The sequence below is a fragment of the Haliotis rubra genome, unplaced genomic scaffold (assembly GCF_003918875.1).
Source record: "Haliotis rubra isolate DU_JTF1 unplaced genomic scaffold, ASM391887v1 Scf510, whole genome shotgun sequence".
Taxonomy (NCBI): domain Eukaryota; kingdom Metazoa; phylum Mollusca; class Gastropoda; order Lepetellida; family Haliotidae; genus Haliotis; species Haliotis rubra.
Window position 1 is genome coordinate 645,911 of NW_025767203.1, and position 105,206 is coordinate 751,116.

Sequence of the window (105,206 nt, forward strand, 5' to 3'; positions counted from 1 at the left end):
TTTCAGGAAGGTTACATGAAAGTTCAGACAGGCAGACAACGCGTGCACTACATCACGATAGGACTCTCCACAAATTCTAAAGTTTGATATATATCTTAAAGTCATTCAAAGTCACGAGTGTATTTGATATGTGGGGACTGTCAAAGTGATATATCGTCCGTTGCACGTGAACTTATCACCTGAAAAAAAATCGGGAACGTAATGGTAGAGGTCAAAATAGGGAACTGCATCGGACAATGTGAGGGATGTCAGTGATGCATCATAGTTTGAACTTTTCTCCACATGTCTACCCTAAAACTTTTTGAAAGGTTTACTTAGGCCTTGAATGGTGTCACCTTGATGGAAAAAACGTCTGAACATGAGTCGTATGACGTTCTTCGCAACCTTGTATATAGAACATGCTCGATTTTACCTAAACATTTGTGAAATGTAAACACCAAAGGCTGGAGCACTTGCTTGACATGAAAGGAAAGTTGATTATTGGAAGGATGAAATCATCCCTTTTGTCATACATTAAAGTAAACATCTGAAGGTGCTCGACTTCCCTGAAGACGATTCATGTTCAGAAGGGCAGGTAATAAGGAAACACTCCTTTGGTAATATAGAGCTCTCATCTGTTAACAATATTGATTATGACCAAGACATGTGCGGTGGAGCATGAATAGGTAATTTAAAGACAGTAGATTTCACTAGACAACCGTAAGATCACCTCACATTAACAATTCACACATGAAGACTGACAACCAATCAGTAAAGCTGCGTGTAATAATTATCTTGTATATATAATGAAACCAACCTAACCCTTCACACGGTTACCTCTTTAATCCCTGATGTGTTCCCTAAGCCATCTCCTGGAAATAGTCCTTAGTATGGTGATCAGCCTTCAGTTTCTGGTATTGTTGTCTATAGTGATATCTTTTTATGAGAGCGTGCTAGTTTTAAATTAAGAGCTGTGATCCTCTAGTAATTTTACTGTCCTTCGATGACATATTTTTATGTTCTAAATTTATTTATTTTAATGTTGATATAAATTAAATTGTTCTCGTCACGGTATGCTTGAAATATGCCGATGTGACGTTAAATACTAACTCACTCACTCACTCCTGGAAATAGGACAACAACTTCGTGTTCTGCTATAGCTATTAACCGTGACATCAATATCCCACCCTTAGACTTTTTGATAACCAGAAAAGGGGAATGTAAGAACCTGGAACGTGAACCAAAAGCATTGACTTATGTCAAATAGGATGAATAATAGGAATAAATGAGCATTTCCAATGTAAAATCCAAATATATTTACCATGATATGCAAGGACTGTATTTGGGATACAGAGGCTGTGTGAGTATGGTGGCTGACAGGATGGACAGATCGATACATACGTTCTTTACTTTCCTTGTACCGTGTCACCGATACCTGATCGACAGTGTAAGTCAATATCTCCAGGAGATGTCATGTACATGGAGTACATCGGCAAAACGTGTTGGCTTTCCTCAACTATTGCTTCGGTCAGTTGTGCTCATACTGTTGTTCACTAGATTGTCTGGTCCAGACTCGATTATTTAGAGACCGCCGCCATTTGTTGTTTTAACACCACACTCAGCAATATTCCGGTTATATGGAGTCGGTATGTACAAAAAGCGAGTCTTGACCAGAACATCCAGTGATCAACATCATGAGCATCGATCTGGGACACATGACATGTGTCAACCAAGTCAGCGAGCCTGACTCCCCGCTCCCATGTAGAATGATTGGCAGTTAAGGTGGCTGCCATATTTCCGACTGATGATGTGTCAAAACACAATGTTCCACTTGAAAGTCTCCAGATTGAAAAAGAACTTTCAGTTACACTTCAAATGTGATTGTGCGGCACTTTTGACGATGTGTATATAAGCATTGAAAATATTTCTCCTTACCGTCTTGTCTTCACCTCTCGGCAACTAGTACATTCATATTTCAGGAGTCCACCTAACATTGAAAAATGAAGAGAATAGAAAATAGCTGACTAATTTATCGACAGAAATAATTTTTAACAACTCTCAACATACGGCGTTAAACAACTAACTAACAAACAAATACTTTTACATCCTTCATGCGACAATAACTTATTTCAACATATCCTAATATTACAATATACTTCTACAATGAGCAAATGATGGTCGTTTCTATCAGGTAATCAGTTGACAAAAAACCCGGACAATCCAGTTCACCTTATCGCCCCTTAGAAGCATTAGTTGTTAAAGACCAATTCCAAGCCGGACCTTCACGGGGTTTTTGCAGAGGGAAACGTTAATTGTTTGACACAATGCAGTTAAGTTAACAAAGACTAAAGATAGTTTTTTTCAAAATTGGTCGAGTCTCTCATTATCTAATAAATGCTTTTACTACAAAATGATAAAAGATTCCATATATACACAACATTATCTTTCATTTTTGACCATAAGGAATTATACATCTTCACTGGCGAGATTCCGCTTCTCTGCGCATGATTTATATGTTGACACTGGGAGAAAATAGAATCTGTCAAATGTGAAACTTAAATCATGTCGATGATGGATTTCATTTTTATGGGTTTGCTCAGAATACCTATCGTTAAGAAATAGATACATGAAGATATATTATCATGTACATCCTGAAACCCATACGTTTATATCACTAATGAATAAATCCAGAAAAAAACACATTTAGAAAGTCTGTCAATATGTATTCACAAAGCTTTTATTCACAGAAGGAATGTGCTACTACCCACATATGAATAATTGCATTGTACTACTGGCCGGTGGCCTTTCAGTATGAAATATTGATTGATTGATTGACAAAATGTATATAAATTACCGGTGGGCATTGTGTGTTTATATTTTTCAGTCTGTCTCAGTAATATTTTTCTATTCTTACCAGCAGCTCCACTGTGCAATACTGAACTGGGTTACAAATTCAACCTCGAGGCTTACATGTGCTACAAGGTCCATGCCACCAAGAAGACCTGGATACAAGCGCGACATGCATGTATTGATGAGAACGCGGAGATGATCATGCTGAACACGCACTACAAGCGACAAATCATCGAACGCATAGTTGAAACTGGTAAATTTTTCTTAGATTGTATTCATCTAAATAGAGTAATTTTGGTGTGAGGGTTGTACGAAACAACCGATTTTAAGATATACAATGGCATTTAAGTTTGCCCTTTTGATAAGTGCGGCAAAACATACATACAACAAGCAAAACATACAAACAAAACCTGTATGTTACATGCTTGGGGGAAGGGGTAGTCTTCATTAACAATTCTCAACTTACTAATTCAAAGTAACTATCATGGTATATGTTGTCCTCAGTTTCAATACTCGGCTCGGACTGGTGTTAGGTGAGTGAGTTAAGTTTTACACCGCTTTAAGCAATATTCCAGCAATACCACGGCGGGGACACCAGAAATGAGCTTCACACATTATACCCATGTGGGGAACCGAACCCGGGTCTTCGGGTTGCTCTCAAGTCATATTATAGACTATTAAAGTCCGGTGGAGGAATTCCATTTTGGAATGGTATTATTTGAGGGCCAAGTTATATGATTGCATTCCCAACACCGTATGAAGTGCAAACACGCCAATTTCGTACAAGCTTTTATCATGATGCGCACGTGGACATGGTCTGCGTAAAAAGTCTTAACTCAGCGTGAAACGTGTCAGTGTGTTGCTGTACATTTCGGTGATCAAAACCTGACAGTTGTTCTGATATTGCCATGTTTGACACCCGGTGTCTGTCACGTCAGGAACGGTTACGTGGAATTAGCATAACGTTTCAGTCAGTAATTGATAGATCATAACCGCGACATCCACAGACAAATGACGTTAATACGGATATGGATCTGGTCGACCATGGCTTGCGTTGGAGCTTCTGAATTGGCGCCAGGTGTTCCGTAGACTGAACGAGCGTTATTATTCAATTTACTTTAGTTAGAACTATCGTTGAGAGGATGTGTCAGCAATGGTGTGTGATCACTGTGACTGGCAGAATAATTTAACATGTTCTTCACAGACGTGTCACTGGACAGCACCACCGTGATAACATCATGGAGGAACACGTGGTGATATTTGCGCGCTGACATGGCCGTCGTGTGGGTCAAAATGGCAACTCAAGAGCGCACAGGGCTCGTGTTGCTACTGAGTAACCCCAACAGGAGAATATTACCACCTTACCCTGGCCAGCACAGTTAGACTTGTCGCCCATCGAATATATCTGTGAAATCGTCGGACGGCGAGTACGTCACCGTCAACAACCACCGACTACAGTCAAGGAACTTGGCACTGCCCTTCAGGAAGAATGGAAAGAGAACATTGAACGATCGATTAGGAGTATGCCCTGTCGCATCTGGTGAGGTGAAATTGGGTTTAACGTTGTGCTTGAGGATATTTCGCTCATATGACGACGTGCATGCGTGTGTATGTGTATGTGCAGCTGCTTGTACTAGCCCAGACTGAAGCTGGTTTTATAGTGCTAGCCCACTGAGATACCATGCCGCAGTGAAGCATGAATACCCCACTCAGACACATTATACTGACTCCGAGCCGGCCAGTCCTTGTTGTACCCATTAATGCCGAGCGCCAGACAGGGACCAACAAGTACCATATTTTAACGTCTTTTGGTATGACGCGGTCGGGGATCGAACCCGCGACCTTCCGCTCTCCGGGCGGACGCTCTAACCACTACACCACGGAGGCGGTTGCTGTCGCATCTGGAATTATCTTGACAGTAGAGACAGATTTACGCGTGTGTAGTACTTAGTTTTGTGTGGTTGTTACTGAACGCCGCACTCAGCAATATTCCAGCTATATGGCGTCGGTCTGTAAATAATCTAGTCTGGACCAGACAATCGAGTGATCAACATCATGAGCATCGATCTACGCAATTGGGATACGATGACATGTGTCAACCAAGTTAGCTTGCCTGACCAACCGATCCTGTTAGTCGCCCTTTACGACAAGCATGGGTTGCTGAAGATCAATTTTAACCCGGACCTTGACGGGTCTGTAGTACTTAGTACACTAATGTTGAATTTTGTACGTGTAGTTGTTGATAACCTGACAACACCTAAAACTAACACATAACAGTTGATACAAGTACCACATGAAGGCAATGGCTTACGCAATGTTTTCTAAAGATAAAGATAGATGCAGTTATTGTTCAACCGGTTAGACATTCTGTATATAATGTCTTTATAGATGGCCTCAATGAGTACTTCCTTGGAGCCATGAATACAGATGGCGAGTGGAGATGGGTGGCAGACAATTCCATCATTCCGTGGGTCCCAGCGAGTCGTCCTCTCGGAATGTGCATGGAACTGGAACCTAGCCTGCGCTATGATGACACGGAATGTATTGACCAGCTGCAGAAGTTTGTCTGTGAAATAATGATTTAATTCCAGGGTTGATTCATACGTTCCAGGCCTCACGTTGACTGACTTGACCTTAAGACAGAAACATGATAATTATAGATTTCAGCATAATCATGACAAATCCTCTTTTGCCACGAATGTTGAAGAAGGAGCTCAACCGTTCCTTTGTGTAACATGTGCTTAAGTAGAGATGGACTGCACACCATGTCGCCATCGCACTTGATGAAACACTGGTCAAAACGTATTTGCTATTAGTGATCGTGATATTGTCTACATACGTCGTTGAGGAAATGCACGAGTCTTTGCCTTTGTAAACCAGTGAGTGAGTGAGAATTAAAGTGTATATTATTGTATATTTTCTCAACGGGTCGTTTCAACGGTTTCGTAGAAACATGAGAGAGAAATATTCTGTCAAGTCAAATTCCTTTCCCCCCTTAATATTATTTTCATGTTTAAGAACTCAACAATGAAATCGCATTTGCGTGATGTTCGATAAATATTACTTACACACTGACGTATCGACACCTAACGTGAAAAGGAAACCTGGTTTTGGAATTATAAACCTCGCACTACCGTGGGGTTTCTGGCCCACTGAAATAAATCACTAGAGTTAGTGAGGATACTGTCCTTATTCACCCTCAGTGGCTGCATTTGATGAACACATATTTGCACGTGTGTGCCTTAAACAATTATTCCTTTAGCACGTACTGACACGTAGTGCATGTACTATCAGATAGAACAACCGTTATCAAAGTTCGTAGACTTTCTGTTCGGTACTCCTACATCTATTTGACCCGTGAAGATCTGGGTAAGAATTGATCTTCAGCAACCCATGCTTGTCGTAGGAGGCGACTAACGTGATCGGTGGTCAGGCTCGCTGATTTGGTTGACACATGTCATCGTATCCCAATTGCGTTGAATCGATGCGCATAATGTAGATCACTCGATTGTCTGGTCCAGACTCGATTATTTACAGACCACTGCCATATAGCTGGAATATTGCTCAGTGCGGCGTAAAACAAAAACATAAATCCATTTGCACACTCGTAAAATATTTCATGAACAGTCATCAATATTGCACTTTTGTATTGCACTACTGTTACACAGTCATCTCAGTACAGTTATTGGAGTTACCTGCCCCTGTGATACACCTGAAACTCGCGGGCTTGACAAGTATGCAAGTGTTTGGGTGAGCCAGTTTCTATCTGTCCAATGAGGTGAGGTGAAAGTGGGTTTTACGTCGTGCCTGAGAATATTTCGCTCATATGACGACGTGCATGCGTGTATGTGTATGTGCGCCTGCTTGTACTAGCCCAGACTTAAGCTGGTTTTATAGTGCTAGCCCACTCAGATACCATGCCGCAGTGAAGCATGAATACCCCACTCAGACACATTATACTGACTCCGAGCCGGCCAGTCCTTGTTGTACCCATTACTGCCGAGCGCCAGACAGGGACCAACAAGTACCATATTTTAACGTCTTTTGGTATGACGTGGTCGGGGATCGAACCCGCGACCTTCCGCTCTCCGGGCGGACGCTCTAACCACTACACCACGGAGGCGGTCATCTGTCCAATGAAGCTATATGGAGGGATACAGGGGATACAAATTGAGATCTGGATACGAAGTTGGAATCCAGTTCCAAACACGACTCTTTCAAGAAATTCAAAAGTGACAATTTGCGTCAATATTTATTGAACATTCGTGAGTGGGCCAACTGTAAGTCCATGCTTGCAACTTCAACATGCTTGTGTTCTATTGTCTTTTTGTGTTCCATTTACTGTGATTGTAAGCAATAAATGTGTCATAAAATGCCATTCACTGATCGTGTGTGATCCTTTACTACTTCCACCATTTAATTCCGTGCACATGTCTATAAACTATTTCTTGATTAATCTATTTCAAATTGGAAATTACCTAACCAATTGGTTAATGACTCGTATGCCGACGATGGGTCATTCTTCGCTCCTTTCAATCAGGAAGGGAATCAATGTAGGATTGATATCTGACACAGCGTTTATACCTGCATGGAAACTAATTCAAAATACTTAGTGTGTTCCTTTTATTTTAGGTATGTAAGTCCCGAAACATTCAACGGAAATTTATATTTACCAGCTGTTTTAAATGTAGTATTTTTGTCATTTTAATTTAGGCTAAATTTGACTTCAATCGACAGCCGCTGAAGGGATGATATAAATCCAGCTAGGGTCCATGCAGGTAGCAAAAGTACTGTAAGTCCCCATGGTCCCTAGTTTGATGATCTACCTTCACTGGTTGGCGATCTATAGCCAGTTTTTATATTGTATTGTCCAAATAGTGATATTAGTTTTAATTTTCCACACTAGTTTTAGTTGTAATTGTGATATTCTAGTTGTTTTACTGTCCTTTGCAGACAGGCTTTTATAATATACACATATTACATTTCAATGTCAAATATGTTCTCGTCACGATATGGCTGAAATATTGCCGATGTGACGTTAAATATTAACTCACTCACTCCTTTTAGTTTACTTTAAAACAAAATACCCAGAATATAGATCTTTGTCGTAGAAGGTTAAAGATTGGGAGCGAAACTTTTAGCTGATTTGCATGGAAGAGAATCACCAGTATTTCTCCTATATAGTGATAAAAGGACGTTATAATATTATAATATAAAATGTAATATCATACTTTTATATTACTTAACTATACTCTATAAGGACTGGTTGAAAAAGGACAGCAAAGCAGTGCAGGTGAGGTAAGCATTGAAGTCACATTGGCAATATTTCAGCCATATCGTGGCTAAAACTAGTTTGTACATTCTTTATACCTGAAGTTAAATGATAAAATCCTGTTAACGAAAGACAGTAAAAGCAACTAAAATATCACAGATATAGATGTAAATGTTGTATGTAAATCTAAAACTTTTAAACTATTGAAGACAATAGAATATACAAACATGCTATAGATCACAACTGAAGGTATAGATCACCATACTTAAGACCATGGGGGCTTTTGCTTCCTGCATGGACACTAGCTGGATTTACACTGTCCCTTCAGATGTTAGCAATAATTGTAGACAAATCTAGCCAACGATATCTATTTACAAAACATTACTTAATTTAAAAATTCAATTATTAGGTGGTTGAGTGAGTGAGTTTTGCTTTACGCCGCTTTTAGCAATATTCCAGTAATATCATGCGGTTGAAACCAACGCCCCATTATTAGGATACAGATATGATGTAGCGTCGTCCCCCATGTTGGGAATGTATTATTACAAAACGGGTGTATGGCTCTCAGTACCACAGTTCAAAGTGAGAACTCCGTTGAGTATAACTCGTGTAGATCCGGTTTAGACATGGTCTTAAGCAACTCGTGTTTGTTGTCAGAGGTCGGGTTTGCTTGCTTGGTTGACATATGGCATTCTATCCTATTTGTAAGGATCGATGGTCATGCTGTAAATCACTGGATTGTCTGGACCAGACTCGACTTTTGCAAGGACCGTCGTCAATAACTGGAACATTGCGTTAAACAAGCAAACAGACATAGTACCCATACATGTGTGGTTTTATAGCTGGAACATCTGACCAAAAGAGGAAAGCGGTCAAGAAGACCAGTCTTTGCTATTTGATAAAGACCAACAATATTTGGAATATGGCCTTAAATAAAAGTAACAAGACAACCTGTGACACCATATTTATTGCAGAAATATACGGACAGAAAACAATAACATAAGGGGCTTCATAACAAGTCCAACAAAGATGTATGTATTCAGAAATTAAATAACCATGCACATCTATGAGTGAGTTTAATGTCGCATCGGCCGAATGAAAATGCACATCTATGAAAAAGCCTCTTCGATGCTGAAGATATTTACATGCTGTATGTTAATGTATGACATACAGATTAGATGTTTGCTGCTGCTGACTTGATACACTAATCATTTTCATTTTTTTTGACTGTGAAAAGCTCACGATGACTATTTAGCATTGGGTACTCATAAAACAATCATTTCCAAGACATTATAACAATTTAAGAAGTGCATGTACCTCTTTTCCACTAGCACTGAACACATTTTGAAACGACTTAGCTCCGGTTGTTACCCAGGACAAACACTTTCGCTAAACAGCGGCTAGTGAAAACAGCCACACCCATACACGCTTGTACTATTTGGCCAATTCGACCAGTTCAGACTTTTTGAGCAAAGAAACCTGTTCGTTAGGAGATTGGCTAACAAACCCTTAAACACCATAGTGATTGGTTGTTCCACAAAGAAAGCCAAAATTTGTGATATATTTAATTTCGATCCCGGACAAGCCCCCAATTCCTGTCACGTGTTGATTCCTCAAGTTGAAACTGAAACGCTCAAGAACTAAGAACTACTCTGGAAAAAGGCTAGATAATTCTCTACTGAGAATTCTCAGCGTCGATTGAGATGCCTTTAAGGTTGGACCCTAAGTATAAACATAGCACAGGACCACCACCCTTTAATGTATAACAGGCGAAACATTGTTGCACCAAGTATAACAATGCTCAACAACAACAAACAACATAAAATCTGAAAACCGTAATAAAACAATACAACTTAAGCAAAGTTCACAAATGGAACATGAGCGGGAACAGTAACTAGTCTGCTACAAGGTGTAATGTTAGAAACAGGTTAATTCAAAATTGTGTAAGTGGTTGATGCTATTAGTGGTGCACGACATTCTATATCTATATTTGCAGCAGGTTAAGTGGTGCTTTCGAAAAGACATGATTTATTTAGGAAATCGTCCGAGCATGATAACAATAGAAACTGTGATCACGTTACGGTGGTGGTTGTGGTGCTGATAGCACCAGAACATAATTAACATTAAAGAGAATATAAACTAACATTATAGAGAATATAAATGGACACTAAGTAGTGCAAAGATAACTTGTACCGCAAATATACAAGGCACATAAAGAAACTGTGCATTGTCAAAATATTATCCCAGTTGATAAGTACGATAACAATGTCAAAGGTACATATAAACTTTATTGGAGGGATCATGAGATCATAACAAGTCGGGAGAATTTCAATTGAAAAGTCAATCACAATGACGTCACGAGTCCACAAGCAGGACAGGGGTCAAACGACCATGTCACAAGCTCAATAACGGGTATGTCCACCATCGGCATTGAGAACAGCAGTGCATCGACGACGCATAGAGCCTATCCAAACGTACAAGGAAGGCTTGTGGGATGTCACGCCAGATTCTCTCAAGTTCTGTTGCAAGGTCAAGGACGTTATCTGGCGGATGAGGAAGACGGCTTAGACGTCGATCCAACTCGTCCCAAACATGCTCTATCGGGGAGAGATCCGGTGAATTTGCAGGCCAAGGCAGTAAGTCAACATTGTGGTGTTGCAAGAAATCCATAGCAACCCTTGCCGTATGAGGGCGGGCATTGTCCTGTTGGAATGTTAACCCAGGGCCATGACGTTGCAGAAAAGGAATTGCCACAGGTCGAAAAATCTGATCCCTGTAGCCAACACCAGTTAAGTTGCCCTGAACAATCACCACATTCGGCGAGCTTGTCGATGACGTTGTTTCAGGATAGGCCGTATGGCGGGACGTCGTGGTCTGATCCCGTGATCCCAGTGCAGAAATCGTGTTCCGGTGGCAGTGGAAATGTGCAGCCACTTATCGTTGAGACATTCCCCCACGGACCATCCCAATTGCCTCATGACGTTGTGCAGACGTGAGCCTTGGCATGCTATGCGTTTCAATAGCCGTTTAATTTTTTGAACGATCGCAAGGGCAGGGGTTGAGCTTTCCAAAGTGACTGTATTGTGTGGCATTCATTTGCTCTGTTTCTCTTTCCCGGAATGCACGTGCAACAACGTATTGCACGTCTCAAGGCCGAACCCACTGACGTCATGGAACGTGGCACGTGCATGCATGTTGAATACATGTCACTAATCTCTGAGTTTAAATCCTTATGTGTCTACACAGGTTTGAAAAAATTAGATTTTAAATTTCTTTATGTGCCTAGTATAGATTATATTTGAACCGGGACCGACTTGAACGTGGTTTGAGCCTACGTTACAATAAATCACATCCCTCGCTTCACGTCATCCTCCAAAATAAACCTTACACGGCGTAGAACGAATCCCCTGTTCCCTGTTTATTTATGTTGACAATGAAGACCAATCCTTATCCGGATTTTCACAGGTCAAGTCCTCTGTAAATCCGTTAAAACGTTTTATATCGTACCGTTCCATTTTGACTCAAACGTAACAAAAGCAATATACAAATAGATATAATTCCCTATTTTGACTTCCACCACATATTCGGCTGCCTTTGCATGTGTTTGTGACGAAGCCCATCTGTATCTCTTTGATAGTAAATCCTATACACTTGTTCAAAATATAGAATCGAACAATCATCACAGTTACAGAGGCTGATGCTGATAGATGTTAGTTCTCATGAAGAATATATCGAGCACGTGGTACAATATTAACTATCGACCTGAATAATCAATACATTTTAGCTGTAACTCACCCTATCATATGGTGACAACATTCTTAGAGTACAATGTCACAGACGTATTTTTGTTCTTCAAAATTGCAACTAGTATCATCAAATTGCATGTCTGGTTCCATTTCAAGACATTTGGAATATCCACTCTTTGTGTACTCGGGAAAGACTGTGTCGTCGACAACCCACCTCCATACTCCGTCTTCTGCCATGTCAGTCGCGCCGAGAAAATATTCATTGGCTCCATCTGAATGATAAAAAAACCCAAACATTAAGGGACCATTCATTATTTATGGCAAGGTTTTTTTTATGGAGAGGCATGTACGATATGAATGCCCCTCCCCCAATTCTTTATATAAGGTAAGTACCCCAACCTCCGCCTACATGTCATGTATAAAAGCAATGACTCTCCTCCCTTCCCATAATTTTTAACCACATAGTTTAAATATTACTATGCCAAAAAATGATGACATCCCCTAGTACATGTTTACAAAATTAATGACTTAATGACCCCCTTCCTCCCCAGAACAAATTTTGTGAACAACCCCACCCCGCCACCCACCCCTAAAAATATATGGCGGCGGCCTGTAAATAACCCAGTTTGGACCAGACAGTCCAGTGAGCAACATCATGAGTATCGATCTACACAATTGGGTTGCGATGACATGTGTCAACCAAGTCAGCGAGCCTGACCATCGGTTAGTCGCCTCTTGCATGGGTTACTGAAGACCAATGTTGACCAGGATATTCACGGGTAAGGGTGACTATATTTCAAATGAAGTAGCTCGAGGTGCTGTTCTTGCTTGTTTGCAAATATATTTTTGAAGCGGTTTCTTCAAACCATACTGAGGTCTTGGTATTTTCTAAAACGTGGACGTGGATGTACCTGCTTGAACGATCTCCTGCACCAACTGTCGCTTTTCGGGAGTATCAAGCTTAGCCAATTCGCCTCCCTCGCTTTGACATATTTCACGGGCTCTCGTCCACGTAGCCTTGTCTGTGGAGTGCACTTTGTAGAAGAAGTGTGCGGATGAGTTGTAGATGTAGCCAAACGCAGCAGCTTCTATACCAACTACAACACAAACATATATCTAAGCATTTTATACAACCTTTTAGCAATTATCTTATTTCATCCGAGACAACAAAAACTATTTTGTTGGTTAGTGTATACATTTGAATTACCGTCGGCAAATAGCCGTTAAATGGAATTACTCGCTTTCGGATGAAATTGTTTGTGACAGTTCAACATTATGTGGTGATGCCTCTTCCGAAATGAGTGAGTGAGAGAGGGTTTTTACGCGCTTTTAGCAATATTCCAGCAATATCACGGGACAACAGACATAGGCTTCACATTGTACCCATGTGGGGAATCGAACCCTGGTTTTCGGCGTGACGAGCGAAAGCTTTAACAACGACGCTACCCCATCGCCCCCTTTCCGAAATGAAGTGTATTGGGCCATACTGTTGAGCATTCAATTACAGCAGAGAGATATCATGGCATGGAGGTAAGGTGAGGTGAAATTGGGTTTTACGTCGTGCTTGAGAATATTTCGCTCATATGACGACGTGCATGCGTGTGTATGTGTATGTGCAGCTGCTTGTACTAGCCCAGACTTAAGCTGGTTTCATAGTGCTAGCCCAATGAGATACCATGCCGCAGTGAAGCATGAATACCCCACTCAGACACATTATACTGACTCCGAGCCGACCAGTCCTTGTTGTACGCATTAATGCCGAGCGCAAGGCAGGGACCAAGTACCATATTTTAACGTCTTTTGGTATGATGTGGTCGGGGATCGAACCCGCGACCTTCCGTTCTCCGGGCGGACGCTCTAACCACTACACCACGGAGGCGGTCATCATGGCATGGATAGTCGTAGAAAGAGTAAGTAATGTTTTACGTAATATTCCAGCAATACCACGGCGTAACACCAGAAATGTACTTCATTGTACCCACGTGGGTAATTAAACCTGGGCCTTCGGCACTTGTGTTAACTTAGCCTCGTCGCTATGTGGCTGAATCAATGCCGTGGTGACATTTTAACTCACTTACTTCAGCGTTACGACCGAATACTTTAACCACTAAGCTACCCCACTGAGTTTTTTCACCGCTTTAAGCAATATTCCAGCAATATCACGGCGGTGGACACCAGATTTGGGTTTCACACATTGTACCCATAGGGGGAATCGAACCCGGGTCTTCGGCTTGACGAGTGGACGTTGTATCCATTAAGCTACCCCACCTCCCATGGGACCGCCTCCGTGTTGAAGTGGTAAGAGCGTCCGCCCGGAGAGCGGAAGGTCGCGGGTTCGATCCCTGACCGCGTCATACCAAAATACGTTAAAATATGGTACTTGTTGGTCCCTGACTTGCGCTCGACATGAACGGGTACAACAAAGACTGGTCGGCTCTGAGTCAGTATAATGTGTCTGAGTGGGGTATTCATGCTTCACTGCGGCATGGTATCTCAGTGGGCTAGCACTATAAAACCATGTTAAGTCTGGGCTAGTACAAGCAGCCGCTCATACACATATACACGCCGTCATATGAGCGAAATATTCTCAAGCACGACGTTAAACCCACTTTCACCTCACCTCACCTCCCCAGATAATACAGTAATCACGTATGGCTATAGAACAAAATGCAAGTACTCACCACGGTTGGCGTACATCGAAGCGTTTGCCTGTGTCACCAGAGAAAGCATCTCCGGAAATACTGAATGACAGACGCAAGTCCCCGTAGTCACATCATAGTTTTCAGAAACTGCTTTCTCCCCATCACAAAAGACTATACACTCTTCAACACAACTCAGAGGCGCACTGGAGAGGATGTGGTCGATGCCCTTCTTTCCTCTACCAGCAAGGTAATATGTTTTCGTACTTATGACCTGGACTATGAACGAAATAAAATAATAGAGGGAAACCCAAAGCATGTTTAACAGTTTTCAAGCTCAAGCCCGCAAAGAACACTGCCTGTGTTTTATGGAGCAGACCCCGACTGTTTCATTTAAATTGAAGTCAGGACGGTTGGTCTCCCATTGATTATGTGTTGTTGACATTTGCACAACAAACGAATACTAATTCTTCGGCATTAAAAGTGTACTAGACACATGTAAACATGCTCAATCAAGCATGCTGTCTGGACGTCTTGTGCGAAACAATTTCACCACAGAATAAACACTTGTCATTAATACTACTCTTTACATCATCACCAGTAACGAATTCAATTAAACACGCTTGACAATCATAGGAGACATGGTCTTTCATGTCGATGTATGTAGGTCTAAAATACAGAACGTCATCGTGTGAGAAAAAAAACAGTCTTGATTATCGTCAAAACATATTCAACGGAGCATAAAAGGCAAGACGCGGGGACAGTTATATATAAATGGATTGCAGACAATATATTGTTACTTATTATCAGTTGATTTGTATTGTTTTATAAGCAAGTCTCTCACTCTCTTTATTTCCGGTACTGAAAGGCCACAGTACTATACATTTACATAACAGTATTTACACGCACATGTAATATACATAAAGAAGAGAACATAATCAAGGGTAGCTTACTTTGTGTTCTGAGATATATTCTGCTCTAAACAACATGGCATGGAAAGCAAACATGGAACAATTTTGAAGTAGTGTATGTTTTTTGTTATTTAACAATAAACTTTCACAGGGAATTATAAGCAGGGCAAATAAAGAGAAAATGATATTCATGTTCTATTTGGTTAAGATCACAAACTTTAAACTTTTCAAGTTCTTTTTCTTTCTTGACATTTTTAAATCTTCCACTTTTGATAAATAAATCATGTGAAGAACATCTCAGTCTACTTAAAGCCATCCTAAATATTTTTCCCTTTACGCGTGAAAGATATATTTCTGCGTCAAAAGTACATTTACACATCTTATAATACAAACATTTACTTGAAAGTGATATCTATCCAAATCATTCTTGCAAATAATCTTCTTGTTAGTTCTAAAATAAACTTACCGTCAGTGTCAACACACTGATCGTTCCATACAAAACCAAAACCCTTTGAGAATAGAAAATTTATTACAAAAGAAACCCAATTTGTGTGTCCATTTTTATCGAACAACATCATCTTATTGTAACATTTCTTTGGTAGGCTTTTAAAAGGCACCGTCAATAAATTTAACCAATATTTTATAGCTCTGATATTTGTAAATAAGTGCATCGGATATCTACCACATTCTCCATACACCATAGTATTCATCCTTTTGGATTTAACATCAAGAAATCTTTACATGCTTTCAATTGAACTCTTTTGATATCATTGTAATAATTCAAACCCCACATTTCAGCTCCATAGAATAAAATTGGCTTAATTTTGGCATCAAATATTTCACAGTATGAACTTATATTTATGTCTTCAAGTACATTTAATTGTTTAAAGATACCAATCATTACTTTTTGTGCTTGCAAGCAAGCGTAATTAACATGTGTTGTCCAAGATAAACAATTACTGAAGAACATTCCCAAATATTTGTACGAAATGGTGCATTCTAATTCTTTACCTTTATACAACCATTTCTCGGTTTTTTGATAAACGTCCCCCATTTTTTAAAAACTACTACTTTAGTTTTGTTTCTCTTTCCAGTTAATTTGTATTTGTCAAATAACTCTCAAGTTCTTGTATAAGTCTTTGTAAACCTGCAACAGTGCATGGGAAGAGCACCATATCGTCTGCAAAAAGCAGAAGACAAATATGTACTAGGTCAGGGTGTAACCATACTCACAACTGCTTTCAATTTGGGTTGCTAATTCGTTTTTGAAAAATGAGAATAAAGTATAGCTGGTTTGTATTACATGCCTTTTTCGTTACACAACTGTAATTCTTTATTCGTCGAAAAATAAAATTGTCTTCCCTTTATCCAGTAAATAAACATCAATATTTCACTTTGCCCTGGCCACATTTGGAACTGAGGGTCCATTGGACTTTCGAGCAATGGCATGACGGTGGCAAACCAAGAAAAAGAGCAGTGCGAAACTGCGATTCACGCTCACGACCATAGAAATCTTGCACGCCCAAAGGATGCTACTCTTGGCGATTTTAAAAACCACTTCACATGTGTTAAAAATGTACTTGATACAACTGTTGGTTAAAACGAATGCCAGTGAATATTGATAAATCATCCGAAGCTCCGGGTTCACAATACGATCGTATGGGAGTCATGATGGCTTTAGCGCTACGGTCGCCTTGTGGAACGGATCCAGGTTATAAATGGTTTTCTGAAAACACTGCTTCTGGTCATCAGTCGGCAATTTGAAAAGAAACATTGTATTTTTATAGGATTACATGAATGTGCTTAAAGTATTATACGATGGCTTCCGACAGTACCAACCACATACCATTTTCTGTAGTTCTTGACATCAAGCTCTCTTGTGGTGTTCATTCTCTAGACTGTTATAATTTCCCTGGGATCTTCTTTACATATATTAGGTTCTTAAGTATCCCTGTATTTGTACAATATCCGGGGATTGTAAAAATACCAATAAAAAATATCAATACCCAGCGGGCACATAACGTTGAGTCAATGTTTAATCAACGTTGACTTTCATAAACGTTGGCTCAACGTTTATCATGGGACCAAAGAAAATTAGTCGAGATTCGTTTAGTTGTCAACGTTATTTCAACGTAAGGTTCCAACAAAATGTCAACTAATTGTTTCCTTGGCAAAGTTTATACAGAATTTATATTGGTAAAAGGCATCCAACTTAGCAACTAACATTTCTGAACATTAATTGTTGTATAGGGGTTGGAATAGTCCCAAATGACGTCATCGAACACCTGGCTGACCTCATTTCACATGGGGCAATGACCGCGCGCCCCGTGGGAAACGGATCCGGCATGACATCATAGCATCACACCATGACATCACGCCATTAGTTTTGACCAATAAGCATAGAGCAACTATCGAACTCACTCCGGAGTGACTCAGGCTGACTGGGGTCAATGACCGCGTAGCCCGTTGGAAACGGATGACACATCATAGCATCATACCATGACATCACGCCATTAATTTGGACCAATCAGTGTAGAGAAACTATCGAACTTACTCCGGTGTGACTCAGGCTGACTGGGGTTAACAACCGCGCACCCCCGTGGGAAAAAAGAATGTTATTAATGTTTACGGAACTTTCCCAGTAAAAGAAAAGATTTCAATAAGAGATATGCTATTTATCAATTTACGCTGGAACCCAAACGCATAGAAGGGGGGATGTTTGAATACCTTAAAACAAGGCAACCTTCATTTGGAGTTACATTTTAAGTCAGCGCTTCTGGAAGGTATCATCTGTCTCATTTACAGCGAGGATCAGTTGATTTTTAAGTGGACGAAGCACGTAACATGAGCAACACTATGAATACACGACAACTATAATGCCTCTTGAACAAAGACAGTGTTACCAAGGGATGAAAATCAAAGTGCTTGCTGCCGATCAGTTACCACGAACCATATCCACATATTCCAAAGGATACATTTTGAATAATCAAGCCTCTCATCAACCTGGACAACACTGGATAGCTATTTGGATGCAAGATTCAAAACACAAAGAATTTTTTGACAGTTTGGGAAGAAAGCCTGAGTATTATCAAAGGACATTCCACACATTCCGACAAAGGAAATGTGCTTCCTTCCAGCACAATACATGGATTCTTCCAAGTAAAAACAGTAAAAATTGTGGACTGTATACTTTGTTTTATGTGATGATGAAAGCCAGAGGACATTCACTGAATGATATTCTTAATCGTTTTACTTTCAACCCAAGGTTAAACGATATGCTAGTGTATAGATATGTGTCTTCATTATGTGTCACTTATAGTTAACGTGGTCATCCTCCTTAAGAGATGTCTATGTACCCATCAAACTGAAAAAATGTACAGACTGTGGATATCTATATAAAAGACAGAAACGGTGATTTAACTTCTTTTAGCAGTGGACCCGTGATAGTGACACTTCATCTGAAACCTCTGTGTGAGAGTCAGTATTCATTCTGAACAAGAAAATGAACAGGAGATACTGGAGACCCTATCTGGACGACCCTAAGAAATGGACCAAAAATTACTATTTGCAGGCTAAAGGATATCCCAATCCCTTTACTAACGTTGATGATTATGTGATCTATTATGAGAAGCAAGGTGTCAAGATCGACCTACACCTTTCTGAAGAGACTTTTGCACTCACGTCTCTTACTCAACAAGTCGTTCAACAGGATAAAGCCAAGTTGAAGTGAGAAAGAAAAAGTGCCGTCAATAGGGAAAGCACAATGGAAGCAGTGTCAACAAAGCGAATGAAAAAGATTTTTAAATAGAGAAGAAAAAGCAAAAGCAGCAGCAGCAAAAGCAAAAGCAACAACAACAACCAGTACAACCACTTTCATCAGAAAGTACTACTCAGTCTTTGGAAGAATTTAGACTAATACACCCATTCACCATGATTGTCTCAGGGAAAACCTACTTTAGTGAAGCAGCTTCTAGTTCTGGGAGTGCTCCTATCCCGTAGTTCTACTCATTTGAAACGGAGCTAATAAAAAGAATGAAATCAGTTGGTTTTGGGTTTTTGTCTGTCTGTCATGTATACCTCGTTAGGATGGGAAAACCACATTAACGTGGTGTGCCTAATGGCAGCAAATGATCCCCGGGGAGTCGAGAATGGTAATATGGCTGAGATTGACATTCAAGTCAAAATTTACCAGCGCTTTGAGCATGCATGCGGGATGGACTATAGCGTTATATAAATACCCATATAATAATAATATACACTAGTGCGTTGTCATTCATACATTTATGATTAATCTTTCATGCTAAGGCTATACAATTACACCCCATTCCTGATAGAATTTTAGATGAATTCCATGAAAGTTGCATTCCTAAATATGTTGGAAGCGCACGTACAATCTCCATGATGAGAACGCACATTTCTACAGTCAAAGCTGACGCGCCCTAGCTAGTGTGTTGATTTTAAGGAGCATGTAGCATTTTGTTTATCGATGTTTTGGTTTTAAATACATCAAGTATTGTCTTATCATGATGCATTCATTCAATACAAAATCATACTACTTAGTTTGAGAGTAGGGAGTAATTCATGGGCTGCTAATTCCACCATATTAACATAGGTTGTTTACACTCGCGAGAAATCTCCAGGCTAACTGTCTACAGGCTAACTGTCTCAAAATCATCCTTGAATTTCATTTAGAGCCTAAGCACTGCAGGGAGGGCTAGGCTGTAGGGAAATAATATGGTTCAGGGACCGTGAGACAGGCTAGTGTTAGACCAACGATTTTGTATACAACTTGAGGAGGTATCATATTGCACCTTGGCTGAGTCAGATGAGGGAAGTGTGGAGGCAGCGAGTTTAATTCACCATGCCTCAACGGCGCACGCTTTGAGATTTGAGATAAAACAGATTTTGTCCACAGGCGACAGAAAAGGTTATTGAGTATGGAAAATATAAACATTTTGTAAAAAGACATGATATGTAGTTAGTGATAACCTCAACTAACTGTCAGAGGGGGTTTATATAGGTAGAATTAAAGCCGGATGATCTATAGTTGCTCTACGCTGATTGGTCCAAATTAATGGCGTGATGTCATGGTGTGATGCTATGATGTGTCATCCGTTTCCAACGGGTACGCGGTCATATACCCCAGTCAGCCTGAGTCACCCTAGAGTGAGTTCGATAGTTGCTCTATGCTTATTGGTCAAAACTAATGGCTTGATGTCATGGTGTGATGCTATGATGTCACGCCGGATCCGTGTGATGCTATGATGTCACGCGGCCATTGCCCCATGTGAAATGAGGTCAGCCAGGTGTTCGATGACGTCATTTGGGACTATTCCAACCCCCTATACAACAATTAATTTCATAAAAGATCCAGATCGACCTAGTGACAGATATAATCTAATGAATTGTTTGCTTGTGCATCGATCAACGGACAGAAATATTACATAAATCGCAATTGAAAATGAAAAAATCAATGATTTTAGGTATAAAGTCATCAGTTACCCGAATTGCATTAAATTTGATATTTTCCCACAAAACTGTCAAAATTGTAGAACTCCCGACAATTTGCTTTCAAACACATGACAGATGTTGACCTTTCGATCGGCTAGTGTTTAGTGATTAGTGTTTAGTGATGATGCTGATTTTAAGGGGGGGGCACCCATTTTGTTCAGGGGAGCTAGGGGGTCAGCAATTTTGTACACACGTACTTTGTACTATGTTTAAAATGATGCTTAGAAATTATGGGAAGGGGAGGGGGGCGTCATTGATTTTGTACACATGGCATACAGGGGTGGGGATCACTTATTTTGTACATACATTTAGGGAGCGGGGGTGGGTGTGTTGTAATTCACATTGTACATGCTTCTCCATAAAAGCCATCATCACCCCCTAGCATAAATTATGAACGGTCCCTAAGGGCTGCTATTCAAAATCGAATAGAACTTATCAATGTTTTATATTACATCACATTATTATGAACATTTGTTCGTTTGAATGGATCTGTCACTAAATTGTGCACTGAGCACGCTCTGAACCCTGTCAGCATATGTATATTATTTGGGGGGAGGGGGGAAGGAGAATGACGAAAGCGAATCTTTCTCAGATCATGCAACGAAAATTCACATCAAAATGTCTTGTGCTAGTCTTTGTGAAGGGTGAAATTGTATATAATTTATTTGAACTTTTATTTATTTACAAAATGTGTAACTTCACTAATGATTCTTTGATGGGACAATTAAGAAAACTGCACCCATAGACTTTCATTCTTACACTGGTTTGGAAGGGATGTAATGATTTATATCTCTTAATGGTTAAAATGTTACATATAAAAGAAGTAATTTAATAAGGAACATTTAATTATGAAAAAAAAAGATTTATTTTTAATGGAATTTGCAAAAATCCCATTTTCAAAGATTGGGTGGAATTAATTTTGTGGATTACATAAAAGGAGCAATGCTAAAGTAACAAGTTTTTAACATTTCACTTGTTTGCCAGTATATCCATCACAAAGTTTAAGAGAAAGATGATAACGCTCTTTCATTACCACCCACTTTGTTTTCATCATTTTATGTAAAAATGGCTTTTGTTACAATTTATTACTCCTGTCAAACAAACGTCTAACAAACTTTCATATACAACCTTTTTTTCAACGTTGATAATAGGTCAAACTTCAACGCTGATTCCACGTTGGATATCTACGTCTAAAAATCTTTCATATACAACCTTTTTTCAACGTTGATAATAGGTCAAACTTCAACGTTGATTCCACGTTGGATATCTAGGTCTAAAAATCTTTCATATATAACCTATTTTCAATCAAATTTTCACGTTAAGGACCAACCTATTCTCAACGTTGAAACAACGTTGATATGCCCACTGGGTAAGTTGATAATGTAACATGTGAATGTTTCACGTAAGAAATATATTTTGCATTTGGACACTTAGTAATGCGGAATGAATGCAAAATGACGAATACTTTCTTTAGTTATCCGTAAAAGAACTTTGCCACCTTCGTACCACTTTGCTACAGAAACGCAGATTATTACAGTGCTTTCAAAAATGGCCTTGTCAGTTATAGTGCAATGGAGATTTTTTGCACGTTTCCTAAGTTTCATAAGAGGTCCGACTGAAACATAAAATGTCGATGAATGTTTTAACTTTTCCCCCTGATTTATAACGTATTTACAAAAAACTCCCTCTGTTTACGGGGAGGTTTAATAATTTAAGAGATAAAACGTAGCTATGTCGGCGAGTTTGAGGATCTTAAATCGCGTAAAAAAACATCCTGCACTGAAAAACTCATAAACAGTGAACACTACCTAAAGGAAGGAAGAACAACGGATTACTACTATCATGTCATTATTAGGTAGTCTGTCCTCGCTCGAGGGTTTGGTAGACTACATGTCTTCGTTTCCCAGTTGCGTGGATCGCCGTGGATGATGTCAATCACAAGAGCGTCCATTATTCAAAGGATGTATTTTGGGTGTACCCCATTGTATCCACTTTTCTCCAAACAACAAAGTGCAGCCACCCGTAGAACAATAGGGGATTAGTTATAGTCTGTTTCAAGGTATGTCTGGTGACACCATGACCACAAGTCTGACTAAATTGGTGAGCACATTTGAGAACAAATTGGTGAACACTAATAAATGTCCCAGTCATTTCACTTAAAAACGAAACCCCACTTCATCATTCATCATCATGGCTAATGATCAAGTTGACGTGACAACTTCCTCCTGCATTCAGCACCTGACAAGAACTTCATGCTATTTTCCACACCAGACAACCTCCTCCATCAAGCTGCTGCAGACACCCTGTATTGTGATGGACATATATGTTGGTGATGTTATTGATGTTACTCATACCAATGTTTCATAAGATGCATATCACTTGTATGCTTATAAATTATTATTTCAAACTCATTATGTCTTTCTGTGTTAATGCCAGTTACATACGAGTTTATGAATTAAGTAATTCTTTTAGTATGTAGTTTATGACTTTAACAGTTAAGTAGACTATACTATACCTGAAAGGCAAAAGAAATCTCGTAATATTGGAAATGACATTTAAGTATCAATGGAACATTTGAACCTATTTTTAAAAATAATACGCCACTGAAATGCAGTACCGACTTTCATCAGAGAAGTAAATCCTTCTCCATTGTCCCCACAACAGTTTTGCCGCTGTTGTGTCCACTTGATACGTTCCCGGAGGTGACGTTGGGTGAATATGGGTCTCCTGGCAGGACATCGACAAAACAGGTTCCTGGCTTAGAGACGTCGCCGAATGGTAGGTCACTGACTGGTCGCTGGTGGTTTCTATGGTCACTAAGCTTTTCTCTGGCCCATGCGAATAGGTCTTGCACGTGTTGCTGGACGATATGACGGTCTGGCGACGTGTTGTTACACGGGGTTGACCACTACGTGGACGGTCATCAGTGCTGCTGGTGGCGTTGTATCGCACTCTAAGACGTTCTATCGTTCGTACGCTGCAACTGAAGTCATTAGCAATGACTCGAGCATGTTGACCAGCGTGCAGACGTCCAATAGCTTGTTGTGGTTGATCTCTCGTTAACCTAGTCATAGCTGCTGTGTTCAGAAAACAAGTGAACGATTGCCATTCAAGCCGGCAATTTATGCCTGAATGCATTTATGATGCACGTGCATCTCGATTTCAATGTTGTGTTTGTGGGAACTTTTCCTCCCAAAACCAAAACATTTCTAACTTCAATCTCAAACAATACTTTATTGGGCAATGCAGGCTATACGACCACGATTCATGTTTCCTCAAACTTGACTTCTGGTGTATATTTAAAAATAGGTTCAAAATACTCCATGTCATCTCTAATATTACGACGTTTCTTTTTGCCTTTCAGTATATATATCAGTGCCCACTACCCTGATACAGACTATACCCTAATCCCTCTGTTGATTAACACTGCCCATTTGCAAAAAGTGGGAGTAAAACCGTATTTGGCAGAGCCGTGAAGATCCGGGATTGAACAGATCTTCGTCAACCAAAGCCTGTTCGCACAATAAGCATAAATTCCTGACAACACACACACACTTTTTGTTGTCCCTTGGGACCATGTGTACGAAAACGAAAAAGCTTGACAAAAGTAAACAACTGTTTTATGGTCAAATGTTCCTAAACTGCTTACCGACAAAGAGTGAGTGAGTGAGTGAGTTAATATTTAACGTCACATTGGCAATATTTCAGCCATATCGTGACGAGCTTACCGACAAAGAAAAGGTACAGACGATGCTTCAATAACTCTTCTGAATCTCATCTATAAACATTTGGAAAATAGAGGATCATATGTGAGGATTCTTTTCGCTGACTTTTCCTCCTCCTTCAGTACCATTCAGCCACATTTATTTCTGTCAAAACTGTCAAACATGTGTGCTGACAGTAATCTAATCAGATGGTAGACTCTTTTATGATTAATAAACCTCACTGTGTTAGTGAAAATGGGATCAGTTCCTCTGTTACCAACCTGTCCACTGGAACTCCACAAGGATGTGTTTGTCACCCATATTGTTTATTATTTTTACCAATGATTGTATCAGTGAAACAGCTAACTGTTTCATTATCAAATTTGCCGATGACGCAGCAATGGTTTCACTTTTGAAGTCTGCCTACCTTGATTACAGAATGAGGTTTTGATTTTTACAAATTGGTGTAAAGAAAACGTTTTTATTTTAAGTACTAAAAAAACAAAGATAAGATTATAGATTTCAGAAAAATCATCTCCCTCTTTAGGACCTACTTCAAATTTGAAATTGAAATTGTGACTTATACAAGTATTTAGGCACTATCTTTGACTGTATGCTAACTTGGAATGACAATGTTGATTAAGTATACATAAAAGGTCAGCAGAGATTGTATTTCTTTCGTCGTTTAAACAAGTTTAGACTTGATTGTTGTCTTATGGTAATGTTTTACGAAACATTAATACAAAGATTTTAAATTTGAACCTACTTTGTTCGTTTGGTAACGTGTCCGTTCAAAACAAAACTAAACTCTGCAGAATTGTTAGCGCAACACGCAAAATCATTGGCATAGATTTAGCAACATCTATCGTCCTTCTTTACGAGCAGCAAGTTGTCACAAAATAGCGGAAAATTGTAGATGACAGTTCTCATTTTCTATTTTACGATTTTGAATTTTTTCTGTCGGGACGTCGTCTGCGCATGCCAATAGCTAGTACAAAATGTTGCGTCATTCTTTTGTATTCATTATTTTAACAACAGTTAATCTCCATATTCATTCATTTATCATCTTACCTTCATGTACACCATTTTACACAACTGCTATTTTTATCTCATCATTACATTAAGTCATATCTTACTCTTTCACTCTTTTAGTGCTCTTACCTATTTATTTTTTATTATCTTAATGCTTGTTGAAATGTGATATGTTGTGATTCCATGTTATGTTGTGTTCTACGTGTTTTACGATGTAACCAAAATTCCCCTCGGGATAATAAAATGTTATCCTATTTTATCCTATTGTGGTGCAACTGCCCGTGAAAACTATTCAGTTCTCTACTACATCACACTTAGTCTTTGACAGATCTGTGTGAGTGATGATCTCAACAACACAAGTCCGTCTGAGGGTCTACAACTATCGATCATATCTATCGATCAAATATCGATCATAATTTCGGGATATATCTCGTCCATCAGTTTTGCGAAAAAACTCGACAATCCAGTAACTCATTCCAGATGTACCCGTGAATGTCCGGGTTAGAATTTTGATCTTTAGTAACCCATGCTTGTCGTAAGAGGCGACTAACGGGGTCGGGTGGTCAGGCTCGCTGACTTGGTTGACACATGTCATCGGTTCCCAATTGCGCAAATCGATGCTTTCGCTGTTGATCACTGGATTGTCTGGTCCAGACTCGATTATCTACAGACAGCGGCCATATAGCTGGAATATTGCTGAGAGCGGCGTAAAAGTAGACTAACTCACTCATTCCAGATGTCGAGTGCATATCCGTGAATGACCTTTGCTAAAAAAACGTATAATAATGTTATGTTCATTATTGTCTTGGCTTATGTCCACCGCCAAACGAGTCCGCGGAGCCATCTGTATGAGTATGAGACAAAGGTGTTCCACTGACCAGTGCAAAATTAGAGATGAATCCTGTCTGATCAATTAGTACGGCAATCCTGTATCCTCTTACCCCAGGATAAAAAATCTGCAGTTAAGACGTACCATGCACTTTCCCCTCACAGGATCTCCGCAGATAACAGAGGGTTATTGCAATGTACATTGTCTGCGGTGGAAGATTGGCTCTCTTGTACACACTCGTTTAAGCAGAAATAGGTCATTCAAGGATTTGGGCCAACGGATGACAGTTGGTACATGAGTGAGATAAAGATTAATGTCGCATCTACTTTGTTTCAGCCATATAGCGAGGGAGACCACGTTTACACATACACACAAGTGAATTATAAAACACAAGGTCCCGCATTTTTATTATACACACATTTTAACATTACAGTATTATTTACAATATAAAATATAGGCTGTTACAATATTACTTACAAGTTAAAGCAAGGGCTATAAGCCAAAATGAAAACAAAACCACAAGCATTTAGTTATACACATACACGAGGGAAATAACCTTTATGCAGAATATGTAAAGCACAATCATCACATGGATGAAAGATTCAGAAAACACATGTTCGTCTTTGAGGGAATTGTGTTACGCTGATGATAAGTGAGCAGCATTGTCTTATCCATAAACATACATCAACGAAATTTCGAAGTTCGATGCTACCTGTATATTTCAACATGTGACAAAAATAAGAAAGATATCGTCCTCTGTGGAAAGTGTATCTTTGTTTAAATCCGAGAGAACTCGTCATAATTTTATTAAAAAATATCAACAAATGTGTGTTGCAATAATACAAGTTCCAGAGAGACCAACGATGAACCATAATATCAGTGTATTACGTCTTTGTGTGTTTTGTAATGCATCCAGGCGTATACTATCTATTATTCATAGTAATGATATAGAGGTTTTTCAAACAATATGTGAGTCTATTATATCACTGGAGATTGATGCCTCAATATTGAAACATTGTCCTCGTATGTACAGTGCATTATCATACGTTGTGGTACGCCTCTGCACAAACGATCTACCGTGACAACCCGGGTTAGAATGAACCTTCAGTAACCCAATGCTTGTCGTAAGAGGCGACTAACGGGATCGGGTGGTAAGGCTCGCTGGCTTGGTTGACACACGTCATCGGTTCCCAATTACGCAGATCGATGCTCATGCTGTTGAGCACTGGAATGTCTGGTCCAGACTCAATTATTTACAGATGGCCGCCATGTAGCTGGAATATATCTGAGTGCGGCGTAAAACTAAACTCACTCAATTACTCACAAACGATCTGGAGGTATACGGTTGCATTCAGACAGACCAGGCCACGAACAGTACATGCACTGTTCAAACATATCTGTTTATTGGCCCAGAAACAGAATGTTAATTTAATTTTATTCAAATGTAGTTCAATCAGGGTTTTGTCCTGTTCAGGCAACCATTGTTACTTGTCCCACATGATTCCTCGCATTTTAGTTAAGGACGATATTGGTTGGTTGGTTGGTTGGTTGTTGTTTAATGCTCACTCAGCAATATTCCAGCTTTATGGTGGCGGTATGCAAATAATCGAGTCCGGACCAGACAATCCAGTGATCAACAGCATCAACATCGATCTATGCAATTCAGGACAGTATTGACGCCGTGACTTTGCATGGTTTTTTTGGTGAAAATCAGGGTCCCCAATAATTGGTGTTATAAAAACGTGCCTTTGACATTATCGGAATCGTACAGTGGACTCAGCGCCATTACAAGCAACAGAGATTTGTATTGATTAAGGAAAGTGTTGTTTTCTTCCTCTATTTAGAAGGGGCTAGGTGTACATTACAGCCATTTGTTTCCACTTACGTCAGGACGATTTCACACACAAACCGTTGTACGTAATTACAAACGTCGTCATCCAAGATGTTTTTGTCGATTTCCAAGCACATTTTAGTGGAATCAGACATTGAAAAGCCAGAGATTGAAGTTCTATCTACCCACTTCCACGAGCCAGGAGTTGCTGTTTGCTGTCCTCGATGAAGTAGCCTACGTCAGAAGTTCCGATGATATCTACAAACAAATACATGGATGAGTTGTATTAAAAGGCGTCGAAAACGTCGAATAAGGTCATGAAGTATGACAAGCTCAAAATGATACAGGACGAAAACGACCTCCACACTGCTGAAACCATCAGCACGGGCATTCGTCTATGTTTAGGTGTGCACTTGATTTGCTTTTGCGTGTATTTGTGATGGTTGACAAGGCAAGAATCCTACAAAGGATTCAGGTTTGAGAGAATATCAGTGTATGAACAGTTTAATGATGTGATTGTCAGAATATTTCTGATGATTGTGGAAGGGATTTATTGCTTTTTGTTTTATTTATAAAACATTACATTGTACCCTGTTTATAACGCCACCATTTGCCCAGGACGATTAATGTCGTGGCGCTGTGGTCCTGTGCGTAAATCAGTGGAAGTTAAGCAACGTTGGGCGCGGAGAGTCGCTGGATGGGTGACCGTGTTTCGCAGCTTGACTCCTGCGAGTTTCTAGGCTTTCAGTCCTGCTCCACAACGAAGCATATGTGATACATCTGCTCTCACATTTGGCAAGTGGGTTTGTTCAAAATTGCCTCTGTTCACCCACCAGAAAATAGGTACCCTACCCGGTGTGATAAGTCATGCGACTATTAACCTTCTAGCGCCTCACAGGGAGCTTGGGTTATCAAGAGTAATAATAATCACATTGTTGCGCTTTGATCGTGCTCCTCCGTTGTGTGGAATTCAGCGCATTACAAATGCCCGTATTATTATCATTATTATAACCAGACTGGCATCAGAACCAGGAAAACCAAATGTGTCGGCCGTAACCTCAATGCACTAAAATAATAACCAAACGTAGTAAAACAATAATTTGCAGACATATCTGTCATCGTCTGGTCTCTCCTCTTGAATGTTAGGGGGCAGTAGGGTAGCCTAGTGGTTAAAGCGTTCACTCGTCACGCCGAAGATCCGGGTTCGATTCCCACATGAGTACAATGTGTGAAGCCCATTTCTTGTGTCCTCCGCCGTGATGTTGCTGGAATATTACTAAAAGCGGCGTAAACCCAACTCACTCACCCTCTCACTCTTCAATGCTGGAAGGTGTAGAAGACAAGTGTAAAGTATGATTCCAACGATTTGTAATTGTGGCAAGTGTGACCAGATCTTAGAATTCCTCACATAGGGTATACTCATTCGTCAACACTCGTTCTTTCCTTAACCTTTAAGTAGACTCCTTGGCCCCATTTCACAAAGCGATCGTAGCACCAAGGTGATCGTAACTCCCATACATTAACATAGAATTACGACAGTCGTAGTGTCACGACCGCTTTGTGAAACGGGCCCCTTGTCGATAAATGATATGAGCGATAATACGACGAACCAATCAGAAAACACGTAAGGATGGAGGTACTTTGATAAAAGTAACTGGAGTAATTTAATCAGTCATGACATTATGTGATAGTTAAAAAATCATGAAAATGTATATAGTCATATTGACATGACATAGAACGGAATTGTGTTGCCTAATTTAAAGTTTTCAATAAGGATAGGATCACGAACAGTGCGATATACAGACACATGCGTTTGTTTACGTAACAGCTCAGTGCCCAACTGATTGTGTTTTGGACGATCTTCCGGACGTACTTTGGAGATTTTACGAGCGTTTTCCAAGCTTTTCTGGCCCGCTAGCCCGTGGCTTGTAAAAATCCAGTCGGGCCACAGTCACTGGTCCAACTGGCTAGTGAATTTCATGGGGTCACTTTGTAAATATATCACTCTCTCCGACTTTTTAAGTTATAATACACTTTTAAATCATGCAAGATTATGGCCTGATAAAAATGTTCATCATATTAGCGGCTTAATGACGAAACCCGTATCATGCCGACAATATCTTATACTCATCTATTTCTGTACTCTTTTGCTTAGTTTCTACATTCAAATTTCGGGCTAGTGAATTATTTTGTGGGCTAGAAAATTTCAGGCATAGCTAGCCCGACCGGAAACTATTTCGCACAGTGCGTCCCCAATCAGATGTTTGCGATACAGCTTGCAGCTTATGCTTCGAGGGACAGAATTAAACCAGCACGTGAGTTGTGCCAATCAAGAAAAAATCCATTATCACGAAGAAAACCCATATGATTAACCATTGATAAGCTTAACCAATGATTAAAAACTCACTTTACTGTGTATGGCGTTTCTGAATACAAATTGTTCAAATACGTATAAAACGTCAACGCCAGATAATTCGATGCTCATTATGTCAATCACCGGATTGTCTGTCCAGACTCGATTATTTACATGTAGACCAGCGTCATTTATAGCTGGAATATTGCTGTGTGCGGCCCTATACAACAAGCAATCAAACTTTCGGTTACCCGCCAAAACAAATTGCATTGGGCCTGTAAATGAAAATAATGGTATCAGTCAGTTGCTGAAAACATAATTTGCATTACAAAAAAGTTTTATTCCAAAAACTGCTCAGAAGCATTCCTGATACGCGACGACGTCCTGGTAACAATCGAGTAGTGACCAGGCAACCATGTGATGGGCAATATAATCCACTGACACGTTTTCGTATAAGTGAGTGAGTATAGTTTTACGACACTTTTTGCAATATTCCAGCAACAACACAGCGGGGGACATAGAAATGTCGGCGTGACGAGCGAACGCTTTAACCACTGGGCTACCGCCCATCACATTTAGTGCTTGTGTTGAACATCAAAACTTGGACAAGTGCAGAGATTCTACTGATGTATTTTCAAAGATACGTTCAAAAATATTTTCGTTTTGCACATGTAACGCTGTAGGCTTATCTTGCTGTACTTTGTCTTTTAGAGATGCAGACAAAAATCGTACAGTTGGATGCCGACGGTTTGTATATTATCGAAACTGGACAAGACAACCCAGTGATCAACAAAATGAGCTTGGATCCACACAGCTAGGATACGTTGACATGTGTCATCCAAGTCAGCTAGAATGACAACCTGATCCTGTTACTGGCCTCTCACGACAACCATGGGTTCCTGGAGACCAATCCTAAACCGGATATTTAACCAATTCTGTGATTGCTATCATAAACATCGACCTATGCTCTTAGGATACCACGACATGTGTCAACCATGTCAGCTGGAATGACTACCGATCGCCTCTTTCAGCAAGCACGGAGTTGCTTAAGACCTCGACCAAGCTGAAAGAAATCAAATTATGCAGAAAAGGTGTTATTACCCAATAACTATCAACCAAGCTGAAAAAAATCAAATAATGCAGAAAAGGTGTTATTACCAAATATCGCCTGGCGAATAAACGTTTCCTTGGCGCTTGTCTGAAGGGCTATGAGATCCCCCTCCTTCAGCTTGACAGTAGGAACGAGCATCGTTCCAGTTTCGAGTAATCGATGAGATCTTGTAACATACGTTGACAGAAGCGTCATGTATGTAGCCACTGCTTGTTGGACATGTCACTTGAATTGAAGAAGGTACATAGATGAGTTTGATGTCGACCGTGTTGGCATAAACAGTACATTTCGAAACGTCAGCAACAATCCTGAGTTAAAAAGATGTTCCTCTATTGTAAACTCTGTAAATAATTTGTGCCTAATTTAATGTTTGAATATCTATGTCAAAATATTGAAATCCACCAATACAACGTTTCCTACCTAAACAGAGTTGGTTTTCAAAAAACAATTTGTAGTTAAATAGTCAAATGTGGACTCGTACCTGGACACACTGCAGTATTACATGACAGTTCTGTAGCTCTGGTGGGTGATCCGCTACAGGTGGCCCCCATGTTAGATGGGGCAGGGTTGGCACAGGCTCTGGCCTCGTGTCTGGTTTTTTTGTCCCTCCCCCACAGCTCAGAGAACAGATTTCCTCAAGGAAAGTTGTCCAGCTGGACCAACCGCCATCAACTGCATGAATGAAGAGATTGTGTGAGTGAGTGGGTATGGTTTTATGCCATTTTGGCAACATTCCAGCAATATCACGGCGGGGGACACCAGAAATGGGTTTCAAAACATTGATCACACAACAGTCTCGTTTCATGCTGACTGGGTTCCGTCTTATTGCGCAACTTAGTACAATAACCAGTCCAGAATTCTAAGACCAACTCATTCAACTGGATATATAAATATTAATCAGTATAATTTGATATATCTAATCACTTGTATATTGCAACACTACGTGCTTTGACAATCGGAAATCTGGAAATCGTAGAAATTTCAAAACGAGGCCGCAAAAAAGGTTTGGCGGTCTTTTTCGGCCCTGATGTTATATCACTCACATATTGTACGTTACAAAAATACATTGGATAAGCGGAAAGAACACATAACATATGTAACCATCAAGCCAGATGAATTGTGTATCATTTTACAACCTCATCAAACCTCTCCATAAAATATAGAAATATGATTGTTTTTAAGTTTAAAATTAAAATTCATTTGTAAATACCATTTTCTTATGGAACAAAGAATGGAAATTTTGTGTAACCCTAGTTGTTTGTAGTGTCTCATTTCATTTTCACACGAGAAAATTCGGATCGGCTGAAAAGTAGGTAATTGTCTGAATTGGTTCATGAGACTCAAGTTCCGGTTTGCACATTATACCCATGTGGGGAATTGAACCCGGGCCTTCAGCGTGAGAAGCGGACGCTTTAACCATTAGGCTACCCAACAGCCCGAAATGATTGTGTTATTTTATGGCCTTTGTTGTTATTGCTGCTCACAAACCAATGATAGTTGAAGGTATCTGTGAATGGAACTAGCACTCAATGCTTACAACTTAACGGGCAGAACAAACGTGACACCTTTTGATTTTTCGATTTTCGAATGACAATGTGGAAATGACAACGATACACCTTTCATTTCCTATTACAAAATACACGGGTTCACATAAAACATCAATAACAATTCTGTATGGCTCGCGACTATGTCACAAATTGATTACGTCCCTTAAACAGTGGCTTTCTCTTTAGGGTAACATTTCATGTGTTGTTTCTTAATTTCCATTAATATCAATAAATAATGTATCGAATAACCTACAGAAAACTCGGGATTAACATATGCCTTAACCTATGGTGAATGCTTTAAGTCTCTCGACACCGACACGGAAGAAAGGCGCTCGTGACATATGATCCGTAAATGTGGTTAATCTATAAATGTGTCACAAATTTAATCCTCAATCATTTAGAAGCATCTGTTTATGATGGACGTTTCCGGTCAGTTTCCATGATGCTCAGTGATGCAGACCCGTGAAGATCTGGGTTATAACTGATCTTCAGTAACCCATGCTTGTCGTAAGAGGCGACCAACCGGACCGGTTGGTCAGGCTCGCTGTCTTGGTTGACACATGTCATCGTAACCCAACTGCGTAGATCGATGCTCATGTTGTTCATCACTGGATTGTCTTGTCCAGACTCGAGTATTTACAGACTGCCGCCACATAGTTGGAATATTGCTGAGTGAGTAGTAAAGCAAACTTACTCACTCATTCAGTGATGCACAGAAAACAACTGTTTGTCTGTAGATGGACTTAATACACCGTGGCACAGTTTCCCAAAGTCGATACCATGCCCTGTATATATTGGACAAATAAATCGGCTAATCATTCCAGATGAATACTTCCGGTCAATTGGTATAAATGTCACAGGTTGAATTGTTCATACAATGTATAGCACAGCACCCCTGGCACAATTCACAATTTTGTCCCTAACGGCTTGCCATACAAATGAGTTGGCTGCCAGCAGGTACATCCTGGGCTCTGGCACATGCTGCTCCTGCAGTCTGTACACTCAGGTGATAAAAAAGGCTGCACCCGTAAAGATCCGGGTTAGAATTGATCTTCAGCAACCCAAGCTTGTCGTAAGAGGCGACTAACGGGATCGGGTGGTCAGGCTCACTGACTTGGTTGACACATGTCATCGTATCCCCTTATGTAGATACAAGTTCATTGTTTTGAGTGCTGTGTAACCATTCTTCAAGGGTATATGTATTTGTAACGAGTATTTGAGTGTAGGAGCATTTAGCAACAACACAATCATAGAATTCCACGTAACTAATTCATGTGCACTACATACTTTTGATATTCGATTGATATCAATTACAATCCAAATATTTTTCCACAGTATTCATCATAATTAGACTTTAAACAGTCAAATTTCCTTTTCAAATTTTGACCCAAATTGGGTGGTTATTTTCCACTGGTAACATGTACATAGTTACGACGTTTTGCGTGACAGGATTCTCCGTTCGATTACCTAAATGAGGATAAATGGGAGTGTCAAACTAAAGACAGTGATCTATAATTCAAAGGTTTGAATAGGCGTTATTGATGCATAGGCGTATGGTGTTTCTGTGGGTAGTTGTCAATAAACACCTATTAAATAATAATACGAAACCACGGAATAGGTTTGTACGAGAAGTGACAGAAGAGTTCTGACGGAGCAGGATGTCCAGTAAACCCTCATTAGTGACTGAGTTTAGTTTTACGCAGCGTTTACCAATATTCCAGCAATACCACGGCGGGGGACACCAGACATGGGCTTCACACAATTTACCAATGGGTAATTGAACCCCGGTCTTTGGCGTGACGCACGAACGCTTTAACCAGTAGGCTATCCCACGGGCCCTAAAACCTTAATAGCTTTCATGTACCATCCTGTCGAGTTACATTCGAACCAGATTCGCAGATCTAAAGTAAACTTTTTACAATTAGCACATTAAGGACAGTTTCTCATACACGTATTCAGTTGACCCAACTTGTCAATTTGCCCAAATACAGTTATAGGCTTATAAAGTATTGTGTTACAATCGTGGCAGTTGCCATGACAACAAAGTACCGCATATATAGAAAAGTAATATTCTTTAAATATACATATTTTTGATATACATTAAAGATAATATTCGTTCTTCCTGTATACCTCGATCACATAAAGGACAGTTTCTCATACACGGATACAGTCGACTCAACTTGTCAACTTGACTACAGTACAAAACGAATATAATGATTAACACAAGTACACTTTGTACAATGTTTACTGTTATATCTCACCTGGACAGGGTGTGGTGTTGCAGGATTGACTAGGATTATCTGTGGATGAGCCTGGGCAAGTTGAACCGCCATTAGCAGGGGAAGGGTTGGTACATGTCCTGGTCCGACTGAGTGACTGTTGCCCTCCCCCACAGGTCTGTGAGCAAGGTCCAGTGGACGCCACGGTCCATGTCGCCCAGACGCCGTCAACTGAATAGAAAAACGTTTCCGAGAAATAATGTTGATAGTTTTTCAGTTTGTAGAAACGTTTAGAACTTGTCAAAGTTGAACGACGACGTATTACCAACCAACCTGTGAACCAACCTTACAAGCAGCCAGTCAAGTTAAGTGGAAGGCCAGAAGAACAGAAGAACAAATATTACTACAAATTTTCATTTATAAAATGCACCCTTAATTACACGAAAAGAAGTTTCATACCACAAACCAAAACCACGATTAAATGCGATGGCTGAGTTGGTTAGATCCCTGACTTTGTGTGCTGACGATTAGGTGCCTAACTTTGAGGTTGTCTCGGATAGGACTCAACCCCCAAATACAATAATTTATACTTTATACTGAGAAATCATAATTCCAAATATAACATATGTCACATTTAACCCATGCTGATATATTTACAGAGCCGGTTTAAAGCAATGAACCCCTCCTCAGGGAATATGTAGAGTCTAAAGAATCAACTGAATGCTTTACAATAATGCTTAGCTACGTAAGTCCCAAAACATTCAAGATAAATTAGGCTTACAGAATATTTTAAAAAGTAGCATTTATTATATATTAAGTTATGGCTAAATATACCTACAATCACCAACGTCTGAAGGAATGATGTAAATCCGGCTCGGGTCCATGCAGGGAGCAAAAATACTGTAAGTCCCCATGGTCTCTAGTATGGTGATCTACCTTCAGTTCTTGGTTATCTATATCCCGTGTTTTATTTTTTATTGTCTTGTATTATAGTATAAGTTTTAAGATAGTTTTACATCTCTATCTGTGATACACTAGTAGTTTTACTGTTCATCGTCAACAGTTTTTTTAATCTTAATTTTATTGATCTTAAATATGATAGTTAATTGTCCTCGTCACGATATGGCTGAAATATTGCCGATGTGACGATAATATTAACTCACAATTATGCTCATTTGTCCTACCTGCACAAGGCACAATGTTACATGTCTGTGTCTGAGTGTCTGTTGACGCCCCGGGACAGGGAGCTCCACCGTGGCCTGGGGTCGGGACACTGCAGGTCCTGACCCTAGAGACTGTTTGCTGACCACTCCCACATGTCAATGTACATGCACCAGCTGATGTCACTGACCACGCGGACCAACCGCCGTTCATTGAAAATAGTTGCACCATAAGGCATTCATTCGTGGACGACATGGATAGTCTGTCATTCAGACCCTGAAACAAATATACCCAATGCAACCCATGCAAGTCTAGAATATGTGGCAAGTCTAGAATATGTGGCAAGTCTAGAATATGTGGCTAGACTACCACAGCTTCAAGCTGAAAATGAAGAAAGTCTCTGGGCTCCTTTTTATCTTATCGTATTTTAGTTTAAAACATTTTTTCTGTAAAATGATTCCATTCCAGAGACTAGCTGTTAGTGAGTGAGTGAGTAAGTTTGGTTTTACGCCGCTTTTAGCAATATTCCAGCAATATCACGACGGGGGACACGAGAAATGGGCTTCATACATTGTACTCATATGGGCAATCGAACAGCTGTTAGTCTACATGGATGGGTACATCTATCACAATTAGCATAACATTCATGAGCCACATGTACATCCTGCAAAGGCATTCTTCTGGATCTAAATTGGTGTTGAGATTTATAACTCCAGCTCTCACTTCACTACCAGCGCCATATTTGTTAAAGATCTTCACAACTGTAATGACACTAATACGTGTTTCTGTCTATCAACTGTGACTATGAACCACACACTTTAGCTCAAGTTCAAATCGATAAACCATGATTACATAAACAGTAAAAAGTGAAGTAAAGTTGCAAGTATGTTTTCATTGCATGGAAACAATGCATGATGCTGGAACAACATAAATCGATACCTGACACCTATTGCTGTTTAAATGTTATCTCGCTCCCAAGGTATCGACAGAACAAATATTTTTCCTCTGTTTTTCATCCCATATTAATGCGACACATTGATATGCATTTAACTGCAATACTATTCAAAGCAGTCTGAAATTAAGCTCATTCACTCGCCAATTGTCGAACAGTTGTCGGGCGGTGGGGTAGTCTAGTGTTTAAAGCGTTCGCCCGTCACGCCGAAGGCCCTGGTTCACTTACCCTCAAGGGTACAATGTGTGAAGCGCATTTCTGGTGATATTGCTGCTACATTGCCAAAAGTAGGGTAAAACCATACTCACTCACTCGTTCGAACAGGTGTTGTAAGTAGAATTGACTTTGCAATCAGAGCAAATGTCTGTTCACATGAATACAGAAAAAGAACCAGGAGGGGAGCTTATTCGGTGCGCACAGCGATACCTACATATTATCTGAATGTTTATCCCCAAATGTAACACATTTGTTATCAATAAGGACGTCAAACATTTCATACCATTTTCTCAATAAACAATACATGGCATTTCCTCTCCTTAACCTTTCACAAACTGCCCAGTACCTCTGAAGAAGATATGTGAGTGAGTTTAGTTTTACGCCACTTTTAGCAATATTCCAGCAACATCAGAAAGAGACTTTACACATTGTACCCATATGGGGAATCGAACCCGGGAATTCGGCGTGACGAGCGAACGCTTGAACCTCGAGGCTACCTACGCCCCCAAAGATATGTAACTGTTGGCACCAAGTACAGTAACACAAGCTCCATGGATCAATGTATCAACCTTTCCTTAAGTTTGCCATATTTATGTACAAAGAATCTTTTTGGTAAGCGTTGACTAACAGTTCAATATGATCAAATATCACATCGATTGAATTTGGGAATATCAAGACAAAATTATATATTAGATATTGACAATTTGCTGTATTGTATTTCGTTTACAGCACGACTGCGTGGACTTATTATTATTATTGTTGCGCAAAATATGATCACTTAATATCATTTTTACAATTGTTCCTCACAATCAGGGTGTCTCTTCACCGAGATTCGACGTTATGCATCCATTCATTATCCTTTCGCCAGGTTTTAGATATTTTATATCGCATCTTAATGATACCTGGGAAGACATAAACTCTCAAATACATTCTCTGTATAACAATTCTTTCACAGTTTGAACAATGTTTTCAAATGAATCATGTTAAGGTGTGTTTTAACAGTGAAAATTTTACATGTTCCTGTCCAGCAAAGGAACTCTAATCTAATAGTTAATAGTTAATTATGTTAATTATGGGATAGGACATCAGCAGTATAGGGAATGGTGGTACGGGACCAGGCCCTTCCAAAGGGCTCAATTCACCCACCATTCCCTATACTCCTGCTGTGGTGCATGCAAAATGTCACGAAAATCGGCCGGATAGTTTAAGAGATATCGGTTTTTGAGTGAGCATGGGGTCTGTCTGTTAGGATAGACCCGTTAAACTGACATGTATCTTAGAAGTCCCCGGTAGCGTAATCGGTTGAGGTGCTGACTTATGATGTGTAGTTCTCGCGGCTATGCATTGTGTGTTCGTATCCCACCGTTGCCTCAGTGGGTTACTTGCAACTTTCGTGTGTTTCGTTGGTGGTAGCAAGGAATCAGGATCGCATCAGCTGCGCTCAGCTGATTTGGGGGCACTCTCGCGGTGAGAGAAATGTAAGTAGTATAAATTTATATCATTCGGAACCTCATTTGAGGCTCAAACCTCAAAACGTCATCCTTAAATAGGCTCTATGACGTCACCAAGCCACGTGACCATCGAGGGCTCTCTGACGTCATCATTATGCATGATTAAAAATGCAGAATAACTCATTAATATGCAAATATATGCATGACGTCACAGGTAAACAAAGTGAGGTCACAAGTGATTAACCTTTATGCACTTATGCAATTAAGGGGACCATGCCTTCAATAACGGAAAACAATGCATAGTAGTTAGCGTAGTGCCATTCCCATTTATGGAAACTGCGCGCGCTCATAAACCTATTTTCGAAAACGTGCGTGCTGAATGCTGATTGGTTCGTTTAAACATTATGGTTCCCCTCTCGTTCATGGAACCATCTGTGTACACAGTCAGATGCACTTAATTAGCTCTCGTATTATTGATATGCAATGATATGGATGATGTCATAGGTCATCTAAGGTTAAAACACAATGACTTAATTAGTTGCAATGAAGCCATTCACTGTGTGATTGTTAAATTAACCAAAACGAGACATAGTAACGACAACCATATATGGTATTTCTACAACAACTAGGGCGGCAGTGTTTTATGAGTCACCGTCAATGGAATGAATGTCTTGAGCGTGGAGAGGGGGACAGAATTTGTTTTCTAAATAAATAGACATGAGTGTGAACGGGAGAAATAGGAGCAGGCTGGCTTCAAGTTCTGGAGTGGACGAAAATGTTTTAAAATATTTGTCACAGCAGGTTTAATATTTTGATATATTACCTGAGCTGCTCATGTTAAAAACCTTTGATATCAATTTAATAAATATAGTTAGTTAGTAGTCTGTGTCACCATGTGAGCATTGTGTTTACAGGCACTTCCAATAACGTTTTCCATATGTGACCCCCTTCCCTCGCTATAAGACGTCCAGCATGAGTGTGAGGACCTTTAGGCAGAAACCTGTCCTCTGTGCGTTACAATGAAGTCAAGTGGGAATCATAACATTTCCGTCACCCGCATAATGCTAAGTACATTTAATATTTACATCATAAATGGACACTAATGAAGTAATCTTTCCCTCATAACATGTAAACATATGGAAATGATAGAACCTTGTTCTGTGTTTGTTTATGGTATGTCGAGGGAGAGGTGATACATGCCTCATTAAGAGGTAAATCACAATAATGATTGACCCCCAGAGCCTTCAAACCCTGCCTCATCTAAAAAAAACCAAACAAACAAACCGAGAAGGTGGGAACAAGTTCATTTTGTTGAGCCCGTTCATTTATTTTGTGTGTGTGTGTGTGTGTGTGTGTGTGTGTAATTATTTTCATATGAAATCCAAAGATATACATTACATTGTGTTAAAATATCATTAGAATATGTCATATTATATGTGTACATATGTCAGCCTTTGTGTTGTGAATGTATGATGTGAAAAAAACACTAGCAAATTGTTGTGATCGATTTGTAGAAGCATAACAATAATTGTTTTCCAGAAGCATATTCATGATGTGGAGTACACTATTGAATTCTGTGATAGTCGACTAACGGAATCAGGGATCGGGTGGTCAGGCTCGCTGGTTTGGTTGACACATGTCATCAGTTCCCATGTGCGCAGATCCCAATTTGTGCTCATGCTGTTGATCATTGGATTGCCTGGTCCAGACTCGATTATTTACAGACCGCTGCCATATGGCTTGAATATTGCTTAGTAAGGTGTAATACTAAACTAACTCGCTCAACATTGATCTGAGATTGAAGAAAAAAAATACCAACAAAACAAAACAAAAATTGTGATAGACCCTTCTTTTATTAGCAAAACATAAGGTCACAAGGTTACAAGTGTAAGACTTGGGTACTTTCTGTGTCATTGACAAACAAAAAAATAGGAATCTTAACGGTTCAATGATGTTAAAAAGTTTAATGTGTTTCATCTTGAAATGACAGCAATAGGATGGAGAAGGACATCTTTACGTGACATTTATGGTACAGAAAGAGATCTGCGCCCCTGGAGATCCCAAACTTGGCTGGTCTCCCTGATGTATAGGACCATCTGTTTCTTTTGATGACAAGCTGTTGGTGTCATTTAGATAAATCTGTTTTGACTTCGTGAGAGGTCGTTATTAATATATGAATAAGTCCATATCCTCCTTCCTTTACATTGGTACAAAATATCGACTGAAGGGTTGGAACACCAGACAAGGTTTGTATATTCCCTCGCCATGTTTTATCATTTCTCACTCTCATCATCATCATCATCAGCAGCAGCAGCAGCATCTTCGTCACTACCATCGTCAGCAGGTATGATAGATTCAGTGTCGCTTTCAGCTTCAGGCATATCTATGCGAGTTAGAATGTCCTTCATGATGGTTTTCATGAAACGGGTTATCTTGTTTTTGATGATAGATTCATCAGTGCCAGGATCCATATCGTTAAGGCTGTCTCGAATGGACTGAAATAGAGGTGCCTGTTTAAAGTATTGGGTGAACTCTATGACACTGGTAAGGCTGTCAGCCGATTCATGTTCCCACATCTGTTTCATTTTTTTGTACATCCATTCATGTACGATCACCTTGTTTTCTGTACTTTTCCTCTTAAGTTTCATCAGGTCGCACGTTTGTTGTTGTACACACGATTCCAGATGCGTTAAACCCACATTTTGCCAGCCTTCAACTCCCATGCGTCAGTGCTTGATGGCTTCCCACAACGACGATGTTTGAAAGCAAGACCTCCACCTTTCAGGTCCTCATCATCACTGCTGTCGTCAGTCTCATATCTGAGACGTTTCCTCTTGAATTTCAAACTGTCATTTGCTGGACACCATGATCTGATATGTCGCTGCAGATCATGCATATTGTTCATCAATACACCACAGTCAGTACACTTGGGCCATGGTGAGAGGTCCTGTGTCGCCACTCGAGATGGATATTGTTTCAAACGCCAGCAGCTAAGAGACTGTTCTTTGAAGTGTGGATCAGCACAAACGTCAGGAGCTGTCTGAACATCTAATGCTGCCGATAGATCTTTTATCTGTTGTTGTTGTTGTTTTGTTGTTGTCATAAAGCCACCTGGCCAGATTTATTGTAGCTGGTTGTCAAGATATTGAAATGCAGTCTATTCTTCTCACTCGTGTCAGGTTTTAGATCCACTGTGGAGGTGTCCATAAGGTGTATCAACAGCCCTTTCATAAAGAGTCATGAATCTACTTATGTCGTCAGGAAATATTCTTCTGGCAAATACCTTCACCTGCTGTCTGTCCACAGGTGAATTAAAAATCGTTACATAATGAGAATTTAGGGCAATGTCACGAGATTCCCTACCTCTGGGGAAGAGGTTTTGCAATAACAAAAAGATAATGACATTTTTATGGTGGGAGGTTTGGGTAAACAGACGAGAAATTCGCTTGTCATTCTTTGCTTAAGACAAAAAATCATCCAACACCATCAAGTTCTGGTTGTGGGCATCGAAGTAGTTTTCATCTTCGAGATTGTAAGGTATTCCTTTAACAAACCATAAAGTTTGAAGAATGTTATCGTAAAGAGGTTGCCACACGGTATAACACCACACAATACAATCAGGCAGAGGTTGAATGAATCCATGTTGTAATAGGTTGAAGACAAACACTGACTTTCCGTTTCCACTGGGTCCGACAATGATGCCATTGGAAGGAATCAGAAATCTGAATCTGTCATGCTGCTTGTGCTCCTCTCCAGGAGGAGGAGGAGGAGGAGGAGGAGGAGAGCGTTTATCCAGAGGAAGAGGAAGTTGCTTATCTGCAGGAGGAGGAGGAGATAAGTTTCGAGTGGATCCATGCATCTGCTTCTGATGTCTCTGTAGATTATCTTTTCATGTAAACCTCTTGTCACAGTGTGGACAAGTGGTAGTAACCTCCATGGTAGTTAAACACAAGTGTGGCATTACAGGGTCTGAAGCATTCTTTTATTCCCTTCAGACATGTGTCGCTTCAAGGTCGATTGGGTTCGTTTCACAACAGCCTTTAGCCTACATGGGTTGTAGTTTCAATACAATCTGTTTTTCCCTTTAGAGCTGTGCTTCTTTGTCTGGCTAGATGTAACCTGCGCTTTGAAGGATCTCTTTGGTGCCTTTGGTTTTCTCTGATGTGTTTTTGTTGACTTGGACTTGAAAATGGCTGTAGGCCAAATATATCCTGTGAAGCTCTCATCATGTTGAAAGATGACGTCTTACCTATCAGCAGGCAAGAGTGAAAATGCAAGTCAGTCGGCACTACATTGGAGTTTTTTATTCTACTTTCTTACCATCATGCAAGACATTTACAAATGACAAGAAAAAGAATTTTATACACTTATACAAGTTTTATTGTGGTCCTATCTATGTATGATTCATTTATGTAATGAACAGGTATACACCACACTGAAAAACAGATACTAATATTTCGTCTTAGAGATACAAGGTAGACATGATTCAGTGCAATATCTGAAGTACTTACAAATAAATGAGGACATTCATCATTGAACACATGATCATTCATATCAAATTGCTGTACAACATAATTCATTCTGTAAATTTGCTTTGAATTTACATAAAAGATAGTACAATGTAAACAGACCACACATATTCGATTTGGAAGATTGTAATTGTCTTGTGAGTGTAGCAGCTACTCTTTCATACTTCATATAGTGATCAAATACCCTATCAACGGCTGCTCCCGCCAAACTGTCAAAACATTCGGTTTGGCTCCCTTTGAAAACATCGCAATCCAGTGACGACCCTGCGTAAACGGTTCTCGGTGTTGACAATTAGTCCAACGCTTTTTAGAACGCAGATGCTCGGTGTGAGCATAGGTAAAGTGTCTTTAGCAAAACACACCCAAGGACACGAGATGGTAAACTCGGTCGCGATCGTGACGGCACATCGGAAGCTGTGAAGCTTCATTATCATCTGGTGATTACTTGACAAACACGTTAGTGTACTCGGTCGATTTTGATTTCTCAGTCAAGACGACGCAACTCAGTGTGCTGGTGAGCCGATTCTGAATTCCAGTTCGAGCCTCACGCTCCCCGATTTCACCAAGTTCAGGTAATCTCGACTCAGCGACATTGTGTCGATGTCGAAGACGAACAAAGGCATTCCCCAGGAGAAATTCGCTTCTGGTGATGGCATTGCCCTTGTCTTCCTTCCACAGTCCCATGCCGCCGAGCATGTTGACGTAAGAGCTTACATCGCCCCGCCAAGCGAGTTGACCGGGCACACTGACTCCGCCGATGTACAGCGTTATCTTTTAAGCATGGACGACTAGTAATTATAGGGATTGCCGTGTAGCTGGCATTCAGACTCGAACTTTCCACCAGTCCCCACGATGTATCGGTTGGCGACAGGATTGCCTACGTTGTTCATGGCATGCGCCTGCTGAGTGGTCTGGATGCTGGTCACCTTGACTTCTCGCTTTTGGTGTACGGTAGAAGGCGTTCGATTTCGAAGCGCCGCGGTTGTGAACCAAGATCGGGTTATGGAGCGACTTTGACTTTGACGCTTTGCACCTGCAGATAAGCGCCCAAGAGTTGAACTTTGAATTCATGCTCAGACACGCTAAGCTCATCAAACAAAATTTGGGTTCTGATCTGAACATTTTCAAAGTCAGGTCCACGTCATTGGCGAGGAGCCGGGTTCGCGTGGAAGATGTCCTCGCATTACCGGCCCCTCGACATGGTGAGTTCTTTGCTTTGGCGCTATGCATATGCCTCGTAATGACATTCCTGAATTGACAGATCCGCCGGACGCTACTGTGCTTTCCAGATCCACGCTGTTTCACCGCATAATCCTTGGTGAACAGCCGCGCCATCAACTGGAGTGTTTTTCGGCTCCGCCACCATATCCCAGCAGGGCCCTCATCATGCTCTTGTAGGTGGCGAATGGTTGTTGGTACTGGACCGCGATCTGGTTCTGCAGGTAGACGGTGACCTGGGAGAACAGCGACAGCATAAACAAGTTCACGAGGAGCTTTATTATTTTCCCTCGCCAAGGCCGCGGCATCGTCTGCGTTACTTTGACTTTGACATGCAAACGGGTGCGTCTCAGATTGGTGTAGTCGGGGCCTGAGTTGTTCACTTGAAACTCCAACGGGGCAGTATCGTTGATTTGGCTTTAAAGGTCGCACATCTCACAAAATAATGTTTCTGTATGCTAGTCTGATAAGGAGGTAGCGTGAACAGATTGAGGCACTCTGGAACGAGTTCGCCGAATTCTTTATCATTGATGAGTGACGCCAGCGAATTTATGTTCCTATATGGGACGTCTTTAACTGAAAATATTGTTTTCTTGCACAGGAGTACACTGGAGGCGCTTTGGCACGCCTTGGAAGGTGCAGCGTTGTTGCCGGTTCGGCGAAATCTTCTTCGTCATGACGCGACCTTTCATCGCCCGCATGCGTTTTAAAGCCTTCTGTCTTTTTGTCTTTGGGTCCCCTCTCTACCTCGCTTCACGATTCTGATCGCGTCATTTTGCAATGTGACTTTGGTTGGGTCTCATTGTTGTTGTTTTCCTGCTTGACAAGCCGGGATCACCAGCTTTTTGCTTTCCCATGGAGCAGATGAGATGTTTTCCTCACGTGTTTGTTGTCGAAATAATGTTTAAACTTAGCGTAGTCTGGGAAATAAAGTGGACGTGAATCCGTGATTTTTACTCCACAAAAGGATAACGTCTTAAATGAAGTGTAGCGGTGGTCTCTTCCGTTGAGAATGAAGCTGTAGATATTCTCGGTGTCTTTCAATTTGACACGAATGTTAAATTCAGTACCAAATGTGTAGGTAGGTCCCTGTCTCAAGTCGATGCGTCTCAATAAAGCCAGTTGAGTTTCGCCCGCCAGTGAACTATCGCACAGGTTACACAACACGTCTATGTATGGATCCTTGACTTAATACAGATTCACCTTTCCAAAGTTCAGCTCCGTTAAGGACACCACCCAGAATCCGTCGAAGACTAACCTTTGATTTAGTTTGACACGAAAATGATAAGGCGTATTCTCTTGAAACGATGTCTTTTTGGAGTCAGAGCTTTTGAGAAACACATACTTCTCCATATTTATTACACTTCTTTCAATTCGCTTTTCCACGCGACGAGTCGAATGACTTAGGCCAGCTGACCCATCGCGACCAGAGCTGTTATGTCTTCCCCTTGACTTTTTCCTTTTAAGCACTTTCGACTTGCAAGAGCACATCCGCTGCTTTGCTCACCTTTTTGAAGCTCGTTGTGTAAAAAGACCCTATCAAGGGTTCGTCAAGTGAAAATCTTTGAGTTTGTACTGAGGAAACCCCCTGTTTCCTGTAACGTCGAAGTCACTTTGAAAAGCTCCTCCGTCCACTTGAGGCGTAAGTTGCTTGCTGAAAGGTTTCCTGGTATGATGATCTGCGAACCAGATCACCTACTTTAAATAAGTATTTCTTGATTTTTAGGTTTGCTGACTTTTCTCAAAGGTTCAGGTAGATATGGTTCCACACTTTCACTTCGTTGGTTTTATTGACAGGTGCCGGAGAGAGTGGGGTAAAGACGAATGCAGGGTATGATTATAATTGTACACTAAATCCTGGTAGAGCATTCAGATAACGTTTGGTATTATTATGGGTCATGTATCAACTGTGATCAGGGATTTCCAGTTTTCTGTTAAAACGTTCCACATAATTACTTTTATGTTTTCATAAGCGAAGCTATACTGAGTTTTATCTTTTGTTTCTGTAAAAACGTCTTGAACACACCCTTAAATTCACTTCTGGCATCTACTCGCACTCTTCCTAGGACGTCGTTGCTTGAGGAGTTGTTTGAAAGCCGTCAAGACAGATTCGGGCTTTTTGTTTGACAGAGGAAACACAAACGCAAACCTACTTAGTATGTCAATACCCACAAGCAAATAACGTACACCCTGATTCTCTTTGCTGTACCGTGAAAGATCGCAAGGTCTAAGTCAAACATCTCATTGACAGAATTAACCCTGACTCTCATGCGTTGGAATTTATGCCTGACTGGTTTGTGTAAACTGTAAGCATCTTGGTTCTTGACAAACCACTTCACCTTCCTGAGTTTAACCTCAGGTGGTCTATTCGCTTTTAACTCATCACGCAGTTTGGAGGGTCCATAATAAGCCCCCGGTTTGGTGGGGTTAAAATAATACTCTGATAATGCTTTCTCGTGCTTCTTTAAGGATGTCTTGTTCCTCTGTTGAGAACTCATGATGTACTGTGTCATGACATGGCAAATAGGTAAATATATATGAATATATGTAATCATATATAATACAACAACAAGGACGTCTAACGATTTTAGTGACTTCGAAAGTATAACACAAAGTCAGAAGTCCCTCGGCATGTTTTAGTTGATTCACCATGGCTACTTCGTCTGCACACACAGGCACTCTCCTGGACTTTTTGATGATCACTCGTTGTGCAGCTTTGTGTTCATCTTGAAATTTTCTCTTGGCATCTTTCACACATTCATCTCGGTCTTGAAACCATTCATCAGATTGCGTAATGATGGAGTCTTTCAGACTGTGTTGCTCTCTCATCACTTGCTTCCAGGTGTAGACGGTTGCACGGTCGTCTGACGTCCTGTTTATAAAAAATAAAAAATAACCTCTCCCCCACCATGAATACTTTTCTTTATCAGTTTCCCAATTTTATATCATTTTTTCTTCAATTCTCACAGGATAATGTTGACTAAGTGATCATAGTTTGGTGTAAAAGAATATGAACCGTTCTGTGCTTCTTGTTCCCATGGTATCTGCGCAGTAAGTGTTGACTGGTACACAAGATGCGAGAGCTAGATGAACACTGGTCTTCCGCTGACTGGATCTTCTCATTTTCATGAATAGTAACCTCCTCTGATTGGTTTATTTCAAAAGTAAATAGACATGCCATTGGAGTGGTTGAACTATATTTCACACTGATTGTGACAAGCGCGACTTGATTTTAGGGTTAGGTAGTAGATACCCAAGCTTCTACTTAACAATGCTATCCATATATTTAAATTTCCTCTATCCAAGGATAAGTTAACAATGCAAGTAATCACAACGATATAGATAATAAATATTTGAGAAAAAAATACAGTTTCTGTCTTCGCTAAGCGTCTTCCAAATAGTCCCCGGGACTCTAGAGCTAGTCCTATCGAGAGAGGCTGTGCCTCTACGGTGTCTTCCATTCTTATGAAACCATGACCCATGGTTTACTGCTTTATATTTTACCGTTGCATGGTGTCAGATATGTAACCCGGGAATTACATTTATTGGAACTTATTCTTCTTATATGTATAGATACCTTGGCTCAAAGTAATTGAGAAACCCTTTCCATCTATTATCCATGAAAAAAGGGGTGACGGGTGGTAGCTGCTAGTGATTGAGTATCATACAGTTGCTAACACAAAGTCGGACGTATTCTTAACAAAACAATAATTCTGACGCAATATGATTAATTGATCAACCCAATCTATCTATCTCCATCTACAATGAATACATGTCATGCCCATAAAACTACTAAGTTATCTGAAAACACACACACAGTCGACTATCACAGAATTCAATAGTGTTCTCCACATCATGAATATGCTTCTGGAAAACAATTATTGTTATGCTTCTACAAATCGATCACAACAATTTGCTAGTGTTTGTTTTGCATCATACATTCACAACACAAAGGCTGACATATGTACACATATAATATGACATATTCTAATGATATTTTAACACAATGTAATGTATATCTTTGGGTTTCATATGAAAATAATTACACACACACACACACACACACACACACACACACACACACACAAAATAAATGAACGGGCTCAACAAAACGAACTCATTCCCACCTTCTTGGTTTGTTTGTTTGTTTGTTTTTTAGATGAGGCAGGGTTTGAAGGCTCTGAGGGTCAATCATTATTGTGATTTACCTCTTAATGAGGCATGTATCACCTCTCCCTCGACATACCATAAACAAACACAGAACAAGGTTCTATCATTTCCATATGTTTACATGTTATGAGGGAAAGATAACTTCATTAGTGTTATCAGACAGTTTAAAAATTCCATTTATGATGTAAATATTAAATGTACTTAGCATTATGCGGTGACGGAAATGTTATGATTACCACTTGACTTCATTGTAACGCACAGAGGACAGGTTTCTGCCTAAAGGTCCTTACACTGATGCTGGACATCTTATAGCGAGGGAAGGGGTCACATATGGAAAACGTTATTGGAAGTGCCTGTAAACACAATGCTCACATGGTGACACAGACTACTAACTAACTATATCTATTAAATTGATATCAAAGGTTTTTAACGTGAGCAGCTCAGGTGAAATATCAAAATATTAAACCTGCTGTGACAAATATTTTAAAACATTTTCGTCTACTCTAGAACATGAAACCAGCGTGTGTCCCATTTCTCCTGTTCACACTCATGTCTATTTATTTAGAAAACAAACTCTCTCCCCCTCTCCACGCTCAAGACATTCATTCCATTGACGGTGACTCATAAAACACTGCCACCCTAGTCGTTGTAGAAATACCATATATGGTTGTCGTTACTATGTCTCGTTTTGACTTAATAAACAATCACACAGTGAATGGCTCCATTGCAACTAATTAAGTCATTGTGTTTAATCATAGATGACCTACGACATCATCCATATCATTGCATATCAATGATACGAGAGCTCAATAAGTGCATCTGACTGTGTACACAGATGGTTCCATGAACGAAGGGGGAAAAACCATGTGTGTAAACGAACCAATCAGCATTCAGTGCGCACGCTTTTCGAAAATAGGTTTATGAGCGCGCGCAGTTTCCATATATGGGAATGGCACTACACTAATTACTATGCCTTGTTCTCCGTTAATGAAGGCATGGTCCCTTAATTGCATAAGTGCATAAGGTTAATCACTTGTGACCTCACTTTGTTTACCTGTGACGTCATGCATATAATTGCATATTAATGAGTTATTCTGCATTTTTAATCATGCATAATGATGACGTCAGAGAGCCCTCGATGGTCACGTGGCTTGGTGACGTCATAGAGCCTATTTAAGGATGACGTTTTGAGGTTTGAGCCTCAAATGAGGCTCCGAATGATATAAATTTATACTACTAATGTAGCCGACACATAAGTCCCCTAGGGAGAAGTGGCTCAACCTCCATCTTTCTACTTCACCCTAGGGGAATTGTGACTACTAGGGACGTTTTGCTCATTTTTTTAACCTTTCTATTTTAACCTTTTACATCGGTGTTATTGTTAGGTGAGTGATCAGCAAGTATTATGGTAATAATTTTCACACCGTTAACATCATCAAGGGTGTTCATTAAGCCTCGGCAGTGATGTCTGCAAAACAATATATCGTGAATCTTCTCCGATAATAATTTGTTTGGTTTTCGTGAGGAAGGCTTCTCGGGCCTGTTGCCTCACTTGTTCCACTAACTTTTTTTTCTCGTCTTTGCTGAATTCAGAGATTTTACGAGACTTGGTTCGAATCTCTTGTTTCATTCTGTGGTATTTGGCGAGTTCCGAGAGCACAAACCTAAACTCTTCCTGAGATATTTTACTGTCGGTGAGCGTGGTGGAAATGTGTGTTGAGCTTTGCTTCGGCTAGAACTCTAATTTCGTCGTGTTTCAATGCTTTACGTTGCAGTCTGCGAGATATGTGCTTAAGCACCAATCCCGCTAACCCTGCCACTCCTGCTGTTATTTCGATGCCCAACACCATAGGCGCAGCCACTATGGTACCTGACTCCCGCTGCGCCTAATCCGATGCCTGTTGCCACAGGGCGGTGTCGACACTGTCCATGTAATTGACGGCTCTGTGATATTTTTTATGCAACGCTCTTCCCGCATCACGATCTTATTCTAGTTGTCATTTGATGTCGCATATCTGTTGCAAACGGAACCTGTCCACGGTTTCTAGCGTTTTCACCACTTCATCCACGACCGGGTACAGTCCCATTCTCTGCGTGTGTGTATACTCTCTTACAAAATAGTGTTTAATTGGTCCTCAGTCAATCGTTGGTGAATATACTTTAAGCTAACAAAATGGAAATGTTCGGATAAAAAAATGGCTTCGAATGTAATGGTGTGTCCATCCTGAATAACCTTAACTCTATCGAGGTTTGTGGTGGGGACTGTTGTTCCTGGTTGCACGAAATACCGACAGCGTTGATTTTCATGGTGTTTATACCAGCGTTTGTATAACGCATCCAGAAGTTGCACTTTTTGTGCAGGGGCATCTCTGAGAAAAACTTCGATAATAAGGGTAGAACCTTGTATCGTACATACCCACGAGCCTGGTGCTGTGAGAAAGTTTTTCAGATACATCCATTGTTTTCCTAATTCCAGATGGGCAACCAGCATGTAACCTTTTTGATCTGGCAGTGGTGTAGCGTAAAATGCATTTTCCTCGAATGGAATAAACCTGTCCAGTAGAACCCATTTGTTTTTTAGTTCGAGGACATTACGATCCTCATCTGTGATAAGATAGGGGTAGGTGAGGACCAGGTTAATAATCCAGTTCAACTGAGATTCGAAGACGACTTCTCGTCGTTTGTACACGTTGTTTTGTAAGTGCAACACGTATTAAGGCGTTTTCCGCATCGGGTTGGTCGAATCCTCGCGATGTCCCCAAGATCGGAGAACGCGATGGTGGCTTTATGGAGTCACGTTTGCACTCATGACTGTATCCGTATGTTAGGAAATAATTTTCAATTGGTTTTCGGATAATTTCTCGACGTGCACTTCAAGCCCATGAAATGTTTGTTGTCGGGTAGGAAAATTTTGGCGAGCGATATCGTGTCTTCCACAGCGACGGTGACACCCTGCAGACTGGTGTACGCGTTCACATTCACCACAACGTGAACGGAGCAAACGTGGTGTTGTTGTTTCTTAGACCACTGGGGTTTGATCCCTCTCACGATTTCGACTTAGCGAGACGCCGATGGTGGTTCGCATAGGAAGATTTGGATGATCAGCGTGGAATTGGCCGGTAGATTTTCCATAATGTTGATAAATTCGTTGAATCCTGTTACCATCTACAAACTTGTGCTTTGCGTCCCGGGTTTCCCCGATTTATTTTGCGAGAGCTGGCTGAGGATCAAGCTGCATCTTGGCGTTGGGACGTAAGCCAAGAGCATTATTCCCTTGTTCAGGACTTTCGTTAGGTAGTGGATTTTGTTTTCCGTAAAAACGAGGGGAGAGCCGAGCGTGATGTCGATGATCCAGTCAATTCGAGAGGGCACGAGGACCCATTTGTTGTCGTCAGTGAACATGAAAGTGTAAGGCGCGTTTCGAGCGACGACCATGGTCTCGACATCGTTCAGATCGAACAGCTTGCCGTCGAAGGCCCTGGATATCATCCACTCGTCTTCTTCATTGTGGACGAGGTCGTACCGTTCGTTGTTGACCGCTCCTTCGCTGCCGATGAAATCGCTTACGGCGCTGCTGATGCGGTTGCCAGATCCGCTGCTGCCTTTGGCGGCGGGCACTTCGACGCGTTTGTAAATGTTGTTTTTCAGTTGCAATGCTGCAGTTTGCCCTCGATTCTGGGCTCGTCGAATCCGCGCGTGTCTCCGAGGTCGGAGAGTGTGATTGTATGACATTTTCCCAGTCGGATGGTCGTTCCCGGACCTGAAGCTTCGGTCATTGTCTTTTGCGTAGGTGCAGCGTCACGCTCAGGTATCCTACATTAACTGGATTATGTTTTATGTCTAAAACCGATATTTTTAATTCAGTGATGGTGCCTTGCCTTAATTTCTTGTACTGCTGCGACGAAAACGATTCGGTTCTGCCGTCGTTGTACTTTTCCGTTTTCACCGGCACGGCTCTCAGCAGCATCGAAGGTCGTTCGCCTTGAACGTTGTCAGTTGTGCTCAGCTGATTGAGATGAATGCATTTTAGTCAATGGCCGGCTGAGTCTCAAAGTGTTTTCTCCGTCGTTGACCAACACGACCGTGCCGTTGGAGTCGTTCATTTTGAGTTCGGCTCCCAGGGTTTGAATACTTCGTCGTTGAGCAAGCACACGCTGTAGTAGCCGTATGTTAACTGGTTGCGGTTGTCGTTGATGAACAGCCTGTAGTTGCTTCCGCCGATGTTGGTCCATTGCGATAGTAGGTGAAACCGCAAAGCACGACTTCGAGCTGACCAGACGTGTTATCGATGGCGTGCTGCAGCTGAACGGCCTCGCCGCTCGTGATTCCCGGAAAAAGTAAATATGTATTCTATATAACTAACAATTCAATATGGCTACACCGGGAATATTTTATCCTAAAAGCGATGATATAACTGCTACCGATCTCACGCAACCGAAGGTCTGAACCACGGTTTGGGCATTCCAATCATTCACAACATGTCTCTCGTGAAAGCTAGCAAACTGCTGGTGAAAGATTGGGGTTACAAGTCGTATCATTACGTCACGACGAACGAGTGGAACGACGACTACATGGATTACCACGTTTGGAGGTATGAGCAGGGACCCGCGGACGATTGGAAAATGTTCATGCTGGACACTTCGAAAGGGTTTACTCGTGCCGGTGTCGTCAGATTGAACGATTCCATTCAACCTACATGTGAGCCGTGCTGGCACGCGAGGTCGCAAACGCCGTTCAGGCATCGTGGGCTTAAGGGACGGCTTGACGCGCGAGAAACAGTTTGTGGTCAAAATTGAGGATGCCATCGCCAGACCGGTCGATCTACCGAGTGCCATCGTACGCTATGAAAAGGCACTGGAATACGCCCGGTCGAAAGTCGACTACATGTTCGGTGCGGAACTGTACATGGCTCCGAGCGACATGCGACTGAGGATGAACCGAGTGGTGGGTTACAATAACGAAATCGTCATCGTGACCGCTGATCAAAAGTTGGGCTTGAACCCGGAAGTCAATAACGGAGTCAAGTCATGCTGCACTACGAAACGGGAATCGTGGCACCGCACCAGAAGTAGAGCCACCACCACGACAGAAGCAGCAGCAGTAGCTGCCCCGCACGCATGCAAACGTGCAGGGAATATCGTCCACCATTTTTTGAATTTTATATTAAACTAAAATATACATAGTTTCAATAGAAACAATGTCGTGATACGTCAAAGTTAGATCCTTTCCGAAATCGAGAGAGCCGCCGGGTGTCAAAGCCGCGCCGTCAGTCGATGACCATGACCAACAATCCGGAAAGCACGATCGATCAAAACCAAACGCTGCTGGTTCGATTCCCCAACCTAGGGCGCAAAACGATGTCATCGTCCCTGGCACAACTCGACTGGCTTTTCACATTACGTTGGAGTCCACGAACGACAAACACACACGATCTTAAACAACCTGAGTCGCGCCATCGTCAAGAAAACCACCATCAAAATCAGCGGGAACGAGGTGCTGAGCATCGACGACAGCTTATGTGTTTTACTGTTACGCTGGACCTCTGGAGAAAGTCGAAGCGAACATGATGACATGGCGATCAAGGAATTAGATGGAATAACGATGTATCGAAAGCGATCTACGTGTGGGGAAAGTTTTCACGTCAGATCAGCTCGAATAATATAACGAAAGGAGAAAAAGCCACCGCCGGAGGCGCACGGGAATTGGTTTTGCATACCGCCGACTTCGAAGCTGCTCGAGGGGCACATGCCGTTTACCAGGCCACACTGTGTGACAGTCTGGAATACAAACTCACGCTCAACGACTCACGCAAAGTTATCTTAATGCCGGACGACACCGAGGCCAGCTACGTCGCTCGACAACATCTCGCTAGAGTTCGACATGGTCAACGCGAGCACGGAACTGGCCCGCAGATTTGCAACCAGTACTCGGAAAGCTGTCCATCCTGTACTTAATCGACCGCAGTGCTGCCACACCGACGATCATCAGGACAAGAGCAACACGTTGTGGAACATCAACCTGAACGCGCCGGCTAGATTGATGAAAGGCATCTTGATCATTCCCAGGGCTGAATACGAGCGTTTCGAAGAGACAGCTTAACTCACTTGGAATCCCTCGAGATCACTTAAACTGGAAGTGACTGTCGGGTGTGCCCAACCAGCTGTTCAGTCAAGGCATGCGAGCTTACCAGCAGTGGGACGAGATATAAAAATATGGACCATCAAGTTTACTTTCGACTGAAGTCAACAACGCCATCAAAGACCTGGGTTTGCCCCACGTGACGCTCTCCATAAATACGTGGATAAACATTACGTGCTGTGGCTGGACATGCGATCCACGGATGATGACAGACTACACGGCAGCGGACGGTGCATCGACAACTACAGCGAGGGAATCACCATCCAAATCACCAAGAAAGTTTAAAGTCTGGGCGGTAAATTAAAATTATATTTGTACGTGATTATGGCCGTGCAACTAAATATAGACAATGGAAGATCCGTGCAAGCCATTTATTGATTTACCTCGCGGTCCCCACTGCGCCATCGTGAGCGGTCAGACGGGGTGCGGCAAGATGGCATTCGTGCTGGACATGTTGGAAGGATAATATCGCGACGTGTTCGACCACATCGTCATTCTCTGCCCCACATTACGGGTGAAGAAGACGTACACGGAGACAGCGTGGGTGATGACGGAGCCGGACATGCACAAAATCGATCCTGGAACTCGTCTGCAGGACTGGTTGTGCTTTTATCACAACAAGTTGAGAGGAAAATCGACGCTGTTCATCCTTGCGCCAACAAGGAGATGGTTAAAAAACGAGACACGCTGTCGTATCTGGCCTTCTCGGGCCGACACAGGAAGCACAGCGTTTGGGTGACTCAGAAATTCAACTCGGTGCTGAAAGATTTACGGGAACAGATGCGATGGGTCGCCCTGTTTCACTGCAAGGACAGGGATTCGTTCGAGGACTGCTTGCGAGAAAACGACGTGATCCCGACCAAACAAGAACGAGAACGACTGAAGAAACAGCTCGCCGAAACGAAACACGCCAAACGCCTGCTGAAAACGACCAACCCATAGAGTACAAAGTCTGCTAGCTTCTAGCAAACTTCTAGCAAACTTGCAGCAAAATTCTAGCATAACTTCAGCAAACTTCTAGCAAAATTCTAGCACAATTCTAGTAAATTCAATCATGGGTTCAGCAAAATTCTAGCAAATTCCAAGGATAGCTTCAGCAAAACATGATGTTCGAAACACTCATCGTGTGCAACTTGGCTTTCATCTCGATGTGTTTCGTGTACATCGGATTTCATTTTATTAGACTTAAACATTGCTTGTCTCATTATAAGATGGAGTGCGACGAACTTCTCAAACCAATGTTGGATGACGACAATAATAAAAACGACAAGCAAGAAAGACTGGTGGCGCTCATGGTTGGCGGCAAAGTCAAACAATATTTGGGTGGGGGTGACCACACTCCCGATAACATTCACAAAATGTCAACCGAAGAAATCGACAAGCTGTACTCGAGATACGAAGCCAGACTCGGCGCCGAAATGACGGAAACCATAGGGTCAGTCCTAACGCAGATGTACACTGGCATAGCCTCCTACATCCTTCCCATTCCCTCGGAACGTCGACTTTACCTGTGCGAAGATCTCGAGAAAGATCATCACGGCAAAGCATTGCCAATTTAAAGAAGAAAATAATGATAACAGTGTACAAGATGTCGTCCGAGGGAAGCAGGAGAAGGATGCTGCTGTCCCCGAGCAAAGACAGCAGATGACGGAACAAGTGATTGATACCGTGAACCAGAAGAAAAAAGGATCCCCAAAAAGTAGCCGCCCGGTCGCAAAGGTCAGTTAGCTAAAAGCAGAAAAAACTTCGCCAATGGATTTGTTACACCATAACGACGGCAGCATGCATCACAACCGTCATCACCGTATTGCTGTACAAATTCAACCTGAAGACATCACCACCACTCCGGCAGGCGGTACCCGCACTCAATTAGAAGTCAACCCTCACATCATGTTATAACAAAATGTTGACAACCGATGGAAAAACGTTCGTCAACGACGCGTATCACTCCATCGTGGTCAGCGTACTGGCCATAGGCTACGCTCTATTGAGTAAAATGATCACCAAACAACCAGCACCCAAATTCGATTTCAACCTGCAAGACATGGGCATGCTTGTGTTCGATTTAGGATTGGTGACGGCCACCAAAGACATGCTCGTCAAGCAAGGCATCATTCCGGAAAACATATTGAAATAATATCGTAAATAACATACAATAAAAAGATGGCCACAATCGCGACGATGGTCGGCCGGGCATTATTCATCACCTTCGCATTTTCTGGCAGCATTTACCTATTTTCCAAATTACGAACTTCCAAAGCAGCTGAAATCGAAGCGGAACGTAAACGTCAGGATATAGCCGTAGAGAAACTGCAGGCCGCGCAAGCCGAGTATGCCCCCAAAAACGTGCAGAGAATCGATAACGTCAACACACAACTCGCGCGCGAAAACCACGCCGTCAAAACGTTCGTGAAGGTCGACAACGCCATGCGGGAATACTATGTGCTCACCAGCAAATGACTCGAACCTCTCGGCGCGAGGCCCACCACCCACGCTTATATCAGTATTACGGCGCCTTCCAAAGCACAGAAACAACGAGAGCTGATCTTGAGTGGCTCTGGGTCTAGTCGCGAACCGTGTTGATCGTCAAACAATTAGACTAGATCATATTTATGTGTATACATAAAGATGGGAAGATGTGCGCTGAATAACTGCAAGAACGCTGCTCGGCAAAGCCGAAACCTGCGACAGGAAATGCATCGCCAACTATTGGCGGCAACCACATGATGTCCATACGAAAAGGTTTCGTGAATTACACGTTCGAAATGTGCGGCGTGGGCGTGAAATTCCATTATCGTCGTTGCAAAGCCCACGCAGTGGACGCGATACGAGGCCATCTAATCTACTTGAATAAAATAGACTACATCAAGAGACGCAACCGACTGCTGAGAATAAAAATCTGATATTTTACACTGTCTCTGTACAGAACGGATAGTGGTGTGAAGGTAACATAGCTGAGCTCACAATACTGAGGTCCAGCGTTCGAATCCCAGGTTCAGCAAAAACTTCACAATTTTTACAAACCTACTAGAGATTGACTTCGCATCTAGATATATAAGCAACTGAACTATAAATTGCTTAACATTTCCTTGCATTATCAACAACCTTCGTAGTGTGAAGGTAACATTGTTGTGCTCACAATACTGAGGTCCAGCGTTCGAATCCCAGTTTCGGAAGGAACTTTTGTAGATTATTCGACAATGCCAACTGTTCGAGAACTGAAAAAGAATGTGGAGTGAATGGTTACTCCCGTTTGAGGAAACCTCAGCTGTTGAGATTGCTCGACTTTCCTCATGTCGACGAACCCACCGTGAAACAACTCAAGCTCCATGCGAAGGAACGTGGGCTCAGAGGTTATTCACGCATGAGGAAAACCGAACTCGTCGAACTGCTGGAGGAGGAACGCAAACCCGATGAACTTCGGTTCGAGCAGACGAAGCACACCGTAGGTAAATATCTGAGAGGCTGGTGGATTGACGTCAACAAGATCATGGACGTCGACGACATCAAACCCCTGATCACTGACAAAGTCGGCGAGGAACTGAACGATCTGGGAAGCCTCAAATTTCAACTCACGGTGAAAATGTCGTTGGAAAAACAGCAGACGGACAGCACCACCGAGCACGTCCAGCCCTACTTCAGAGGCAAGCAAGAAGTCGCGACTCAGCCCGAGTCCGTCGATGCGTCCATCGACACCTTGTTGGCAAAAATACGAGAATTGCTGGAACGCTACACCCACATGTGCTTGGGCTGGGTCGTGGACACGATCAACACGGTCTACCTGGAGGTGGCGAACTACGTGCTGTTCAAAGGCGGAACGTACCTGGACGTGTCACCGTACTACAAGAAAAAGCAAGCCATGGTCAACGTCAAAAACAAAGGCGACGATTGCATGAGGGTAGCGATCAGATCCACACTGTTTCCAGCCAACGCACATTCGGACATACTTTCCAGCTATCCCGAAGACGACGGACTCGACTGGGGCGGCATAGACGAACCCACTCCCATCTCCCAGATCACCAAAATCGAAAAACAGAATAAACACATAGCCATCAACGTCTTTGGATACAAAGGGAACACAACGATCGTGCACAGGATCTCAACGAAGGTCTCAAGACGATCAATCTATTCATGGTTCAGCAAGACGACGACAAGCATCACTATGCATGGATAAAAAGCTTCAGCAGACTGTTACATGATCAACCGAAACACGCCGGGAAAAACACTTCTGCTAACGGTGGCTGCAAGGCTTCACCCGGGCCGACCTGCTGGAATCACACAGGGAGGATTGCCGGGGCGTGGGAAAGACGGCCGTCCGAATCGACATGCCCAGACTAAAGCGACAATGTCTTGAAATTCGTCAACCACAAGCATCAAATGTCCGTGCCTTACGTCATCTACGCCGACATCGAAGCCCTCATCAAAAACATCGACACCGTCGCTCCGTCCCCGGAAAAAAGTTTCACGCACAAAACGCAAGAGAACGAAGCCTGCGGGTTCCGGTACGTGGTCGTTCGATGCGATCGACAAACGAACGCTCCCCTGGTCTACAGAGGTACTGACGCGGCCGAACGATTTCTCACGTGCATGCAAAACGAAGAGAAATTCATCAGGAAACGGTTGTACACCATCGCCCCCATTTACATGCACCAAGACGACTGGCCAACTCATAAGAAGGCAAAGAATTGCCACGTGTGCGACGAACCCCTGAATGGAGATGTCGTAAGAGATCACTGCCACGTCGCCGGTAAGTACAGAGGCGCCACAACGCCTGCAACCTGAAACTCAAAATCAATCCCAAAACCATCAAAATCCCCGTCGTGTTTCACAATCTTCGCGGGGGTACGATGCTCACTTGATCATGCAGGCCATCTCTAAGGTCGATGGTAACCTGACGTGCATCCCCAACAACATGGAAAAATACATCTCATTCTCCTTAGACGGTCTGAAATTCATCGACTCAGTTCAGTTCCTGCTGTCGTCTCTGGATAGCCTGGTGAACGCCAACGACCGAACGACTTCAACATCACCAATCGATACACCGACACCGAGACTCGACATCTGCTGCTCCGGAAGGGGTTCTACCCCTACGAATACATGGACGATTGGTCCAGGTTCGATGAGACGCGATTACCTCCCATCGACTGATTTCACAGCAACTTGACTGACTCGGCCATCACCCTGGACGATTACGCGCATGCCCTCAACGTGTGGGAGAAACTGGCCTGCAAGACTCTGGGCGACTACCACGACCTGTACCTGAAAACGGACGTGCTGCTGCTGGCCAACATGTTCGAGATATTCAGGAAAATGTTCTCGAAACAGTACGGCCTGGACCCCGCGTGGTACTTCTCATCACCGTGTCTCTCTTGGGATGCCTTGTTGAAAAAGACGAAAATTGAATTGGAATTGTTAACGGATTATCACAAGCACCTGTTCGTGGAGAAAGGCTTCCGAGGCGGGATTTCTATGGCATCCAAATGATACGCCAAAGCAAACAACCAGTATGTTCCCGGTCACGATTCGAGCAAACCGACCAACCACATGCTCTATATCAACGCCAACAACCTGTACGGCTCGGCCATGAGCCAATATCTCCCCCCCGGGAAATTCGAATAGGTTGTCTGCCCGATGGAGAACTTGAGAAAACGAGTCAACATGAAGCTGGTCTGATCCAGCGAAGAAGAAAAGCTCAGGAAGCTCATTGCCAGCCCAGCGTTCAACCTGAGCAAGATATTCGACGACGACTTGGCGTTGCTGCACATGAACAAAACCCACATCTAGTTCAACTGACCCGTTTACGTGGGGATGAGCATCCTCGACCTGTCCAAACACCTGATGTACGATTTCTACTACAACGAGCTGAAGAAACATTACGGCGACGATAAGTGCGTAGGGCTGTACACGGAAACGGATTCCCTGCTCATGGAAATCCACACCGTGGACGTATACGAGGACATGAAGAAACACATGCACCTGTACGACACCAGCGACTATCCCAAAGATCACCCCATGCGCAGTCAAGTCAACAAAAAAGTGCTCGGCAAGATGAAGGACGAGTGCGCGGGCAGGCCGATCGTGGAGTACGTCGGCTTGAGACCCAAGATGTATTCCATGAAGAAAGCCGACGACGGTGAAATCAAGAAGGCGAAAGGCGTGAAAAAACACGTGGTGAAAAAACAAATCAAGCACGCCAGATTTAAGGCAGCCCTGTTCGAAAACAAAACGTTCAAACACCAGATGAACATGTTGAAAAGCTATGGACACAGGATATACGGACTGATGATCAACTGACGTCACTGTCTCCCATGGACACAAACGATGGATCGCCGACGACGGAGTCACCACCTACGTGTATGGACACAGGCGCCTGTATTAAACAAGTAACACGCAGGCAATACATACATGATGGAGAAAATATACTACAGCCCACTTGGGTACTGGAAAGGTGCTGATGCCATCCCGAAACTCGCCAAAGCCTTGCTCAACAAACAAGCCATCTGGCGAGTCTACCTGCCGGCGCCTCGGTACGTCCCGAGAAGAAAATTCGACATTTCGACACCGAATCGCGTCCATCAAGCCGACCTCCTGTTCCTACCTCACGACAGAATGAGGCGCAAAACCTACAAGTACGCCCTGACGATCGTGGACGTCGCCAGTCGTTACAAGGAAGCCGAACCGTTGACGACCAAAGATTCGAACAAAGTCGCCAAAGCCTTGGAACGCATCTACAAACGCAGTTGCTTGACCTGGCCTACCGTATTGCAAGTCGATCCCGGATGCGAGTTCATGGGAGCCGTGTCGCAGCTGCTAGCCAAACACAAAGTACGGGTGAGACTAAGTATAGTGGGAGCTCACTGCAGCCAAGCCATTGTCGAGAGATTCAATCGCACACTAGCCGAACGCCTGTTCTTGCATCAGTACTCGCAGGATTTGATGGATCCCGAAGACTGAAACACAGAATATGTAGTGCGCTTGCTGCGAGTGGTGGATGCTATCAACAACGAAGTCACCAGACTCGTGGGCAAAAGACCCATCGAAGCAATCTAAATAAAATCCGTCGAATCGTCACCGGCGGCGGCACAACGTCACGATAAAACGGAGAAAACGTTACCGGACCGTGTCAGCGTTAGATACTTATACCAGCTGGGCGAATACGAGGGAGACAGCAGAAAACGCGCCACCGATCCAATATGGTCCATGAAAACGTGGACCTGGTTGACATCAAAGACGGCGAACCAAACTTGTGCTACTTGAAAGATGGGCCAAAGAGAGCATTCGTCAGAGAAGAGTTGACGATCGTACCTCGCAACACACTCCTTTACAGATCACCCACTGCTGAATAATTCTCATGGTTTGTTTGCTATTATATTGTTACTGTGACCAAACACCCGTACTCGCTCAAAAGTCAGTATCTCCTAAACTATCCGGCCGATTTTCGTGACATTTTGCATGCTCCACAGCAGTAGTATAGGGAATGGTGGTACGGGATCAGGGCTGTACCAAGGGCTCAATATTTAAATTGAGCCCTTGGGAGGGCCTGGTCCCGTACCACCATTCCCTATACTACTACATCCATTAGTCAATAACTCAGTGTAAAGATTGCTTCAGATTCCCATGGTTGCAGTTCGAGGATGTTTTTTTATTGATTTACCGACAAACATCCAGTCCTTTGCACATGGCGCCTGAATTACTTATGAGCATAAATCAAATATTCTCCTTGGTCATATGGGGAAGTCACTCATCCTGATAACAGAGTCACATAGCTTTTGTGTTATGAAATCGATTTTATACCTTACCCGTGAGGATCCGGGTTAGAATTGGTATTCAGCAATGCATGATTGTCTGGTCCAGACTCGATTATTTACATACCGTCGCCATATAGCTGGCGTATTTATGAATACAGCAACCTAAAACAAATCTAATAAGTTTAATATTGCACTGTATATTATCAAGCAGTATTTCCTTATTAGATGCATGGCACCATCAAGAAGACAAATTGCTCATATTGACGCAAATTGTATGATGTCACAGTCTAGCAAAAGGCAAATTACAATTAGGCTCTATGTTGTTTCCAAGACTTGAAAAACATTCTCTTTGTAACTTCTCCCAGGTATTCTATTACGTACTGCACCAAAATGTTGTTTAATATTGCAATAACAACGACTGTTCATCATTATATTAGCAAGCTTATCGACCAGGGCTCGGTTGTTCAATACTGGGTTATCTTAACCGCCGGTAACTCCTAACGGCCGGTTAAATCCTTAACCGGCCGTTAGGTAACCAAACGTTAAATATGCGTTGTTCAAAACATGGTTAGTCATGCCGTTAAAGTTTAATAGTGTGTTTTACGTCACTGGTTAGCTTTCATATATACCACAATTCCGTTTTCTGTTTACTTCCGGATTACCAAAAATGGAATCGCGAAGTATCGCCTGCACCCCAAGGAAATAGAGAAGTCGAAATTTCTCTGCTGACGATCAGAATGTAATCCAGTAAATGGTTGAGACCAACTCTGTAGTTTATCATAGGCATGCGAATGTCGTAGCGCTACGAACGCTTGTATTGGAACACAAGGTTCCAGACGTTTACATATATATTTCAAAGACATATGATCCCAGCTCTGTGTGGGACTTACTTCAATTCCAACAACAGAAAAGACATTTTAAGGAGAAACTATAGCACAGCTATACATAAAATATGATGAATCCATGAAAATACATGTAATATTAATAGTAGAAGCATGTTTTCAGGGGATAGAATATTTACAAATATTACACACAGGAGTTAGGCTTAGACGGCTGCAGTCTTAATTAATCTTTGAATTCCCACAAGACCTATCGCTCACTTTTCACTCCTTAAATTGTCATGACTGTATGTCCAAGTCATTAAGATGCTATCAATATCATTAATTAATTATTTGCCAAGTCTGTCAAAAATTGTAATGTATGAACACACATTGCCAAATCTTTTAACATCAAACACTATAGATGTTGTGACAATAATACCATTAGCTTTTTATCTGAAATATGCATTCAATGCCAATAGAAACTTAATATGTTACTAGCACGATGTGAAAGTAATCAAACTGTAATTGTACTTTAGGCCCCAGGGCCAACACTGCTGAATAAAATCGATCTATTATTCGACCTTACTGTTGACAGGAATCTCATGAATAAAACTGTGCAATATCGTCATTATCTGAACGCCTTCACAGACGCATATTCCGGAAAGATGTCTTGAAAATCATGAAGCTGCGTCTAATTTATAGATGAACATAATTCCCTCGATACTCATTCATCAGATGAACCTTCATTTAGTTCAATTCACAAGTGACTATAGAAAATGCATAGATAGTTCTTTTCAATGTCTTCAAGGACGGAAAACATGTATTATAATTGAATAAGTGTATTATATAACGCTGCAACGATTCGGCAGAGAAATACTAATGTGCCATTGTATTCCTTATATAAAATACATCAGTGTATAACATTAGCATTCAGATATTGTTATAAAATAAGTTTAAAATTCCAAACATTATCGTGCAAAATGACAAGGGTTATTCGCTGTGACAAAAAGGTTTCGATATTCAAATATAACATTTAATCAAAGTGACTACGAAGTAGGCCTGCATATCAATCACAACTCAAAACGTTTCGCAAAAACGGGATTGAGACGCCAATTACATCAAATATATTTCATATTCAGCGGCGACAAATGCATCACTGAATTCTAAGGCTGGGACGGGTACTACGGTACTCGAATCCTGGTCGGGTACAGCGGGAATCGAGTGCTATTTCCAGGAATCAGGTACCCGGAAAGGGAGAGAGCTCTGTAATGACAAGGACAGACAATAGCTTGTCTTTTTCGTTTTTGACGTAACACACATTTACATCATTGAGTGAATGAGTGAGTGAGTGCACTCAGCAATATTCAAGCTATATGGCGGCGGTCTGTAAATAACCAGGTCTGGACTAGACAATCCAGTGATCAACAACATGAGCATCGATGTGGATACGATGACATGTGTCAACCTAGTTAGCGAGTCTGACCACCCGATCCCGTTAGTCGCCTCTTACGACAAGCATGGGTTTTCTATAATAGTCTCTGTCAAATCGTGATTGAATATTCAGAGGTTGACCCGACTGTATTTCTTCCATTTCCGCGTATTCGATTCCGATTCGGGTAAGTACATGCGGGTACTCGATTCCATTTTTTCCTACTCGTCCCAGCCCTACTGAATTCCCCATACATTTTAGAATCTAGTTACAACTGGTCTTCTTTGTCACCAATACCAAGTGTCTAGATAAACTGAAACGAAAGAAATTGGGGTGGAAACAAATGCTGTGCTCGAAAGACAACACCTGTTTGAAATGTAAACAAAGAAAATTTCAGACTTTATACTGTGTAGCATTTTCTCAAATTTTCAGACACCCATTTGCATTGAAAGAGCGGAGTAGCAAGAAATAGGAAATTAGAAATAGATACAATACAGGAATGTGATATGTTTATACGAAACTGTCAAGTTTCTGTGCAGCGTGACGCCATGACTGACGCAAAATCACGTAGAAAGCGACAACGGTAATAATCGGCATTTCTGGCGCTTCTTCTCTTTCTTAAAATGAAAACGAAAAAAACATGTAACAATACACAGATAGTCAGAATCATTCTGATTACTTACATCTCATATTTATGTACAAACGATCCCTGAATCAAGGGAAGGGTCCTCGCAAAACCCATGTCAGCCTCCATTATTTAAGAAATCTCAACGGTAGTGATGTCATACATCAACATTGTATTACATATTTGGCAATTTCTCTGAGGTGAAGGTCGGTAGAATAAGAGTATACACAATCACCATATCCCGCCGATTACACTTTCAGTATCATAATATAATCATTCGGATATTTTTTCAAATAATTTAATTATCTACATTTAGCCTTGTTCAATATCATATCATACTTGGGTATAGGGTGTACGTGTTTGATTCTTTGAAAGTGTTTGTTTGAATAATAATTACAGAAGAAATTCTCACATTTAGTGTAGTAAAACATATATAAACCTTTACACAAGTGTTAAAAGATGAAACGTAGGAATCATGTTCTTGTTCAACATGTATTTTAGTTCCTATGAAGTGTATAGTTACAGTTTCGTATGTAACTCTTCGTCAGAATAATTTCCAGTATAGAAGTCCATTCCACGATACACCCTATCCTTTCTTTGCTGAACTAGCCTTATGAAAGCAGTGTTAGCCATGAACGCCATTTGCGAGTTAACCACACTGTTAAAAAGTAAGCGGCGGTCCTTAGGTGTGTTAACTGAACGTCACGTTAACAACCTGTTTAAAGTTAACAGAGTTTTGAACAACAAGATAACCCTCTGTTATGAGTTAACGGTCGGTTAAATGTACTTAACAGCTGGTTAAAAGATAACCAAGTTTTGAACAACCGGGCCCAGGTCTGAAAAAACGAAATACTATTCAATATATATAAGCATTTGCGACAAATCCCAATCACAGGGGCTTTATATGGATTTGATAACCTCTGATTGACCAATAAGAGTAGTGTAAATTCGACATTCACTACTTAATCTGCATATAAAAATACCCTAAATTCGAGCACCATTCGTTTACTGGTATTCTATCAGAATGCAGGATTTCAAAATGTCATGTTTTATTGTTATATACACACGGACAATGTCGTAACGTTCATTTACAAGCAAAACTTATTTGCATGTGAACGTGGCCTATAATGTTTCTCTATCAATTCGAAAGTGAAAAGAGTGCTATGAATTTATGGAGTGCTGTGGCATTACGGAACAAAATAAATACAGTGACGACATTGCACAGAACGTTTCTCACGTGCATCGTTGCCGTAAGCATAACGCAACGCATTACAAAGACAACTTTGACTAAACAATACTCAGCAAACTAAATTATCTTCACACTTGGAAAATTTAATTATATTGAAAATGGGTTAATGATAGTTAATATGAGCAAAGACCATAATGGTCAAGTAGCATTCGCCCATTTCAACTGTGGTGAACCAAACGGGGCACAAGCAGCACGCACCTTCGTGAAAATGCAACTTTGCACGTGTGCAGAATTTGCAGGTGATTAGGAAACAACGTTAACAATCCATGAGAGATAACAGGTCTCATGCCACGCCTTACAAATATTGAATGTAAACGTGCAGTTGACATGCACCAGGATGGCCAGTCTGCTGTGGCTGTTGGTACACGTGCCATGAGATGCAGTAGACGGACACTTGACAACCTCAGGAGACGGGTAGTGCATCTGATCGCCCCAGGTCAGGACAATCAAATTCGTCATCTGCGTTATGAATACACAATGCCCATTAGAAAGTGGTCAAAAGTAACCTTATGTTATATCTGGGATGATAATTTTACGGCTGCAACGTTACCCAGTAACGCACTGTTTAGGGGTCTTGTAACTACATATCTTCGTGCCAGACGTCCTTAGGCCGATTTTGACAGAGGTATACCGTAATGAAAGTCTACACTGAGCTCAACTGCACCTGCTGATGGCTAAATGCCCGGCAAAATGCGGATATTACCGTCATGGGGTGACCATCGAGATCACATCACCTCAATACCATCGACTTCTTGGAAGAAGTCTTCGTGCCTTGAGACGTCAATCCAGAATGTTCAAGAACTGGGCGCCATGTTGGTACAGTAATTCACGAGTGTCAGGCAGTCATTGAGACAACATAGCCATTCTCGTGAATGCGAGAGGGGGGCCGTACGCGGTATGGAAAAAGCTCCAATACAGATGGCTGGTACCTGGGAAATCGAAAAGTGGCCCCATCATGCTACTATTGACTGTGGCAAGTGCACCTAGCGAATCTTAATGGCTAATCCTGTTTTAGTGTGGGCTCATTGCATCCATAAACCAAATTTATCCACAACCAACAATTTATTTTCCATATGGGTATGTCTTGGGCATAAATGTAAAGTCTTTTGTTTAATGTATTGCGAGTCTGTTCCATTCAACTGAGAAATATAGGAGCAATAAGAAATTACCTGACTAAAGAATCAACGTTCATCCTTCTTCTGGTCTTGTATTGTATAGATTAGACTACTGTGACAGTTTACTTGCTCGGCTCCGCAAGTGCTAATTTCAAAACTACAACCGATCCAGAATACTTGTGTTAGAGAAGTTTCTCTATGTCCAAAGTCTAGCCATATCACACCTGTACTTCAGGACTTGCACTGGCCTCTTGTCCGTCACAGAATTGTTCTGCGCATCATCTATAAGTGTGTAACTGGTGCTGCTACTGACTATCTGTGAACATCTCCAGCTGTACACACCAACAAGATCTCTCAGATCCGCTTCACAGAACCTGTAGTGTGTACCTAGAGTCAGGACCCTCACGTATGGCCAAAGATCCTTTGTGTTTTATTCAGCCACGGAATTTAACACCGTTACCCACACTCTTAGAACTGCACCATCATTTTCAGCATTCAGATCATATCTGAAAAGGTATCTGTTCCAAAAACACTACCCTAAATGTTTAAGTGTATCAAACGAACTTATTTTAAGCGTGTGCTGTGTGTCTTTTTATAGTGGGTGCTTCAAGCATGCATTATGCGTAGAGAAATGCTCATGACAAATGGACTTTTCATTTATCCATTATTTGGTTTATTACATAACCCTAAATTACGCAACTGACCCACTTCATTTGGACAATATCCTGTATCTTACTTGTTAAAAGATTCTTGCAAATGGTAATCAGATTTTTGAAGAGAAGATATATCATGAGCACAACGCCAGTTGATGTAACACGAGGACATGGTATGAGTTTTGCATTCTTACATGATTTGGGAAATCATTCGAAACTGATTTAATGAATAGAAATAACCTACAGCACAAATATAGCACGTGTATTTTGGATAAAACAGCAAAGGCGAGAAATGAACGTGACGTAATATTAATTCTTGCTTTCTACACGTTCAACATGTATATGTTTTATAGGAATCGTATAATTTAGGTATGTCATGTGGACAAATGCAATGGGCACATGCTTATTCTATTGTGTGAAAATGTTAGTATGTATTATGGGGCGGTGGTGTAGCCAAGTGGTGAAGGCTTAGACACGGCGATTGATGATCCGGGTTCGATTCCACACAATGTCTAAAGTTTATTTCGGGTGTCCCCCACCTTGATATTTCGCCAATAGTGCCCAAAGCGGTGTAGAAATCAATCCCAATTGCTGTATGCTGACAACGAAGTATTGTTGAGAATATGTGTATTCCATTATGACTGTAGAAAACATTAAATATGTTTGGTCCCTCAGGATTTCAACCATATGACAAATTAATGGACAAGGGATACGGTTAAAAATGCTCACGATGTGTATCTTTAATTATAGAAAGGTTGACAACTGGAGTTGTTTCTCTGCCGATCCATCAAAACACCACAAACACAAAAATAACATAAGTCTTTGTGTATATCCTCGACTCAGTGTTTCGACTTTGGTCAGTTTGTTGTTCATGAGGAGGTTGGTTGGTTTGTTTCTTGTTTAACGCTGCACTCAGCAATATTCCAGCTAGATTGCGGTGTTCTGTAAATAATCGAGTCTAGACCAGGCAATCTCAATTTCATTTGATTTGATTTATGTGTTTGTTTAAGTGAAATTCATCGGTACGTTTTCACTGGAAACAGACTATAGTTGATGTGAATCCATTTGATGTTAATCCAGAACTACTACTGGCCTAGTGGTTAAAGCGCTACTTCAATGTGTGAAGCCAATTTCTGGTGTCCACCCGTCATGATATTGCTGGAATATTGCTAAATGCGGCTTTAACATAATGCTACGCACTCAAAATACAAAACACAAACGTTGAATACCGTTATATGTACTCTTTTAATAATTTTATAACAAATTGTAAACCATATAAAATTGCCATTTGTAGTTGGTCAGAAGATCTAACATTATTACAAACTTTCATTTATAAAATGCACCCTTAATTACACGAAAAGAAGTTTCATACCACAAAACAAAACCACGATTAAAAGCGATGTCTGAGTTGGTTAGATCCCTGACTTTGTGTGCTGACGCTTAGGTGCCTAGCTTTGAGATTGTCTCGGATAGGACTCAACCCCCAAATACCAGAATTTGTACTTTACTGAGATATCATAATTCCAAATATAACATATGTCACATTTAACCCGTGGTGATATATTTACAGAAATGTATCTCATTTAAACAGAGCCGGTTTAAAGCAATGAACCCCTCCTCAGGGAATATGTAGAGTCTAAAGAATCAATTGAATGCTTTACAATAATGCTTAGCTTCGTAAGTCCCAAAACATTCAAGATAAGTTAGGCTCACAGAATATTTTAAAAAGTAGCATTTTTGATATTTTAAGTTATGGCTAAATATACCTACAATCACCAACGTCTGAAGGAATGATGTAAATCCGGCTAGGGTCCATGCAGGTAGCAAAAGTACTGTAAGTCCCCATGGTCTCTAGTATGGTGATCTACCTTCAGTTCTTGGTGATCTATATCCCGTGTTTTATTTTGTATTGTCTTGTATTATAGTATAAGTTTTAAGATAATTTACATCTCTATCTCTGATACACTAGTAGTTTTATTGTTCATCGTCAACAGTTTTTTAATTTTAATTTTATTGATCTTTAATATGATGGTTAATTATCCTCGTCACGATATGGCTGAAATATTGCCGATGTGACGATAATATTAACTCACAAATATACTAATTGTCCTACCTGCACAAGGCACAATGTTACATGTCTGTGTCTGAGTGTCTGTTGACGCCCCGGGACAGGGAGCTCCACCGTGGCCTGGGGTCGGGTTACTGCAGGTCCTGTCCCTAGAGACTGTTTGCTGACCACTCCCACAGGTCAATGTACATGCACCAGGTGATGTCACAGACCACGCTGACCAACCGCCGTTCACTGAAAATAGTTGCACCATAATGCATTTATTCGTGGACGACATGGATAGTCTGTCATTCAGACCCTGAAACAAATATACCCAATGCAACTCATGCAAGTCTAGGATATGTGGCAAGTCTAGACTACCACAGCTTCAAGCTGAAAATGAAGAACGTCTTAGGGCTCCTTTTTATCTTATCGTATTTTAGTTTAAAACATTTTTTCTGTAAAATGATTCCATTCCAGAGATTAGCTGTTAGTGAGTGAGTGAGTGAGTTTGGTTTTACGCCGCTTTTAGCCATATTCCAGCAATATCACGACGGGGGACACTAGAAATGGGCTTCATACATTGTACTCATATGGGGAATCGAACAGCTGTTAGTCTACATGGATGGGTACATATTCCAGCAATATCACGACGGGGGACACTAGAAATGGGCTTCATACATTGTACTCATATGGGGAATCGAACAGCTGTTAGTCTACATGGATGGGTACATCTATCACAATTAGCATAACATTCATGAGCCACATGTACATCCTGCAAAGGCATTCTTCTGGATCTAAATTGGTGTTGAGATTTTTAACTCCAGCTCTCACTTCCCTACCAGCGCCATATTTGTTGAAGATCTTCACAACTGTAATGACACTAATACGTGTTTCTGTCTATCAACTGTGACTATGAACCACACACTTTAGCTCAAGTTAAAATCGATAAACCATGATTACATAAACAGTAAAAAATGAAGTTGCAATTATATTTTCATTGCATGGAAACAATGCATGATGCTGGAACAACATAAATCGATACCTGACACCTATTGCTGTTTAAATGTTATCTCGTTCCCAAGGTATCGACAGAACAAATACTTTTCCTCTGTTTTTCATCCCATATATTCATGCGACACATTGGTATGCATTTAACTGCAATACTATTCAAAGCAGCCTGAAATTAAGCTCATGCACTCGCCAACTGTCGAACAGTTGTTGGGCGGTGGAGTAGCCTAGTGGTTAAAGCGTTCGCCCGTCACGCCGAAGGCCCTGGTTCACTTCCCTTCATCGGTACAATGTGTGAAGCGCATTTCTGGTGTTCCCCTCCGTGATATTGCTGCTACATTGCCAAAAGTAGCGTAAAACCATACTCACTCACTCGCTCGAACAGGTGTTGTTTGGAGAATTGACTTGCAATCAGAGCAAATGTCTGTTCACATGAATACAGAAAAAGAACCAGGAGGGGAGCTTATTCGGTGCGCACAGCGATACCTACATCTTGTCGGAATGTTGATCCCCAAATGTAACACATTTTTTATCAATAAGGACGTCAAACATTTCATACCATTTTCTCAATAAACAATACATGGCATTTCTTCTCCTTAACCTTTCACATACTGCCCAGTACCTCTGAAGAAGATATGTTAGTGAGTTTAGTTTTACGCCACTTTTAGCAATATTCCAGCAACACCAGAAAGAGACTTTAAGTTAAGTCCTTAAGTTTGCCATATTTATGTACAAAGAATCTTTTTGGTCAGCGTCGACTAGCGGTTGGATAGGATCAAATATCACATCGATTGAATTTGCGAATATCAAGACAAAATTATGTATTAGATATTGCCAATCTGCTGTATTGTATTGCGTTTACAGCACGACTGCGTGGACTTATTACTATTGTGTTGTGAAAAACATGATCATTTAATATCATTTTTTACAATTGTTCCTCACAACCAGGTTGTCTCTTCACCGAGTTTCGACGTTATGCATCCATTCATTATCCTTTCGCCAGGTTGTAGATATTTTATATCGTATCTTAATGATACCTCGGAAGACATAAACTCTCAAATACATTCTCTGTATAACAATTCTTTCACAGTTTAAACAATGTTTTCAAATGAATCATGTTAAGGTGTGTTTTTAACAGTGAAAATGTTCCTGTTCCGCAAAAAAAACTCGAATCTAATACTTAAGTACAGCTCCACGTAAGAACCATGCGAAATCGAGAATACTGGATAAGTCCAAAAATCCAGAATTTGTTTTAAAATTTCAGAATGTGATGACACCACTTTATTAAACATCGTTGTGGATTTTTTCTAAAATATGTGCGCTAGTAGTCGCGATACGCTAATATTTCCCAAAGATCAATGGGAGGTAGACGGGCAACGATCTCCATTGGTTTGCATAGTAAAGTACTGTTACTTTGAAACCAGATTTTGAATAACAGCAAATGTGTGGCATATAGCAAAGTATATGTACATATAAAAGAAGCTGTAATCTAACCTTTTCCGTCATAAAAAGTACGTAAAGTTCTAATTTGTGATGAAAATGTTAATCTAAACGTGAGCGACAATTCACCATTCAGTTGTCGTTCTTGGCAACTTATGTTCCTCATTACCGCTAGATGGCGTGTTGTTGCTAGGGTGTTGCTAGAGAAGCCACCCCGCGAAAATGGCGGATGCGGAAGCGAATTGTCTGCTCCGCTGCAGTGTTGGCCTGACAGCAGATGGTACTTGCGGAGTATATAGAGCATATCCCAAAGAAAACGGTTTAGAAACCCTGGGATCATGCTGTCGGGATATTTCTTCGCATCTGCGGGAGGTGAATCTATGTGGTGGTCGGCAGACGACAAGAGCCCCGCAGCAGACAGCGAGGGAAGTTTGATTTCCTACCGAATCGGCCTTTTCAGGTATGTTTGTAGAAATCACACTGGTAAGTCATTTATGATGAGAAATAAAAATGAAAAATAAGCATTGCATTTATTTATATCGACAGATCTACACTATCCGAAATCGTGTATCGCTCTATGATATCTTGTCTAACAGTTGCACCAACAGGGATCCATGTTGCGATTGAATCAGATATGGTCGCATTTAGAGTAAAATTTGTAAAAATGCAACCGAATATTTCAAAACACTGAGCATCAGGCGAACTTTAATGAAAATGCAGATGTTACTATAGTTTTTGTGATATTGTTATCAGTAACATGTCGTATTTTGTCCAAATTGTAAGCACTTGATGGCTGTTCCGTTCACCTCCTTTTGAGCACAGTTACGAGAAATGTCAGTGTGTTTCCTTACATTTTGTGCTTATGAATTTGGGGGGCAACAATTTTGTATGTAGAAATATTAATATATTATAATTTAAAATTATGGGAGGGGGCATTGATTTTGTATATGACATGCAAGTGGGGGTTGGGGTGTCACTTACTTTGTACATAAATTTTAGGGGGGTCATTCACATTGTACATGCTTCTCCATAAAGATCATCATTACCCCTGCTGACCATATGTTATGAACAGTCCCTAAGATCACTATTTTACCTCATTTTTAGAATACATAAACCTGTTAAATCTGTAGTACAAGTTATGTTAATTAAAGCCAAAATCTAACAAACAATTTTAAGTAGACTATAATATTGGTTACGTGAGTTACCTGTGAACAACCCTTGTTGCATATGAGGGAGTAAAATAAAGTTTTGTCTTCTTTGAGTGGCATTTTAGAAGTTGCATACATGGGAATGCAACAAACAACTGATTTTATGGATAACAATTTCTTTATTGCATGTATGCAACGTTTCGATATGGGTTCTTGTATCACTGTCAAGCAAGAATGCGAGAACTTATTAATAAAAAACATTTTGGCTAGTGAAATTTAGAGTTTTATTAGATAATAACAATTAGGTAAATAAAATACTGAATTTGAAGCTGAATATAAAACATGTTTATTGGCTTAGCTAGTTTTAAGTGTACATGAAGTTATCATGATTGAACATTTAATGATTTGTTTAATGATTAAAGAAAAGAGAATTTTGTATCGTACACTTGAATGATAGGTATGCAGAGTTGTGTAATATCATGTTACAAGTAGTATTTCTTTGCTTCTTACAGGTACGATCCTTCACTGACAGTCTGTCCATATCATCGCTACAGACTTGGCATTCATTGGAGACCATCCAGGAAATGTGTTTTCCCTCTCCATCAAGGGTCACAGCTGCCGTATAAAGGGGTGTCCGTCGACATGAGTGAGACCCTAATGAACAAGATTCGAGTCCTTGTGCCTGCAGGTTCTGGTAAATATATATGTTACTTATTCTTTTGGGTGTTTTTAAGCATGAGCTTTCACCATGGCACATAGTATTGCTATTATGTCTGGGAGAAATCTTGCATGGTAAAACTTGCAAGCATCAACTGGAAGTGGTGATAGTCTGGTTGTCTTCATTGCTAGTAGTGGCAGCCTAAGAGACAGCTGGCAATTCCGGCAATTGCTGATTGCGTGAATAATTGACCGCGCGATGTAGTCTAAACTGTCAATTCCGCAAAATGTGCACCAAGCGAAAAAAGTATGTTTACAGTAACAGTTCTCAACTGCAGATAAATTGCAGAGCCTAGAAGGAATCTAACCTGGAACCTTTTGCTCCAAAGCGAAACCACATCGCTCCTACTTTTAAATTCGTTTTCCTTTAAATGCTTTGGAACTGAATTCTCATCTATTTGAAAATCAAGATAATGTTGTCATACGTTTATTTTGTCACATTATGATATTTATTAGGGAATTCTCTTTCCATGAGTTTGAATTCTTAAGGTATAGCTGCTGGTTTATTCGACTAAAAGAGTAAAATCATTGAAATAAATGTCATTTTAATCTTGATATTTTCAGGAATCTGTGTGAAGTGTTACAATGTTTTCAACAGTACCTACAAGGAGGTTAACCAGTCATCAAGTGTAAGTTTCTTAATCAAATGCTCAACTCTTTAAGAAATATTTTCAAATTTTAGTGAAAATACATATTGAACCATGTCAAACATAATATCATAACAAATATTCATGTATGACCAGGAGTATTTAAAACTGAGATATGGTTAATCATAATGGCTATTTAGAAGTTACTAGTATCTATTTATTATAATCCTCACTTTTTAAATGATTTTAGGGCCAATCTTCACAACAAATTACAGATAAAGGAGAAGATGTGTCTACATCAAGATCAAAAGCATCAGAGGTAAAGTCAACTTCATCTCCTACATTAGTGAATATTTGTTATGTTTTAAACCTAGAACTCCCTCTCCATGCTTATTCATGTTCATATTACATACATACAATGTGAAGAAGTTAAATTACAAAATTAAGGGAAAATTATGGATTTTTACAACACACATTCTTTAATTTAGAACTAAATATATTTTCCAGAAAGAGAGTACCAACAGCCATCTACGTGCGAGTGTACTCAGAGAAGTGCAGAATAGCCCTGAATGTGATGTAAGTACAATTGGAGTATAAATGAAGTGTCACATATGCCTTGGTGGTGCTATGGAATTCATAATTATATCAATTCTGCTTTATTAACAGCTATCTGAAGCATACTTGCTCGTATCATAAGCAGACCGATTTCGTCCAATGTTTGATGTCTGATCCCAGTGAAATTTAAACTACCTAATACTGTAATGTGCATTTATTTTCCATCGACATTATACATGTAATGTGTTTCTCAAACTTTGAACATGCATTAACCATGTTCTGAACTGGTGCCTTGTAATATTTTATGAATTGTGAAATTCATATTTTAATGTTTTTTTTCCATGGTTACAAGTTGGACTTAGAACATGATTCCATAAATGAATTCCATTCTCATTGAAAGATATATCCTATGATTTATGTTGAACCACCACTGTGATATGTCATCCTTTGATGACTCTTGTTTTATCAAACAAATAGTATTGTAATATGAATATGCAAGACTTACATTATTTAATCCTGAATAACACCTGTTAATTTACATGTAACTATGCATGTATATCTTTTTCAGAGTACTTACAGTCAAGACTCTCAACCATCACAAATCTCAAATTGGAGTTACGACAAGGATTTGAGTTTGAATGATGTGAATCATACTCTAGAAACATTGACAAGAGGATCATCCAGCCCAATACGAGCACGCCTACAAAGAGATATTTCTTCAGTAACGAAAAGCACAGTAAATTATTACAAAAGAAAAGCAAATGAGGCTGTTGATGCTGTCTTAGATATGATTGCACCAGGACAATCCAGTCAACTGAAAAAATTGATCACAGAAGATCCTCCTGATAGAACCTCTTCAGCTGACCATGACACCTTGATAGACCTATATCATCAAACTATAGACAATAATTTGAGAGCCCAAATATTGGCCACTGTATCCAATGATTTAAAAAAATCTGATCTCATGAAGAAAATTCCAGGTTTAACCATCTACAAAATTGACCAATCAAGGTTAATGTCAAAATCTCAAAACGGAATATCTTTCCCCAACAAGTCCAAACGACGACGTCATCGAATGGACAAAGGTAAATTGCAACATGCATTGGATTTCTTTTTCGATCCTTGTTTCATGCAAGTTGTATCTTTTGGGACAAGAAACATAGAGTTGGACTCAGGCGAAAACATTACCATTCCTGATGTTGTTAGAACCTCATGTCATTCTCAAATAGTCAAGATGTATGAAACCTTGTGTGAGGAAACTCACTTTACACCACTTTGCCAATCCACCCTTTTTCACATTTTGCAAGCCTGTGCTGCATCTAAAAGGAAGAATCTCCATGGTTTAGACAACACTGCTGCTGAAGGAGAAGAGGGGTATAAAGCAATTCAAGATCTAGCGTGTAGACTGCACAGCTGTGGAATTATATCAGAAGATGCTTTCAAAGATATAAAAGGTCAACTTTCATCAAGTCGTATCTACATGAAAACTGATTACAAGATTCATGTTCAGGATTCAGATGGTGTTCAGACCATTGTATTACTTGGGGACTCAGTGATCCAAATGACTCAGAACTGCAGAAATCCTGTGACCATTTGCATTCTCTGCAGTGTGACAGATGTCAGATTTGGGAAGATGTTGAAGAAAAATTCTCAAACATTGTAGTAAGTATAGAGGAAAGAGAACTGCAGGAAGATTGAAGGAAATCATTATCAGATTCATTACAGCAGATCAGAAATTGGAAGGCTCACATAATGCGATCAGTGAACCATTTCGTATACATTTCGTATTAACTGTCTTCAAAATCTCAAACAAAACCAGGCATTCTTGGTCATGGATTTGGCAATGAAATTTCTACCCTTAAAGTTCAGAGAGAAGCAGACAGACTGGTTGGGGCAGCGTGGAAAGAACTGGCATGTCACTGTCTGTATTTACCGAGATGCACAGGATACAATCTGTGTGAGTATTGATATATATATTGATATCATATTTAAAATTAAAAGGTAAACAATTCTAAAATAAGTAAAATAATGTCTTTTTGAAAATGCAAACTATGAGAACGTATTGAAACTATGTCAATTTTAAAGTTAGGATTAATGAAATCAACATTTCATTGTAGCACAGAACCTTTACTCATGTTTTTGATGGAGGCAAGCAAGACTGGTTTAGTGTCATCTCCATAATTGAAAATGTGTTCAACACCATAAAAGATCAACTCCCACAACTCACTGAAGTGTTCCTACGTTCTGACAATGCTGCTTGCTACCACCGTGGGCACATGTGTCTTTGTCTTCCAGAGGTTAGCAAACGCACTGGTAAGTGAAAAGTATTTTAAGAAGATAATGTACTTAAATTAATTAAAGTAGCAAATTTACCATTAATTTTCACGTCTAAAGATATTGCAGTAAATACTTTCTATACACATGACTATGCCAAACTGTTTTAATTCCGCAGCATTATGGATCACATTGTTTCATTGTTTTCATTGGTAAAGTACGCTTTAACAATTGCTGTTATGTCATTACATTAAAGCAATCACCTTTGTTTCACATGTTCTGTGATTCAAAAATTGCCCACATGAAGAAAAGATAAGGACATGGGTTACAGAAGGCAATGACATTGTTACAGCAACAGACATGAAGTCAGCAATTGATGCAGCAACAGGTATTGGAACAAACCCTTCATTTGTGTAGACTTTCTACAATGGATTGTTGTTTTGTAAATAAGCCTACGTGGAAACTGAAATATTGAATAATATGTTGGTTGGCATATTTTATTTTTCACATTAAAGTTATTCTTGTTATGCATGTATATTTTGTTATATCAAGTATCAGAAAAACACACTCAAATCACTCATCTTAAATGTAATTTTCAGTAGTGGTAAAATTCTGTAAAGTTTAAATGACTAAATACATGGAATTGGTTTAAAGTTTGTAAAGTAAAAGCTACAAAAAATGATATGTTTAGTACATACATTATTTTTTGTTTCAAAACTATAGATTATAGAATTGTATTTATTTTATCATTTTAGGTGTTACAGGATGTCAAGTTGCTGTAGTAACAATGGACACTGACAAACAAATTGTCAAGTCTCACAGACTGAAACAAATAATTTGTTTCAATGAAGTAGTATTCCAAGACAATGGAATACTTCTGAGAAAAGCCTATGCCATTGGAGATGGAAAATTCATTTCAAATGATGAATTGCTAAAAGCTGGGAATGGACTCCAAATGTCTCAACAATCAGGATGCAAGACACTTGAGGGTTTTACTTTACCCACAGTATGTGAAGGTAAAATCAGTCGTCCACAACCTACACAAACAGATCTTGATACAGTGTACTGTTGTCCAGAGCCGGGTTGTACCAACACCTTTCCCTGTTATAGGGATGCAGAAGATCACCTTGCTCTTGGCACCCACAACTGTCAACTTGTGAAGGAGTCAACGTATGACAACATAAAGCGACAGTGGGCCCGTCTCTGCATTGAAGTTGTCATTACCTACAAGGTCCGCACAACCACAGGTAGTTGCACATCACAAGCAGATGGATCAAGGCAAATGGGGTGGGCCTTGAGAAGTGCACGCAAGGGTGTTAGGTTTAACACTAAGGTGAAGGACTTTCTTCAAGCCAAGTTCATGGAAGGTTAAAGAAACAAAAAGAGTGATCCTTTGGAGGTGTCATGCATCATGAAAACATTAAGAGATGATGAAGGGAACAAGATGTTCAGCCATTCCGAGTGGTTAAGACCCAATCAAATAACGTCATTCTTTTCAAGACTTTCGAACAAGAAAATCAAAAGGAAAACTAAAGGAATAGATGATGAGGATTTGTTTGTTGTACTGGATGCCATTGACAATGATGTTTTGATGAATGAATTGTCAGAAAGTTAACCAGATAACTGTCAGGGCTATTGAATGTGACCAAATCTTATATGTTACACAGCACATCTTTCCGTGGTAAGGGAGCCTCAGAGTAAGTCTAACAACTCCATGTCAACCCTCGCTTTCACAAGTATGACATTACAGAGTTGAGTGTAGCAGCACTTCTCACGATTATTAGCTGCCTCAAGCTATCTACCTTATTCAATTCAAATATTTATTTCATTACTTGGCTTTGACAATTTATATTTCTTTAAGTCATTTCACAAAATGAGGTGACAAAGTCCTGTTGTTAAAGAACTATTACTGGGTGACAAATGTACAAATACAGCGGAGGATATTTGTGAACTCTGGGGTGATTATTTTGTTGATCTAGCTTAGCCTCACTGCTCTTCATCATCTGACAACTTCAAAATATCAGTTGACAGAAAGTTTACACATAATATTCAGCCTGGAACACTTATCATGTGATGATGATGTTTTGTGTAAGTGTATTGAAATAGACTATGTACAGGGGCACATCAATAATGTCAATAATAATGGTCAAGATTATAATCACAACGAACATCTAATCTATGGCAATGATAGCATCATAAATGTAATAACTGCCCTTTTTATTCTATTGTAAAGTCTGTATATGTCCCTAGCACAATCAGAAAAGGTGTAGTTGTTCCAATATATAAAGGAAAAAAATCAAAACATGATCCTAAAAACTATAGAGGAATAACTTTATCATCTTGTATTGGAAAACTCTTTGAGAAAGTACTTCTCGCTAAATTAGAAACCCAGGTTGCAAGAGTATATACCAGCATTTCCAGACAAGCTCCGGTTGACTTTAGAAAAGAACACGGTGCAACCACTTCAGTGTAGACTTTAAATGAAAGTTATCCTACTATTTAAGCAGAGATTCAAAGGTATATATACTGCTTTTATTGATAAGGAAAAGGCGTTCGACTGCATATGGCACAATGTACTCTTTTTAAAGTTATAAAGAAACAGGAACAAAAGGCAAACTGTGGCAGCTCCTATACCAAAGCTACACAGAAGTTCTGCTTTTGTTCAATATTGTGGCTTAAACTCAAATGAATATACCATGCAAGGTGTCAGACAAGGAAGGGTCTTGTCCTTTTTTTTCTACTTTTTATCAATGACGTAAAATGTTAATTTTGAACCTTAAGCAATGGTATTCACGTATATACAATGTATTGATATCCCCTGTATCTTATTGGCTGATGACACTACACTTGCTTCAACTTTTCCTTAAGGTCCACAGTCGCCATATAATAGTTCAAAGAGTGCTTGCATTATATCCGTAAATGTAAGACAGGTCATGATTATTATCCTTTCAAATTTGGCGAAACAGATATTGCAATAAGTGGTAGTGTCAAATATGGAGGCATCATGCTTTCCTCTGATTTATCCTTCAAATCTAGACTGCACGCATATTGTCAAAACTCCCTTAGTAATCCAGGCTTAAACAGTAAAGATCTCCCCCCTACCCCCTGTGTAAAAATATGGAGGAGGATGATACTACTCACTCCCCACAAGCTCCCCCCCTACGTGTGTGAATATTTACCTATTCTGCATGGTAAAGACTATGAATTGGTTGAAAGCATGCAAAGATACTTTGGCAGGGATTTGGCAAACTTTTTCATCTACCTCGATGCTAGGAAACCTTATTATGTGGAGTATGGTTGGCTACATAGGTAAATGTCGACTTTTATTTCCTGGTAGACCATGCAACAGGTCATGCCACTCCTCATATACAATTATATATATAGATATGTGAGTGGCTATCTTGAAATAGTTATGAACTGTGTTAATGAAACTGAAACTGTACAATGGGATACTCAAGTCAGCGGGAGACATGCATATGTTTACCCACAATATAGAGATATCATACAAATTTGTGTACAAATCAATTCTAGAGCCATTTTTCGAAATATTGTGAACTCTGCCATATAATTCTACATTGTGAACATTATATGTACAACAGGAATCAACTCTTGTCCAAACTTATAGATCTTTTTCATGTCAATGTGTCTGGGCATATAGAATTACTGCCATAAGATGAAATGCTGTCTCTCGTTTCTTGAGGTGAAACACCGGTTACTGAACACATAGATGAAATGTCATGGAGATGTATGATTGTCCTATTTTGTAAATAACTTTATCCCATGGTATCCTCGCTCAAGTGTGTATTTTTAGATCCTTCCTTGCCTTTGCTCTGTACATGTGTGTACCCGCATTGTGAATATCTTGTTGTGAATATTTGATGTATATAGTATACGATCTTCAGATTGAAATAAGTACTGAGAATGTTTTATAGTTAATATACTCAGCAGCTAAAAAAACGTCAGTATGAATTGAAAATTAGAAAGGCACTGTTATCAAATCATTACAGAAATGGACATAATAAGCGGATCAAAAACATGTTTTGTGTACAATATCTTGACACATCAATGAATAACTCAGCACAATTTCAAGACATTATGTGAACGTTTGCAGTACATTCAGACTCTTGACTTCAGTATCTAATCGATTGATGAAGGCCATTGGCACCTTGAACCACACTCTGAGAAAGGCCTGATGCAATAAATAGGCTGTGTTCGGCCTTGGTTAAAATTATGTAGTCTCCTCTGAATTTCATCCCAAAGATGTTCAACTGGGTTTAAATCAGGACTAAGGGCTGGCCACTGCACAATGTTGACACCGTTCTGCTGTAAGAAGTCCCGTGTAGCTCTGGAAGTATGGGCCCGGGCATTATCATGCTGGAAAATGTGGTTCCGGTGACATGCGAAAAGTGGTATGACTGAGAGCTTGGTCGACGTAGGGCACCGCTTTATGCCGCCTCCTCTCCCTGGACCAAGGTTCTGGACACCACAGAACCCACTCTTTGGTTCAGGCCTATTCCTCCCCATACCATGATGCTTGCCCCTCCCCATGAGTCTCTTTCTTAACACATGGGTCTGAATAACGCTGGCCACATCGTCGCCATATTCTTGCTCTGCCATCTGCAGTTGATACGCAGTACCGACTCTCATCTGTGAACAGAACAGTTCTCCATTGCCTGTATCTCCAGTTTTGGTGTTGTAGGGCAAACTGTAGACGTTCACGCCGATAACGAGGGGTGAGGATAGGTCCATGGTAAGGTCTACGGCAATGGAGGTTCCCAATGTTAAGACGTCGGCGTACTGTATCAGTACTGATTGGTCTTCCGTGTGTTCCCACTGTCTTGTAGTCTTCCAAACTGACGTTTCTTTTGCTGCTTAGTATATATGGCCATATGCTGTTTGTGTGAGTAGGGTTAGTGTATGAAAGAATGGGTGATAGAGATTCTGTTTGACAATGATACATATGAGTTTGAATGAGTGAATGATTTGTTTAAACTGTTTTTAGTTAATGTATATGTATATGTTGTTTGTCTGAGTAGGATTGGTGTATGGAAGGTAGTATGACAGATTATGAATCGATAATATATGGGATGTATGGCAAACTGACAGGATTTTTTTTATTTATTTAACTATTTATTTAACTTAGTAACTAAACTAACTAACTGACCAACTTACCAACTAACCCACTAATACACTAACCAACTAATACACTAACCCACTAATACACTAACCAACTCACTCACTTTATCACTAACTCACTCACTCACTCTATCGAGAATGAATGAAAGCTTTGAGCGGATGACAAATGTAAGAATGCCAGTATGAATGTATTATTGAGTACATGTAATACCTTATTTTTAAGTGTACATGTATTATTAAAGTGTCTCATGGCCCTATGGCCGGGCATTATTTGTATTATTTTACATGCGTGACACTATGTAATAAACATTTCTTCTTCCCCTCCTCCTACTCTTCTTCCTTATTCTTAAAAGTATGGTTCATACTTCAAATAAGGTGTCTGTGTTATGTTTGTGATGAGGAATATTCCATTTATGCTTTAATAAAAGTATAGAAAGCCAACACTGAAGAAGTAAGTATGTGACATCTTCACTTTCTCACTGTATTTTCCATTTTGAGAAAGGTAATCTCACATTTCCTGAAAATAATAATTTTGATGACTCAGCATAATTTACTTAAGTACTTAAGAAAAAGAACTATAACAGGATTTAGTACTTGAAAATCGGTTAGCTTTTAAGTAATTTGTTAGTAATTTAGGCCCCCAAAAGCATTAAATGTATACAGCATGCACAGAGGGTCTATACTTAGCATTTTTCTTCAAAACGCCCACTTCTTAATTAGGTTGACATTGCAAATTCCTCTGCTTTTTTTTGCAAATAATGATCCTAACAGTCCTCTTAAATACTTAAATAATACTTTCTTGAGCAAAATTCAATAAGTAGCTGATTTATTTTGGTAAATGTACCAAATTGTTTTCTGTCAAAATTTTGAAAATACATATAAATATATTAAATTTCAACGGTTAATAAAATAAAAAATTCAAAACTTTACAAACTTTTTATGTCTTGCTATCACAATTTCATAATTGTATTAAGCAAAGTAATAGCAATTACAACATCAAACGTTTGCTGTCCTGAGATAAATGCCCCTAAAAATCATCCATTTTGAGTAATTTTGTTATAGGTTAAAATACCCGTTACCTTGACAACCGTTGCTATGGAGCGGTCCTCATCAACTCTTCAAAAATATAACTGAAGTGAAAGTTGTATATGTATTCTTTCAATACAAAGTAAAAAGAATTCTGACTGCACGAATAGTTTTAACAATATTGTCAACGGAAAATAGCATTTTCTTACATTTTCACATGCTATTCTGGGTTAATTTCGTAGAATTTTAATTAGTGGCTAATTAATGAAAAATATTGATAGCAGAAAAATTTCTGAGTGACATGACATTTTACAAGGCCAAATAAAGAGAATGACAAAATTTCAAGTGAATATGAAATTTTGGACTTATCCACCTGTGCATGATTCTTAGGTGGAATGCTACTTAATAGTTAATTATGTTAATTATGGGATAGGACATCCATTAGTCCATAACTCTGTGTAAAGATTGCCTCAGATTCGCACGGTCGCAGTTCGAGGATGTTTTTTTATTTATTGATTTACCGACAAATATCCAGTCTTTTGCACATGGCGCCTGAATTACTTATGAGCATAAATCAAATATTCTCTTGGGCATATGGGGAAGTCACTCATCCTGATAACAGAGTCACAAAGCTTTTGTGTTATGAAATCGATTTTATACCTTACCCGCGAGGATCCGGGTTAGAATTGTCATTCAGCAATCCATGATTGTCTTTTCCAGACTCGATTATTTACATACCGTCGCCATATGGCTGGCGTATTTATGAATACAACAACTTAAAACAAATCTAATAAGTATAATATTCTTTTTTGTAATTTCTCTCAGGTATTCTATTGCGTATTGCACCAAAATGTTGTTTAATATTGCAATAACAACAACTTTTCATCATTATATTAGCAAGCTTGTCGACCAGGTCTGAAAAAACGAAATGCTATTCAATATATATAAGCATTTGCGACAAATCCCAATCACAGGGGCTTTATATGGATTTGATAACCTCTGATTGACCAATAAGAGTAGTGTAAATTCGACATTCACTACTTAATCTGCATATAAAAATACCCTAAATTCGAGCACCATTGGTTTACTGGTATTCTATCAGAATGCAGGATTTCAAAATGTCATGTTTTATTGTTATATACACACGGACAATGTCGTAACGTTCATTTACAAGCAAAACTTATTTGCATGTGAACGTGGCCTATAATGTTTCTCTATCAATTCGAAAGTGAAAAGATTGCTATGAATTTATGGAGTGCTGTGGCATTACGGAACAAAATAAATACAGTGACGACATTGCACAGAGCGTTTCCCACGTGCATCGTTGCCGTAAGCATAACGCAACGCATTACAAAAACAACAATACTCAGCAAACTAAATTATCTTCACACTTGGATAAATTAATTATATTGAAAATGGGTTAAAGATAGTTAATATGAGCGAAGACCATAATGGTCAAGTAGCATTCGCCCATTTCAACTGTGGTGAACCAAACGGGGCACAAGCAGCACGCACCTTCGTGAAAATGCAACCTTGCACGGGTGCAGAATTTGCAGGTGATTAGGAAACAACGTTAACAATCCATGAGAGATAACAGGTCTCATGCCACGCCTTACAAATATTGAATGTAAACGTGCAATAGACATGCACCAGGGTGACCAGTCTGCTGTGGCTGTTGGTACACGTGCCATGAGATGCAGTAGACGGACACTTGACAACCTCAGGAGACGGGTAGTGCGGATATTACCATCATGGGGTGACCATCGAGATCACATCACCTCAACACCATCGACTTCTTGGAAGACGTCTTCGTGCCTTGAGACGTCAACCCAGAATGTTCAGGAACTGGGCGCCATGTTGGTACAGCAATTCACGAGTGTTAGGCAGTCATTGAGATAACGTAGCCATTCTCGTGAATGCGAGAGGGGGGTCGTACGCGGTATGGAACAAGCTCCAATACAGATGGCTGGTCCCTGGGAAATCGAAAAGTGGCCCCATCATGCTACTGTTGACTGTGGCGAGTGCACCTAGCGAATCTTAATGGCTAATCCTGTTTTAGTGTGGGCTCATTGCATCCACAATCCAAATTTATCCACAACCAACAATTTTTTTTCCATATGGGTATGTTTTGGACATAAATGTAAAGTCTTTTGTTTAATGTATTGCGCGTCTGTTCCATTCAACTGAGAAATACAGGAGCAATAAGAAATTACCTGACTAAAGAATCAACGTTCATCCTTCTTCTGGTCTTGTATTGTCTAGATTAGACTACTGTGACAGTTTACTTGCTCGGCTCCGCAAGTGCTAATTTCAAAACTACAACCGATCCAGAATACTTGTGTAAGAGAAGTTTCTCTATGTCCAAAGTCTAGCCATATCACACCTGTACTTCAGGACTTGCACTGGCTACTTGTCCGTCACAGAATTGTTCTGCGCATCATCTATAAGTGTGTAACTGGTGCTGCTCCTGACTACCTCTGTGAACATCTCCAGCTGTACACACCAACAAGATCTTTCAGATGCGCATCACAGAACATCTAGTGTGTACCTAGAGTCAGGACCCTCAGGTATGGCCAAAGATCCTTTGTGTTTTATTCAGCCACGGAATGTAACACCGTTACCCACACTCTTAGAACTGCACCATCATATTCAGCATTCAGATCATATCTGAAAAGGTATCTGTTCCAAAAACACTACCCTAAATGTTTAAGTGTATCAAATGAACTTATTTTAATTGTGTGCTGTGTGACTTTTTATAGTGGGTGCTTCGAGCATGCATTTTGCATAGAGAAATGCTCATGACAAATGGACTTTTTATTTATCTATTATTTGGTTTATTACAATAACCCTAAATTACGCAACTGACCCACTTCATTTGGACAATATCCTGTATCTTACTTGTTAAAAGATTCTTGCAAATGGTAATCAGATTTTTGAAGAGAAGATATATCATGAGCACAATGCCATTTGATGTAACACGAGGACTTGGTATGAGTTTTGTATTCTTACATGATTTGGGAAATCTTTCGAAACTGATTTAATGAATAGAAATAACCCACAGCACAAATATAGCCCGTGTATTTTCGATAAAACAGCAAAAGTGAGAAATGAATCGATTAACCCGAACACGCCATTTATACGTGACGTAATATTAATTCTTGCTTTCTACACGTTCCATATATATATGTTTTATAGTATTGTCTTGTCAAAGTGACAGTCGAAATAGCGAACAAATTCGGGGGCCTTCCGGTAGCCTAATGGTTCAACGTCCGCTCGTCACACTGAAGACCTGGATTCGATTCCCCATATGGGTACAATGTGTGAAACCCATTTCTGGTGTCTCCCACCGTAATAGTGCTGGAGTATTGCTAAATGAGGCCTAAAACCATACACATTCACTCAAAAACAATCTTATTTCGGGTGTCCCACGCCTTGATATTTCGCCAATAGCGCTCAAAGCGGTGTAGAAATCAATCCCAATCGCTGTATGCTGACAACGAAGTATTGTTGAGAATATGTGTATTCCATTATGACTGTAGAAATAATTAAATATGTTTGGTCCCTCAAGGGTTCTAAAACAAAATAACAAGAACATAACGAAAGCTGATTGAGTGCCTCATCATTACCTATGCTAAAACAGCTTATGTTTATTGTTATTTATTTGCTGTTTGTTTGACGCCACACTCTGCAGATATCAAGCTATATCTGTTAGTGGTCGATTCTGGACCAGACAGTACAGTGATCAACATCGTTTGTATCGATCTATGCATCTAGGATACGTTGACATGTCCACCTAACCACTCGATCCCTTTGGTCGCCTCTTATAAGCATGGGTAACTGGCAACGCTTGCTATACGTATTTATGTATTAATCTTCATTCTTTGGGATCCATTCATTTCATTTAATCTCTTAGGGCAGATAAGCAAGGTTGTTTGTTTACGGCGTTCTGTATGAAGTAGTGCAATCTACAGAGAACACATCACAAAACAGTTAATCTCAAAAAACATAATATCACTAGAAAATTAATACGATTGCACGCATTGTAATCTCTCACCTTTGTGGACGTGGTAATAACCAACATCATCCTGAGCAATAAGTCCCGTTGTATTTGCTAACACCTGTGATAGGTGATAGCACAGTTTGTTCTTTTCATTGGTCACGTAAAAGAAGGACTGACAGTTAGGGTCTAAAACACAACCCTTGGCGCAGTATGATTTGCTAGGAACGATTAGAGAAGTCGGGAGGTCCTTTGGCAAGAAGTTGTTGAAAGCTAAACTGATGAATATTTGAAAAACGCCTTCCATGTTCATTGTTCCCGATTCGAGATGCCGAGACGATTGTGGAAGAAAATTACACCTCAGAATTGGTTGTCAATGATACTCACTAAACAGCATCATAAATTAGCATCAGTAAACGCAAAAAAATGTCTCTTAGTGAAACTTATTTTAAAGTTGTATTCACTCTTCGAGAATAGGCTGTTAGATGGGCACACAACTTTGTGTCAGATGCTCTTGGTTTATGTGTAGTTTTGATGTGGGAACAGACACTGAAAAACAGAACCTCGGAATCGTAAGTTTCTCACAGATCCGTCGAAGACATCACTGAATCTTTGAAACACTTGACTATAGTGCTCCGCACTTGTAGCAGTGAATTAAGAACGATTTGTCAAACTGAATATCGATAGCCTTAGAAGTTCTACAATTGTATCCTTGATCCTGGTGGCAAAGAAGATTCTTGTATAGTACTGGAGCTTCATCCTTCGGACATTGTCCCCATGTGGTTTGAGCGATACTGAATAGGTTTGAATATCGCTAAACTGTCTTCTGCACGAATTACATATGGGTAAACAGAAAAGTAATTCCCTAGTCTGTACATGGGATTCTCCGATAAGTAGTGCGCTTTGATGGGCGTGGGCTAATTTATAAAATTCATTGGGGAAATGATGCAATAACACGTGACAAGTTCAGCCAATCGGAATGCTGGCATTACAAAGAACAATTACGAATGCTGTCATTGTAAGCTCAGAAATCGACCGTGAGTAGGTCGACCATGAAAGTCAACGAGCGAGTGTTATACTGTAGTGGATATATTGTAGTTATTAAGTAATGAAAGAACATTGAAAAATAAAAGTCACGGTGTAACCAGATTTTAAGATCTAATCCACCACTCTCATCATATGATGAAGCAGAAAATCTATGCAACCCATTACAACATGCTTAAACATAAACGTTATTCCATGGCCAAAGTCACCAGACACATCAGTCAGTTCTACAACTCAGACAAGTTGAAAGCACATGTTCAAGAATCGCGATCAAATAGTATTTATCGCAAACGAAAATAGAGTCTTTTATATCGAAAAAAACTGTTTTCTAATTCAAAACCTCAAATTTTCGCCTCAAATGTATCTTGCCTTTATTCTCACTCACAAGCACTTTAAATGCCAAACAAAGAACTGAACGCGGCGTTGAACAAAAACCGAAACACACAAACTAAATCTGCGTTTTTTTAGTTGGAATTGAAACCCTGTTATGATTCAAGTGAAGGTCTATCGAGGAAGCTCAGTAAGAACTCGGGAGCAGGTCGATCCTCGAATTGATCGATAATATCGGAAGACCTCATCTGCAAATACAGGAGGGATTGTAATATCTGCTTATGGTAAAGTAGTAACGCATCTGTATTTACAGATGTATCTACCTGCAAACATGGCCATTGGTGCCTGGATGCGTATCAATACTGTGTTAGAAACTATCCCAATAACACAATATAATACTAACAGATCTCAGACACACCATTAAGTCATGAATCTCAATTTGCAAATATCCATGTTTTTTATTTGTGTGAGTTACGATAAGAACTAAGGATTTACCGCCACGGGATATGTATTCAGTGGTATCGTGATAAGGCGGGTTATATTTATGCACAGTGGAAGTTTATGTATCACTGTTATGATAAGTATCCGTCGGCGCCAGGCATACTTCCTGTGCATGCGCACGCACGTGTACACAACAGTCGATATTACACCACGTGATCACTTTAGCGACCGGGACTCCGCGTATTATGTCAAACAGTTTCATCAAACATCACGCTTTAAAAACGAAAATGGATTGTTTAATGTGTTTAGATACACGATATACTAATATATCCTTAACAATACGAATCGGTTTGCATAAATCGATGAATCATATTTCCTGCTTCCATAAATTCAAAATATTGGCAAATAATTCAAATTTATGTAATGTGATACTGGAAATGTATTTTTCGATGATTGGAATAGGGCAACTCGTGGTTAGGTTTGCTTCCTGGAGACTATCGAACTGTACTTGGAAAACTGTTCTTGAAACACGCCTCGAAATATCTGCTCAGCGACTGACTGAATGGAAATGGAACGTTTTGGGGGAGTTTATCATGTGACGTGCTTAGATGGCTGACAATTAATATTTCCTTCATCACTTGCAGTCTGGGTTGTTGCTCTTTGTATCAACCACCGGTTACACATTCAGTGTAAAGGCCACGTTAATGTGGCGGAAATTGCTGAGTAGTTGGCAACACAAGAAGACACATCATTTCCATACATGGCTGGCTTGATCTATGTGAGACATGAATGCATGCTCACACACATAACCTTCTGTAACAGTATGTTTGATTAGCAGTTGATTGGCATTTATATCAATCGTCAGTGGAAGCGAACTTGTCTGGCCTAGAAGCAGTCTTGACTCTCCTCAGAAACAGGTTCCATGTATAGTTTGGCATGAAATGCATGTGGACCCGTTTTTTTGTAAATATCTCTTCATCCAATGACCCAATCGATCTCAAACTGTGCAAGGGGATGTTTTGTCAGAAAACCTAATCACATTGTACATCACCGATTTAATGCATTTGTGTTAAAGAATCTGTCTATGTAACTGTCAACAAAATAAACAGCAGAACGCAGACGGCTTGCAGAGGGAGGGAGCCAATGACCTGTAACAGCGGCAGTGTTGGGTCATAAAGGTAAATGCACGTGCAGTTCATGATAGTTACCGGTGCACTGCACAGTGATAGACCGTTGGATCATTCACATTGACTACTTCTAGCTGTCATTATGAAAGCTTATTCAGATGATGCTAAACGTTTAATTAGAAATGTGTTGAATTTTTTGGAAAAAGAGAGCAAACGTAGCAAACCGATTTATAAGGTGTCGGATTACATGAAACGTACAACTGTTGCTCTTGGCATGAAAAAGAACATCGTGCTAAAAAAATTTGAAAAATAAACCAACAACCAATAAACAAAACCTTGTACAAAAAGGTAGGCATCCAAAGGTAGATTCTTTTGACATCAGGGTCATCAGCATAGCTGACCTACATTGACGAACGTTGACCTTTATGACCCAACACTGCCGTTGTTACAGGTCATTGGCTCCCTCCCTCTGCAAGCCGTCTGCGTTCTGCTGTTTATTTTGTTGACAGTTACAAAGACAGATTCTTTAATACAAATGCATAAAATCGGTGATGTACAATGTGATTAGGTTGTCTGACAAAACATCCACTTGCACAGTTTGAGATCGATTGGGTCATTGGATGAAGAGATATTTACAAAAAAACGGGTCCACATGCATTTCATGCCAAACTATAGTTTAAAGGGCATACCAGGTATGAGAATTGGATTAAATGTACTAACAAGACTTTATAAATGACAATTTCGTTATTCTATTGTGATGCGATGTTTGGTATAGATCCTTGTGCCGTTGTCAAGCAAGAGTAACAATCAGAGAAGCACTTGACTATATGTATCTCGCAAGTGTTATGCGCCTGAGAAGATTTACGGAATATTGACGTCACAAACTGTGAGTCGCAACTATCTAGAAGCTTCTTATGTCTTTACTCTTAAGTGCTGTATGTAATCCACAATTTTCTTGATGTATTGTGGCATCCATTTTGGTTGAAGGAATTTTTCACACAAAAAATCTAACAGTTAACTGTTTACCGCAGGTTTGTATTACATGCGCTATTTTAGTATAAAAAACAACAATGTAAGTTTCCTTTCCTCATGCAAATGGGGTATATACTCATAGAATGACAAGAGTAGTGAGTGAGGGAGTGGTTTTACGCCGCTTTTAACAATATTCCAGCAATATCACGGCGGGAGGACATCAGAAATGGGCTTCACACATTGTCCCCATGTGGTGAATCGAACCCGGGTCTTCGGCGTGACGAGCGAACGCTTTAACCACTAGGCTACCCAACCGCCCTTTATGACAAGAGTAGTTACAGATGCCTAGATATTCCAACAGGAAAAGGAAATTAGAAACTTCAGACCTAACAGCATTGTATACTTACTGAATGAGGATACTTATGCATAGCAAACAACTAAATCCTATCCACGTAAAAACAAGTAGTTTCCCCAGGTGCATAAACATTAAATAAAGAAAATCATTGTTCACTGCACCTGAAGTGCCGTCGAGCGACGAAAGTTCTTGCGTAATAGTAATAGATGTATGTAATATTAATGCTTATGCACCTGAAGAAAGCACATTGAAGTTATATGTAGCGAAATGTAGTTAATTGCCTTTTCTTGTATTTAATACAGCTTAATCCCAGGGCTTAAAGAACTTATTGACTGTTTCGCATTGTGGGAGTTAGCTGAATATGTCAGTTACAGGTATTAATCCACATAGTATCAGTCATCAGTAAGGATTAATTAACAAGAACGCTGACAACCAAAGTATTGAAATAAACAATCAATCAGATTGGATGAACACGCAAAAACACTTTTCGGTGACAAGACTAGTATATCAAACCGTGGAAACGCTAAAGTCATCCATATAACAGAACAGAACAGAACAGAACAGAATTTTATTTCAGTAACAGGCCTCCGGACCAAAATACATGTACATAAATTGATGATAAGTAGAGCACATATATATTTCATTTAGATTTGTGTTTCTTGTCAACAAAGTATAAAAATAGACATACATCCTTGATAATATTAACATTTTTACTCTGTAATATTGATATAAAATTAATAATTGATGGACATTTACTAAAATATTTTGATATGTACTTATTTCTGATATGAGAATATGCATCACAGATATAAAACACATGCCATTCATCTTGAACAACGAAGATATCATTTAATTTTCAAAACAGGAAATGCCTTTCATTATGTGCAACATCAGTGTATCTGCCCGTTTCAACTGCTAGTTTAAAATTACAGCACCGAAATCGGGCATATATAGTTTTTAAATATTGAGGGATATCATTATTTATCAAGAAGCTCTCAACATTTAACAAAGATTTGAATTGCTTATAGTAAAGACATTTACAGTTACTGTCCAAAGATGAATGCCAAGATTGAAATAAATTATCATGTAGTCTCTGTTGAAATGATTCCATAAATATTTTGTGATCACCAATTTCCTGACTTATCCAAACAAATCCAAAACCAAATTGAAAAAGAATATTTTTAGTTCTAGTTGCCCATGAATTTCGTCCTACCCTGTCTAAAGATAATAGCATAAAATAACATTGTTTTGGTAATCTATAGTCAGGCATGGTTAGAAGTCTGCACCAGTATTTCACTGCATTGGTAGTATAAGAAAACTGTAAAGGCACTCTTCCACATTCACCCAAGACCATATTGTTACAGGTGGATTTTCCAAGTTTCAAGACATATTTACAGATATTAGGTGATATCATACAATCAAAGATTTTAAATAAATCTGTACAATTAATGCTGCCAAGTTTCCTTTGGAAATTTTTAACAGAGAATATTGCCTTACTAGCTTGTGATGCAAGGCAAGATGTAGCTTTACTCCAGGATAATTTAGGAGTGAACATAATTCCAAGGTACTTGTAAAAGGATACAGTTTCAATAACATTGCCATTATAAAACCAATTTTCATATGAGCGCAGGGGACCACCATTTCTAAAAACAATAATCTTAGTTTTCTTTAGATTCACGCTCATACCAGTTTGCTCACAAAATTTACCAAGTACATTGATCTTTTTTTGCAGCTGGGCACAGGTGTCAGCTATTGCTGACACATCATCAGCAAACATGAGAGAGCAGAGATTGCTAATAGAAGAAGAAACTGTAATACCTTGACCACCTTCCAACTCCATAAGACTGCATAGCTTATTTATGAAGATAATAAAAATCTGAGGGCTCAAAACACAGCCTTGGCGAGTACCGATTTTACAATAAAAACTATTTGATACACCCTTAGATGTCCTGACTGAAGCTGATAAAGAACTATACATAGAAGTTAACAGCATAAGAAATTTACCTCGTATATCAGCTTCATAAAGTGACTTTAGAAGAACATCATGCCTTAGAGTATCAAAAGCCTTGGCAAAATCTACAAAGAGACAATAAAATCTACCCCTTTTTTTGCTAATATATTTTTGAATTAACGACTGCAATGAAAAAATTTGGTCAATTGTTGAATAATCAGGCCTGAAACCAGACTGTGATTCACTGATAATATCATGAACTTCACACCATCGCTGGAGGCGGCCATTAAGAATTGACATAAACACTTTACAAGTACAATCTATGAGAGAAATTCCTCTGTAATTATTAGTATCATCTCTACAACCAGACTTATAAACAGGACAAATAATGCTTTTACCCCATCAAGATGGAAATTTACCACTATCAAGAATATGATTAAAAAGCTGAGTAAGATATGGTACAATGAGATGACTAGAAGCCTTTAAGAATTCAGCAGCAACACCATCTGGCCCTGGGGATTAATTATTAGCAGAATTAACTATCTGACGTGAAACCTCCTGTTGAGTAATAGGATCATCAAGCCCTTCTGATATCTGAGTTGACAAATAAACATCACTATCCTCATCTGAAAGACAAGACCCATCTTGATCTGCACAAAGTAAAGACATAAAGTGACTGACCCACTGCAGATTAGTTATAGACTGAGAAATACCACTGGAAGAATTACACTTTTTCAAAATCCTCCAAAATAACTTAGAATCCTTGCTAGCAGCTACCAACTTGTCCTTTTGTTTACAGAAATAGGCTTCCTTCTTCACTCTGAAAACATGTTTAAAACAATTTCTAAAACACCTGAAAATATCCAGACTTTGATTAAAATCTCTATGAGCTCTAAGAGCCTTGTACTTATCATGTTTTAACTCCTCTAATTCTTGATCCCACCATGGAGGCTGCTCCCTGTCCCTATCAGCTTTACTACACACAGGAGGGTACACACTTTTAGTGTGGGCAGCAGCATGATGAAGTAGCTTTACAAACATAGATATAGAGTCGTCAACACATGTATTCAATAGGTATAACAAATCACCAAGAGAGTCTGCAAATACATGCTCAAAGTGTGTGATAAACTTATTTTCTGTGTCCTTAGACCATACATATTTGATCCATGTTTCATTTACTTCATCAGACACAGTGTGGGTGACACATGTAAACTCTCCAGACAGATCTTCATACAGTCGACCGTTCAGAGTGTGTATCCCAAATGTACGACATAGTTCTGCAAGTTTCATACCATAATTATTATACTGTTCATCTTTAGAGTTCCTTGGGGTTTCAAACATATCACCTGGATAACCATCCGTATCATAAACATATTCAATAGTATCATCTGGAATATAATCAAGGAAGTCCTTCATTCTTGCATTAAGATCACCCCCTAGAAATATATGGTCAGTTGGATAATCTGATCTCACTCTATGGAAGTAATCTTCCAGTTGAGAAATACCATCACAGTCAACATTATCATATATTGGAGAGTTCTCAGGTGAAACGTATGGAAACATGAGAATTATATCATGGCCCAACTTCAAGCGAGATGTATGCAAGATGAGAGCTACACAGTCCTGGAAATGTTCATACACACGGCTAACGAGCCTATTATAAATGAATATGTTCTTGACAAACACAGTCACGCCTCCGCTGTACCGACCGAGACTTTTTACTTTCTGTCTTACACTATTAAACACTCCGTAGCCAGGAAGAAAATCAGAGAATTCACTCTCACTGCGGACAAAACTCTCACAAAAACAATACTTCTTGAGTATAGAAACAGGATTGTCATGTTTTCTCAAACCTTCAATGTTCCAGCTCAGGATGTTTACATATAATGATTGTATGGTAATTCCTTTCAGATCTTCCCATGGAAATGCTGACGCTATGGGTATCCGTTGATGTATTGACAAGAAATGGATGTCTGACGTCTTGTATGAATATTACAATCGTGGAATCGATGGTGAATGATATGATTATGTAGGTCAATATCGAACAAACAAACTTTATTGGTAACAACTTCTTTATTGCGTGAGTGTGACGTTTCAATTCAGATCCTTGTACCGTTGTCAATCAGGAATGTGAATCGTCGCACTCAGGAAATAGAGAAATTGTTATCCATAAAGTTTGTTCGATATTGAACTTCTCAACTTAGGTTGTTGTACATGGGCGCTGGTTGATTTCCATGAGGATTGATTTCCATGATACAGATTAGCCATGTGGTTGCCAAGAGGTTGTAGTTTAAGCTTCGCTGGCTCAGTTTAAAACCATTTTAAATGTAAGGGTAATCTACAGCACGGGAATACTGAAATCCAATTTTCCAATGTGTTGTAAACGTCAACAAGCGACTTTTGAGAAAATATTAAATGGCGGAAATATATAAAGTCAGTGAAGAGGATACCCACTCTTGACTATCCTCAGAAACATGCCATTTCGTGTAACAGACAAAATAAGCTGTGATATCTATATGCGCTAACTTATAGAATAACTGTGTTGAAGGCTTTGTAAAACTCCATAGACCCAAGTTGAGACACCTTTTTTCTGGGTGTAAAATATATTGAATACCAATTTCCCACAGATATGAACTCTAACACCAAATACGTCAACCATATCTACTTGATCTTGAACTTGGAAGTGGATATGATCCTACTTTTAACGATACATGATATCGAATGCGCTTAGTTATCTAAAGATATGAAATAATTGCAGTCACTAGCATTTTCTATTTTCCACCCTAGACTTGAATCAAAATAGGTGTGGGGTAACTGAATTTTCAGAAAACGTCCATATGGGATAATGTCTGGATTCCGAATAAAAAAGGGGTTATACCAAGTATTTGCACGTTTCAATTTTTACAACGGCAACCATTAATACATTGCAATTATTTTCTTTGAAAGTATAATTAATGAAATATGTGTAGCTACTATCACTCAGAGAACTCATACGACCGTGTAATAAGATTAGGGAGCTAACGGTTATTTGTGTACGTGTTTTCATTGTGAAAAAAACAGTGTTTGTTTTCATTGTCATAAGCAATGCAGGTAAGGTCAATTATTTGGAATGTAATATAATTGCCATAACATAAGATACAAAAAAATATGACACACTTATAAGAATGGCTTATTTGTATCCTAAGACAAACACAAACATACACACACAGACACTCAATCACATACACGCAAACAGATATCGCTCTGGGTCGCTCCTTGTTACATTAAAGCAAGTGAGATCAAGTTGAAACTCTCAACATTGTGTTTTGTTGTCCATTTTAAATATAAAGTCAGTGAGTGAGTGAGTTAATATTTAACGTCACATCTGCAATATTTCAGCCATATCGTGACGAGAACATATTTGACATTGAAATGGAATATATGCATATTATAAAAACCTGTCATCGAAGGACAGTAAAACAACTAGAATATCACAAATTGAATTAAAACTAGTATAGAAGGTTAAAACTAATAGCACTATCTGGACAAAACAATATAAAAACTGGTTATAGATCGCCAACAACTGAAGGTAGATCACCATACTAGGGACTCAAATATATAGGAATCACAATATATAATATTTTAACGGCATGGGAAAGTGCCGAAGATGAGTCACAAAACACTTAACACCAATAACATCCATCTTACAATTATTTTGACTGATCTTCCTACTTACACAACATGCTAAGTTCTTTTGGACAAGAAGAGGCAATTACTGAAAAGCAGAATGCCCAATGCTCACCCATAGGCCTGATATATGAACCCTTTCAACAGACGTGTGGGTCACGAAAGCACGTTATTAGAGCTCCCTTTAAATTGTAGGTGCTCAGTCATGGTTATAACCTAGCCATGTGTTTCTAATTATCTCATTACGAGCCGATCTTCTTATTTCTCATCTTTCATTGTTCACCTCTCACGTGTCAGATTTCAGGACGGAATTTGGCGCAGTGTTCGTAGTTCTCAGCGGAATTGCAGAATGCAAACTTTCTGCTGAGTATCTAACCCTAGTATTTCAGGCCACTAACACAGCCTACTTAAACATGTTAAACAAGTTGTTGTTTCGCTGCTGTGTTACGTCGAACAAGATTACTTAGTGTCTTTAGTGTCTGATCAATATTGGAACACAATGTACATGCCGTTTATACATCAAAGACATACGAATCCAGTTCTGTGTGTGACTTAAGCGAATATCTTTCATTACGACAACTGGAAAGAAATTGAAAAGAAAGAATCCATGAGAATGACATGAATAGTAGATGCATGTTTTACACACACTGGATTTACGCTTAGATGGGTATAGACTCCATGGAACCGATACAGACTATTTGTCACGTATGTTAAAGAGTGTACTATATGAACACATGTTGTCAAATGTTATAAATTCAAGCGAATCAACAGCTCGGTATATTAAAAAATGTATTCCATGTCATTACGTTACTAGCACGCCAAGCAACTAGATACAACAGTAATTGCGTCCTCAGCGCCAGCATGACTGAATAAAATCTATATATCAACCGATACGTAACCTGCACTGTTGATAGGAATAATTTTTATACAATAATGTGCAATGTCGTTCATATCTAGACACCTTCACAGGCGTCTCTTGGGGCTATTCTTCAAATACGGGAAAATGTGTCTAATTTATAGATGACACTCATTAATCAGATGAGCCTTTCATTAAGTGCAATTCAAGTCACTACTGAAAATACATAATTCATTTCAGTGGCTGCAATGATGGAAATCATGTATTGTATTTCGCAGGTGTATGACGGTAACGATTGGGTAGAGAAATACTGTTATGCCATTGAATACCAATTAACAAACTATCAGTGCATACCATTAACATCCAGACAGAGACAGGGTGCTATAACATTCTCAAACATTATCGCTCTGGTGTAATATAACCAACCGATGTGGTGGTCGTTGTGAAGTAGATACAATTATAGTTATTCACCATTTCAGAAATATGTGGTGCTAGAATCACCCCCAGAGCGTCAAAGTTCGACCACATTTCCACAGTACTGAAAGAGCTCCATTGGTTGCCAATTTCATTCCGCATTGACCATACGATCCTTCTGTATGCCTACAAGTGCTTCCACAAAATTGCTCCATCTTATCTCACTGAACTACTCTTTCGTCGTCCGAGACCTCTGAGATCACAAAAGCAAAAACTATTCACCATTTCCAAAATTCAGACCTCAACCTTTGGCAAAAGAACATTCAAATATGCAGCTGCAGAAAGATGAAACTCTCTACCCAAAAACCTGAAATTATTCACTTGAATTTTCAAGTCACAACTAGAGACCATTCTCTTCTCACAGAGCAAAGACTGTGAATGGTGCGCTATACAAATTCAGGAATTGTTACTATTATTATCTCAGTACATCCCGAACCCGATGTGGTATTTACCGAACCATTGAAATACATGTTATATTAGTGGATTATATGTTATATTAGTGTATTATATATATTATATTAGTATTTACACGTTTGTGAAATATATGACAAACTTAACCATGTTCATACGAAATGTCAAATGTATTGAAATCCATGTCCTACATTCACAGCATTTACGTAAGTTACACATGCTAGAACACACAAGAACAGCCAGATTCACACACCTGTGAAATACCTATAAATACTAGAATTGAGTGTTCGTTTATTTTAACACTTCTTTAAACGTGTGTAAATCTGACAGCCAGATGATACGTAGATTCCAAACGTTGTTCATATGGCCGCCAGATAAAAGGTGTATTTTCTAAGGTAACTACATTTGGGTAATACTATTCCTTCGTGTCTTGCACTAGAAACGCCCCTATATTACGACAGGTGACATGCCAATACCATAATCATTTGTAGCAACAAAGTACATGTTAGGTTTGAGTGAGTTTAGTTTTACGCGGCACTCAGCAATATTCCAGCTATATGGCGGCGATACGTAAATAATCGAGTCTGTACCAGACAATCCAGTGATCAACAGCATGAGCCTCGATCTGCGCAATTAGGAACCGATGTCATATGTCAACCAAGTCAGCGAGCCTGACTGACCACCCGATCGCGTTAGTCGCCTCTTACGACAAGCATGGGTTACTGAAGGCACAATCTAACCTGGACCTTACAAAGTTTGTGAAGTCACTTAAGTAATACTTTGATCTTGAAGGTTTACGAATCATTCGCATGAAATGCTTTCTAGTGGAGACCCTATCTGTACGACCCTAAGAAATGGACCAACTATTACTATTTGCAGGCTAAAGGATATCCCAATCCCTTTACAAACGTTGATGATTAAGTGATCTATTATGAGAAGCAAGGTGTCAAGATGGACCTACCCCTTTCTGAAGAGACTTTTGCACTCACCTCTCTCACCCAACAAGTCGTTCAACAGGCTAAAGTCAAGTTGAAGTGACAAAGAAAAAGTGTTGTCAATAGGGAAAGCACAATGGAAGCTGTGTCAACAAAGCGAATGAAAAAAGATTTGTAAATAGAGGCAAAAGGCTAAATGTGTCATTTGTAGTAGGACTGTCAACGTGTGAACATCATTATGCATCCCTGTCCCGTATGCTCCAAACAATATGTTTGGGCTCATGACTTGTCCCGTCATATTCGAACAAAACATTCAGGAGCAGATATCAAGCAGCAGCAGCAGGAGCAACAACAACAACAAAAGCAAAAGCAGCATCAGCAACAAAAGCAAAAGCAGCAGCAGCAACAACAAAAGCAAAAGCAGCAGCAGCAGCAACCAGTACAACCACATTCATCAGAAAGTACTACTCAGTCTTTGGAAGAATTTAGACTAATACACCAATTCTCCATGATTGTCTCAGGGCCCACCTCCTGTGGGAAAACATACTTAGTGAAGCAGCTTCTAGTTCTGGGAGCGCTCCTATCCCATAGTTCTACACAGAGCTAATAAAAAGAATGAAATCAGTTTATCTTGTTTTTTTGTCTGTCTGTCATGTATACCTCGTTAGGATGGGAAAACCACATTAACGTGATGCGCCTAGTGGCAGCAAGATGATCCCCGGGGAGTCGAGAATGGTAATATGGCTGAGATTGACATTCAAGTCAAAATTTACTAGCGATTTGAGCATGCATGCGGGATGGACTATAGCGTTATATAAATACCCATATAATAACCCATATTTACACCCGCGAGAAATCTCCAGGCTAACAGTCTACAGAAACTTGACACGCCCTCCCCCTGCCACAGTAGTCAGCCTGAGTCACACCGGAGTGAGTTCGATAGTTGCTCTATGCTTATTGGTCAAAACTAATGGCATGAGCCATGGTATGATGCTATGATGTCAAGCCGGATCCGTTTCCCACGAGCGCGCGGCCATTGCCCCCTGAAATGAGGTGAGCCAGGTGTTCGATGACGTCATTTGGGACTATTCCAACCCCTATACAACAATTAATTTCATAAAAGATCCAGATCGACCTAGTGACAGATATAATTTAATATATTGTTTGATTGTGCATCGATCAACGGACGGAAATATTACGTAAATGGCGATTGAAAATGAAAAAAACAATGATTTTAGGTATTAAGTTATCAGTTATCCGAATTGCATTAAATTTGATATTTTCCCACAAAACTGTCAAAATTGTAGAACTCCCGACAGTTTGCTTTCAAACACATGCCAGATGTTGACCTTTCGATCGCCTCGTTTGGTCATATCCGGACATGCGCACAATTATCGCGCGCTGAGGCAGTTGATCGTTGTCAGTTCGGCGTTTCACTTTGGCTAAGTTCAACGCAATATCGTTCTGTTTTCAACATCTTCACGGCATGCTGGTGTTTATTTGGTAAGTATTTCATTCATGTATAATAAAAAACGTAGGAATGTTGTTTAAATTTAGCAGGTCAATGTAGCAGGAAACTCCGAATTAGGGCTGATGTTTATCTCACAAGGTTACCGGTATGTCACGTACGTGTTTTTCTCATTTTCGGGGAAGCCCGTGTTTTCCATGAACTTGTTTTGTTATATTTCAATATAAAATCGAATAAGATTTCCTTTCGTACCCATCACCTGATTTGAATTTTGCAAATATACATTTATAAATAATCAATGAAGTACATCTATATAAGGGACCGTTCATAATATATGTGTGTGTGTGGTGTGGTGGGGGTTGGCGGGTGTGTGTGTGTGTGTGTGTTGTGTGTTAGTGATGATGATGAGTTTAAGGGGATGGGGGCACCCATTTTGTTCAGGGGAGCTAGGGGGTCAGCAATTTTGTACACGCGTACTTTGTACTATGTTTAAAATGATGCTTAGAAATTATGGGAAGGGGAGGGGGGCGTCATTGATTTTGTACATGGCATACAGGGGTGGGGGTCACTTATTTTGTACATGCATTTGGGGTGGGATGGGGTGGGGTTGTAATTCACATTGTACATGCTTCTCCATAAAGACCATCATCACCCCCTAGACATAAATTATGAAAGGTCCCTAAGGGCAGCTATTCAAAATCGAATAGAATTTATCAATGTTTTATATTACATCACATTATTATGAACATTTGTTTGTTTGAATGGATCTGTCAGTAAATTGTGCACTGAGCACGCTCTGAACCCTGTCAGCATATGTATATTATTTGGGGGGAGTTGGGATGGAGAATAGCGAAAGCGAATCTTTCTCAGATTATGCAACGAAAATTCACATCAAAATGTCTTGTGCAAGTCTTTGTGAAGGGTGAAATTGTATATAATTTATTTGAACTTTTATTTATTTACAGAATGTGTAACTTCACTAATGGTTCTTTGATGGGACAATTAAGAAAACTGCACCCATAGACTTTCATTCTTACACTGGTTTGGAAGGGATGTGATGATTTATTTCTCTTAATGGTTAAAATGTTACATATAAAAGAAGTCATTTAGTAAGGAACATTTAATTATGAAAAATAAGATTTATTTTTGATGGAATGTGCAAAAATCTCATTTTCGAAGATTGGGTGGAATTAATTTTGTGGATCACATGAAAGGAGCAATGCTAAGGTAACAAGTTTTTAACATTTCACTTGTTTGCCAGTATATCCATCACAAAGTTTAAGAGAAAGATGATAATGCTCTTTCATTACCACCCACTTTGTTTTCATCATTTAATGTAAAAATGGCTTTTGTTACAATTTATGACTCCTGTAAGCAAACAAACGTCTAACAAACTTTCATATACAACCTTTTTTTCAACGTTGATAATAGGTCAAACTTCAACGTTGATTCCACGTCCGATATCTACGTCTAAAAATATTTCATATACAACCTATTTTCAATCTAATTTTAACGTTGAGGACCAACCTATTCTCAACGTTGAAACAACGTTGATGTGCCCACTGGGTAAGTTGATAATGTAACATGTGAATGTTTCACGTAAGAAATATATTTTGCATTTGGACACTTAGTAATGCGGAATGAATGTAAAATGACGAATACTTTCTTTAGTTATCCGTAGAACAACTTTGCCACCTTCCTACCACTTTGCTACAGAAACGCAGATTATTACAGTGCTTTCAAAACTGCGCTTGTCAGTTATGGTGCAACGGAGATTTTATGCCCGTTTCCTAAGTTTCCTAAAATGTGTATGAATGTTTGAACTTTTCCCCCCTGATTTATAACGTATTTACTAGACACTCCCTCTGTTTACGGGGAGGTTTAAGAATTTAAGAGATAAAACGTAGCTATGTCGGCGAGTTTGAGGATCTTAAATCGCTTAAAAAAACATCCTACACTGAAAAACTCATAAACAGTGAACACTACCTAAAGGAAGGAAGGACAACGGATTACTACTATCATGTCGTTATTAGGTAGTCTGTCCTCGCTCGAGGGTTTGGTAGACTACATGTCTTCGTTTCCCAGTTGCGTGGATCGCTGTGGATGATGTCAATCACAAGAGCGTCCATTATTCAAAGGATGTATTTTGGGTGTACCCCCACTGTACCCACTTTTCTCCAAACAACAAAATGCAGCCACCCGTAGAACAATAGGGGATTAGTTATAGTC

General features: G+C 40.0%; 3 protein-coding genes across 3 annotated transcripts; 1 reads left to right on the forward strand and 2 right to left on the reverse strand.

Annotated features, from left to right (window-relative positions):
- Positions 1-11,394: 11,394 nt before the first annotated feature.
- LOC124292276 lies at positions 11,395-14,861 on the reverse strand. Its single transcript, XM_046729337.1, has 3 exons — positions 14,529-14,861; positions 12,759-12,944; positions 11,395-12,119 (listed from the first exon to the last, which is right to left on the reverse strand). Exons 1-3 carry the CDS (start codon positions 14,803-14,805, stop codon positions 11,920-11,922), a joined length of 663 nt encoding a protein of 220 aa, XP_046585293.1. The 5' UTR covers positions 14,806-14,861; the 3' UTR covers positions 11,395-11,919.
- Positions 14,862-28,294: 13,433 nt separating this feature from the next.
- Positions 28,295-89,842, reverse strand: LOC124292266 (coadhesin-like). Its single transcript, XM_046729329.1, has 4 exons — positions 89,005-89,842; positions 71,123-71,311; positions 36,719-36,907; positions 28,295-28,562 (listed from the first exon to the last, which is right to left on the reverse strand). The coding sequence occupies exons 1-4, from the start codon at positions 89,258-89,260 to the stop codon at positions 28,486-28,488; spliced, it is 711 nt and encodes a 236-aa protein (XP_046585285.1). The 5' UTR covers positions 89,261-89,842; the 3' UTR covers positions 28,295-28,485.
- On the forward strand, positions 73,661-82,261 carry LOC124292265. Its single transcript, XM_046729328.1, is given in 8 exon segments — positions 73,661-73,907; positions 73,910-73,967; positions 75,168-75,349; positions 75,937-76,001; positions 76,210-76,278; positions 76,467-76,535; positions 77,083-77,764; positions 82,173-82,261. Coding segments are annotated over 8 exon segments (1,311 nt in total). The 5' UTR covers positions 73,661-73,729; the 3' UTR covers positions 82,181-82,261.
- Positions 89,843-105,206: the final 15,364 nt, after the last annotated feature.

What these genes read in the sequence shown, in the direction of transcription:
- LOC124292266 (XM_046729329.1), bottom strand. Translation starts at nt 89,260, where the DNA reads ATGAACATGGAAGGCGTTTTTCAAATATTCATCAGTTTAGCTTTCAAC. An exon ending in TTATTACCACGTCCACAAAG is followed by an intron (nt 71,312 to 89,004) that starts GTGAGAGATTAC and finishes AACTATTTTCAG; the next exon opens with TGAACGGCGGTTGGTCAGCG. An exon ending in TAACATTGTGCCTTGTGCAG is followed by an intron (nt 28,563 to 36,718) that starts GTAGGACAAATG and finishes ATTTGTTTGTAG; the next exon opens with ATATCATCGGAACTTCTGAC.
- LOC124292276 (XM_046729337.1), bottom strand. Translation starts at nt 14,805, where the DNA reads ATGCTTTGGGTTTCCCTCTATTATTTTATTTCGTTCATAGTCCAGGTC. An exon ending in TTCGATGTACGCCAACCGTG is followed by an intron (nt 12,945 to 14,528) that starts GTGAGTACTTGC and finishes TTTGTGTTGTAG; the next exon opens with TTGGTATAGAAGCTGCTGCG. An exon ending in GCAGGAGATCGTTCAAGCAG is followed by an intron (nt 12,120 to 12,758) that starts GTACATCCACGT and finishes TTTATCATTCAG; the next exon opens with ATGGAGCCAATGAATATTTT.